General features: G+C 47.3%; 3 protein-coding genes across 3 annotated transcripts; all 3 read left to right on the top strand.

Annotated features, from left to right (window-relative positions):
- The first annotated feature begins 35,670 nt into the window (after nucleotides 1–35,670).
- LOC134929588 (protein kinase C delta type-like) lies at nucleotides 35,671–37,295 on the top strand. The gene is made up of 3 exons (XM_063925177.1): nucleotides 35,671–35,770; nucleotides 35,961–37,036; nucleotides 37,164–37,295. The coding sequence occupies exons 1-3, from the start codon at nucleotides 35,671–35,673 to the stop codon at nucleotides 37,293–37,295; spliced, it is 1,308 nt and encodes a 435-aa protein (XP_063781247.1).
- A 7,395-nt stretch (nucleotides 37,296–44,690) lies between these two features.
- Nucleotides 44,691–46,315, top strand: LOC134929587 (protein kinase C delta type-like). The gene is made up of 3 exons (XM_063925176.1): nucleotides 44,691–44,790; nucleotides 44,981–46,056; nucleotides 46,184–46,315. Exons 1-3 carry the CDS (start codon nucleotides 44,691–44,693, stop codon nucleotides 46,313–46,315), a joined length of 1,308 nt encoding a protein of 435 aa, XP_063781246.1.
- A 14,162-nt stretch (nucleotides 46,316–60,477) lies between these two features.
- Nucleotides 60,478–103,321, top strand: LOC134929586 (protein kinase C delta type-like). Its single transcript, XM_063925175.1, has 3 exons — nucleotides 60,478–60,577; nucleotides 60,768–61,702; nucleotides 103,292–103,321. Exons 1-3 carry the CDS (start codon nucleotides 60,478–60,480, stop codon nucleotides 103,319–103,321), a joined length of 1,065 nt encoding a protein of 354 aa, XP_063781245.1.
- The last annotated feature ends 40,858 nt before the right edge of the window (nucleotides 103,322–144,179 follow it).

Genomic DNA, 144,179 nt, shown 5'->3' with positions numbered 1-144,179 from the left:
TCTAGGAATTTTTTAGGGCAGGGTGCTGATCACAGGTAGGGCACATTTTTCATTCGGGAGGGCACATTTTTCGTTCGGGAGGGCACATTTTTCGTTCGGGAGGGCACATTTTTCAGTTAGAAGGGCAAAATTAGGTACATACTATAATGCTTGGTCCTCCCATTCCCACATGATAAAGAATGGGCAGTGCGCGCCAAAGGCGAAAATTTAGGGGCGTTGTTTTTCGTGGGGTTAGGGGCATGGCCACATAATAGTGGCAATTCACATTACACCACACAATAGTGCAGCTAATACACACTGCACCAGGTAGAACCTCCTATACACACTGCGACAGGTAGAGCACGTTATACATATTGCGCCAGGCAGAGCACATTCTACACTTTGCGCCAGGCAGAGCACTGAGACACACTGCGCCAGGTAGAGAGCACTGAGACACACTGCACCAGGTAGAGAGCACTGAGACACACTGCACCAGGTAGAGAGCACTGAGACACACTGCACCAGGTAGAGAGCACCGAGAAACACTGCACCAGGTAGAGAGCACCGAGAAACATTGCACCAGGTAGAGAGCACCGATAAACATTGCACCAGGTAGAGAGCACCGAGAAACATTGCACCAGGTAGAGAGCACCGAGAAACATTGCACCAGGTAGAGAGCACCGAGAAACATTGCACCAGGTACAGAGCACCGAGAAACATTGCACCAGGTACAGAGCACCGAGAAACATTGCACCAGGTAGAGAGCACCGAGAAACATTGCACCAGGTAGAGAGCACAGAGAAACATTGCACCAGGTAGAGAGCACCGAGAAACATTGCACCAGGTAGAGAGCACCGAGAAACATTGCACCAGGTACAGAGCACCGAGAAACATTGCACCAGGTACAGAGCACCGAGAAACATTGCACCAGGTAGAGAGCACCGAGAAACATTGCACCAGGTAGAGAGCACCGAGAAACATTGCACCAGGTAGAGAGCACTGAGAAACATTGCACCAGGTAGAGAGCAGCGAGAAACATTGCACCAGGTAGAGAGCACTGAGAAACATTGCACCAGGTAGAAAGCACTGAGACACATTGGAGGAGGAGGGGGGGGGGGGTAGATGGTTCCGCACACACATAAGACAAGGGGTAGTGGGGCCACACACAGGGGGTTGGGGGGGCAGGAGGGCACAAGGTGTCACACACACGGGGGGGGGGGGGGGGGGGGGGGCGCACAAACCAGGGTGAGGGGGGTAAAGTGTGCCACACACAAAGGCTGGGGGTAAATGGGGTCACATGCAGGGGGTGGGGGCAGGATATGGCAATGCATTAAAATACATGTTCATTATTATGTGTATCTACTTACTCACACTCTGGCAGCTGAGGGTCACACTCCGGTAGATGGGTACGCTGGCCAGTGGCACTGGCTGGTGGGGGTTGCCCGCGGGTGTCTGGCCATGCACACAGAGAGGAGGGAGGGCTGGGTTTGCCTCGGCGGGAGAGGCAAACCCAGCCCTCCTGTCTCTCGCAGAGGAGGGGAGATGCGGCGGCTGACAACTAAGGACGGACGAGGTGGGCGGGCGGGACGGACGAGGTGGGCGGGACAGATGGGGCAGGACAGACGGGGCGGGCCGCGGAGGTCTCTGTCTCTCATGCAGGGAGACAGTGTGACTGTGATTAAGCACACTGGATTACTGCAGTAATGTGTCCGGTGGCTTGGCGGGGTCCGGCGGGCAGCAAAGTGCGGGGCGGGAGGGCGCACACAAATGGGCAGGGCGCATTCAGGTGTCTAAAAAAGGGGCAGGGCGCAGCGCCCTGTGAAAGACACCTAGAGTGAACACTATATATTTCGCATTGATGAGGAAATAGTTTATGCTACTGTACTTTACATATCCATTTATTTATTCTTCATGACTACAGCCCTTGTTAACTTATTAGTTTTAGATCTCTTATTTTGCAGTTTTCTTTTCCTGCAAGTTTTCCTTTATTCATAATTTCTTTCCAAAGGTCTGTTATAGTCTTATCCTGCCACATAGTTTATAACACAAGCTTTATTGTTCAGACAGCTGCAATTTCTTCTTTTTCATTTGCAAATACAGGTTGAGTATCCCATATCCAAATATTCCGAAATGCGGAATATTCCGAAATACGGACTTTTTTGAGTGAGACTGAGATAGTGAAACCTTGTTTTCTGATGGCTCAATGTACACAAACTTTGTTTAATACACAAAGTTATTAAAAATATTGTATTAAATGACCTTCAGGCTGTGTGTATAAGGTGTATATGAAACATAAATGAATTGTGTGAATGTATACACACTTTGTGTAATGCACAAAGTTACAAAAAATATTGGCTAAAATTACCTTCCTGCTGTCTGTATAAAGTGTATATGTAACATAAATGCATTCTGTGCTTATATTTAGGTCCTATCACCATGATATCTCATTATGGTGTGCAATTATTCCAAAATACGGAAAAATCCCATATCCAAAATACCTCTGGTCCCAAGCATTTTGGATAAGGGATACTCAACCTGTATTACAATCTCAATTATATAGGTATTTATGAAAATAACTAGTCAAAGTGAGGGACTAAAAAAGGATGGATTCTTAAGATTAGTAGGTGTAACATGTTATCCAAATCATGTCACATTAGTGCACTACATAATATAACGTTTGTTGATATTTCAAGCTCTTACACATTTCTGAATAGACACAAGTACTACTGACAATTACCTCTGCTTTTATTACTATTTGTAAGGCATTTCTGAAGGACTGGAAGATATTCACAGCTTAAATAACAAATCCCATTATCATTCTCTCCTATTTTCCCACTTATTAATGCCTTTGTCACTGAAATGGCATGTAGGGAGCCAATGGATCCTCTCTTATATTGGATCTTGTTGTGCCTTGGGTAATAATATTTGTGCAGTAAGGTATGGCGCAACACATACTTGCCTACTTTTGAAAAAGCATTTCAGGGAGATTGTGAAAGTAACATCTATCAAGCGCGAGTGCGTACTGCTACATCAGAGGAGCGTGTCATGAAAATGAGTTACATCCAAATGTAAATGAGCCCCAAAGTTAGTAAGATCTATCTGTTGAAGAAAAGTCACTGATATATTGCAGGATTTGTTTGTGTATTCTATTTTACCAGAGGCTCCATGTACTGTAAGTGGCCATAGGGATCATTGTGCCTTCTAACCATTGCAGGGAAATGGCACTAATGATCGCATTTGAATGTATGTATCTCTGATTTATTTTTCCCCCAATAATGTAATAGCTGCATAATGGGGGTAAAGTGCAATGAGGGAGATTGCTGGACTATTCAGGGAGTGAGGGAGATTGCTGTTATTTAAGGTAGTCTCCTGCAGGATGAGGGAGGGTAGGCATCTATGGCGCAACAACAGCTTAAATTTTTATTTTTAGGATAATTGGAGTAAATCTATTATACATTATAATGTTAAGATTTCTGCTGAGGAAGGAGGGATCCTCTATCAGTCTTACTAATGTCATATTCCTGTTCTTTTCATTTAAAGAACTGGTGTTGATAAGGACTGTTTGAAACCAGAATGTTGTTACTATCTTTACTCAAACACAAGGCCATTAACCAAACTACAATGTGAATCTCAGTGGCAAACACAGACTTTATAGAGGGGGGTTTCCAAATGCAATCAATAATCTCCCACTCTGCGGAGCAAGTGCAGGAGTCTGGGGGAGAGGTAAAAGAACCTAGTAAGGGCCCTCATTCCGAGTTGTTCGCTCGCTAGCTGCTTTTAGCAGCATTGCACACGCTAAGCCGCCGCCCTCTGGGAGTGTATCTTAGCATAGCAGAATTGCAAACGAAAGATTAGCAGATTTGCGAATAGAAACAGACACTCCCCCGTTTCTTCAGACACTCCCGCGTTTTTCCCAGAAACGCCAGCGTTTTTTCGCACACTCCCATAAAACGGCCAGTTTCCGCCCAGAAACACCCACTTCCTGTCAATCACACTCCGATCACCAGAACGATGAAAAATCCTCGTTATGCCGTGAGTAAAATACCTAACTTTTGAGTAAAATAACTAAGCGCATGTGCTCTGCGAACCTTGCGCATGACCAGTAAGCGACTAATCACAATATAGCGAAACTCGGCAACGAGCGAACAACTCGGAATGAGGGCCCATGACCCTGAGCATTGGTACTTTTTATACATTGGATACTGTACGGAATACAGTATTAATATTTAACACTGTAGATTGTCTATTGTATAGGCAGTATTAAACATAAATGAACAATATAAATAAGATAAGTGGTCAGGAAAAGGTTAAACATACCATAATAAATAAATACACAAACACAACAGAACCAGTAATAGATAGAAGTGCACATTCTTCGCACATATTCTCCCACCTCACGGTAAGGCTTCTGTCTCTTCTTCTTGGCAGCTACCTTCATATTATATACCAGGGGTAGGCAAGTAATTTTTAATGGAGTCTGGATGTTATCTAATTATTTTGATCGAGGTCCAAAAAACCCACAAAATCTTTCACTTTTTCATTTGTATACATTTGTAATACCTAATTGTAATCTTATGTATACGATGACTTCTTTACTTCCAGGGTGTAAGAATTAATTGCGTCCCAAACCCCTACAGTGGAGCGCAGTATCTTTCTATCTATTCTTGTGCAGTACAGACATGAAATATGTTTCAAAATATGACTGCTCACCCTTATGTACAAAGCCCGCGTACGTGGGGATGGGCAGGCCGCAACCCGCAGACGCACTAAAAAGTGCCTCCCGGCTCCACCGCCTGGTAGCTTGGTTTCCTCTTGAGAGGGTGAGTCCCCTGGGTGCGGGGGCTGGTCCAGTCGGGGCTGCTCCACGCTGTGGTGCTGTGCACGGGATCCACTCAGCACCTCAGCCTCCATCATTCCCGTGACGCCGCATCAGCCCGCTCACAAGAGATGTCGCGTCAGCCCGCTCACGTGGGACGCCGCGTCAGCACGCTCTGCAGGGGAAGGAAGATGGACACTCTTGCCTCTCTGCGTCATTACAGTGTGAGCTTCCTTCCCCTGCCAGTATCCTGCCAGTATTAAAGTAATTATAATTAGAGTAAACCGGTCCGCTGTTCAGTCCTTTGCGGTCCGAGATGGACCGCGGTCCGCCAGTTGCCGGTTCCTGTTATATACCATTGCTATTGTTGTTATAATTCGAGCCATTTGCCAAGAGGAGGGGGGTTACCAGGCAACCAGAACCCCCCCCCCCCCGCATTTGCCTATGCATCTCTTCGTTTATCTCAAAATATCTCCCAACCCAACCTCTTCGCTCTTTGTGAGATCTACATCTCTCATCCGCACTCAATATTCGCTCCGATTCACGACTGCATGACTTTCTTCAGGCTGCACCCAACTCTGTGGAATGCCCTGCTATGTACAATAAGACTCTTCTCTAGTCTCCAAAGGTTCCTCTTCAGGAAAGCTTATCAACTTCCAGGACTGCCCACATAACCTTCATAAACTTTCCTATCCACTTACATACTCGCTGTACAGTTCACACACATCCTCACATATTTTCTCTTACTTGGCCTTTCTCTACAGACCAACATTGCTGTGTGACCATATGACTGTCTGTATTACCCAGTTTTGTTTAATTAACTGTAATTTACAATTGTAAAGTGCAACAGAATTTGCTGTGCTATATAAGAAATGGTTAATAAATAATAAATATTACTTTTCTTATGTTATTCTAATGTCTAATGTAGACATATATATTGCCACAATCCTTTCAGAACTTTTTTAACACTTTTTTGAAAGTCGTTAATGTAAATTTTTCTTTGATTTTTAGAATTGCTTGTATTGAATTTTTCCTGTTTATTTTATTGTTTCATTAGGATATCCATTGAAATCAGAGTCAATATAGTTTGGAGTTTGTTCCTCCCTCTTAAGAGAGAGGTTCTGTTTAAGGGGGTAATTCAGACCTGATCACTGCTGTATGTATTCGCACAGAGGGCGATCAGGTCCAAACTGCGCATGCATATGCACCACATTGCGCAGGCGCATCAAACGGGCACAAAGCGGATCGCCGCTCAGCGATGGGTTTGTGCAACGGATCTGTGCACCTGGGCGATTGCAAGGAAATTGACAGAAGAAGGCGTTTGTGGGTGTCAATTGATCGTTTTCAGGGACTGTCTGGAAAAACACAGGTGTGTCCATGCATTTGCAGGGAGAGTTCCTGACGTGAATTCCGGTCCCAGACAGGCTGATGTGATCGCAGCGGCTGAGTAAGTCCTGGGCTGCGCAGAGACTGCACAAGATCTGTTTGTACAGCTCTGCTACACATGCTTTCACACACTTGCACAGCTAAAATACACTCCCCCTGTAGGCGGCGTCATACACTAAAGAAGTTAAAGAATTATATTGAATTATATTGATTATTACAGCATCACACCATATACAAAATAGTAATGCTGCTTCCTCTGAGAAATATTATCAGAAATGAGAAGTATTCCAGCGGGTGATCAGCAATAGACTGCGCACTCGCATCGGCAAACAACAACATGCATCGCCGGACAGCGACAGGATGGTGCGAAAATGTAGATCGCATGGGCGTTCGCAAGGTGATTGACATGAAGAGGCCGGCTCTGGGTGGTAACTGACCATTTTCTGGGAGTGTCAGGGAAAACACGGGCGTTCCCAAGTGTTTTCAGGCAGGGTGTGTGACGTCAGCTCCGGCCCCGATCAGCCAGTTCTGGGCTGCACACAGACAGCACACAGTGGAAAAATCATTCAATGGTGAGTCAGGTGCGTACGGATTTGCAGCTGTCCGCTGACTGAGGGTATTTTTGCAGCTCGGCGTACACATGCGATCGCACACTTGCACAGCGAATATACACTCCCCTTGGGTGGCAACTATCTGATCGCAGGACAACAAATTTAGCAGACCATCGATCAGGCCTGAATCACCCCCAGAATACATTCAGATATTCGTACAAAAATACGTTACAGAAATGAAACATTTCTCTGAATAGTAATCATTTACATACAACACCTGAATAGTAATCATTTACATACAACACAGTAGGACAATAACAATAATTATTATTTTTAGCACATGTGATGTATCTTCATTATTTATAAAACATGAAGAAGATTTGCAATCATTCCACACTATATGGAAGATAAAGACATAAGAGCCTATTTATCAATCCGCTTTTTCCTAACTGCAGTTTCTGAATAATTTTATGCATCTTGGCTATGTAACAACAGCCATATGCAGCAGATTTAGACTACTGCACCTATGAAAGACCGCAGCCCCCATTATTATCAAGGGAACTACAGCTGACCCCTTATATGCCAAACTCCAAATACAGTAGTGAAGGTTTCTAGAGTGTGGTCCTGTTCGCTCACATTATCTTCAGATGGCGTAAACCGCTTTATGACTATGGGGGCATTCTTGCTGTAGAGGGATCTTACGATTTCTCCCCTGCAGCCTCCACCCATCTCCAAAATTGGCTCCAGAATCTGACACTGTGAGCATGTGCAGGGTCAGATTATCAGGAGGATTCTTTCAAAATGTTAACATACTGCTGTCCCTGCGAGTTACATTTACGGGAGATCAATTATCGCCTCTGGGATGTACAATCAAAAAATTGCGGCACTTCCGCGATCATTAATACATATGTCGCATAATACAGTGATTGCAACACAATAAGAGTTACCACTAACTGAGTTGTACCAGCTCTCATCCAATCAATGGGATAACTAGAGCATTTTACTGTACTGTAAATAAAACCTTTTTTATAGAACTAAAATGAAAATTCATACAGCCTGTAACTACAATAGTCCCTAGACATACAGATGTGATGACTGTGAAACACGGGTGAGGTAGGTAAATAGGTTCACAGACAAAGTTGTAATACATAATTTATCATTTATTTACAGCAGATATACAATAGGCTGGATTCATTAGCTGCAGTAATTTAGCAGCTTTTACTCCCGAGGCTATTCAATTACAGCCCCTTTTTTCTTGAGCTGTAAATTTGCTGCCAAAGTGCCTGGAGCTATGGGTTAATGCATTTGTGGCACCAGCAATAAGGGCACTTACCTTGTACTTCCACTGTAGTTTGTTGCTCCATAATACTGTAGAGCCAGAGGGACTGATAAAAGCAGAGTGTCATTGGCTGAGCGGTGTGGATCATTAGATCTACACTAAAAAGGTCCATAGTCAATAGGTCGACCACTAATGGTAGATATGTGTAAGATCGACAGTGTCAAAAGGCCAACATGGAATAGCTAGACAGTAGAAAGGGTCAACAGGGTCAAAAGGCCAATATGAAAATGGTTGACATAAAAAAGTCAACACAGTGTGTGTGTTTTGTCACTTTTCTGCCACAAAAAAAAACCACTAAGTGTACTGCATAAGTGTACCGCATCCCTTTGCATGGTGACTGAAGCAAGGTGCCTCACTCTGCTACTCCTGCGCTCAGCACAGCTTACTATTTGTAATCATAGTCCACATGGATTTTAAAGTTGAAAAAAAATGAAAAAATATATTTCAAAAAACTTGTGTCAACTATATGTGTGTCGACCACTGTCATGTCAAACCTTTTGACCATATCGACCTTTTGACCCTGTTGATCTAATGCATGTCTACCAATGCTGGTTTAACTATTGACTGTAGACCTTTTTTAGTGTAGATCTATAGACCGGATACCACTGACTGAGAGCCTCCTACCTTGTACCTTGTATTCTGTCCTTGTAGCTTCTTCTCTGTAGATTCTCCTGTTAGCACAGGTGAGCATAAAGTACAGTTATATTACAATAACCAGAGCCGGCCCTAGGCATAGCTAAACTGGGCAAATGCCTAGGGCATTTCCTATACCTAGGGGCACCAACAGCTTCTGCTGATTAAAATGATATGTGGCATGCATATATTCTGTGTGTGTAGCATTTGGTATGCAGATACAGCCACAGTCGCACACAGCATATAGGCATGCCGCATATCATTTTAATCAGCAGAAGCTGCTTGTGTATCCTAGGCACATAGCAATGCAAAAAAGATGCATTTTCATCAAAAAAGGCGACCTATGTTAGCAGATCTGCCAACTAACCCACGCCAGGCATCTCCTGCTGCATGGTGCATTGAGGCAAGATTTATGAGGACACATCTGTATCCAAGCAAAAGTCACAGTGTAAACAGCTGTGTGTGAGTGGGTTGGTTGTGCAATAGTATTCGGCATATGTGTAATGGGTACTATGTGTGTCATGTGTATAAGGGCATTAATAATGTGCCGCATATGTGTAAGGAGCACTATGTGTGTCATTACGTGTATAAGGGCATTAATAATGTGCAGTATATGTGTAAGGGACATCATGTGTATAAGGGCATTAATAATTGCGGCATATGTGTAAGGGACATTGTGTGTCATTATGTGTATAAGGGCATTAATAATGTGCAGAATATGTGTAAGGGACATTATGAGTATAAGGGGATTAATAAAGATTGGTGTTACATGATTGGTGATACTGTGTGGTGTTACATATAGAAAGGGCACTATTGTGTGGTGTGGTGTGATCTAATGTAAATAAGGAGCAATTCAGTGTGATATTAAAGTTGCAATACTGTGTAGCGTAATTTCAATTGGGGGTACTATTGCGTGGCCATGCCCCTTGCCAGCAAACACACACCCCTTTTTGGGTGCACTGTTCCTATTTAATATATAGGTAGTAGGAACACCAAAATAAGGACTTCTATAAGTGAGGGATGATGGTGCTGGGAAAGGGGTGCAGGGTCATAGGCTGAACTAGCAGTGGTGCTAGGGGGGGCACCAGCCAAAATCTTGCCTAGGGTATTGTATTGGTTAGGGCCGGCACTGACAATAACTATCACATTTTGTGCTTGATAAGTACGCCACACAAATCTTTGAATTCTGTGTCACCTACTTATAACCCGGGATGCAGGGGTGCCATTTCTATCCTTTAGTTCATGTTAGCCCCTCTACAGCCACTGATGTAAGGGAACCATTTGTACTGGCCTGGGAGATGGACCTGAGCAGGGTCGTAACTACGTGTGTGCCAAGTGGGCTTGGCACACAGCGCAGTTGCCCTGAGGGCGCACAGCCAGCGGCATGTAATGAGTCAAATTGACTCATTACATGCCGTCTCTGCTGTGTGCGCCGTGCGCCGCGCTGTGGAGGGAGAAGTCTGCAGCGCCGGGCAGGTGAGAAGGAGGAGGAGGGAGGGGGAGCAGGGAGCCGCAGCAGCGCTATTTCATTGGTAGTAAGCGCCGCTGCAGCATCCCCCTCTCCTTCCGTATTGGCTGCCCGGCACTGCTGTGGATGCTGGGATGCGGTTACTCTATCCCAGCATCCACAGCAGCGCCGGGCAGCCAATACGGAATGTCAAAGTCAGAAAAATATCACGATGCACACTGCCATATTTGCACCTCATACATGTCCGCTCTGCGCATGCGTACGCTCTCCCGTGCGTGCGCATACCCGCTGTTACGTGCACCCGCAGGCGCACGGGATGTGCATTTACGGTAGAGTTTATGTGTGCGTAGCGTGCGACTCAATCGTTACATATTTTAACCATATAATGTATTTTGTAGATCATGGTCCCTTTGATAGATTCTGAAAGTTTAGTTAATGTAGCATGTTCATGGACAGAGAGATCCCTCTTTGTATGATACAAAGGGTCAGACAAGGATTATACAGTGGTGTTTAGTATCCATCGGAAGAGTATTTAATTAGCAATATTCCGGTGTTGGTTTGAAGCGAATTAATCGCTCGTGCGAATAGTTATGGACATAAGAAGTTTATGTCCATTTACTATTATTTGCACTTACTTATCCATGCGGCAGGAAACCTAGTTTCCCACCCACCTGAGCAGTTGGAAATTGTCACAGCCCACCTGTATGAACCAACCTATGACCTTTTGTTATAATGCGAAGACGAATTCCTGTGTCCAATGAACAATGAGATTGTAGGGACCATTGAACTGTATTGTGTGTGGGGCATAAATAGACAAGCCGATCATACCCAGCTCACTCTCTTCAACGGTTCTCATTGCTGATAATCGGGAGCTGGATATCGAGGCGCATGCGATCGTTCCCCTTGTGCGTAAGTTTTTCTCCGCAATCATATTGTCTTTGTTGTTATTGTGGGCCATATCTCTCTCTCTCTCTCTCACCTCTTTCTCTCTCATTTTTCCTTAAACGTAATTGTATTGTATTGTATTTCCTGTGTAGTTATCTGGTTAGTTAGTCTATGTTATATTGTAGTGTATGACTTGTACTGTATTATTCTTTTTGCAAGTATAACATTCATATAAGGCGTTAGACCCTAAGCCCGGTAGTTGTGTATTTCTTATAGTGTTAAGTATTCTCAGAGCGTCGGTGACGCTCGAACAGCTTTTAAGTTAATAAGGTTACACTGTGTTGCATCTACACCCTATCTCTACACTAAGGTTTTACTGCATATTACATTGTTTATGGTTTAGATATAAAGGTTTAACACTGTGAGCGTCTGCGCCGCTGGTGATCTCCTCGTGGTCCCGAGCGTCCGCTACGCTATAGCGAACCATTACGTTAGTCGGCAGCCAATAGCGTGCCTGCCTGTGATCTCTTGGCCGTGAGCGAACGTGACGCTTGAGCGTCTCGACCACGGCTAAGCGATTGTTACGCAACGTGCGTACCCTTACGGTACTCCATACGTCAATAGCGTACAGTGTTCTTAGACCTCTTAAAAGGGTTTTAAATAAGATAAATATTTAGCTTTATCAATTGGCGGCTCGTCCAGTCCTTCACATATCTCTGCTAGGTAATTTCAGCAGACATTATCCATCAGCAAAGGGCGGGAGATCATATTCCTCGTAGTGCTGTCTGGATAAGCGTCTGCTTCACTTAGTAAAGGGTGCTGAGGGAATCCGGAACCGGAGGTAAGAACAACACGCTAGTGTCTTTTAAAACTGTTTATTTCTGTCTTGCGTACGCACGCACATATCTGCATTTCTTTTTCATTTCGTGTATTTTCATATCACTCTCCTGTTTGCCATTTTATAATTGATAAAACGTGCTAAGAGAGATTTGTCGCTATTTCATAGTTAAAGTGTAAAAGTAATATATTAAGGGATAAAGTGTAAAGCACACACGCAGCTCTACCTAAAGGTACAAGGAGAGATTGGTGTGGGGCTCGGTAGATGATCGAGGATCATCTACATTGATAAACGTGTTAGTTGTGTTGCGGTGGACATTGGCTTTGTGTACACGTGTCTCTAACAAAGGGCTGAGACTCGCGTACGCAAAGGCCGACGCACGCAGCGTAAATTACGCAACGGAGCGTCCGGGTACGCCCACGTAACTCAAATCACACGCTAGTGTTATATTTTAACAGGCGAAAAGGTGGCAACGCGATAAATAGCGCAAGTTTATTTTAGTGTCCGAAATTTAGACTAACAGATCCTTCTCCAAATTCACAACACATCTGGTTTAAAGAAAATTTCTGCGCAGAAATAGAAATAGAAACAAAAGTGTACATGTGATGAGTGAGTGTTTTGTATATATAAGTTTATACAATTTTCAAGGTTGAACCACAAGAAGTCGAGTTCTCGCAGAGGTACATGCATGTAAGTGTCGTACATGGTGGCTAGGGAGGCATCCCTTGTTAAATATAAAATTTGAGCAGTAGAGTATAGCAGACCAGGAGGTCATACTGTAGCACAGACCAGGAGGTCCAGAACAGACCAGGAGGTCCAGGTACAGCAGACAAAGAAGTCCGCTATAGATAGAGATAAGTAGCACAACCCAGGGGGTTGGTGCAGAACCCATATAGGCCAATAAAGCTCTGTCTGAAGGAATTCGCAGCCGAAATTTTCGATTCCACTGGTCGCTCTGCACATAAGATTAGTTGCTTATGTGCTGAACGATTGTACCGCACGTAATTGTGTGCATTAGTTAGTCTGACCAGTACCATTTGTGTACGAAACCGGTCATAAACACTATTTGTACATTCTGACGTGATTTGTGTAATTTTTTATTTTCTGAAGGGAAGTTCGCTGGTCACTCAGGAATTATCCAACAACCAACAGTTACTGGAAAGGGTTAATGCTCTGCGGATCACACTCACATGTTCCAGTAAATAGAGGTTCATAGGGGCCCTGGGTCGAGTACGCCAGCGCTAAGGCAGTGTGTAGGTCGTATTGGTCGGCGTGGGCGAGTGAGTGGGGTACTCGGTAAACCGCCACCGTCAGCCTATCGTGAACATTTTGGTTTTTGTAAGGGTTCGCTGAAGACCCTGATTGAAGGTCAGAGGTGGTGAAAGCAACACCTGCAAGTTATGGGGGCCAATTGTTCAGGAAGGGGGCGATCAACCTCGGTTCGGGTTGATTCAGTGAACCGACCAGTCGGGTCGGCAAGGTACGTAATGTGTGAAAAATATGGTTCACACACAGAGGTTTTATGTGATGAATGGGAGAGAATGACAGTGCATGACGGGGAGAAATTCCCAAGAGTAGGTAGCTTTAGCCCAGAAGTGTTACAAAATTTAAGGAGGAGGATATGTCTCATTAAATCAACAAAGAGACGAATCCAACATTATGATTATTTGCAGTTATGGCAACAGGAGGGTGAAATACAGAGAGGATTGGCTCTGGCGGCGGGATCTAATCCTATCAAGAAATTGATAGCCACGGCCCCGCCGCCACCATACATATCGGGAGAGAAATTGGTTGCGGAGAATGACGCACTAGGGTGTAACAAACAAACACTTAGCAACTGTGTAAATGTTAATAAGTTAACCAATGCAAGTATTAACCCGTGCAAGTTGTACCCTGTTTTGAACTTTCCCCAGGAGGGTGATCAAGAGGACGAATCGGCAACAATATCAGCGCTCTCCCTAGCAGCCACCATATCAGAAACTACAGTAGGCACGGCCCAACCCTTAAGATTAGTAACAAAGGCCCCTAGCGGAGGGACAGGTGAGGTCGTATCTACGGGTAAGTACGGCACCATACACTATGCTGAAACCATTTCACCACAGGCTGTAGAATCTACACAGAATGATGTTGCTAGACTTAATCCTGTTAGGGTGATAGCTGTTCCAAATGGGAAAACAGACACCACAGGAGTCACTCCCATTAGGAACATTGCCATGTATAGCCCATTTTCCCGAATGGAATTAAGAACCATAGTGTCTGAATTCCCTGACCCTAGGAAAGACTTAGTTGCTAGCCAGAAATACATCAGAGACCTAGGGAACACTTTAGAGCCCAATAACAAAGACTGGCAGATATTGCTGAGGGCATGTTTACCCTCCAATGTCGACGCAGCTCAATTTTTAGCTGACTGTGGATTGGATCAGGATGTACCTCTTACAGATGTGTACAACAAAGATAATGTAAAAAGGATAAGTTTACAGTTAAAGGAGTATTTTCCAGCTGTAGTTAAATGGAACAAGATTTTCTCCATTAAACAAAAGGAGTCAGAAACTGCTGCAGAATATTTTCACAGGGCATTACAAGAAATGGCAAAATACACAGGCATAGAGGACATTAAAACAAACATAAACCATCGAGAAGTAGCAGTATCTGTACTAATGGATGGTTTAAAAGAGGCATTAAAGACAAGGGTGCAGACCACGCAACCATGTTGGCGAGGTCTGTCGGTGGCTACTTTGAGAGAGGCAGCTGTTGATCACGATCGGAATATCACCAGACACAGGGAATCACAAGGTGATAAATTAATGGCCGTAAGTATACAGGCCCTGACCACAAGGCAGACTGTATAAATCACCAAACCCTGTGGGTAAGTCAAATGTGGTAACTTGTTTTTCTTGTCATAGACAGGGACACATGGCACGAGATTGTAGAGTGAAAAATTCACAAAACTCATATCAACCCCCTAGACAACGACACGAGACACGACATTGGGAGCAGGGTCCGCAGAAACGGAGTTATGAGCCACATGCAGGGGAAACAAAAAGATACCCCCCGAACAGAGACTGGCAAGCCTCTGGTAGTTCCCATTTAACCCCTTCACAAGTAGTTGCTGCCAGCGGGATTCAGGGAGGTCACCATACCCAATAGGGGTGTGGTCATACCTGTAATCTGCAGCCAGTAAAATTGATTGCAAGTCTTGGAAGTGAACCCGAAATTGCAATTAATGTAGCTGGTAAAACATTAAACTTTCTTGTAGATACGGGGGCGGCCAAATCAGTGATAAATTCGACAGTGGGCATGAGAACCACTGGTAAGACAATTCCAGCCATGGGAGTAACAGGAGTAGTCCAGCATTACCCTGTTAGCAAACCAGCCGAGATTACAATAGGGCCTTTACATACCAAGCATTCCTTTTTGCTGGCTGCATCGGCACCGACTAATCTCCTGGGAAGAGACTTATTGTGTAAAATGGGGTGCGTCATTTATTGTACTCCTGAAGGTGTATTCTTGGACATACCTGAGAATCACGCTCAGGAAGTGCGAGACATGTTAGACTCCCCATCAAAATTAATGTCACATACCATTATGACAAATAAGATTCCATCCCAAATAGAAGAAATGACATCCCAGATACCAGAGTCACTTTGGACTAAAGATGGACAGGACACTGGATTAATGGCAAACGTAGCTCCGGTAGTTGTACAAGTAAAAGATGGTAGGATAGCTCCGAAAATCCCACAGTACCCTCTGAAGCCAGAGGTGGAGTTAGGAGTTTACCCAGTAATAGAGCGCTTGCTACAACAGGGCATTCTGGTAAGAACATCCAGCACTGCCAATAGTCCCATCTTCCCTGTGAAAAAGAGTGGGGGGAGGGGTTACCGGCTAGTGCAGGATCTAAGGGGGATTAACAAAATAGTTGAGAGTCAGTTCCCCGTAGTGCCAAATCCAGCTGTCATCCTTATGCAAATCCCTCCCACTGCGAAATTTTTCACTGTTATTGACCTCTGCTCCGCTTTCTTTTCGGTACCTCTGCACCCTGACAGCCAATATTTGTTTGCATTTACATACAGAGGAGTCCAATACACATGGACTCGATTACCACAAGGTTTCATAGACAGTCCAAGTATATTTTCTCAGGCTTTGCATGATTGTTTACAGTCTTTCCAACCAGGGAATGGATCAGTATTGATACAGTACGTGGATGATTTACTACTGTGTTCAGATTCATTGGAAGCATCCCTGAAGGATACGAAACAGCTCCTGTTTCATCTTTCAGACACAGGACACAAGGTTTCCAAAGACAAGTTGCAATTATGCCAAACTAAAGTAAAATATTTGGGACACTGTCTAACACAAGGACTGAGACACCTGACCGCTGATAGAATTCAAGCAATTAGAGACATGACTCTGCCTCAAACCCAGCAACAGATCAGAACGTTTTTAGGAATGTGTGGGTATTGCCGTAACTGGATCCCAGGATTTTCCATTCTGGCATTACCTTTGCAGGAGATGGTTTCCTCAAACAAACCTGATCGGATTTCGCACACAGACGAGTCCGAGATGGCATTTGAGAGACTTAAACAGTGCCTAACGCAGGCGCCAGCATTAGGTATGCCAGACTATGGGAAACCCTTTGAGCTGTACGGAACAGAAAGTGCTGGTTGCGCGGCAGGCGTCCTAACCCAAAAGCACGGTGATGCCAGCAGGCCAGTAGCATACTACAGCGCTCAGCTAGATACGGTAGCGCGATCCCTCCCCACATGCTTGCGAAGCGTTGCTGCGATAGCATTGCTAGTAACGAAAAGCGAAGATGTAGTGCTAGGTCACAACCTCACAATTCATACACCACATGCAGTGTCAGCCTTGCTAAATTCTGCCCAAACCAGGCACGTCTCATCAGCGCGGTTTACAAGATGGGAATTGGCACTAATGGCCCCCGTAAACATCACCATAAGGAGATGCAGTGCATTAAATCCTGCAACATATCTCCCAGGTGTGCCTGGACAGGCACAAAGGGTGGAGGATGAGAGTGGTGGGGAAGGAGGATTTAATACAAAGGAGGACACACATGATTGTATGGAATATTTGACCCAAAATTTTACCGCAAGGCCTGACATCAGTGACAACCCACTGGAAGATGTAGATCTAACCTTCTACACGGATGGTAGTTGTCACAGACTCGGGAGACTTGTGTACTGGATACGCAGTCGTAGATGACCAAGGCACCATAGAAGCTGAACCACTAGGCCCACCTCACTCAGCCCAGGTTGCTGAACTGGTCGCCCTAACCAGAGCATGTGAATTGGCTAAGGGCAAATCAGCCAATATCTACACCGACTCTAGATACGCATTCGGGGTAGTCCATGATTTCGGAGCCCTATGGCGCCTCAGAAACTTCATGACGGCAGCTGGTACACCGGTAGCGCATGCAGCTCACATCAAAAGGCTTCTAACAGCGATACAGGAACCCGACAGAGTGGCTGTTATCAAGTGTAAAGCACACACATATAGCCAGGACCCAGTATCACTTGGTAACAGCCGAGCAGATGAAGCTGCTAAGTTAGCAGCTGGTACCCCCAGACAGACAGACACCACACAATTGATGGTATTTAATACCATCAACACACAGAGGCTGTGTGAAATGCAAAATTTGTGTTCCACACAGGAAAAGGCAGTCTGGAAGGCAAAGGGATATGGCCAGGAGTCCTCAGGACTCTGGACGGATGGACAAGGTAAACCAGTGGCCCCCAGAGCATATCTTCCATGTTTAGCTGAGGCAGCACACGGGCTGACTCATCTGGGCAAGGAGGGAATGTGCAAGTTGGTAAGAGCATATTGGTGCGCCCCAGGATTTTCATCTCATGCGAGTAAGAGAGCAATGTCATGCCTTACCTGCTTGAGAAAGAATATCGGAAAGGCAATACCAACAGAACCATCTCATATCCCACCGACAGGCGGCCCTTTTCAGGTAATACAGATTGATTTTATTCAATTACCCCCTTGTCGAAATTTGAAATATGTACTTGTTTGTATAGATGTGTTCTCAAATTGGGTCGAAGCATTTCCGGCGGCCACAAATACCGCTATGTTTACTGCTAAGAAAATTGTGCAGGAATTTGTATGTAGATATGGTATCCCTAGAATAATCGAAAGTGATAGGGGTACCCATTTTACAGGTGATGTCTTTCAAGGAATGTGTAAGTTGATGGGAATTGATAGCAAGCTGCACACTCCATACCGTCCACAGGTGAGTGCGAAGGTGGAAAGAGTGAACAGCACTATTAAAAATAAACTGAGCAAAGTTATGGCAGAAACAGGATTGACATGGCCAGAAGCTTTACCCATTGTACTATACAGCATCAGAACCACTCCCAGGTCCCCTCTTAATCTGTCTCCCTTTGAAATCTTAACCGCATGTTATGATTAACCCTCAGGATGATTTGAAGTGTAACAATGAAGTGACTGTAGGGTACCTGGTTAGCATGAGTAAACAGCTAAGGAATCAAAATGATAATTTGAAGTTGGTGATTCCTGATTTACCAGATAGTAATTGTCATGACATTGAACCTGGGGATTATGTAATGATACGGAATTTTCTACGCTCAGGTTGCCTTATTGACAGATGGGAGGGACCATACCAAGTCTTATTGACTAGCACTACAGCATTGAAGGTTGCCGAGAGAGAGACTTGGGTTCATTCGTCCCACTGTAAGAAGGTTGCTGATCCAGAGAGGTCCCGTGATAAGGAACAGACGGTAGAGGAAGTTGTATCACTGGAGTGTCTGATCCAGGAGGACTGAGGCGGCACCTGAGCATTGGAAATCACAAGATCAAAAGCAGTTGTCGATTCCCTGTTCCCTTTTATTGTTTTTTTCCACTTCCCATCCCCTCTCCCTCAAATTATTTTTTTTTCCCCTTCTCATTCTTCTTCATTTCCTCCTATAAGATGGACTTGCCCCAAGAGACTGTGATCCGGATTTTCCTGTTGACCATGATGTTGACCAGAGCAGTCTGTTCCGGCGAGAGTACCATGGAGGTCGAGAGAGGTTCTGGAATGGGTTCTGATGACAAAGATGGAGGCGTAGTTTTCCAAGAACAACTTAATCAACAAGTAAAGGCGAGTATCAGAAAACGATCCGATAGTATTGACAATAGAAGGAATTGTGAAGGATTGTTAGCTGAAGAAAACTGTATCTGTAGGCTCTGTGACAACGTAGTTGAGGATGGGTGCATTAAGAAATGCCAATCCAGTTTTAATATCCACATGGACCGGCATCCATTGAGTGACTATCACTCCTTAGTGGGTAGTGTGTTAAATCAAACAGATTGTTGGGTATGCTCTCAAGTACCTCAAGGTCATAGCAAATCAGGACTAGTACCATTTCCTTTAACGGTAGGGGAGGTACTTGAGCTAAAGGGTGGGAGACCGGTGGACAGGAGGTTTAATATCTCCAGTCCTCCTAGTTTGAAGCTCCACCAATATCATGTGGATAGATCCCTAATATGTTTTAACATTTCCAATCCCCGAAAGCCGGGAAATTGGGAAGTGTCATGGAGTAACCAAACCATGACCTTTTCATATAGAGCAGACAGAATGCCTACAGATACAGAGCTTATACGCCACATAGCCAGTAGAGAAAAATCTTTCCGATATAGGTATACCCTAGGAAGTAGGATTACGAGAGTTGGAGAGGTATCACCAGGATACTGTGCACATATCGTACAAACTGATACGTGTACTAGACAGATGGGAGAGTTAGGGGTAGGAGATTTCACATGGAGGATGTGTAATATGGTTATGTCCTACTCCGTCCCATATGTTCTCCCCGATTATGCATATTTCATATGCGGGAGGAAGGCGTATAAGTGGCTTGCCCCAAACTCTGAAGGATTGTGTTATATTGGAAAAGTACTGCCTGAGGTAATGACTGTATCACATGCCAAAATGAAAGATATACACCGTGTTGCCCAAGCTCCTTATACTCATACTCATTACGAGCACGTAGTTAAACGGCACCTGATAGAAAGAACAGAGCATCCGGCCTCTGACATGATCCATGAATCCACCGGGATTCAGTTTCTAATCGCGTTAGATTTCACACGCACCGCCAGAGGAGTGTTGAATTATAAATATATATCTGCGCTCGCAAATTTGTTAGACAATATCACAGAAATGTATGATGACACGTTTAGGTATACTGGAAGAGAACTTCAAGCTTACAAAACAGAACTGGTTCAGCATAGAATGGTTCTTAATTATCTCACGGCAGTGACAGGCGGATATTGTGTCACACTGGCAACGCAGTACGGCGTGAAATGCTGCACATATATTACGAATAGTACCGAGGACCCGGTCGAGGTCATAGACCAAAAGATGGACGATATTCTCCAATTAAAGTGGGAATTTCGCAGGAGACACAATCTCACTCTTGCTGCTGTGGGTAATGAGCTGACTGGTTGGGTGTCATGGTTGAACCCGCGAAATTGGTTCTCTGGTTTAGGAGAATGGGCTCAAGGAGTCATAATGGATGTTGGGAAGTTTCTCCTATGTATCTTAGGTGTTGTCATATCCATTGGCTTGATATTTAGATGCGGTCAGGCTTTAATGAAGTGCAAACGTCGTACCAGGGTAATGAGTCTAAGGAGTGAGGAAATTATAATTCCAATGGATTTGATTTATGACCCAACGGTAGAAACAATGATGTGATGAAAATGCGATTATACTGTCCGTTTCTTTCACCTGTTTTTCCGTTTTCTCCAAGGTAAAAAGACCCACTTGGACGAGGAATTTGATGATCCTGTATACAGACAACGGATGGATTAAAGAAGAAGTTTTGACATCCTTATACATAGATATTTGATAAACTATGCCATAGACCCCCAGTTTCCCTAGAAATGTTAAATTTACGCTAGCCCAACACTTTTGTAAGTCTATGGACATTGACAAAGCTTTTTGCTTGCACCTTTTGGGCAAAAGCACAAAGAAGACGGCATTCAACAGACACCGAACAAGACTTCAACCGACAAATGTTCATTTACCTGACATAGAATACCACTGCATTTACCATAATTGTGTCTTATCTTCATCTCTACAACCTTCAGGTAATGACACACATAGTCGATAGGGAATACAGGCACAGATATCAGCAATCACATATTCCCTGTCACGATCCGGGTATCTGGTCGCCATTACTTACCCTTCAGATGCCTCCTAAGGCGGGCTCAGCGTTCCAGGACCGGATTCCGCTGTTCCTGAGTTTCCACATGCAGAGTGGTCTTTTCATCAGCCGCGGCCTCCGCTGTGCCCGCGTGGTTAAATGTGCATCTATCAGCCTGGCGTCTCCTGTCTCCGGTGGCCGGCGCCGCCATTACTGTTTCCCAGACCACATGGATTACAAACCAAACTTCCCTCCAAGTGTCTGCATGGGCGCAGCCATCTTGGATTCTGTCATCTGATCATTTCCACCAATCTGCTGTCTGTGTTGTTGATTTGCATAATTGCCTAGCCAACCCCTTCCTTGCTGCAGGTATAAGTAAGCTGTACCTGAGCAAGGAAGACGTCAGTGCTTTGGTTGTCAAACCTAGTTCCTGTTTGTCTCTCTTCTATGATTGTCTTCCAGGTTCCAGCTCCTGTCTCAAGACTTCCACCATAGAGACCCGCACCAGCATTCCACCTGCGGTGTAGCCTGACTCTCCAATCCATTGTGGATTCATCTGTTTCCAGCTACAACACTACCTGCTTCCAGCCTCAGCTTCCAGCAGAGTACAGCTTCCCTTAAAGGGCCGGTGTCCTTTCTACACTTTACCACTCTCCACCGGAATTATTATTTCTCCGCTCTCAAGTTCTACATTTCAGTTCACATTTCATCGCTCCCAAAGTTCATTTATTATTTAACTGGTTCCAGCCAGTATCCACTCCGTGCTAACAACAGTCTGGTTCCAGCCAGTATCCACAGCAGCTGTTTTACCTTCAGCAACCCAGCTCTTCCTGGAACACCAGCTGGTACAATCCTGGGTTATCTCCATTGCTACAGCCGGGCCTGGTAAGGACTTTCCATCTAGAAGATCATAAGAACTATCTCACACTACCAGTGCCCTGTGGCTCCTGCCATGCTGTAGTACTCAGGAACTGTATTTATTCTTTGCTGACTTTTACGTTTTCTTTTATTGCTGCTGTGATGCGGAGTTGTCATAATAAACATCATTGACTTTTATCTAAGTTGTCGTGGTCACGCCTTCGGGCAGTTATTATTCATGTTACTTACATGTCCAGGGGTCTGATACAACCTCCCAGGTTCCGGTACATCTCAGCCCCTACAACTGAGGCTGCCTCCCGTCAGCTCAGGCCCTCAGTTGTGACAGTAAGCACTGACCTAATGAATCCAGCCGGAGACCAGGATCAAGCGGCCAGGCCGATGCAAGAACTGGCAGCCCGACTAGAACATCAGGAGGCTGCACAGGGCCACATCATCCGCTGTCTCCAGGATCTCTCTACTCGGCTGGATGGGATTCAGACAACTCTCCGTGGATCAGGCGCGTCTGGTGCGTCAACCACAGTGACTCCAGCTATAACCCCACCCACCTTACCCATTTCTGCTCCACGTCTTCATCTTCCAACGCCAGCAAAATTTGACGGATCTCCAAGATTCTGCAGGGGATTTCTCAACCAGTGTGAGATTCAGTTTGAGCTACAACCTGGCAATTTTCCCAGTGACCGTACAAAAATTGCCTACATTATTTCTCTTCTCAGTGGCTCAGCCCTTGATTGGGCATCACCGTTATGGGAGAGGTCCGACACCCTGCTATCTTCTTACACTGCATTTGTGTCAACATTCAGGCGCATCTTCGACGAGCCAGGCCGGGTAACTTCAGCTTCGTCTGAGATTCTCCGTTTACGCCAGGAATCACGTACTGTAGGACAATATCTTATACAGTTCCAGATCCTGGCATCCGAACTGGCATGGAACGACGAGGCCCTGTATGCTGCATTCTGGCATGGTTTATCCGAGCGTATTAAAGATGAGTTAGCTACCAGAGACTTACCCTCCAAGTTAGATGAGCTAATCTCACTTTGTACGAAAGTGGACTTACGTTTCAGAGAGAGAGCAACTGAGCGTGGAAGATCATCTGCTCCAAAATCTTCTACTCCTCCTCCTCGCCAACTGTCACCAACTACAGATGAACCCATGCAAATTGGCCGTTCCCGTTTAACTCCTGCTGAGCGCCGAAGACGTCTCTCCGAGTTTCTCTGTCTGTATTGTGCAGCTCCGTCTCACACCATTAATGCCTGTCCCAAACGTCCGGGAAACTCCAAATCCTAGCTCGCCAAGGAGAGGGCCGGCTAGGAGTAATGATATCCTCTCCATCTCCTCAAGATTGTAACCTCCCAGTCTCGCTTCAAGTTGCTCAACGTTATCAGAACGTCATTGCCCTCCTGGATTCCGGAGCAGCTGGGAACTTTATTACTGAAGCCTATGTTAAACGGTGGTCCCTACCCACCGAGAGACTTCCTTCGTCCTTTTCCTTAACTGCTGTGGATGGCAGTAAAATTTTTGATACAGTTATTTCTCTAAGGACTCTACCAGTTCGTCTGAGAGTGGGAGTTCTTCATTCCGAACTTATTTCATTTTTAGTGATTCCAAGAGCCACACATCCTGTGGTCCTGGGCCTTCCATGGCTCCGTCTTCACAATCCTACAATTGATTGGACGACTACGCAAATCCTGGCATGGGGTTCCTCCTGTACTAAGACATGTTTGTTTAAAGTGTTGCCTGTCTGTTCTTCCTCCCCCAGGTCGTCTGATGTTCCACCTCCTCCATATCAAGATTTCACGGATGTGTTCAGTAAAGCTTCTGCTGATATCCTTCCTCCTCATAGAGAATGGGACTGCCCGATTGATCTCGTTCCAGGGAAGGTTCCACCTCGAGGCCGAACTTATCCGTTGTCTCTCCCCGAGACACATTCTATGGAGGAATACATTAAAGAGAACCTAGCAAAGGGGTTCATTCGACCTTCTTCTTCTCCAGCCGGCGCAGGCTTCTTTTTTGTAAAGAAGAAAGATGGTGGTCTGCGGCCGTGCATCGACTACAGAGGTTTGAACGACATTACCATCAAGAACCGCTATCCTTTACCCCTGATTACTGAGCTCTTTGACAGAGTTAGCGGAGCTACCATCTTTACAAAGCTGGACCTGAGAGGTGCATACAATCTCATCCGGATCCGTGAGGGTGACGAGTGGAAGACCGCATTTAACACCCGTGACGGACATTATGAGTACCTCGTCATGCCCTTCGGATTGAGCAATGCTCCAGCTGTCTTCCAGCATTTCGTCAATGAGATCTTCAGAGACATTCTATACCGTCATGTCGTGGTCTATCTAGATGATATCCTCATTTTTGCCAACGATTTAGAGGAACATCGTTTCTGGGTAAAGGAGGTTCTGTCCCGTCTCCGTGTCAATCATCTCTACTGCAAATTAGAGAAATGCGTCTTTGAAGTCAAGTCCATTCCGTTTCTAGGGTACATTGTGTCCGGTTCCGGACTAGAGATGGATCCTGAGAAACTACAAGCAATCCAGAATTGGCCGGTACCCTTAACCCTCAAAGGGGTCCAGAGGTTCTTAGGGTTCGCCAATTATTACCGAAAGTTTATACGAGACTTTTCCACCATTGTGGCGCCTATTACTGCTTTCACCAAGAAGGGTGCTAACCCGTCCAAGTGGTCTGAAGAAGCCATGCAAGCTTTTCATCTTTTAAAACAGAGGTTCATCTCTGCACCTGTCCTGAAACAGCCTGACATCGACTCTCCTTTCATCTTAGAGGTGGATGCCTCCTCCGTTGGAGTAGGAGCGGTGTTATCTCAGAGGGCTAAAGATGGTCATTTACATCCTTGCAGTTTCTTCTCACGGAAGTTCTCCCCAGCGGAGCGCAACTATGCCATTGGCGACCAGGAGTTGCTAGCCATCAAGCTCGCTCTAGAGGAGTGGAGATATCTGTTGGAGGGAGCTTCTCATTCAATCACCATCCTTACAGACCACAAGAACCTTCTATATCTAAAAGGCGCACAATGTCTCAACCCTCGTCAGGCCAGATGGGCACTTTTCTTTTCCAGGTTCGACTTTAAACTCCAGTTCTGTCCGGGCTCTCAGAATCGCAAGGCCGATGCCCTTTCCCGCTCATGGGAGCAAGAAAATGAGTCAGAGTCTTCAGACAAGCATCCTATTATAAATCCGTTGGCATTCTCCACGGTAGGGATGGACTCTACGCCCCCATCAGGGAAAAGTTTTGTGAAGCCGACACTAAGGAAGAAGCTCATGCATTGGGCCCATGCTTCCCGTTTTGCCGGACATACAGGTATCCAAAAAACCCTGGAGTTTATCTCTAGGTCCTATTGGTGGCCAACTCTGAAAAAGGACGTTTTGGAGTTTATTGCATCTTGCCCAAAGTGTGCTCAACATAAAGTATCCCGCCAGTCGCCTGCGGGGCAACTGGTTCCACTATCTGTTCCCCGTCGACCATGGACCCATTTGTCGATGGATTTTATTACAGATTTGCCCATGTGCAACAAGTTCAATACCATCTGGGTGGTAGTTGACCGGTTCACCAAGATGGCACACTTCATTCCTCTCACCGGTCTTCCGTCAGCTTCCAAGTTGGCTCAAGTATTCATACAAGAGATCTTCCGACTCCACGGTCTTCCAGAAGAAATTATCTCAGATCGAGGAGTTCAATTCACAGCCAAATTCTGGCGAAGTTTATGTCAAGTCCTCCAAGTCAAGTTAAAGTTTTCCACGGCTTACCATCCTCAGACCAATGGTCAAACTGAGAGGGTGAATCAGGACTTGGAGGCCTTCCTCCGCATCTATGTGTCCTCCTCTCAAGATGACTGGGTTCAATTACTTCCCTGGGCCGAGTTCTGTCATAACAACCAGTATCATTCTTCATCTTCCTCAACACCATTCTTCACCAACTTTGGATTCCACCCTAAAGTCCCTGAGTTCCAACCGCTTCCAGCAACTTCTGTTCCCGCAGTGGATATCACCTTGCATCAGTTTGCCAATATCTGGAAGAGCGTACGATCAGCTCTGCTCAAAGCATCGTTCAGGTACAAGAAGTTTGCGGATAAGAAGCGTCGAGCAGTTCCTGCTCTCAAGGTGGGTGATCGGGTATGGTTATCCACGAAGAACTTGAGGTTAAGAGTTCCCAGTATGAAGTTTGCACCTCGCTACATCGGTCCTTTTAAAATTGATCAAGTCATCAATCCTGTTGCTTACAGACTCCAGTTACCTCCCTTCTTAAAAATACCCAGGACATTCCATGTTTCCCTGTTGAAACCGCTAATCTTGAATCGGTTTCATTCCTCACTTCCACCAACTCCGAAAGTCCAAACTCAACGAGGCGTTGAGTATGAAGTGGCCAAGATCCTGGACTCACGTCACCGTTACGGTCAACTTCAGTATCTCATTGACTGGAAGGGCTATGGTCCTGAAGAACGCTCTTGGACCAATGCCTCTGACGTCCATGCTCCTGCCTTGGTCCGAAATTTCCACGCAAAGTTTCCTTTAAAGCCTAAGAAGTGTCCTGGGGCCACTCCTAAAGGGGGGGGTGCTGTCACGATCCGGGTATCTGGTCGCCATTACTTACCCTTCAGATGCCTCCTAAGGCGGGCTCAGCGTTCCAGGACCGGATTCCGCTGTTCCTGAGTTTCCACATGCAGAGTGGTCTTTTCATCAGCCGCGGCCTCCGCTGTGCCCGCGTGGTTAAATGTGCATCTATCAGCCTGGCGTCTCCTGTCTCCGGTGGCCGGCGCCGCCATTACTGTTTCCCAGACCACATGGATTACAAACCAAACTTCCCTCCAAGTGTCTGCATGGGCGCAGCCATCTTGGATTCTGTCATCTGATCATTTCCACCAATCTGCTGTCTGTGTTGTTGATTTGCATAATTGCCTAGCCAACCCCTTCCTTGCTGCAGGTATAAGTAAGCTGTACCTGAGCAAGGAAGACGTCAGTGCTTTGGTTGTCAAACCTAGTTCCTGTTTGTCTCTCTTCTATGATTGTCTTCCAGGTTCCAGCTCCTATCTCAAGACTTCCACCATAGAGACCCGCACCAGCATTCCACCTGCGGTGTAGCCTGACTCTCCAATCCATTGTGGATTCATCTGTTTCCAGCTACAACACTACCTGCTTCCAGCCTCAGCTTCCAGCAGAGTACAGCTTCCCTTAAAGGGCCGGTGTCCTTTCTACACTTTACCACTCTCCACCGGAATTATTATTTCTCCGCTCTCAAGTTCTACATTTCAGTTCACATTTCATCGCTCCCAAAGTTCATTTATTATTTAACTGGTTCCAGCCAGTATCCACTCCGTGCTAACAACAGTCTGGTTCCAGCCAGTATCCACAGCAGCTGTTTTACCTTCAGCAACCCAGCTCTTCCTGGAACACCAGCTGGTACAATCCTGGGTTATCTCCATTGCTACAGCCGGACCTGGTAAGGACTTTCCATCTAGAAGATCATAAGAACTATCTCACACTACCAGTGCCCTGTGGCTCCTGCCATGCTGTAGTACTCAGGAACTGTATTTATTCTTTGCTGACTTTTACGTTTTCTTTTATTGCTGCTGTGATGCGGAGTTGTCATAATAAACATCATTGACTTTTATCTAAGTTGTCGTGGTCACGCCTTCTGGCAGTTATTATTCATGTTACTTACATGTCCAGGGGTCTGATACAACCTCCCAGGTTCCGGTACATCTCAGCCCCTACAACTGAGGCTGCCTCCCGTCAGCTCAGGCCCTCAGTTGTGACATTCCCCCATTCATGTATCATCAACTAAAATGTGCTTCCCCATTTTGTTACAACCACAGCCGAAAAGAGCTCGGTAAAGTTTGACAGCCCATCCACAGACCCGTACCACGGGATAAGAAGGAATTCAAATGTATACTTCGCAATACCTCGAAGCTTGATTTAAAACACGTACTGCACGATGATACATGACCCCCCAAACATGGATTCATACACACATGCTTCTTCTATCTCACTAGGTCATACCCTTTCTCCTACCTTCTCCTCTCCTCCCTTACCCAATCATGGAAATGTATTTACACTTGACATATATTTTTCTCGTTTTGAAATGTTTTAGGAAGTGGCAGTTATTGTTGACTGCCAAAGGGTGGACTGTCAAAGTCAGAAAAATATCACGATGCACACTGCCATATTTGCACCTCATACATGTCCGCTCTGTGCATGCGTACGCTCTCCCGTGCGTGCGCATACCCGCTGTTACGTGCACCCGCAGGCGCACGGGATGTGCATTTACGGTAGAGTTTATGTGTGCGTAGCGTGCGACTCAATCGTTACATATTTTAACCATATAATGTATTTTGTAGATCATGGTCCCTTTGATAGATTCTGAAAGTTTAGTTAATGTAGCATGTTCATGGACAGAGAGATCCCTCTTTGTCTGATACAAAGGGTCAGACAAGGATTATACAGTGGTGTTTAGTATCCATCGGAAGAGTATTTAATTAGCAATATTCCGGTGTTGGTTTGAAGCGAATTAATTGCTCGTGCGAATAGTTATGGACATAAGAAGTTTATGTCCATTTACTATTATTTGCACTTACTTATCCATGCGGCGGGAAACCTAGTTTCCCACCCACCTGAGCAGTTGGAAATTGTCACAGCCCACCTGTATGAACCAACCTATGACCTTTTGTTATAATGCGAAGACGAATTCCTGTGTCCAATGAACAATGAGATTGTAGGGACCATTGAACTGTATTGTGTGTGGGGCATAAATAGACAAGCCGATCATACCCAGCTCACTCTCTTCAACGGTTCTCATTGCTGATAATCGGGAGCTGGATATCGAGGCGCATGCGATCGTTCCCCTTGTGCGTAAGTTTTTCTCCGCAATCATATTGTCTTTGTTGTTATTGTGGGCCATATCTCTCTCTCTCTCTCTCACCTCTTTCTCTCTCATTTTTCCTTAAACGTAATTGTATTGTATTGTATTTCCTGTGTAGTTATCTGGTTAGTTAGTCTATGTTATATTGTAGTGTATGACTTGTACTGTATTATTCTTTTTGCAAGTATAACATTCATATAAGGCGTTAGACCCTAAGCCCGGTAGTTGTGTATTTCTTATAGTGTTAAGTATTCTCAGAGCGTCGGTGACGCTCGAACAGCTTTTAAGTTAATAAGGTTACACTGTGTTGCATCTACACCCTATCTCTACACTAAGGTTTTACTGCATATTACATTGTTTATGGTTTAGATATAAAGGTTTAACACTGTGAGCGTCTGCGCCACTGGTGATCTCCTCGTGGTCCCGAGCATCCGCTACGCTATAGCGAACCATTACATTAGTCGGCAGCCAATAGCGTGCCTGCCTGTGATCTCTTGGCCGTGAGCGAACGTGACGCTTGAGCGTCTCGACCACGGCTAAGCGATTGTTACGCAACGTGCGTACCCTTACGGTACTCCATACGTCAATAGCGTACAGTGTTCTTAGACCTCTTAAAAGGGTTTTAAATAAGATAAATATTTAGCTTTATCAGGAAGGAGAGGGGGCTGCTGCAGCGGCGCTTACTACCAATGACATAGCGCTGCTGCCGCTCCCTGCTCCCCCTCCCTCCTCCTTCTTCTCACCTGCCTGCACCGAGGGAGCTGCATGAGGAGCCTGACATGGTAAGTATGTATCTCTCTTTCTCTTTCTCTCTCTCTCTTTCTCTCTCTCTCTCTCTCTTTCTCTCTCTCAGGGGGACACCGTCTGCCGCAATGTGTAAAAAGGTAAAAAGGGGGACTGGCTGCCGCAATGTGTAAAAAGGGGGACTGGCTGTCGCAATGTGTAAAAAGGGGGCCTAGCTGCCGCAATGTGTAAAAAGGGGGACTGGCTGCCGCAATGTGTAAAATGGGGACTGGCTGCCGCAATGTGTAAAAAGGAGGATCTGGGAGGGGAATACATGTAACTGCAATGTAATGGTGTGCTGGGCATATACGCTAGTGTAGAACAGAAACTTGCAGGAAATTGGGCTCCCTTGATGATGGGCTACAATCTGAAATATTTTGATCAAAATATGACCAAATCCCCAATGTTTTATTTACTACATACACACAGATGTGCAGTATATTATTATTAGTGCAGACAGCAAAAGTCTTAGTTTTGTATACACATTAATACTGCCACACAGCTGGTACCATTACAAGATGCAGACCAGCTCTGGCAAATACCTCAGGTAAGTCACCTGTATATATATGTACCAATGTGACACAGTAATGGCAATAATATATAAATGTAATAGCAGCTGAATGAGCCTCCTTTGGACAAGAAATACAAAAGGGATTTTTCCCACGCACTCTGCTGGCTGTTAGTAAGAAGAACTCTATACACTATGTAATAATAGAAAATTTAGAGCTTTTCGTTACATATGTTTTGCAAAAGATATGATAAGCCTCCAGGCCACTTCACGGCTGCTCTATTACTGGAGGTCCCTAACTAAGCATAAGTCCAGGGCTTGGACCCCACAAAGTCGGCTCAGGCCGACCACCCTAGGGCAGCACACCATTGAAATACTAAAGTGTTAATATGTGTTAAGAAAGAAGCAGAAGCTATGGGTTAGAAAGTGCTACAAAAATAAGGGTGTTAATAAAATACTCAAAAGGGTAATATTAGTGAAAAAATAGGAGTGTTACATAAGTGCTAAATAAATAATATGGCGTGCTACCCCAAGGTGGCCCAGCCCCACCAGACCCGGGGGGCACCACTCCCCAAACCCATACACAGCATAATAATAATAATAATAATAATAATAACATCCACTATGGGTCATACAATTGCTTAATGTATGGCCACATGATAATGGCACATACAAAACATATCCAGATTGAGAGCTAGTTTACCTGGAGACACCCCTGTATCCTCCAAATGGGAGCTGCATGAGGAGCCTGACATGGTAAGTATGTATCTCTCTTTCTCTCTCTCTCTCTCTCTCTCTCTCTCTCTCTTAGGGGGACACCATCTGCCGCAATGTGTAAAAAAGGGGGACTGGCTGCCGCAATGTGTAAAAAGGGGGCCTGGCTGCCGCAATGTGTAAAATGGGGACTGGCTGCCGCAATGTGTAAAATGGGGACTGGCTGCCGCAATGTGTAAAATGGGGGACTGGCTGCCGCAATGTGTAAAAAGGGGGACTGGCTGCCGCAATATGTAAAAAGGGGGCCTGGCTGCCGCAATGTGTAAAATGGGGACTGGCTGCCGCAATGTGTAAAATGGGGACTGGCTGCCGCAATGTGTAAAAAGGGGGACTGGCTGCCGCAATGTGTAAAAAGTGGGACTGGCTGCCGTAATGTGTAAAAATGGGGATGCTGTCTGCCGTAATGTGTAAAAAAGGGGACGCTGTCTGCCGTAATGTTAAAAAAGGGGACGCTGTCTGCTGTAATGTGTAAAAAAGGGGACGCTGTCTGCCGCAATGTGTAAAAAGGGGGACTGGCTGCCGCAATGTGTTAAAAGGGAGACTGTCTGCTGTAATGTGTAAAAAGGGGGATGCTGTCTGCTGTAATGTATAAAAGGGGCTCTACCTGGTGTAGTGGCGCTACTGTGCAGCGTAATTTGAATAATGTAGACTACTGTGCACCATAGTATGAATTGCTATTATTTTGTGGCCACGCCCCTTCCCGTGTGGCCACGCCCCTATAAATTTTTGGCGCGCCTAAGGCGCGCACTGCCCCAGTCTTGCATGGGGGGGAGCGCCACTGTCGTTTCTTGCACACACCGCTAAAATGCCTAGTTACGCCACTGCCCCTAGCACCCTGTACATACTCGTGCTGCTGACAGCAGTGGTACGGGCATCTGTCAGGGTGGGGGGTTCTCTGCTTTGTAAGAAATGAAAGCCAATCTTTAGAGACTACGCACCCCCAGAAACCCCTCAAAAAGACTGTGCATGCCTTATGTTACTGCTACAGCAATCCTTGCTAAAACAAATTATATTTTAATTTATACACACACACACTAACGTTTGCCCGTGCCTTTGTTCACATGGATATCTGCTATTACTCAGCGGAACTAATTTTACAAGGACATTAGTGCAATGTAATATTGTGATTATATGTACACATTGGGCACGGTTCAATTCGATGACAGTTGAATAGCGGTGGGAATTAGCTCCCGGGGCTATTCAATACAGCGCAGTGAAAAGTCAGAGAATGTCCATTCTCCCGGACTAAACAGGGTGTCATCAACTGTCATCAAATTGAATCGTGCCCATTGATCACAAAATTTATTTGTAAACAATATATGCAGGGGATGCCGTGGCCTGTATTCTGACCGCTGGCATCCCGGCCGCCGGAATATTCTACCCAACCCGTGTGGGGTCTGCACATTTCAGAAGGAAGGAGGGGGACATGTCATAGTGGACAAGTGTACCGCATATAAGTGGCAGTACATATCTGAAGGTGTACCGCATATAAGTGGCAGTACATATTATTGATGAGCGAGGTTCGGTTTTACTCGGTTTTACTCGGTTTTACTCGGTTCTCAAAACGGCATCTTATTGGCTATCCAAAACACGTGACATCCGTGAGCCAATAAGATGCAGTTTTGAGAACCGAGTAAAACCGAGTAAAACCGAGTAAAACCGAATCCGCTCATCACTAGTACATATCTGAAAGTGTACCGCATATAAGTGGCACTACATATCTGAATAGCAGGAGGGTACGGACTCGCCTCTGTGGCTAAACATGCAGAGTTACCTATTTTATGGTGTGTAGATGCAACATTTACGGATAAAAAACAGCATATTTTCCAATAATATTCCTCAACAAGCTGGTATAAGCAGACGTCATGTAATAACAAATGAGAACCTCCGTATATGGAACTTATGTTTTATGATGTCATAGCTAACACTGGCACACAATCCTGTGCTTAGATATAATGTTATACTGATGGAAATTGATAACTGAGTAATCTAGTGCTACATTTGTATCATATCACACTGTTCCTGAGATTACATTTAGATCTTACTCTCTATAATCAGTGTTCTCATACAAGTTCTAAGAAATAAATAAGAAATGTTTACTTGACACTGGATGTTTAATAAGACAGATATAATAAATGTATCAATTATTATAGTTGTGTTACATTACACTGCTCTTAAATCTATAACTGTACCCAACTGAAATTCTTTTTATAACCAGTACTACAACAACTAAATGGGGTTTCAATATTAAGTTACCAGCTACTGTAACTTATATGGGCATGCAAAGTTGGTCTGCATATGTTATATATTACCAGTAGCGGATCTTGCCACGGGCAAGCAGGACTTTTGCCCGGGGCGCCGCCTTCCGGAGGGCGCCGGCGCCTTCCGGAGAGCACCGCACCATGGCAAGATCCGCTACTGCTGTACCCCTTGCTGCCCGCTGTGTCCCTCCGCTGTGTCCCCATGTGAAAGGAACTAGACGCTACGCGTCTAGTTTCCCTTCGTGGAGAGGACCTTTGCTGTGTGGTGCGCGATGATGTCATCGCGCACTGCTCAGCATTTCAATGGTGCTACTCTACTGTACAGGGAGCGTAACTGACCACGCCCCCTGTACGAAGCCACACCCCTATTTCCCGCCCGGGGCGCAAATAGGGCTAGAACCGGCCCTGTATATTACTATTAGGAGACACATGAAATCATAAACCTATTGTGGCCCACAGATGACTGGTTGGTAATATTTGATCTAACATTATATTTTATTGAGAGTGTAAAATTGGTGCAACAGGCCATTAGTGACCTGAATCACAATACCTATAACCTGTGCTATCACCAGTTCTGATATATACTCACTATAGGGTGATTACTGCTAGTGGCAGAGATGGTTTCATTTCATTTTGACCACACAAGCGAAATCAATCTGATATAACATGGCACAGAATGCCTCTGTTAGTAGGTGGATAATTCCTTACTCAGCTATTAACAGAACATATCAGGAAACTCAGAGTATTCCAAGCCACCGTCAGCAGACTTTCTCAGAGCACTATACCAATGGATACAAAGTGATAGATACCATCTATACCAGAGGTTCTCAAACTTGGTCCTCGTGGGCCCACACAGTGCATGTTTTGCAGGTAACCCAGCAGGTGCACAGGTGTATTAATTACTCACTGACACATTTTAAAAAGGTCCACAGGTGGAGCTAATTATTTCACTTGCGATTCTGTGAGGAGACCATGCACTGTGTGGGCCCCCGACGACAGAGTTTGAGAACCTCTGATCTATACTCTTTGGGGGTTATTCAGATCTGATCGCTGGGCTGATCACTTTGCTGTCCTGCGTTCAGATAGTCGCCGCCTCCAGGGCGAGTGTAAATTCGCTGTGCAAGTGTGCGATCCCATGTGTACATCCCCTGTGTGCAGTCTCTATGCAGGCCAGGACTTACTCCTCCAGTGCAATGAGAACAGGCTGATCGGGGCCGGAGCTGACGTCAGACACCCTCCCTAAAAACGCTTGGGCACGCCTGTGTTTTTCAGGACACTCCCCATAAATGCTCAGTTACCACCCACAAATGGCCTCCTCCTGTCACTCACCTTGTGAACACCTGTGCGATTAGATTTTTCGCACCATCCTGACGCTGACCGGCGATGCCCTTTTGTTGTTGTCTGACGCGCGTGCGCATTGCGGTGCATAGTATGTGCAGTTAGGACCTTATTGCCCACTGTGCGACAACACACAGCATCAATCAGGTATGACTCAGGCCCTTTAGCTAATCAGTCTGCAGAAAAGACGAGGCAAAGGGCAGCACAGTTACTAGATGTATTATTATTCTAGTCAACGTTTTGCTGACACATGACACACACAATCTCTCCCTTCGCAAAACAAACTCTGTACTGATGCTAATGCTCTTCACCATCTCTTGGCTCTTTCATACAGTTACACATGCCTACAAATAATTGGAAACCACCTTAAATGTGATTGTTCTTAATAATGGTTGCAATGGGGAAATAGAAGTGATTGCATGGTAATACTCCTGCCACCAGTTGAGATTAAGGGGCAGATTTATTAAGCTTGGTAAAGTGATAAATTGGAAGGTGATAATGGACCAGCCAGTCAGCTCCTAACTGTCATTTTTCAAACCCAGCCTGTGACATGGCAGTAATGATCTGATTGGCTAGTCCTTTATCACCTTCCACTTTATCAGTTCACTGAGCTTAATAAATCTGCCCCTAAGTCACTTAGTAAAAAAAATAGCTATCATTACTATCAATTATTTTTGAGGTGCTTGAATTTAAAAGGGAAATTGTTGGGGATAATGGGTATACGTGGTATAAACACGTAGATTCTCCAATAATTAGACTGTGTTACACGCTTCTCTGGTCTGAAATGACCGCAATACAGTCTAATCCCTCCTCACAAATGTCATATTTCTTATCAAATATAAATTTTGATGTCATAATATGGGCCGGTACATTTTATATAGGTAGAATTAAGACACTTTCTACATATCTTACACAATTTAAAGTTTGGACAGAAAGAAACTTTCTTATACATCAACTGCCATAAAATGTAGATGATGTTTAGGACTAGGCTCAGCTGCACAATTGTGACATCACAGTCACTGCTGACATCACAGTCACTGCTGACATCATGCAGCTACTTCTACAGCTGCTGAAGCCCCTGAGAACCAGTCTTCAGACGCTCTAGACTGAAGACACATCTTGCGTTATATTCTCTAAAGGGCCCTGTTCCTGTCGGATGACAAAACATGGGAACGAATAGGAGAAAAAAAATACGAGAAAAAGCATGGAGATCCAGAGACAAGAGGCAGAAAAGAAAGAAGTGCAGAGGAAAACAGAACCGAAGAGGAAAGCAGGCAGGCCGGACCAACTCAGCAGCCAGAAAGGTGAGGAGATTTGTTGCACGATTACAGAGAGGATGGAACATGTTGGCAGCATTTCTGGAAAAGAAACAGGATCAATTCATAAAAGCATGTAACCGATGTCCCAGATTTTGGCGTGACAGGAGAAACGCTGACATTACTGAAGATCCAGGGGAAGGGTGCAGCCATATGGCAGGCCCGGTTTCCCTTTCAGCGAAAAAGATCACTAGGAAGGGATCACGAAGAAACTGGATTGCAGCATTTCTAAAAAATAAAAAAGATCAATTCATAACAGCATTTAGAAGAGGCCGACCAGGCGCTACGCCCACCAGCCAACAAAACACTGATACTGCCCCCTTAACAGTGGACAAATTCACTTTCCACTCAATACTTGGAGAGGGAGGCTACGGAAAAGTGCTGCTGGCAACAGACGCTCTTCGCAGGGAAAGAGTGGCAATTAAGATCTTAAAGAAGACAGCCCTAATAGAGAACGAGGGCAGCTTGGTCGAGTTTCGGGTCCTTCAGCTGGCACATCAGAGCAATTTCCTTACTCATGGATATGCAGTCTTCCAAACACATCGTTATCTATACTGTGTAATGGAACTGGCTAGTGGAGGAGATCTGTTCGATTTTCTTGAGACATCAGAGATGGACCTTCCCACAATAACATTTATAGCGGCGGAATTGGTTTGTGGATTACAGTTCATGCATTCAAAAGGAATAATTCACAGAGACATCAAACTGGAAAATGTTCTGCTGACTGCAGACGGCCATGTGAAGATCACAGACTTTGGTCTAGCCCTAATGAATGTGTATGGAGTAATTGATAATGCAGGCATTTGCGGGACACCTGGCTATTTTGCTCCAGAAATGATAACCCGCCAGCCATACAGTGCAGCTGTGGACTGGTTCGCATTAGGGGTTATATTATATATGCTCGCTACAGGATCGGAGCCTTTCCCTGGAGAATCCGTGTCAGAGATAGCAGCAATGATCATTGCAGAGGAACCATCATACGAAGGCCTTACTGGAGTAACAAAGGACTTTTTATCCAACCTCCTGTGCAAGGACCAGTTCCTCCGGCTTGGGGTAAATGGCGACGTGCGAGAACACCCCTTCTTCTCTTCTATTAACTGGGAAGAGGTAGAGAGTGGAAAAACAGCATCCCCACTCACAGTGCTCAAGAACGCCATGGATCTAGATAAACAGAATATTCCTGTGCCCCACAGTGAAATTTTCAGACAACCAATTCCTGCCATGGACCAGGGGCTATTTGACAACATTCAATTTGTATGCCCTGTATGGAGAGAAACGTACCATAATGTGCCAATGCAATCAGATATTATACCCTAGACATGCACTAGCGGGAAATAGAAACATCTGCAATCCTTAAAACATCTTGTTCCTGTTGCATCAGCTGCCTGTTCCAACATCCAGTGCATCCCTCACTATACACTGTCTGACGCCTGCCCTGACCTCGGCTATGTCTCTGGAAATGCACCTGACCCACCCCGGCTACGTCACAGGAGATCTGCCTACTGCAATATAGTGGTAGGCTGGACATATAAGCTAGGGTAGGGCCTTGCAGAAAATTGGGGTCCCTTGACGTTGGGCTGCAAGCTTAAATGTTTTGATCAAAATATGACAAAATACCCTGTTTTATTTTATACATGCACACAGATTTGCAGTATATTATTGTTAGCAGCGACAGCAAAATGTTTTTTTTGTATACAGATGTGTCCTGCTATCCTTGGGACAGCGCAGCATAGCGGGGCGCATGTGATCACATGCTTCCACTATGCTATAGACTTGAATAGGAGCCGGCACGCACACGCGCCTGACTCCCATTTACTTCAAAGGGACCGGCTGCGATGCAAACACTTGCGGCATACAACAATGCGTTTGCATCACGATCCAGCTACAGAGTGTTGCTATAGTCAGCAGCGCCACAACAGGACACATCTGTACATATATGGCATTAATACTGCCATGCAGCTGGTACTATGCACACAATTGGTATAACCAAGCACAGGCCTAGTGCTATCATGGCAGCTTTCAGTCACGGCTATAAAAGGCCTAGCTGGGTGCGGCTCACTAGCCAGCCCTGTATAGATGCTCCCCTCTGTATCTGGGAGGGGAGTACATGTAACTGCAATGTAATAGTGTGCTGGGCATATACGCTAGTGTAGAACAGAAACTTGCAGGAAATTGGGCTCCCTTGATGATGGGCTGCAAGCTGAAATATTTTGATCAAAATATGACCAAATCCCCAATGTTTTATTTACTACAAACACACAGATGTGCAGTATATTATTATTAGTGCAGACAGCAAAAGTCTTAGTTTTGTATACACATTAATACTGCCACACAGCTGGTACCATTACAAGATGCAGACCTGCTCTGGCAAAATACCTCAGGTAAGTCACCTATATATATATGTACCAATGTGACACAGTAATGGCAATAATATATAAATGTAATAGCAGCTGAATGAGCCTCCTTTGGAGTAAGCTGCCATCCTACTCCAAACGTCCACTTACACATTTAGACCCACTGACTTCCCCAGCTATGTCATGCCCCCCTAGCCAGGGCTGTAACTACGTGTGTGCCAAGTGGGCTTGGCACACAGCGCAGTTGCCCTGAGGGCGCACGGCCAGCGGCATGTATTGAGTCAAATTGACTCATTACATGCCGCCTCTGCTGTGTGCGCCGTGCGCCGCGCTGTGGAGGGAGAAGTCTGCAGCGCCGGGCAGGTGAGAAGGAGGAGGAGGGAGGGGGAGCAGGGAGCCGCAGCAGCGCTATTTCATTGGTAGTAAGCGCCGCTGCAGCATCCCCCTCTCCTTCCGTATTGGCTGCCCGGCGCTGCTGTGGATGCTGGGAGGCGGTTCCTCTATCCCAGCATCCACAGCAGCGCCGGGCAGCCAATACGGAAAGAGAGGGGGATGCTGCAGCGGCGCTTACTACCAATGACATAGCGCTGCTGCCGCTCCCTGCTCCCCCTCCCTCCTCCTCCTTCTCACCTGCCTGCACCGAGGGAGCTGCATGAGGAGCCTGACATGGTAAGTATGTATCTCTCTTTCTCTCTCTCTCTCTTTCTCTCTCTCTCTCTCTCTCTCTCTCAGGGGGACACCGTCTGCCGCAATGTGTAAAAAGGTAAAAAGGGGGACTGGTTGCCGCAATGTGTAAAAAGGGGGACTGGCTGTCGCAATGTGTAAAAAGGGGGCCTAGCTGCCGCAATGTGTAAAAAGGGGGACTGGCTGCCGCAATGTGTAAAATGGGGACTGGCTGCCGCAATGTGTAAAAAGGAGGATCTGGGAGGGGAGTACATGTAACTGCAATGTAATGGTGTGCTGGGCATATACGCTAGTGTAGAACAGAAACTTGCAGGAAATTGGGCTCCCTTGATGATGGGCTACAATCTGAAATATTTTGATCAAAATATGACCAAATCCCCAATGTTTTATTTACTACATACACACAGATGTGCAGTATATTATTATTAGTGCAGACAGCAAAAGTCTTAGTTTTGTATACACATTAATACTGCCACACAGCTGGTACCATTACAAGATGCAGACCCGCTCTGGCAAAATACCTCAGGTAAGTCACCTGTATATATATGTACCAATGTGACACAGTAATGGCAATAATATATAAATGTAATAGCAGCTGAATGAGCCTCCTTTGGACAAAAAATACAAAAGGGATTTTTCCAACGCACTCTGCTGGCTGTTAGTAAGAAGAACTATATACACTATGTAATAATAGAAAATTTAGAGCTCTTCATTACATATGTTTTGCAAAAGATATGATAAGCCTCCAGGCCACTTCACGGCTCCTCTATTACTGGAGGTCCCTAACTAAGCATAAGTCCATGGCTTGGACCCCACAAAGTCGGCTCAGGTCGACCACCCTAGGGCAGCACACCATTGAAATACTAAAGTGTTAATATGTGTTAAGAAAGAAGCAGAATCTATGGGTTAGAAAGTGCTACAAAAATAAGGGTGTTAATAAAATACTCAAAAGGGTAATATTAGTGAAAAAATAGGAGTGTTACATAAGTGCTAAATAAATAATATGGCGTGCTACCCCAAGGAGGCCCAGCCCCACCAGACTCGGGGGGTACCACTCCCCAAACCCATACACAGCATAATAATAATAATAATAATAATAATAATAACATCCACTATGGGTCATACAATTGCTTAATGTATGGCCACATGATAATGGCACATACAAAACATATCCAGATTGAGAGCTAGTTTACCTGGAGGCACCCCTGTATCCTCCAAATGGGAGCTGCATGAGGAGCCTGACATGGTAAGTATGTATCTCTCTTTCTCTTTCTTTCTCTCTCTCTCTCTCTCTCTCTCAGGGGGACACCATCTGCCGCAATGTGTAAAAAGGGGGACTGGCTGCCGCAATGTGTAAAAAGGGGGCCTGGCTGCAGCAATGTGTAAAATGGGGACTGGCTGCCGCAATGTGTAAAATGGGGACTGGCTGCCGCAATGTGTAAAAGGGGGGACTGGCTGCCGCAATGTGTAAAAAGGGGGACTGGCTGCCGCAATGTGTAAAAAGGGGGCCTGGCTGCCGCAATGTGTAAAATGGGGACTGGCTGCCGCAATGTGTAAAAAGGGGGACTGGCTGCCGCAATGTGTAAAAAGTGGGACTGGCTGCCGTAATGTGTAAAAACGGGGACGCTGTCTGCCGTAATGTGTAAAAAAGGGGACGCTGTCTGCCGTAATGTTAAAAAAGGGGACGCTGTCTGCTGTAATGTGTAAAAAAGGGGACGCTGTCTGCCGCAATGTGTAAAAAGGGGGACTGGCTGCCGCAATGTGTTAAAAGGGAGACTGTCTGCTGTAATGTGTAAAAAGGGGGATGCTGTCTGCTGTAATGTATAAAAGGGGCTCTACCTGGTGTAGTGGCGCTACTGTGCAGCGTAATTTGAATAATGTAGACTACTGTGCACCGTAGTATGAATTGCTATTATTTTGTGGCCACGCCCCTTCCCGTGTGGCCACGCCCCTATAAATTTTTGGCGCGCCCAACGGCGCGCACTGCCCCTATCTTGCATGGGGGGGCGCCACTGTCGTTTCTTGCACACAGCGCTAAAATGCCTAGTTACGCCACTGCCCCTAGCACCCTGTACATACTCGTGCTGCTGACAGCAGTGGTACGGGCATCTGTCAGGGTGGGGGGTTCTCTGCTTTGTAAGAAATGAAAGCCAATCTTTAGAGACTACGCACCCCCAGAAACCCCTCAAAAAGACTGTGCGTGCCTTATGTTACTGCTACAGCAATCCTTGCTAAAACAAATTATATTTTAATTTATACACACACACACACTAACGTTTGCCGTGCCTTTGTTCACATGGATATCTGCTATTACTCAGCGGAACTAATTTTACAAGGACATTAGTGCAATGTAATATTGTGATTATATGTACACATTGGGCACGTTTCAATTCGATGACAGTTGAATAGCGGTGGGAATTAGCTCCCGGGGCTATTCAATACAGCGCAGTGAAAAGTCAGAGAATGTCCATTCTCCCGGACTAAACAGGGTGTCATCAACTGTCATCAAATTGAATCGTGCCCATTGATCACAAAATTTATTTGTAAACAATATATGCAGGGGATGCCGTGGCCTGTATTCTGACCGCTGGCATCCCGGCCGCCGGAATATTCTACCCAACCCGTGTGGGGTCTGCACATTTCAGAAGGAAGGAGGGGGACAATGTCATAGTGGACAAGTGTACCGCATATAAGTGGCAGTACATATCTGAAGGTGTACCGCATATAAGTGGCAGTACATATCTGAAAGTGTACCGCATATAAGTGGCACTACATATCTGAATAGCAGGAGGGTACAGACTCGCCTCTGTGGCTAAACATGCAGAGTTACCTATTTTAAGGTGTGTAGATGCAACATTTACGGATAAAAAACAGCATATTTTCCAATAATATTCCTCAACAAGCTGGTATAAGCAGACGTCATGTAATAACAAATGAGAACCTCCGTTTATGGAACTTATGTTGTATGATGTCATAGCTAACACTGGCACACAATCCTGTGCTTAGATATAATGTTATACTGATGGAAATTGATAACTGAGTAATCTAGTGCTACATTTGTATCATATCACACTGTTCCTGAGATTACATTTATATCTTACTCTCTATAATCAGTGTTCTCATACAAGTTCTAAGAAATAAATAAGAAATGTTTACTTGACACTGGATGTTTAATAAGACAGATATAATAAATGTATCAATTATTATAGTTGTGTTACATTACACTGCTCTTAAATCTAATCTATACCTGTACCCAACTGAAATTCTTTTTATAACCAGTACTACAACAACTAAATGGGGTTTCAATATTAAGTTACCAGCTACTGTAACTTATATGGGCATGCAAAGAAGGTCTGCATATGTTATATATTACCTGTAGCGGATCTTGCCACGGGCAAGCAGGACTTTTGCCCGGGGCGCCGCCTTCCGGAGGGCGCCGGCGCCTTCCGGAGAGCACCGCACCATGGCAAGATCCGCTACTGCTGTACCCCTTGCTGCCCGCTGTGTCCCTCCGCTGTGTCCCCATGTGAAAGGAACTAGACGCTACGCGTCTAGTTTCCCTTCGTGGAGAGGACCTTTGCTGTGTGGTGCGCGATGATGTCATCGCGCACCGCTCAGCATTTCAGTGGTGCTACTCTACTGTACCACGCCCCCTGTACGAAGCCACACCCCTATTTCCCGCCCGGGGCGCAAATAGGGCTAGAACCGGCCCTGTATATTACTATTAGGAGACACATGAAATCATAAACCTATTGTGGCCCACAGATGACTGGTTGGTAATATTTGATCTAACATTATATTTTATTGAGAGTGTAAAATTGGTGCAACAGGCCATTAGTGACCTGAATCACAATACCTATAACCTGTGCTATCACCAGTTCTGATATATACTCACTATAGGGTGATTACTGCTAGTGGCAGAGATGGTTTCATTTCATTTTGACCACACAAGCGAAATCAATCTGATATAACATGGCACAGAATGCCTCTGTTAGTAGGTGGATAATTCCTTACTCAGCTATTAACAGAACATATCAGGAAACTCAGAGTATTCCAAGCCACCGTCAGCAGACTTTCTCAGAGCACTATACCAATGGATACAAAGTGATAGATACCATCTATACCAGAGGTTCTCAAACTTGGTCCTCGTGGGCCCACACAGTGCATGTTTTGCAGGTAACCCAGCAGGTGCACAGGTGTATTAATTACTCACTGACACATTTTAAAAAGGTCCACAGGTGGAGCTAATTATTTCACTTGCGATTCTGTGAGGAGACCTGCAAAACATGCACTGTGTGGGCCCCCGACGACAGAGTTTGAGAACCTCTGATCTATACTCTTTGGGGGTGATTCAGATCTGATCGCTGGGCTGATCACTTTGCTGTCCTGCGTTCAGATAGTCGCCGCCTCCAGGGCGAGTGTAAATTCGCTGTGCAAGTGTGCGATCCCATGTGTACGCCGAGCTGCAAACATCCCCTGTGTGCAGTCTCTATGCAGGGCAGGACTTACTCTTCCAGTGCAATGAGAACAGGCTGATCGGGGCCGGAGCTGACGTCAGACACCCTACCTAAAAACGCTTGGGCATGCCTGTGTTTTTCAGGACACTCCCCATAAATGCTCAGTTACCACCCACAAATGGCCTCCTCCTGTCACTCACCTTGTGAACACCTGTGCGATTAGATTTTTCGCACCATCCTGACGCTGACCGGCGATGCCCTTTTGTTGTTGTCTGACGCGCGTGCGCATTGCGGTGCATAGTATGTGCAGTTAGGACCTTATCGCCCACTGTGCGACAACACACAGCATCAATCAGGTATGACTCAGGCCCTTTAGCTAATCAGTCTGCAGAAAAGACGAGGCAAAGGGCAGCACAGTTACTAGATGTATTATTATTCTAGTCAACGTTTTGCTGACACATGACACACACAATCTCTCCCTTCGCAAAACAAACTCTGTACTGATGCTAATGCTCTTCACCATCTCTTGGCTCTTTCATACAGTTACACATGCCTACAAATAATTGGAAACCACCTTAAATGTGATTGTTCTTAATAATGGTTGCAATGGGGAAATAGAAGTGATTGCATGGTAATACTCCTGCCACCAGTTGAGATTAAGGGGCAGATTTATTAAGCTTGGTAAAGTGATAAATTGGAAGGTGATAATGGACCAGCCAGTCAGCTCCTAACTGTCATTTTTCAAACCCAGCCTGTGACATGGCAGTAATGATCTGATTGGCTAGTCCTTTATCACCTTCCACTTTATCAGTTCACTGAGCTTAATAAATCTGCCCCTAAGTCACTTAGTAAAAAAAATAGCTATCATTACTATCAATTATTTTTGAGGTGCTTGAATTTAAAAGGGAAATTGTTGGGGATAATGGGTATACGTGGTATAAACACGTAGATTCTCCAATAATTAGACTGTGTTACACGCTTCTCTGGTCTGAAATGACCGCAATACAGTCTAATCCCTCCTCACAAATGTCATATTTCTTATAAAATATAAATTTTGATGTCATAATATGGGCCGGTACATTTTATATAGGTAGAATTAAGACACTTTCTACATATCTTACACAATTTAAAGTTTGGACAGAAAGAAACTTTCTTATACATCAACTGCCATAAAATGTAGATGATGTTTAGGACTAGGCTCAGCTGCACAATTGTGACATCACAGTCACTGCTGACATCACAGTCACTGCTGACATCATGCAGCTACTTCTACAGCTGCTGAAGCCCCTGAGAACCAGTCTTCAGACGCTCTAGACTGAAGACACATCTAGCGTTATATTCTCTAAAGGGCCCTGTTCCTGTCGGATGACAAAACATGGGAACGAATAGGAGAAAAAAAATACGAGAAAAAGCATGGAGATCCAGAGACAAGAGGCAGAAAAGAAAGAAGTGCAGAGGAAAACAGAACCGAAGAGGAAAGCAGGCAGGCCGGACCAACTCAGCAGCCAGAAAGGTGAGGAGATTTGTTGCACGATTACAGAGAGGATGGAACATGTTGGCAGCATTTCTGGAAAAGAAACAGGATCAATTCATAAAAGCATGTAACCGATGTCCCAGATTTTGGCGTGACAGGAGAAACGCTGACATTACTGAAGATCCAGGGGAAGGGTGCAGCCATATGGCAGGCCCGGTTTCCCTTTCAGCGAAAAAGATCACTAGGAAGGGATCACGAAGAAACTGGATTGCAGCATTTCTAAAAAATAAAAAAGATCAATTCATAACAGCATTTAGAAGAGGCCGACCAGGCGCTACGCCCACCAGCCAACAAAACACTGATACTGCCCCCTTAACAGTGGACAAATTCACTTTCCACTCAATACTTGGAGAGGGAGGCTACGGAAAAGTGCTGCTGGCAACAGACGCTCTTCGCAGGGAAAGAGTGGCAATTAAGATCTTAAAGAAGACAGCCCTAATAGAGAACGAGGGCAGCTTGGTCGAGTTTCGGGTCCTTCAGCTGGCACATCAGAGCAATTTCCTTACTCATGGATATGCAGTCTTCCAAACACATCGTTATCTATACTGTGTAATGGAACTGGCTAGTGGAGGAGATCTGTTCGATTTTCTTGAGACATCAGAGATGGACCTTCCCACAATAACATTTATAGCGGCGGAATTGGTTTGTGGATTACAGTTCATGCATTCAAAAGGAATAATTCACAGAGACATCAAACTGGAAAATGTTCTGCTGACTGCAGACGGCCATGTGAAGATCACAGACTTTGGTCTAGCCCTAATGAATGTGTATGGAGTAATTGATAATGCAGGCATTTGCGGGACACCTGGCTATTTTGCTCCAGAAATGATAACCCGCCAGCCATACAGTGCAGCTGTGGACTGGTTCGCATTAGGGGTTATATTATATATGCTCGCTACAGGATCGGAGCCTTTCCCTGGAGAATCCGTGTCAGAGATAGCAGCAATGATCATTGCAGAGGAACCATCATACGAAGGCCTTACTGGAGTAACAAAGGACTTTTTATCCAACCTCCTGTGCAAGGACCAGTTCCTCCGGCTTGGGGTAAATGGCGACGTGCGAGAACACCCCTTCTTCTCTTCTATTAACTGGGAAGAGGTAGAGAGTGGAAAAACAGCATCCCCACTCACAGTGCTCAAGAACGCCATGGATCTAGATAAACAGAATATTCCTGTGCCCCACAGTGAAATTTTCAGACAACCAATTCCTGCCATGGACCAGGGGCTATTTGACAACATTCAATTTGTATGCCCTGTATGGAGAGAAACGTACCATAAGGTGCCAATGCAATCAGATATTATACCCTAGACATGCACTAGCGGGAAATAGAAACATCTGCAATCCTTAAAACATCTTGTTCCTGTTGCATCAGCTGCCTGTTCCAACATCCAGTGCATCCCTCACTATACACTGTCTGACGCCTGCCCTGACCTCGGCTATGTCTCTGGAAATGCACCTGACCCACCCCGGCTACGTCACAGGAGATCTGCCTACTGCAATATAGTGGTAGGCTGGACATATAAGCTAGGGTAGGGCCTTGCAGAAAATTGGGGTCCCTTGACGTTGGGCTGCAAGCTTAAATGTTTTGATCAAAATATGACAAAATACCCTGTTTTATTTTATACATGCACACAGATTTGCAGTATATTATTGTTAGCAGCGACAGCAAAATGTTTTTTTTGTATACAGATGTGTCCTGCTATCCTTGGGACAGCGCAGCATAGCGGGGCGCATGTGATCACATGCTTCCACTATGCTATAGACTTGAATAGGAGCCGGCACGCACACGCGCCTGACTCCCATTTACTTCAAAGGGACCGGCTGCGATGCAAACACTTGCGGCATACAACAATGCGTTTGCATCACGATCCAGCTACAGAGTGTTGCTATAGTCAGCAGTGCCACAACAGATCACATCTGTACATATATGGCATTAATACTGCCATGCAGCTGGTACTATGCACACAATTGGTATAACCAAGCACAGGCCTAGTGCTATCATGGCAGCTTTCAGTCACGGCTATAAAAGGCCTAGCTGGGTGCGGCTCACTAGCCAGCCCTGTATAGATGCTCCCCTCTGTATCTGGGAGGGGAGTACATGTAACTGCAATGTAATAGTGTGCTGGGCATATACGCTAGTGTAGAACAGAAACTTGCAGGAAATTGGGCTCCCTTGATGATGGGCTGCAAGCTGAAATATTTTGATCAAAATATGACCAAATCCCCAATGTTTTATTTACTACAAACACACAGATGTGCAGTATATTATTATTAGTGCAGACAGCAAAAGTCTTAGTTTTGTATACACATTAATACTGCCACACAGCTGGTACCATTACAAGATGCAGACCTGCTCTCGCAAAATACCTCAGGTAAGTCACCTGTATATATATGTACCAATGTGACACAGTAATGGCAATAATATATAAATGTAATAGCAGCTGAATGAGCCTCCTTTGGAGTAAGCTGCCATCCTACTCCAAACGTCCACTTACACATTTAGACCCACTGACTTCCCCAGCTATGTCATGCCCCCCTAGCCAGGGCTGTAACTACGTGTGTGCCAAGTGGGCTTGGCACACAGCGCAGTTGCCCTGAGGGCGCACGGCCAGCGGCATGTAATGAGTCAAATTGACTCATTACATGCCGCCTCTGCTGTGTGCGCCGTGCGCCGCGCTGTGGAGGGAGAAGTCTGCAGCGCCGGGCAGGTGAGAAGGAGGAGGAGGGAGGGGGAGCAGGGAGCCGCAGCAGCGCTATTTCATTGGTAGTAAGCGCCGCTGCAGCATCCCCCTCTCCTTCCGTATTGGCTGCCCGGCGCTGCTGTGAATGCTGGGAGGCGGTTCCTCTATCCCAGCATCCACAGCAGCGCCGGGCAGCCAATACGGAAAGAGAGGGGGATGCTGCAGCGGCGCTTACTACCAATGACATAGCGCTGCTGCCGCTCCCTGCTCCCCCTCCCTCCTCCTCCTTCTCACCTGCCTGCACCGAGAGAGCTGCATGAGGAGCCTGACATGGTAAGTATGTATCTCTCTTTCTCTCTCTCTCTCTTTCTCTCTCTCTCTCTCTCTCTCTCTCTCAGGGGGACACCGTCTGCCGCAATGTGTAAAAAGGTAAAAAGGGGGACTGGTTGCCGCAATGTGTAAAAAGGGGGACTGGCTGTCGCAATGTGTAAAAAGGGGGCCTAGCTGCCGCAATGTGTAAAAAGTAGAGATGAGCGCCTGAAATTTTTCGGGTTTTGTGTTTTGGTTTTGGGTTCGGTTCCGCGGCCGTGTTTTGGGTTCGAACGCGTTTTGGCAAAACCTCACCGAATTTTTTTTGTCGGATTCGGGTGTGTTTTGGATTCGGGTGTTTTTTTCAAAAAACACTAAAAAACAGCTTAAATCATAGAATTTGGGGGTCATTTTGATCCCAAAGTATTATTAACCTCAAAAACCATAATTTACACTCATTTTCAGTCTATTCTGAATACCTCACACCTCACAATATTATTTTTAGTCCTAAAATTTGCACCGAGGTCGCTGTGTGAGTAAGATAAGCGACCCTAGTGGCCGACACAAACACCGGGCCCATCTAGGAGTGGCACTGCAGTGTCACGCAGGATGTCCCTTCCAAAAAACCCTCCCCAAACAGCACATGACGCAAAGAAAAAAAGAGGCGCAATGAGGTAGCTGTGTGAGTAAGATTAGCGACCCTAGTGGCCGACACAAACACCGGGCCCATCTAGGAGTGGCACTGCAGTGTCACGCAGGATGGCCCTTCCAAAAAACCCTCCCCAAACAGCACATGACGCAAAGAAAAAAAGAGGCGCAATGAGGTAGCTGTGTGAGTAAGATTAGCGACCCTAGTGGCCGACACAAACACCGGGCCCATCTAGGAGTGGCACTGCAGTGTCACGCAGGATGTCCCTTCCAAAAAACCCTCCCCAAACAGCACATGACGCAAAGAAAAAAAGAGGCGCAATGAGGTAGCTGTGTGAGTAAGATTAGCGACCCTAGTGGCCGACACAAACACCGGGCCCATCTAGGAGTGGCACTGCAGTGTCACGCAGGATGTCCCTTCCAAAAAACCCTCCCCAAACAGCACATGACGCAAAGAAAAAAAGAGGCGCAATGAGGTAGCTGACTGTGTGAGTAAGATTAGCGACCCTAGTGGCCGACACAAACACCGGGCCCATTTAGGAGTGGCACTGCAGTGTCACGCAGGATGTCCCTTCCAAAAAACCCTCCCCAATCAGCACATGATGCAAAGAAAAAGAAAAGAAAAAAGAGGTGCAAGATGGAATTGTCCTTGGTCCCTCCCACCCACCCTTATGTTGTATAAACAAAACAGGACATGCACACTTTAACCAACCCATCATTTCAGTGACAGGGTCTGCCACACGACTGTGACTGATAAGACGGGTTGGTTTGGACCCCCCCCAAAAAAGAAGCAATTAATCTCTCCTTGCACAAACTGGCTCTACAGAGGCAAGATGTCCACCTCATCATCACCCTCCGATATATCACCGTGTACATCCCCCTCCTCACAGATTATCAATTCGTCCCCACTGGAATCCACCATCTCAGCTCCCTGTGTACTTTGTGGAGGCAATTGCTGCTGGTCAATGTCTCCGCGGAGGAATTGATTATAATTCATTTTAATGAACATCATCTTCTCCACATTTTCTGGATGTAACCTCGTACGCCGATTGCTGACAAGGTGAGCGGCGGCACTAAACACTCTTTCGGAGTACACACTTGTGGGAGGGCAACTTAGGTAGAATAAAGCCAGTTTGTGCAAGGGCCTCCAAATTGCCTCTTTTTCCTGCCAGTATACGTACGGACTGTGTGACGTGCCTACTTGGATGCGGTCACTCATATAATCCTCCACCATTCTATCAATGTTGAGAGAATCATATGCAGTGACAGTAGACGACATGTCCGTAATCGTTGTCAGGTCCTTCAGTCCGGACCAGATGTCAGCATCAGCAGTCGCTCCAGACTGCCCTGCATCACCGCCAGCGGGTGGGCTCGGAATTCTGAGCCTTTTCCTCGCACCCCCAGTTGCGGGAGAATGTGAAGGAGGAGATGTTGACAGGTCGCGTTCCGCTTGACTTGACAATTTTGTCACCAGCAGGTCTTTCAACCCCAGCAGACTTGTGTCTGCCGGAAAGAGAGATCCAAGGTAGGCTTTAAATCTAGGATCGAGCACGGTGTCCAAAATGTAGTGCTCTGATTTCAACAGATTGACCACCCGTGAATCCTTGTTAAGCGAATTAAGGGCTCCATCCACAAGTCCCACATGCCTAGCGGAATCGCTCCGTGTTAGCTCCTCCTTCAATGTCTCCAGCTTCTTCTGCAAAAGCCTGATGAGGGGAATGACCTGACTCAGGCTGGCAGTGTCTGAACTGACTTCACGTGTGGCAAGTTCAAAGGGCATCAGAACCTTGCACAACGTTGAAATCATTCTCCACTGCGCTTGAGACAGGTGCATTCCACCTACTATATCGTGCTCAATTGTATAGGCTTGAATGGCCTTTTGCTGCTCCTCCAACCTCTGAAGCATATAGAGGGTTGAATTCCACCTCGTTACCACTTCTTGCTTCAGATGATGGCAGGGCAGGTTCAGTAGTTTTTGGTGGTGCTCCAGTCTTCTGTACGTGGTGCCTGTACGCCGAAAGTGTCCCGCAATTCTTCTGGCCACCGACAGCATCTCTTGCACGCCCCTGTCGTTTTTTAAAAAATTCTGCACCACCAAATTCAAGGTATGTGCAAAACATGGGACGTGCTGGAATTTGCCCATATTTAATGCACACACAATATTGCTGGCGTTGTCCGATGCCACAAATCCACAGGAGAGTCCAATTGGGGTAAGCCATTCCGCGATGATCTTCCTCAGTTGCCGTAAGAGGTTCTCAGCTGTGTGCGTATTCTGGAAAGCGGTGATACAAAGCGTAGCCTGCCTAGGAAAGAGTTGGCGTTTGCGAGATGCTGCTACTGGTGCCGCCGCTGCTGTTCTTGCGGCGGGAGTCCATACATCTACCCAGTGGGCTGTCACAGTCATATAGTCCTGACCCTGCCCTGCTCCACTTGTCCACATGTCCGTGGTTAAGTGGACATTGGGTACAACTGCATTTTTTAGGACACTGGTGAGTCTTTTTCTGACGTCCGTGTACATTCTCGGTATCGCCTGCCTAGAGAAGTGGAACCTAGATGGTATTTGGTAATGGGGGCACACTGCCTCAATAAATTGTCTAGTTCCCTGTGAACTAACGGCGGATACCGGACGCACGTCTAACACCAACATAGTTGTCAAGGCCTCAGTTATCCGCTTTGCAGCAGGATGACTGCTGTGATATTTCATCTTCCTCGCAAAGGACTGTTGAACAGTCAATTGCTTACTGGAAGTAGTACAAGTGGGCTTACGACTTCCCCTCTGGGATGACCATCGACTCCCAGCAGCAACAACAGCAGCGCCAGCAGCAGTAGGCTTTACACGCAAGGATGCATCGGAGGAATCCCAGGCAGGAGAGGAATCGTCAGAATTGCCAGTGACATGGCCTGCAGGACTATTGGCATTCCTGGGGAAGGAGGAAATTGACACTGAGGGAGTTGGTGGGGTGGTTTGCGTGAGCTTGGTTACAAGAGGAATGGATTTACTGGTCAGTGGACTGCTTCCGCTGTCACCCAAAGTTTTTGAACTTGTCACTGACTTATTATGAATGCGCTGCAGGTGACGTATAAGGGAGGATGTTCCGAGGTGGTTAACGTCCTTACCCCTACTTATTACAGCTTGACAAAGGGAACACATGGCTTGACACCTGTTGTCCGCATTTCTGTTGAAATACCTCCACACCGAAGAGCTGATTTTTTTGGTATTTTCACCTGGCATGTCAACGGCCATATTCCTCCCACGGACAACAGGTGTCTCCCCGGGTGCCTGACTTAAACAAACCACCTCACCATCAGAATCCTCCTGGTCAATTTCCTCCCCAGCGCCAGCAACACCCATATCCTCCTCATCCTGGTGTACTTCAACACTGACATCTTCAATCTGACTATCAGGAACTGGACTGCGGGTGCTCCTTCCAGCACTTGCAGGGGGCGTGCAAATGGTGGAAGGCGCATGCTCTTCACGTCCAGTGTTGGGAAGGTCAGGCATCGCAACCGACACAATTGGACTCTCCTTGTGGATTTGGGATTTCGAAGAATGCACAGTTCTTTGCTGTGCTGCTTTTGCCAGCTTGAGTCTTTTCATTTTTCTAGCGAGAGGCTGAGTGCTTCCATCCTCATGTGAAGCTGAACCACTAGCCATGAACATAGGCCAGGGCCTCAGCCGTTCCTTGCCACTCCGTGTCGTAAATGGCATATTGGCAAGTTTACGCTTCTCCTCCGACAATTTTATTTTAGGTTTTGGAGTCCTTTTTTTTCTGATATTTGGTGTTTTGGATTTGACATGCTCTGTACTATGACATTGGGCATCGGCCTTGGCAGACGACGTTGCTGGCATTTCATCGTCTCGGCCATGACTAGTGGCAGCAGCTTCAGCACGAGGTGGAAGTGGATCTTGATCTTTCCCTAATTTTGGAACCTCAACATTTTTGTTCTCCATATTTTAATAGGCACAACTAAAAGGCACCTCAGGTAAACAATGGAGATGGATACTAGTATACAATTATGGACTGCCTGCCGAGTGCAGACACAGAGGTAGCCACAGCCGTGAACTACCGTACTGTACTGTGTCTGCTGCTAATATAGACTGGTTGATAAAGAGATGTCTATGTAACTATGTATGTATAAAGAAGAAAGAAAAAAAAACCACGGTTAGGTGGTATACAATTATGGACGGACTGCCTGCCGAGTGCAGACACAGAGGTAGCCACAGCCGTGAACTACCGTACTGTACTGTGTCTGCTGCTAATAATATAGACTGGTTGATAAAGAGATGTCGTAGTAGTATGTATGTATAAAGAAGAAAGAAAAAAAAACCACGGTTAGGTGGTATACAATTATGGACGGACTGCCTGCCGAGTGCAGACACAGAGGTAGCCACAGCCGTGAACTACCGTACTGTACTGTGTCTGCTGCTAATATAGACTGGTTGATAAAGAGATGTCTATGTAACTATGTATGTATAAAGAAGAAAGAAAAAAAAACCACGGTTAGGTGGTATACAATTATGGACGGACTGCCTGCCGAGTGCAGACACAGAGGTAGCCACAGCCGTGAACTACCGTACTGTACTGTGTCTGCTGCTAATATAGACTGGTTGATAAAGAGATGTCTATGTAACTATGTATGTATAAAGAAGAAAGAAAAAAAAACCACGGTTAGGTGGTATACAATTATGGACGGACTGCCTGCCGAGTGCAGACACAGAGGTAGCCACAGCCGTGAACTACCGTACTGTACTGTGTCTGCTGCTAATATAGACTGGTTGATAAAGAGATGTCTATGTAACTATGTATGTATAAAGAAGAAAGAAAAAAAAACCACGGTTAGGTGGTATACAATTATGGACGGACTGCCTGCCGAGTGCAGACACAGAGGTAGCCACAGCCGTGAACTACCGTACTGTACTGTGTCTGCTGCTAATATAGACTGGTTGATAAAGAGATGTCTATGTAACTATGTATGTATAAAGAAGAAAGAAAAAAAAACCACGGTTAGGTGGTATACAATTATGGACGGACTGCCTGCCGAGTGCAGACACAGAGGTAGCCACAACCGTGAACTACCGTACTGTACTGTGTCTGCTGCTAATATAGACTGGTTGATAAAGAGATGTCTATGTAACTATGTATGTATAAAGAAGAAAGAAAAAAAAACCACGGTTAGGTGGTATACAATTATGGACGGACTGCCTGCCGAGTGCAGACACAGAGGTAGCCACAGCCGTGAACTACCGTACTGTACTGTGTCTGCTGCTAATATAGACTGGTTGATAAAGAGATGTCGTAGTAGTATGTATGTATAAAGAAGAAAAAAAAACCACGGTTAGGTGGTATACAATTATGGACGGACTGCCTGCCGAGTGCAGACACAGAGGTAGCCACAGCCGTGAACTACCGTACTGTGTCTGCTGCGACTGGATGATAAATGATATAAAAAATATATATATATCACTACTGCAGCCGGACAGGTATATATTATATATTATATAATGACGGACCTGCTGGACACTGTCTGTCAGCAGAATGAGTTTTATTTTTATAGAATAAAAAAAAAACAACACACAAGTGAAGTCACACGACGAGTGTTTAACTTTTTCAGGCAATCACAATATAAGTATACTACTAACTATACTGGTGGTCAGTGTGGTCAGGTCACTGGTCAGTCACACTGGCAGTGGCACTCCTGCAGCAAAAGTGTGCACTGTTTAATTTTAATATAATATTATGTACTCCTGGCTCCTGCTATAACCTATAACTGGCACTGCAGTGCTCCCCAGTCTCCCCCACAATTATAAGCTGTGTGAGCTGAGCAGTCAGACAGATATATAATATATATAGATGATGCAGCACACTGGGCTGAGCCTGAGCAGTGCACACAGATATGGTATGTGACTGAGTCACTGTGTGTATCGCTTTTTTCAGGCAGAGAACGGATATATTAAATAAACTGCACTGTCTGGTGGTCACTCACTAGTAAACTCTCTGCACTCTCTACACTTCTACAGTACTCCTCCTAGTCCTAAGCTCCAGTAAATCTCTCTCTCTTATAATCTAAATGGAGAGGACGCCAGCCACGTCCTCTCACTATCAATCTCAATGCACGTGTGAAAATGGCGGCGACGCGCGGCTCCTTATATAGAATCCGAGTCTCGCGAGAATCCGACAGCGTCATGATGACGTTCGGGCGCGCTCGGGTTAACCGAGCAAGGCGGGAGGATCCGAGTCTGCTCGGACCCGTGAAAAAAACCATGAAGTTCGGGCGGGTTCGGATTCAGAGAAACCGAACCCGCTCATCTCTAGTAAAAAGGGGGACTGGCTGCCGCAATGTGTAAAATGGGGACTGGCTGCCGCAATGTGTAAAAAGGAGGATCTGGGAGGGGAGTACATGTAACTGCAATGTAATGGTGTGCTGGGCATATACGCTAGTGTAGAACAGAAACTTGCAGGAAATTGGGCTCCCTTGATGATGGGCTACAATCTGAAATATTTTGATCAAAATATGACCAAATCCCCAATGTTTTATTTACTACATACACACAGATGTGCAGTATATTATTATTAGTGCAGACAGCAAAAGTCTTAGTTTTGTATACACATTAATACTGCCACACAGCTGGTACCATTACAAGATGCAGACCCGCTCTGGCAAAATACCTCAGGTAAGTCACCTGTATATATATGTACCAATGTGACACAGTAATGGCAATAATATATAAATGTAATAGCAGCTGAATGAGCCTCCTTTGGACAAAAAATACAAAAGGGATTTTTCCAGCGCACTCTGCTGGCTGTTAGTAAGAAGAACTATATACACTATGTAATAATAGAAAATTTAGAGCTCTTCATTACATATGTTTTGCAAAAGATATGATAAGCCTCCAGGCCACTTCACGGCTCCTCTATTACTGGAGGTCCCTAACTAAGCATAAGTCCATGGCTTGGACCCCACAAAGTCGGCTCAGGTCGACCACCCTAGGGCAGCACACCATTGAAATACTAAAGTGTTAATATGTGTTAAGAAAGAAGCAGAATCTATGGGTTAGAAAGTGCTACAAAAATAAGGGTGTTAATAAAATACTCAAAAGGGTAATATTAGTGAAAAAATAGGAGTGTTACATAAGTGCTAAATAAATAATATGGCGTGCTACCCCAAGGAGGCCCAGCCCCACCAGACTCGGGGGGTACCACTCCCCAAACCCATACACAGCATAATAATAATAATAATAACATCCACTATGGGTCATACAATTGCTTAATGTATGGCCACATGATAATGGCACATACAAAACATATCCAGATTGAGAGCTAGTTTACCTGGAGGCACCCCTGTATCCTCCAAACGGGAGCTGCATGAGGAGCCTGACATGGTAAGTATGTATCTCTCTTTCTCTTTCTCTCTCTCTCTCTCTCTCTCTCTCTCTCAGGGGGACACCATCTGCCGCAATGTGTAAAAAGGGGGACTGGCTGCCGCAATGTGTAAAAAGGGGGCCTGGCTGCAGCAATGTGTAAAATGGGGACTGGCTGCCGCAATGTGTAAAATGGGGACTGGCTGCCGCAATGTGTAAAATGGGGGACTGGCTGCCGCAATGTGTAAAAAGGGGGACTGGCTGCCGCAATGTGTAAAAAGGGGGCCTGGCTGCCGCAATGTGTAAAATGGGGACTGGCTGCCGCAATGTGTAAAAAGGGGGACTGGCTGCCGCAATGTGTAAAAAGTGGGACTGGCTGCCGTAATGTGTAAAAACGGGGACGCTGTCTGCCGTAATGTGTAAAAAAGGGGATGCTGTCTGCCGTAATGTTAAAAAAGGGGACGCTGTCTGCTGTAATGTGTAAAAAAAGGGGACGCTGTCTGCCGCAATGTGTAAAAAGGGGGACTGGCTGCCGCAATGTGTTAAAAGGGAGACTGTCTGCTGTAATGTGTAAAAAGGGGGATGCTGTCTGCTGTAATGTATAAAAGGGGCTCTACCTGGTGTAGTGGCGCTACTGTGCAGCGTAATTTGAATAATGTAGACTACTGTGCACCGTAGTATGAATTGCTATTATTTTGTGGCCACGCCCCTTCCCCGTGTGGTCACGCCCCTATAAATTTTTGACGCGCCTACGGCGCGCACTGCCCCTATCTTGCATGGGGGGGCGCCACTGTCGTTTCTTGCACACAGCGCTAAAATGCCTAGTTACGCCACTGCCCCTAGCACCCTGTACATACTCGTGCTGCTGACAGCAGTGGTACGGGCATCTGTCAGGGTGGGGGGTTCTCTGCTTTGTAAGAAATGAAAGCCAATCTTTAGAGACTACGCACCCCCAGAAACCCCTCAAAAAGACTGTGCGTGCCTTATGTTACTGCTACAGCAATCCTTGCTAAAACAAATTATATTTTAATTTATACACACACACACACACACTAACGTTTGCCGTGCCTTTGTTCACATGGATATCTGCTATTACTCAGCGGAACTAATTTTACAAGGACATTAGTGCAATGTAATATTGTGATTATATGTACACATTGGGCACGGTTCAATTCGATGACAGTTGAATAGCGGTGGGAATTAGCTCCCGGGGCTATTCAATACAGCGCAGTGAAAAGTCAGAGAATGTCCATTCTCCCGGACTAAACAGGGTGTCATCAACTGTCATCAAATTGAATCGTGCCCATTGATCACAAAATTTATTTGTAAACAATATATGCAGGGGATGCCGTGGCCTGTATTCTGACCGCTGGCATCCCGGCCGCCGGAATATTCTACCCAACCCGTGTGGGGTCTGCACATTTCAGAAGGAAGGAGGGGGACAATGTCATAGTGGACAAGTGTACCGCATATAAGTGGCAGTACATATCTGAAGGTGTACCGCATATAAGTGGCAGTACATATCTGAAAGTGTACCGCATATAAGTGGCACTACATATCTGAATAGCAGGAGGGTACAGACTCGCCTCTGTGGCTAAACATGCAGAGTTACCTATTTTATGGTGTGTAGATGCAACATTTACGGATAAAAAACAGCATATTTTCCAATAATATTCCTCAACAAGCTGGTATAAGCAGACGTCATGTAATAACAAATGAGAACCTCCGTTTATGGAACTTATGTTGTATGATGTCATAGCTAACACTGGCACACAATCCTGTGCTTAGATATAATGTTATACTGATGGAAATTGATAACTGAGTAATCTAGTGCTACATTTGTATCATATCACACTGTTCCTGAGATTACATTTATATCTTACTCTCTATAATCAGTGTTCTCATACAAGTTCTAAGAAATAAATAAGAAATGTTTACTTGACACTGGATGTTTAATAAGACAGATATAATAAATGTATCAATTATTATAGTTGTGTTACATTACACTGCTCTTAAATCTAATCTATACCTGTACCCAACTGAAATTCTTTTTATAACCAGTACTACAACAACTAAATGGGGTTTCAATATTAAGTTACCAGCTACTGTAACTTATATGGGCATGCAAAGTTGGTCTGCATATGTTATATATTACCAGTAGCGGATCTTGCCACGGGCAAGCAGGACTTTTGCCCGGGGCGCCGCCTTCCGGAGGGCGCCGGCACCTTCCGGAGAGCACCGCACCATGGCAAGATCCGCTACTGCTGTACCCCTTGCTGCCCGCTGTGTCCCTCCGCTGTGTCCCCATGTGAAAGGAACTAGACGCTACGCGTCTAGTTTCCCTTCGTGGAGAGGACCTTTGCTGTGTGGTGCGCGATGATGTCATCGCGCACCACTCAGCATTTCAGTGGTGCTACTCTACTGTACAGGGGGCGTAACTGACCACGCCCCCTGTACGAAGCCACACCCCTATTTCCCGCCCGGGGCGCAAATAGGGCTAGAACCGGCCCTGTATATTACTATTAGGAGACACATGAAATCATAAACCTATTGTGGCCCACAGATGACTGGTTGGTAATATTTGATCTAACATTATATTTTATTGAGAGTGTAAAATTGGTGCAACAGGCCATTAGTGACCTGAATCACAATACCTATAACCTGTGCTATCACCAGTTCTGATATATACTCACTATAGGGTGATTACTGCTAGTGGCAGAGATGGTTTCATTTCATTTTGACCACACAAGCGAAATCAATCTGATATAACATGGCACAGAATGCCTCTGTTAGTAGGTGGATAATTCCTTACTCAGCTATTAACAGAACATATCAGGAAACTCAGAGTATTCCAAGCCACCGTCAGCAGACTTTCTCAGAGCACTATACCAATGGATACAAAGTGATAGATACCATCTATACCAGAGGTTCTCAAACTTGGTCCTCGTGGGCCCACACAGTGCATGTTTTGCAGGTAACCCAGCAGGTGCACAGGTGTATTAATTACTCACTGACACATTTTAAAAAGGTCCACAGGTGGAGCTAATTATTTCACTTGCGATTCTGTGAGGAGACCTGCAAAACATGCACTGTGTGGGCCCCCGACGACAGAGTTTGAGAACCTCTGATCTATACTCTTTGGGGGTGATTCAGATCTGATCGCTGGGCTGATCACTTTGCTGTCCTGCGTTCAGATAGTCGCCGCCTCCAGGGCGAGTGTAAATTCGCTGTGCAAGTGTGCGATCCCATGTGTACGCCGAGCTGCAAACATCCCCTGTGTGCAGTCTCTATGCAGGGCAGGACTTACTCTTCCAGTGCAATGAGAACAGGCTGATCGGGGCCGGAGCTGACGTCAGACACCCTACCTAAAAACGCTTGGGCATGCCTGTGTTTTTCAGGACACTCCCCATAAATGCTCAGTTACCACCCACAAATGGCCTCCTCCTGTCACTCACCTTGTGAACACCTGTGCGATTAGATTTTTCGCACCATCCTGACGCTGACCGGCGATGCCCTTTTGTTGTTGTCTGACGCGCGTGCGCATTGCGGTGCATAGTATGTGCAGTTAGGACCTTATCACCCACTGTGCGACAACACACAGCATCAATCAGGTATGACTCAGGCCCTTTAGCTAATCAGTCTGCAGAAAAGACGAGGCAAAGGGCAGCACAGTTACTAGATGTATTATTATTCTAGTCAACGTTTTGCTGACACATGACACACACAATCTCTCCCTTCGCAAAACAAACTCTGTACTGATGCTAATGCTCTTCACCATCTCTTGGCTCTTTCATACAGTTACACATGCCTACAAATAATTGGAAACCACCTTAAATGTGATTGTTCTTAATAATGGTTGCAATGGGGAAATAGAAGTGATTGCATGGTAATACTCCTGCCACCAGTTGAGATTAAGGGGCAGATTTATTAAGCTTGGTAAAGTGATAAATTGGAAGGTGATAATGGACCAGCCAGTCAGCTCCTAACTGTCATTTTTCAAACCCAGCCTGTGACATGGCAGTAATGATCTGATTGGCTAGTCCTTTATCACCTTCCACTTTATCAGTTCACTGAGCTTAATAAATCTGCCCCTAAGTCACTTAGTAAAAAAAATAGCTATCATTATTATCAATTATTTTTGAGGTGCTTGAATTGAAAAGGGAAATTGTTGGGGATAATGGGTATACGTGGTATAAACACGTAGATTCTCCAATAATTAGACTGTGTTACACGCTTCTCTGGTCTGAAATGACCGCAATACAGTCTAATCCCTCCTCACAAATGTCATATTTCTTATCAAATATAAATTTTGATGTCATAATATGGGCCGGTACATTTTATATAGGTAGAATTAAGACACTTTCTACATATCTTACACAATTTAAAGTTTGGACAGAAAGAAACTTTCTTATACATCAACTGCCATAAAATGTAGATGATGTTTAGGACTAGGCTCAGCTGCACAATTGTGACATCACAGTCACTGCTGACATCACAGTCACTGCTGACATCATGCAGCTACTTCTACAGCTGCTGAAGCCCCTGAGAACCAGTCTTCAGACGCTCTAGACTGAAGACACATCTTGCGTTATATTCTCTAAAGGGCCCTGTTCCTGTCGGATGACAAAACATGGGAACGAATAGGAGAAAAAAAATACGAGAAAAAGCATGGAGATCCAGAGACAAGAGGCAGAAAAGAAAGAAGTGCAGAGGAAAACAGAACCGAAGAGGAAAACAGGCAGGCCGGACCAACTCAGCAGCCAGAAAGGTGAGGAGCTTTGTTGCACGATTACAGAGAGGATGGAACATGTTGGCAGCATTTCTGGAAAAGAAACAGGATCAATTCATAAAAGCATGTAACCGATGTCCCAGATTTTGGCGTGACAGGAGAAACGCTGACATTACTGAAGATCCAGGGGAAGGGTGCAGCCATATGGCAGGCCCGGTTTCCCTTTCAGCGAAAAAGATCACTAGGAAGGGATCACGAAGAAACTGGGACAGAATTGCAGCATTTCTAAAAAATAAAAAAGATCAATTCATAACAGCATTTAGAAGAGGCCGACCAGGCGCTACGCCCACCAGCCAACAAAACACCGATACTGCCCCCTTAACAGTGGACAAATTCACTTTCCACTCAATACTTGGAGAGGGAGGCTACGGAAAAGTGCTGCTGGCAACAGACGCTCTTCGCAGGGAAAGAGTGGCAATTAAGATCTTAAAGAAGACAGCCCTAATAGAGAACGAGGGCAGCTTGGTCGAGTTTCGGGTCCTTCAGCTGGCACATCAGAGCAATTTCCTTACTCATGGATATGCAGTCTTCCAAACACATCGTTATCTATACTGTGTAATGGAACTGGCTAGTGGAGGAGATCTGTTCGATTTTCTTGAGACATCAGAGATGGACCTTCCCACAATAACATTTATAGCGGCGGAATTAGTTTGTAGATTACAGTTCATGCATTCAAAAGGAATAATTCACAGAGACATCAAACTGGAAAATGTTCTGCTGACTGCAGACGGCCATGTGAAGATCACAGACTTTGGTCTAGCCCTAATGAATGTGTATGGAGTAATTGATAATGCAGGCATTTGCGGGACACCTGGCTATTTTGCTCCAGAAATGATAACCCGCCAGCCATACAGTGCAGCTGTGGACTGGTTCGCATTAGGGGTTATATTATATATGCTCGCTACAGGATCGGAGCCTTTCCCTGGAGAATTCGTATCAGAGATAGCAGCAATGATCATTGCAGAGGAACCATCATACGAAGGCCTTACTGGAGTAACAAAGGACTTTTTATCCAACCTCCTGTGCAAGGACCAGTTCCTCCGGCTTGGGGTAAATGGCGACGTGCGAGAACACCCCTTCTTCTCTTCTATTAACTGGGAAGAGGTAGAGAGTGGAAAAACAGCATCCCCACTCACAGTGCTCAAGAACGCCATGGATCTAGATAAACAGAATATTTCTGTGCCCCACAGTGAAATTTTCAGACAACCAATTCCTGCCATGGACCAGGGGCTATTTGACAACATTCAATTTGTATGCCCTGTATGGAGAGAAACGTACCATAATGTGCCAATGCAATTAGAGATGTGCACCGGAAATTTTTCGGGTTTTGTGTTTTGGTTTTGGGTTCGGTTCCGTGGCCGTGTTTTGGGTTCGAACGCGTTTTGGCAAAACCTCACCGAATTTTTTTTGTCGGATTCGGGTGTGTTTTGGATTCGGGTGTTTTTTTCAAAAAACCCTAAAAAACAGCTTAAATCATAGAATTTGGGGGTCATTTTGATCCCAAAGTATTATTAACCTCAATAACCATAATTTCCACTCATTTTCAGTCTATTCTGAACACCTCACACCTCACAATATTATTTTTAGTCCTAAAATTTGCACCGAGGTCGCTGGATGACTAAGCTCAGCGACCCAAGCGGCCGACACAAACACCTGGCCCATCTAGGAGTGGCACTGCAGTGTCACGCAGGATGGCCCTTCCAAAAAACACTCCCCAAACAGCACATGACGCAAAGAAAAAAAGAGGCGCAATGAGGTAGCTGTGTGACTAAGCTCAGCGACCCAAGTGGCCGACACAAACACCTGGCCCATCTAGGAGTGGCACTGCAGTGTCACGCAGGATGGCCCTTCCATAAAACACTCCCCAAACAGCACATGACGCAAGGAAAAAAAGAGGCGCAATGAGGTAGCTGTGTGAGTAAGCTAAGCGACCCTAGTGGCCGACACAAACACCTGGCCCATCTAGGAGTGGCACTGCAGTGTCACGCAGGATGGCCCTTCCAAAAAACACTCCCCAAACAGCACATGACGCAAAGAAAAAAAGAGGTGCAATGAGGTAGCTGTGTGACTAAGATAAGCGACCCAAGTGGCCGACACAAACACCTGGCCCATCTAGGAGTGGCACTGCAGTGTCACGCAGGATGGCCCTTCCAAAAAACACTCCCCAAACAGCACATGACGCAAAGAAAAAAAGAGGCGCAATGAGGTAGCTGTGTGACTAAGCTCAGCGACCCAAGTGGCCGACACAAACACCTGGCCCATCTAGGAGTGGCACTGCAGTGTCACGCAGGATGGCCCTTCCAAAAAACACTCCCCAAACAGCACATGACGCAAAGAAAAAAAGAGGCGCAATGAGGTAGCTGTGTGAGTAAGCTAAGCGACCCTAGTGGCCGACACAAACACCTGGCCCATCTAGGAGTGGCACTGCAGTGTCACGCAGGATGGCCCTTCCAAAAAACACTCCCCAAACACCACATGACGCAAAGAAAAAAAGAGGCGCAATGAGGTAGCTGTGTGACTAAGCTCAGCGACCCAAGTGGCCGACACAAACACCTGGCCCATCTAGGAGTGGCACTGCAGTGTCACGCAGGATGGCCCTTCCAAAAAACACTCCCCAAACAGCACATGACGCAAGGAAAAATGAAAGAAAAAAGAGGTGCAAGATGGAATTGTCCTTGGGTCCTCCCACCCACCATTATGTTGTATAAACAGGACATGCACACTTTAACCAACCCATCATTTCAGTGACAGGGTCTGCCACACGACTGTGACTGAAATGACTGGTTGGTTTGGACCCCCACCAAAAAAGAAGCAATTAATCTCTCCTTGCACAAACTGGCTCTACAGAGGCAAGATGTCCACCTCATCATCATCCTCCGATTCATCACCGTGTACATCCCCCTCCTCACAGATTATCAATTCGTCCCCACTGGAATCCACCATCACAGCTCCCTGTGTACTTTGTGGAGGCAATTGCTGCTGGTGAATGACTCCATGGAGGAATTGATTATAATTCATTTTAATGAACATCATCTTCTCCACATTTTCTGGAAGTAACCTCGTACGCCGATTGCTGACAAGGTGAGCGGCGGCACTAAACACTCTTTCGGAGTACACACTTGTGGGAGGGCAACTTAGGTAGAATAAAGCCAGTTTGTGCAAGGGCCTCCAAATTGCCTCTTTTTCCTGCCAGTATACGTACGGACTGTCTGACGTGCCTACTTGGATGCGGTCACTCATATAATCCTCCACCATTCTTTCAATGGTGAGAGAATCATATGCAGTGACAGTAGACGACATGTCCGTAATCGTTGTCAGGTCCTTCAGTCCGGACCAGATGTCAGCATCAGCAGTCGCTCCAGACTGCCCTGCATCACCGCCAGCGGGTGGGCTCGGAATTCTGAGCCTTTTCCTCGCACCCCCAGTTGCAGGAGAATGTGAAGGAGGAGATGTTGACAGGTCGCGTTCCGCTTGACTTGACAATTTTCTCACCAGCAGTTCTTTGAACCCCTGCAGACTTGTGTCTACCGGAAAGAGAGATACAACGTAGGTTTTAAATCTAGGATCGAGCACGGTGGCCAAAATGTAGTGCTCTGATTTCAACAGATTGACCACCCGTGAATCCTTGTTAAGCGAATTAAGGGCTCCATCCACAAGTCCCACATGCCTAGCGGAATCGCTCAGTGTTAACTCCTCCTTCAATGTCTCCAGCTTCTTCTGCAATAGCCTGATGAGGGGAATGACCTGACTCAGGCTGGCAGTGTCTGAACTGACTTCACGTGTGGCAAGTTCAAAAGGTTGCAGAACCTTGCACAACGTTGAAATCATTCTCCACTGCGCTTGAGACAGGTGCATTCCACCTCCTATATCGTGGTCAGTTGTATAGGCTTGAATGGCCTTTTGCTGCTCCTCCAACCTCTGAAGCATATAGAGGGTTGAATTCCACCTTGTTACCACTTCTTGCTTCAGATGATGGCAGGGCAGGTTCAGGCGTTTTTGGTGTTGCTCCAGTCTTCTGTACGCCGAAAGTGTCCTGCAATTCTTCTGGCCACCGACAGCATCTCTTGCACGCCCCTCTCATTTTTTAAATAATTCTGCACCACCAAATTCAAGGTATGTGCAAAACATGGGACGTGCTGGAATTTGCCCATATTTAATGCACACACAATATTGCTGGCGTTGTCCGATGCCACAGATCCACAGGAGAGTCCAATTGGGGTAAGCCATTCTGCGATGATCTTCCTCAGTTGCCGTAAGAGGTTTTCAGCTGTGTGCGTATTCTGGAAAGCGGTGATACAAAGCGTAGCCTGCCTAGGAAAGAGTTGGCGTTTGCGAGATGCTGCTACTGGTGCCGCCGCTGCTGTTCTTGCGGCGGGAGTCAATACATCTACCCAGTGGGCTGTCACAGTCATATAGTCCTGAGTCTGCCCTGCTCCACTTGTCCACATGTCCGTGGTTAAGTGGACATTGGGTACAACTGCATTTTTTAGGACACTGTTGAGTCTTTTTCTGAGGTCTGTGTACATTTTCTTTATCGCCTGCCTAGAGAAATGGAACCTAGATGGTATTTGGTACCAGGGACACAGTACCTCAAACAAGTCTATAGTTGGCTCTGCAGTAATGATGGATACCGGAACCACGTTTCTCACCGCCCAGGATGCCAAGGCCTCAGTTATCCGCTTTGCAGCAGGATGACTGCTGTGATATTTCATCTTCCTCGCAAAGGACTGTTGGACAGTCAATTGCTTGGTGGAAGTAGTAAAAGTGGTCTTCCGACTTCCCCTCTGGGATGACCATCGACTCCCAGCAGCAACAACAGCAGCGCCAGCAGCAGTAGGCGTTACACTCAAGGATGCATCGGAGGAATCCCAGGCAGGAGAGGACTCATCAGAATTGCCAGTGACATGGCCTGCAGGACTATTGGCATTCCTGGGGAAGGAGGAAATTGACACTGAGGGAGTTGGTGGGGTGGTTTGCGTGAGCTTGGTTACAAGAGGAAGGGATTTACTGGTCAGTGGACTGCTTCCGCTGTCGCCCAAAGTTTTTGAACTTGTCACTGACTTATGATGAATGCGCTGCAGGTGACGTATAAGGGAGGATGTTCCGAGGTGGTTAACGTCCTTACCCCTACTTATTACAGCTTGACAAAGGCAACACACGGCTTGACACCTGTTGTCCGCATTTCTGTTGAAATACTTCCACACCGAAGAGCTGATTTTTTTGGTATTTTCACCAGGCATGTCAATGGCCATATTCCTCCCATGGACAACAGGTGTCTCCCCGGGTGCCTGACTTAAACAAACCACCTCACCATCAGAATCCTCCTTGTCAATTTCCTCCCCAGCGCCAGCAACACCCATATCCTCCTCATCCTGGTGTACTTCAACACTGACATCTTCAATCTGACTATCAGGAACTGGACTGCGGGTGCTCCTTCCAGCACTTGCAGGGGGCGTGCAAATGGTGGAAGGCGCATGCTCTTCACGTCCAGTGTTGGGAAGGTCAGGCATCGCAACCGACACAATTGGACTCTCCTTGTGGATTTGTGATTTCGAAGAACGCACAGTTCTTTGCTGTGCTTTTGCCAGCTTAAGTCTTTTCATTTTTCTAGCGAGAGGCTGAGTGCTTCCATCCTCATGTGAAGCTGAACCACTAGCCATGAACATAGGCCAGGGCCTCAGCCGTTCCTTGCCACTCCGTGTGGTAAATGGCATATTGTCAAGTTTACACTTCTCCTCCGACGATTTTATTTTAGATTTTTGAGTCCTTTTTTTACTGATATTTTGTGTTTTGGATTTTACATGCTCTGTACTATGACATTGGACATCGGCCTTGGCAGACGACGTTGATGGAATTTCATCGTCTCGGCCATGACTAGTGGCAGCAGCTTCAGCACGAGGTGGAAGTGGATCTTGATCTTTCCCTATTTTTGGAACCTCAACATTTTTGTTCTCCATATTTTAATAGGCACAACTAAAAGGCACCTCAGGTAAACAATGGAGATGGATGGATACTAGTATACTTATGGATGACGAGTGACTGACGACACAGAGGTAGCTACAGCCGTGGACTACCGTACTGCGTCTGCTAGTATAGAGATGATAATGATATAAAAAATATATATATATCACTACTGCAGGTATATATAATATAATGACGGACCTGCTGGACACTGTCAGCAGACTCCTAAACTACTAGTATGAAGAAGATAGGAAAAAAAACCCCACCACAGGTAGGTATACAATTATGGACGAGCACTGACGACACAGAGGTAGCTACAGCCGTGGACTACCGTACTGCGTCTGCTAGTATAGAGATGATAATGATATAAAAAATATATATATATCACTACTGCAGGTATATATAATATAATGACGGACCTGCTGGACACTGTCAGCAGACTCCTAAACTACTAGTATGAAGAAGATAGAAAAAAAAAAACCACCACAGGTAGGTATACAATTATGGACGAGCACTGACGACACAGAGGTAGCTATAGCCGTGGACTACCGTACTGCGTCTGCTAGTATAGAGATGATAATGATATAAAAAATATATATATATCACTACTGCAGGTATATATAATATAATGACGGACCTGCTGGACACTCAGTTGACTCCTAAACTACTAGTATGAAGAAGATAGAAAAAAAAAACCCACCACAGGTAGGTATACAATTATGGACGAGCACTGACGACACAGAGGTAGCTACAGCTGTGGACTACCGTACTGCGTCTGCTAGTATAGAGATGATAATGATATAAAAAATATATATATATCACTACTGCAGGTATATATAATATAATGACGGACCTGCTGGACACTGTCAGCAGACTCCTAAACTACTAGTATGAAGAAGATAGAAAAAAAAAACCACCACAGGTAGGTATACAATTATGGACGAGCACTGACGACACAGAGGTAGCCACAGCCATGGACTACCGTACTGCGTCTGCTAGTATAGAGATGATAATGATATAAAAAATATATATATATCACTACTGCAGGTATATATAATATAATGACGGACCTGCTGGACACTGTCAGCAGACTCCTAAACTACTAGTATGAAGAAGATAGAAAAAAAAACCCACCACAGGTAGGTATACAATTATGGACGAGCACTGACGACACAGAGGTAGCTACAGCCGTGGACTACCATACTGCGTCTGCTAGTATAGAGATGATAATGATATAAAAAATATATATATATCACTACTGCAGGTATATATAATATAATGACGGACCTGCTGGACACTGTCAGCAGACTCCTAAACTACTAGTATGAAGAAGATAGAAAAAAAAAACCCACCACAGGTAGGTATACAATTATGGACGAGCACTGACGACACAGAGGTAGCTACAGCCGTGGACTACCGTACTGCGTCTGCTAGTATAGAGATGATAATGATATAAAAAATATATATATATCACTACTGCAGGTATATATAATATAATGACGGACCTGCTGGACACTGTCAGCAGACTCCTAAACTACTAGTATGAAGAAGATAGAAAAAAAAAAACCACCACAGGTAGGTATACAATTATGGACGAGCACTGACGACACAGAGGTAGCTACAGCCGTGGACTACCGTACTGCGTCTGCTAGTATAGAGATGATAATGATATAAAAAATATATATATATCACTACTGCAGGTATATATAATATAATGACGGACCTGCTGGACACTGTCAGCAGACTCCTAAACTACTAGTATGAAGAAGATAGAAAAAAAAAACCACCACAGGTAGGTATACAATTATGGACGAGCACTGACGACACAGAGGTAGCTACAGCCGTGGACTACCGTACTGCGTCTGCTAGTATAGAGATGATAATGATATAAAATATATATATATATCACTACTGCAGGTATATATAATATAATGACGGACCTGCTGGACACTGTCAGCAGACTCCTAAACTACTAGTATGAAGAAGATAGAAAAAAAAACCCCACCACAGGTAGGTATACAATTATGGACGAGCACTGACGACACATAGGTAGCCACAGCCGTGGACTACCGTACTGCGTCTGCTAATATAGAGATGATAAAGATGATAGAGATGAACAAAAAAAATATAACACTACTGCAGGTAAATATTTATATAATATAATGAATGACGGACCTGCTGGACACTGTCAGCAGAATGCGTTTATAGAATAAAATAAAAAAACACCACAGGAGTGTTTAACTTTTTCAGGCAGACAATATACTGGTGGTCACTGGTCAGTCACACTGGCAGCAAAAGTGTGCACTGTACTCCTGCTATAACTGCACCCCAGTCTCCCCCACAATTCAGCTGTGTGAGCAGTGAGCACTCAGCACAGTCAGATATACATAGATATATCATACAGCACACTGAGGCTGAGCACAGATATGGTATGGAGCGTTTTTTTCAGGCAGAGAACGGATTAAAAAAAACTAGCAAAACTCTGCACTGACTGTACTCCTCCTAACAGCTCTCCCCAATCCTCCCCACAATAAGCTAAGCAGTAGCAATCAGATCAACTAACTACTAACAGTAACTATATAAACGGAGAGGACGCCAGCCACGTCCTCTCCCTATCAATCTCAATGCACGTGTGAAAATGGCGGCGACGCGCGGCTCCTTATATAGAATCCGAGTCTCGCGATAGAATTCGAGCCTCGCGAGAATCCGACAGCGGGATGATGACGTTCGGGCGCGCTCGGGTTAGCCGAGCAAGGCGGGAAGGTTCGAACCTGCCTCGGACCCGTGTAAAAAGGCTGAAGTTCGGGGGGGTTCGGATTCCGAGGAACCGAACCCGCTCATCTCTAAATGCAATCAGATATTATACCCTAGACATGCACTAGCGGGAAATAGAAACATCTGCAATCCTTAAAACATCTTGTTCCTGTTGCATCAGCTGCCTGTTCCAACATCCAGTGCATCCCTCACTATACACTGTCTGACGCCTGCCCTGACCTCGGCTATGTCTCTGGAAATGCACCTGACCCACCCCGGCTACGTCACAGGAGATCTGCCTACTGCAATATAGTGGTAGGCTGGACATATAAGCTAGGGTAGGGCCTTGCAGAAAATTGGGGTCCCTTGACGTTGGGCTGCAAGCTTAAATGTTTTGATCAAAATATGACAAAATACCCTCTGTTTTATTTTATACATGCACACAGATTTGCAGTGTATTATTGTTAGCAGCGACAGCAAAATGTTTTTTTTGTATACAGATGTGTCCTGCTATCCTTGGGACAGCGCAGCATAGCGGGGCGCATGTGATCACATGCTTCCACTATGCTATAGACTTGAATAGGAGCCGGCACGCAGACGCGCCCGACTCCCATTTACTTCAAAGGGACCGGCTGCGATGCAAACACTTGCGGCATACAACAATGCGTTTGCATCACGATCCAGCTACAGAGTGTTGCTATAGTCAGCAGCGCCACAACAGGACACATCTGTACATATATGGCATTAATACTGCCATGCAGCTGGTACTATGCACACAATTGGTATAACCAAGCACAGGCCTAGTGCTATCATGGCAGCTTTCAGTCACGGCTATAAAAGGCCTAGCTGGGTGCGGCTCACTAGCCAGCCCTGTATAGATGCTCCCCTCTGTATCTGGGAGGGGAGTACATGTAACTGCAATGTAATAGTGTGCTGGGCATATACGCTAGTGTAGAACAGAAACTTGCAGGAAATTGGGCTCCCTTGATGATGGGCTGCAAGCTGAAATATTTTGATCAAAATATGACCAAATCCCCAATGTTTTATTTACTACAAACACACAGATGTGCAGTATATTATTATTAGTGCAGACAGCAAAAGTCTTAGTTTTGTATACACATTAATACTGCCACACAGCTGGTACCATTACAAGATGCAGACCCGCTCTGGCAAAATACCTCAGGTAAGTCACCTGTATATATATGTACCAATGTGACACAGTAATGGCAATAATATATAAATGTAATAGCAGCTGAATGAGCCTCCTTTGGAGTAAGCTGCCATCCTACTCCAAACGTCCACTTACACATTTAGACCCACTGACTTCCCCAGCTATGTCATGCCCCCCTAGCCAGGGCCGTAACTACGTGTGTGCCAAGTGGGCTTGGCACACAGCGCAGTTGCCCTGAGGGCGCACGGCCAGCGGCATGTAATGAGTCAAATTGACTCATTACATGCCGCCTCTGCTGTGTGCGCCGTGCGCCGCGCTGTGGAGGGAGAAGTCTGCAGCGCCGGGCAGGTGAGAAGGAGGAGGAGGGAGGGGGAGCAGGGAGCCGCAGCAGCGCTATTTCATTGGTAGTAAGCGCCGCTGCAGCATCCCCCTCTCCTTCCGTATTGGCTGCCCGGCGCTGCTGTGGATGCTGGGAGGCGGTTCCTCTATCCCAGCATCCACAGCAGCGCCGGGCAGCCAATACGGAAGGAGAGGGGCAGAGGCGTAACTAGGGTTTTCGGAGCCCAGGGCAAGATGGAAAATGGCGCCGCCCCCCCCCCCCCCTAAATAAAAAAAAAAACACACACAAAAAGAAGCATGTGCGCGCGCCGAAAAAATGGGAGTGGTCACACACCAGAAGGGGTGTGGCTACGCTCCAGAAGGGGTGTGGCCACTGAAAATTGCCCACAGTGCCAGTTACATTGCCCCACGGTGCCGGATACATGCCCCACGGTGCCAGATACATTGCCCCACGATGCCAGATACATTGCCCCACGGTGCCAGATACATTTCCCCACTCAGTGCCAGTTACATTGCCCCACTCAGTGCCAGTTACATTGCCCCACTCAGTGCCAGTTACATTGCCACACTCAGTGCCAGTTACATTGCCCCACTCAGTGCCGGATACATTGCCCCACTCAGTGCCAGATACAATGCCCCACTCAGTGCCGGATACAATGCCCCACTCAGTGCCGGATACAATGCCCCACTCAGTGCCGGATACAATGCCCCACTCAGTGCCAGATACATTGCCCTACTCAGTGCCAGTTACATTGCCCCACTCAGTGCCGGATACAATTCCCCACTCAGTGCCGGATACAATGCCCCACTCAGTGCCGGATACAATGCCCCACTCAGTGCCGGATACAATGCCCCACTCAGTGCCGGATACATTGCCCCACGGTGCCGGATACAATGCTCCACGGTGCCGGATACATGCCCCACAGTGCCAGATACATGCCCCACAGTGCCAGATACATGCCCCACAGTGCCAGTTACATGCCCCACAGTGCCAGATACATGCCCCACAGTGCCAGATACATGCCTCACAGTGCCAGTTACATGCCCCACAGTGCCAGATACATGCCCTACAGTGCCAGATACATGCCCCACAGTGCCAGATACATGCCCCACAGTGCCAGTTACATTGCCCCACAGTGCCAGTTACAGTGCCCCACAGTGCTGGATAAAATGCCCCACAGTGCTGGATACAATGCCCCACAGTGCCAGTTGCATGCCCCACAGTGCCAGTTACAGTGCCCCATAGTGCTGGATAAAATGCCCCACAGTGCTGGATACAATGCCCCACAGTGCCAGTTACATGCCCCACAGTGCCAGTTACAGTGCCCCACAGTGCCAGTTACAGTGCCCCACAGTGCTGGATACAATGCCCCACAGTGCCTGTTACATGCCCCACAGTGCCAGGCCCGCCGTGCCGCCGCCGGACCCCCGTCACTCACCTCTTGTGAGGGGAGGAGAGCGCAGCGCCTCTCCTTCCCCTTGCTGCTCCAGGTCTCCGGACGCCGACGGCTGTCTGGCGCCGGTTCGCTAGCCAATCAGAGCTCGCGGACCGGCAGCCAATCAGGAGCCGATCCGCAAGCCCTGATTGGCTAGCGCCGGAGACCGGACACGGCAGCGCTGCTGGCAGCGCTGCTAGTGCTCCCAGCGGCGGTGAGGGGAGGGAGAGACGCTGCACTCTCTCCTCCCCTCACATTTAGGGTTAACGGGGCGAGTGGGGCATGATGCCCTGGACACCGGCGGCGCCCCCCTCTCCTGGGCCTGCCAGGGCGCCCAGGGCACGTGCCCCACTCGCCCTACCCTAGTTACGCCTCTGGAGAGGGGGATGCTGCAGCGGCGCTTACTACCAATAACATAGCGCTGCTGCCGCTCCCTGCTCCCCCTCCCTCCTCCTCCTTCTCACCTGCCTGCACCGAGGGAGCTGCATGAAGAGCCTGACATGGTAAGTATGTATCTCTCATTCTCTTTCTCTCTCTCTTTCTCTCTCTCTCTCTCTCTCTCTCTCTCTCTCTCAGGGGGACACCGTCTGCCGCAATGTGTAAAAAGGTAAAAAGGGGGACTGGCTGCCGCAATGTGTAAAAAGGGGGACTGGCTGTCGCAATGTGTAAAAAGGGGGCCTAGCTGCCGCAATGTGTAAAAAGGGGAACTGGCTGCCGCAATGTGTAAAATAGGGACTGGCTGCCGCAATGTGTAAAAAGGAGGATCTGGGAGGGGAGTACATGTAACTGCAATGTAATGGTGTGCTGGGCATATACGCTAGTGTAGAACAGAAACTTGCAGGAAATTGGGCTCCCTTGATGATGGGCTACAATCTGAAATATTTTGATCAAAATATGACCAAATCCCCAATGTTTTATTTACTACATACACACAGATGTGCAGTATATTATTATTAGTGCAGACAGCAAAAGTCTTAGTTTTGTATACACATTAATACTGCCACACAGCTGGTACCATTACAAGATGCAGACCCGCTTTGGCAAAATACCTCAGGTAAGTCACCTGTATATATATGTACCAATGTGACACAGTAATGGCAATAATATATAAATGTAATAGCAGCTGAATGAGCCTCCTTTGGAGTAAGCTGCCATCCTACTCCAAACGTCCACTTACACATTTAGACCCACTGACTTCCCCAGCTATGTCATGCCCCCCTAGCCAGGGCCGTAACTACGTGTGTGCCAAGTGGGCTTGGCACACAGCGCAGTTGCCCTGAGGGCGCACGGCCAGCGGCATGTAATGAGTCAAATTGACTCATTACATGCCGCCTCTGCTGTGTGCACCGTGCGCCGCGCTGTGGAGGGAGAAGTCTGCAGCGCCGGGCAGGTGAGAAGGAGGAGGAGGGAGGGGGAGCAGGGAGCCGCAGCAGCGCTATTTCATTGGTAGTAAGCGCCGCTGCAGCATCCCCCTCTCCTTCCGTATTGGCTGCCCGGCGCTGCTGTGGATGCTGGGAGGCGGTTCCTCTATCCCAGCATCCACAGAAGCGCCGGGCAGCCAATACGGAAGGAGAGGGGCAGAGGCGTAACTAGGGTTTTCGGAGCCCAGGGCAAGATGGAAAATGGCGCCGCCCCCCCCCCCCTAAATAAAAAAAAAAACACACACAAAAAGAAGCATGTGCGCGCGCCGAAAAAATGGGAGTGGTCACACACCAGAAGGGGTGTGGCTACGCTCCAGAAGGGGTGTGGCCACTGAAAATTGCCCACAGTGCCAGTTACATTGCCCCACGGTGCCGGATACATGCCCCACGGTGCCAGATACATTGCCCCACGATGCCAGATACATTGCCCCACGGTGCCAGATACATTTCCCCACTCAGTGCCAGTTACATTGCCCCACTCAGTGCCAGTTACATTGCCCCACTCAGTGCCAGTTACATTGCCACACTCAGTGCCAGTTACATTGCCCCACTCAGTGCCGGATACATTGCCCCACTCAGTGCCAGATACAATGCCCCACTCAGTGCCGGATACAATGCCCCACTCAGTGCCGGATACAATGCCCCACTCAGTGCCGGATACAATGCCCCACTCAGTGCCAGATACATTGCCCCACTCAGTGCCAGTTACATTGCCCCACTCAGTGCCGGATACAATTCCCCACTCAGTGCCGGATACAATGCCCCACTCAGTGCCGGATACAATGCCCCACTCAGTGCCGGATACAATGCCCCACTCAGTGCCGGATACATTGCCCCACGGTGCCGGATACAATGCTCCACGGTGCCGGATACATGCCCCACAGTGCCAGATACATGCCCCACAGTGCCAGATACATGCCCCACAGTGCCAGTTACATGCCCCACAGTGCCAGATACATGCCCCACAGTGCCAGATACATGCCTCACAGTGCCAGTTACATGCCCCACAGTGCCAGATACATGCCCTACAGTGCCAGATACATGCCCCACAGTGCCAGATACATGCCCCACAGTGCCAGTTACATTGCCCCACAGTGCCAGTTACAGTGCCCCACAGTGCTGGATAAAATGCCCCACAGTGCCAGTTGCATGCCCCACAGTGCCAGTTACAGTGCCCCATAGTGCTGGATAAAATGCCCCACAGTGCTGGATACAATGCCCCACAGTGCCAGTTACATGCCCCACAGTGCCAGTTACAGTGCCCCACAGTGCCAGTTACAGTGCCCCACAGTGCTGGATACAATGCCCCACAGTGCCTGTTACATGCCCCACAATGCCAGGCCCGTCGTGCCGCCGCCGGACCCCCGTCACTCACCTCTTGTGAGGGGAGGAGAGCGCAGCGCCTCTCCTTCCCCTTGCTGCTCCAGGTCTCCGGACGCCGACGGCTGTCTGGCGCCGGTTCGCTAGCCAATCAGAGCTCGCGGACCGGCAGCCAATCAGGAGCCGATCCGCAAGCCCTGATTGGCTAGCGCCAGAGACCGGACACGGCAGCGCTGCTGGCAGCGCTGCTAGTGCTCCCAGCGGCGGTGAGGGGAGGGAGAGACGCTGCACTCTCTCCTCCCCTCACATTTAGGGTTAACGGGGCGAGTGGGGCATGATGCCCTGGACACCGGCGGCGCCCCCCTCTCCTGGGCCTGCCAGGGCGCCCAGGGCACGTGCCCCACTCGCCCTACCCTAGTTACGCCTCTGGAGAGGGGGATGCTGCAGCGGCGCTTACTACCAATAACATAGCGCTGCTGCCGCTCCCTGCTCCCCCCTCCCTCCTCCTCCTTCTCACCTGCCTGCACCGAGGGAGCTGCATGAAGAGCCTGACATGGTAAGTATGTATCTCTCATTCTCTTTCTCTCTCTCTTTCTCTCTCTCTCTCTCTCTCTCTCTCTCTCTCTCTCTCAGGGGGACACCGTCTGCCGCAATGTGTAAAAAGGTAAAAAGGGGGACTGGCTGCCGCAATGTGTAAAAAGGGGGACTGGCTGTCGCAATGTGTAAAAAGGGGGCCTAGCTGCCGCAATGTGTAAAAAGGGGAACTGGCTGCCGCAATGTGTAAAATAGGGACTGGCTGCCGCAATGTGTAAAAAGGAGGATCTGGGAGGGGAGTACATGTAACTGCAATGTAATGGTGTGCTGGGCATATACGCTAGTGTAGAACAGAAACTTGCAGGAAATTGGGCTCCCTTGATGATGGGCTACAATCTGAAATATTTTGATCAAAATATGACCAAATCCCCAATGTTTTATTTACTACATACACACAGATGTGCAGTATATTATTATTAGTGCAGACAGCAAAAGTCTTAGTTTTGTATACACATTAATACTGCCACACAGCTGGTACCATTACAAGATGCAGACCAGCTCTGGCAAAATACCTCAGGTAAGTCACCTGTATATATATGTACCAATGTGACACAGTAATGGCAATAATATATAAATGTAATAGCAGCTGAAGGAGCCTCCTTTGGACAAGAAATACAAAAGGGATTTTTCCCACGCACTCTGCTGGCTGTTAGTAAGAAGAACTATATACACTATGTAATAATAGAAAATGTAGAGCTCTTCGTTACATATGTTTTGCAAAAGATATGATAAGCCTCCAGGCCACTTCACGGCTGCTCTATTACTGGAGGTCCCTAACTAAGCATAAGTCCCTAACTAAGCATAAGTCCAGGGCTTGGACCCCACAAAGTCGGCTCAGGCCGACCACCCTAGGGCAGCACACCATTGAAATACTAAAGTGTTAATATGTGTTAAGAAAGAAGCAGAAGCTATGGGTTAGAAAGTGCTACAAAAATAAGGGTGTTAATAAAATACTCAAAAAGGTAATATTAGTGAAAAAATAGGAGTGTTACATAAGTGCTAAATAAATAATATGGCGTGCTACCCCAAGGTGGCCCAGCCCCACCAGACCCGGGGGGTACCACTCCCCAAACCCATACACAGCATAATAATAATAATAATAATAATAATAACATCCACTATGGGTCATACAATTGCTTAATGTATGGCCACATGATAATGGCACATACAAAACATATCCAGATTGAGAGCTAGTTTACCTGGAGGCACCCCTGTATCCTCCAAATGGGAGCTGCATGAGGAGCCTGACATGGTAAGTATGTATCTCTCTTTCTCTTTCTTTCTCTCTCTCTCTCTCTCTCAGGGGGACACCATCTGCCGCAATGTGTAAAATGGGGACTGGCTGCCGCAATGTGTAAAATGGGGACTGGCTGCCGCAATGTGTAAAATGGGGGACTGGCTGCCGCAATGTGTAAAAAGGGGGACTGGCTGCCGCAATGTGTAAAAAGGGGGCCTGGCTGCCGCAATGTGTAAAATGGGGACTGGCTGCCGCAATGTGTAAAAAGGGGGACTGGCTGCCGCAGTGTGTAAAAAGTGGGACTGGCTGCCGTAATGTGTAAAAACGGGGACGCTGTCTGCCGTAATGTGTAAAAAAGGGGTCTCTGTCTGCCGTAATGTTAAAAAAGGGGACGCTGTCTGCTGTAATGTGTACAAAAGGGGACGCTGTCTGCCGCAATGTGTAAAAAGGGGGACTGGCTGCCGCAATGTGTTAAAAGGGAGACTGTCTGCTGTAATGTGTAAAAAGGGGGATGCTGTCTGCTGTAATGTATAAAAGGGACTCTACCTGGTGTGGTGGCGCTACTGTGCAGCGTAATTTGAATAATGTAGACTACTGTGCACCGTAGTATGAATTGCTATTATTTTGTGGCCACGCCCCTTCCCCGTGTGGCCACGCCCCTATACATTTTTGGCGCGCCTATGACGCGCACTGCCCCTATCTTACATGGGGGGGCGCCACTGTCGTTTCTTGCACACAGCGCTAAAATGCCTAGTTACGCCACTGGACCTGAGAATCTGCCTAGATGAGAAAGAGTGGTCACTCATCCATCAGCGTGTAGCTAAGGCCTCTAGTATCACTAATCTCAGTGAAATTGCTCATAAGTTTTGTTTTGGCCGCATTTCCATATGTACCAAGCTCCAGAATGCGAGACAGTTCAGAGCTTGGACCCCATAGGTAAAGCCATCCTTATGTGGCATAAGCCAAAAGAAGCCTATGGGCTTCTTTTCACATTTCCCCCTGAGAAGGATCAAATTGGATCCCTCCCAACACTCCGTATGTGGTGCGCGCGTCACTCTGCGCATACGCAGATGGACTCCCAGGTCCTAGTCCTTCTATCATAAAGAACAGCTCTTATCGGAAGAGCTGCCCTTTGCAATTTTATTCACATTTCTAAGTACATACCTCTCCATATCTGCTGTGGTCCCTTTATGTCTGGCAGCAGCCGCAGGTCCCATTGGTTTCTATCAGGGCTGCGCAGCTGGCAGATTTACTAAGCTAGCTTGGCCCAGACAACTAACACCTTCAGAAGATGGAATTAGCCGCTGTAGCCTATGAGCTACATAGCATAAAAATTACCAGGAGAATATTCCTTCAGAACCCAGCAATGGGCACTGTACATGTGTGGTCAGCAGACAGCATGTGCACAGCAGTGCTCATGGGTGCAGTGAAGTGACTGCGGTCATGTCTCTCCTTACATATCGCAGAGACACAGAGGCAGAACTCTGGGAGGCAATGCAGTCATCTGCCACTGGGCTCCTGCTCTGAAGGGGGGCACCTCTCCTCCCATTCTGTGACACCATTGAATTAAAGTTAATTGATAGCTGCCACTATCTTTTCAGTGGGTGACTTCCTCACTGGTCCCTGCCCCTTACAAATCACACCCTCTTTGTAATACTGAGAATATACACATTTTACAAGTGTCACACCTAGGATTACAAACCCCAACCTATTACAATGGAAGCAGACACCTTACTGATGAAGCTGTTTGCTCCTGTATAGGAAATATGAGAATTTTAACTATATGAAGATACTTCTCTGACAATGACATGTAACGTCATATAGTTAGAATTCTCATGCTTCCTCTACAGGAGCAAATAACTCCATCAGTAAAGTGTCTGCTGTTAGTGTAACAGGTCATGAGTTCTAATCCTGGGTATGACTGCTAAGAAATGTGTGATTTAAAATAAAAGACAATTAAATGTATAAATACAGTATATAATTTTTTTTTCAGAACACTCCATTAACACACACACGCGCACGCATGCACACACACACATATATACGCACACATACATATATAAATTTATCTTAATATAGGAAATAGGGGAGCACCAATATTTATCTTGCCTCCGGGCAACTGGGACGAACTTACGCCACTGCAGAGACATGCTCCTTTCGCAGCTCCTTTCCCTGCATAGGCGTGCGCACAGGCACCCCCTAATGTCCGGCACCCCCCGCACTCCACGCCTGCAGCTCACGTGTATTGATTCCTCCTCTCCCCCCTGCCCGCACTGAAGCCGTAGGCTCAAGCTCACCCCCGTGTTCCGCCTTCCGGCTCCTGTGGTGTGTGAAGGGAGAGACGTCATAACGTCATGACGTCTCTACTATACTAAGCGTGAGGACTGAGGAGCTTCGGGCAGCGGACGGGGTTAGAGCGGGGCTCTAGTAAGTACTGTGCAGTGGTGGTGGGCGGCCATGTGTACAAGCAGTGTCATATTCAAAAGTCCTCTGCCCCCGTCGTTCAGTTGAATTGTTCTGTGTCTCTGCACCAAGCCTCTGACCCAGCGCTTGTGTGCATCTTCAGTGTTCTGGGCTGACAGGCCACTTCATGCGTGTGTGTGTGTGTGTGTGTGTGTGTGTGTGTGTGTGTGTGTGTGGGGGGGTGGGGGGGGGGGGTGGGGGTGTGTGTGTGTGTGTGTGTGTGTGTGTGTGTGTGTGTGTGTGTGTGTGTGATGGGGGACGGGGGGAGAGGCAGTAATGGGGAGGTGGATAAAACAGAGGGAGGCTGACACAGAAGACTGCTGGGAGACAAAGAGGGGGATGATAAGAGACAGGAGAGCTGACAGAGAGGGAGGATGAAAGGCACATGAGGGGTGGGCTGAGGGTTGTGGAGTGTGGGGCAGGCTGAGGGTGGAAGAAAGTGGTGGCTGCAGAGTGTGGGGCAGGCTGAGAGAGGCAGAGTGTGGGGGACGCAGAGTGTGGGGCAGGCTGAAGGAGGAAGAATGTGGGGGACGCAGAGTGTGGGGCAGGCTGAGGGACGCAGAGTGTTGGGCAGGCTGAGGGAGAAAGAATGTGGGGGACGCAGAGTGTGGGGCAGGCTGGGGGATGCAGAGTGTGGGGCAGGCTGGGGGACGCAGAGTGTGGGGCAGGCTGGGGGACGCAGAGTGTGGGGCAGGCTGAGGGACGCAGAGTGTGAGGCAGGCTGAGGGATGCAGAGTGTGGGGCAGGCTGAGGGAGGAAGAAAGTGGTGGCTGCAGAGTGTGGGGCAGGCTGAGAGAGGCAGAGTGTGGGGGACGCAGAGTGTGGGGCAGGCTGAAGGAGGAAGAATGTGGGGGACGCAGAGTGTGGGGCAGGCTGAAGGAGGAAGAATGTGGGGGACGCAGAGTGTGGGGCAGGCTGAGGGACGCAGAGTGTTGGGCAGGCTTACGGAGGAAGAATGTGGGGGACGCAGAGTGTGGGTCAGGCTGAGGGACGCAGAGTGTGGGGCAGGCTGGGGGACGCAGAGTGTGGGGCAGGCTGGGGGACGCAGAGTGTGGGGCAGGCTGAGGGACGCAGAGTGTGAGGCAGGCTGAGGGATGCAGAGTGTGGGGCAGGCTGAGGGACGCAGAGTGTGGGGCAGGCTGAGGGAGGAAGAATGTGGGGGACGCAGAGTGTGGGGCAGGCTGAGGGACGCAGAGTGTGGGGCAGGCTGAGGGACGCAGAGTGTGGGGAAGGCTGAGGGACGCAGAGTGCGGGGCAGGCTGAGGGACATTGGAGGGGGTTTTGGAGTGACACCGTGCTGGAGGCTGGAAAAACAGGAGGCTGAAGAGATACAAGGTGCAGGAAGCTGGAGTGGGTACGGGGGGCATGGAGCAACACAGGAGGCATGAGTCTGGTTGAACCTTTGTTTGATGCTGCATTGGTTATATTCCTACACAAACAGGCATCTTCTGGACCAGGTGATCTCCTACATGAATAATGAATACCGACTGAAGACACTGTCTTCCCTGAGAGGATCTGTTTCTTCAAAGGTTCCCCGTTGCTGTGAAACCAATATGTAGGTAAGGTGTATTTGGAATAGAATGAAAAGGAATGATCCCGTAGTGCCGAAAACGGGTGACGTGTCATGCTGATATGTCCCTGTTTCGAGTAGCCAAGTTTTTTTTTTTTGCTCAGAGTACCACTAAGACATTTTCTCTACTAGCACCACTGCCCACAACATCATTCCACAGACACTCACCATCACCTACCAGACCTTACTGCCTACCGCCCCTTGTTGTAAGGCCACACCCACTTTTCAAGGAGCATGTGCAAAAGAACCTCCCCTTCCCCATTTTGGTGCCCCCTTGTCATTTTTTTTCTGGATCTGCCCCTGTATAAGAGGCACTACTACTATGGGCATTGTGTAAGGGGCACTGCAAGTATCGGCATTGTGTAAGGGGCACTACAGAGTGAAGAGGCAGGCTGAGAGACACAAATTGAGGTGGATTGTGAGAGTGGCAAGGAGACACAGGCATAAAATGATGGTGTGGATGACAGGCGGCACAGGGAGGGGATGATGGTGGGGGTTAAAGGATGACGCAGAGAGGAGATGGTGTGGCTGAGAGACGAAGGGGGCAGGAGGTGACACGAGTCTGGTTGAACCTCTGTTGCATGATGATGATCTTAGTTATATTCCTGCACAAACAGGCATCTTGTGGACCATGTAATTTCCCACATGAATAGTGATTATCGACTGAAGGCGCAGTCTTACCAGGGAGGACATTTCTTTAGAGGTTCCCAGCTGTAAGAAACCACCATATAGGCAAGGTGCATATGGAAGGGAAAGTAATGCTCCCAGAGTGTTTAGAAACAGATGGCATGTCATGTTGACACCCAGGGCCGGCGCTACCCGCTCAGCAAGGTCCTGCAAAGCAGGGAGGCGCTGGGTCAGAGAGGCGCTCTCCCCGCTCTGCGACCTTGCTCTGATGTGCGCTGTTGATGCCGGCTGCCAGCGCCTGTCACTCTGACAGACATCAGCAGTGGCACCAACAGCATGAACAGCGGCTCCCCTCTCGCTGCCTCCTCACTGATGGAGCCGCCCAGCGCTGTGTAGGAGGCCGCAGCCGGCAGCAGTGTAGTGAGTCACACTGACTCATTACACGCTGCCGCCACTGAGCTACATGTTCTAACAGAGAAAGCCTCACTCGCGCTGGTCCCCGGCGCCAGTGAGAGGGTGATCAGTCACATCACCCTTCTTCTCTGCTCCGGAGTCCGCACTGCTGCTGCAGCTCTCTGCTTCCTGGTCTCTGTGTTGGCCCTCACTGCATGCTGGGACATACGGGGGAGTGAGGAGGGGGGAGTCTCGGCAGCAGTCTGTGGTGTGTGTACAGAAGAGTGAGTCAGTGCACTCAGGCCCTGCAGTGAGGAGCCTTGATAGAGCCAGGAGGTGCACAGTGTGAAAGTGTGGAAAAAGAAAACACATGGAAAGTAAAGAGTGTGTGTTTAGCTATGGGTGTGTGTGTTTCTGCATATACTGTGTATATGTATTTTCCTATGTCTGTTTAGGTGTGTGTGTTTAGCTATGTGTGTGTGTTTTTCTGTGTATACTGTATATGTATTTTGCTATGTGTTTAGCTGTATGTATGTATGTGTTTGTGTGTGTGTGTTTTCTGTGGGTGTGTCTGTGTATATGTGCTTTGCTGTGTGTGTGTGATTTACTATGTGTGTGTATATCAATATCTACAGATGTAGCCACACTCATCCATCCCATGATGCGTACACATCGCGGCATGGATGGCGCCACTGGTGTGCCCATGTCTATGAATCGCGCATGTGTACTTCTATGGAGTAAACGGAGGCTGCGAATAGCCGCAGCACGGCGTTCACTGCTGCTTGCCATGATGCGTATGCCGGTTCCTACACATTGCGGCAACAATGAGGCTGGCCACATCTTTATCTATCTATCTATCTGTCTATCTATCTATCTATCTATCTATCTATCTATCTATCTATCTATCTATCTATCTCACATTCCCGGTAGAAAATGTTGACGTGTGCATCTCTGTACATTGTGGCGTACCGTTTATAAGCTTCTGTACTGTCCGGCATACCGTGTATAAGCGTCTGTACTGTGTGGCGTACCGTGTATAAAGGTGGGTACACACTAATAGATATATCTGCAGATCAATTGATCTGCAGATATATCTATGGACGGATCGGGCAGTGTGCTGTGCATACACACTGCCCGATCCGTCGGGGACTGACGTCACGCCCGCCCAGTTCAGCTGTCAATCACCGCCGGCCGCTGCAGCATGTGTACGGGCGGTCGGCCGACCGCCCCGTACACACACAGCGACGCGCCAATATATCGGTAGATATATTGGCCGTCGGCTGTGCTGTGCGGCCGACGTGATACGTCTGTGAACGACGGAGTTCACAGACGTATCGGCCGTACACACTGGCCGACGGTCCCGCGATATATCGGCCGTTCAAGGGAACGGCCGATATATCGACCAGTGTGTACGGGCCTTAAGCTTATGGCGTACTGTGTATAAGCGTCTGTACTGTGTGGCGTACCGTGTATAAGCTTCTGTACTGTGCGACATACCGTGTATAAGCGTCTGTACTGTGTGGCGTACCGTGTATAAGCTTCTGTACTGTGCGGCATACTGTGTATAAGCGTCTGTACTGTGCGGCGTACCATGTATAAGCTTCTGTACTGTGCGGCGTACCGTGTATAAGCGTCTGTACTGTGCGGCGTACCCTGTATAAGCTTCTGTACTGTGCGGCGTACCGTGTATAAGCTTCTGTACTGTGCGGCGTACTGTGTATAAGCTTTTGTACTGTGCGGCGTACCGTGTATAAGCTTCTGTACTGTGTGGCGTACCGTGTATAAGCTTCTGTACTGTGCGGCGTACCGTGTATAAGCTTCTGTACTGTGTGGCGTACCGTGTATAAGCGTCTGTACTGTGTGGCGTACCGTGTATAAGCGTCTGTACTGTGTGGCGTACCGTGTATAAGCGTCTGTACTGTGTGGCGTACCGTGTATAAGCGTCTGTACTGTGTGGCGTACCGTGTATAAGCTTCTGTACTGTGCGGCGTACCGTGTATAAGCGTCTGTACTGTGTGGCGTTACGTGTATAAAGGTGGGTACACACTAATAGATATATCTGCAGATCAATTGATCTGCAGATATATCTATGGACGGATCGGGCAGTGTGCTGTGCATACACACTGCCCGATCCGTCGGGGACTGACGTCATGAACTGGGCGGGCGTGTACACACGCCCGCCCAGTTCAGCTGTCAATCACCGCCGGCCGCTGCAGCATGTGTACGGGCGGTCGGCCGACCGCCCCGTACACACACAGCGACGCGCCAATATATCGGTAGATATATTGGCCGTCGGCTGTGCTGTGCGGCCGACGTGATACGTCTGTGAACGACGGAGTTCACAGACGTATCGGCCGTACACACTGGCCGACGGTCCCGCGATATATCGGCCGTTCAAGGGAACGGCCGATATATCGACCAGTGTGTACGGGCCTTAAGCTTATGGCGTACTGTGTATAAGCGTCTGTACTGTGTGGCGTACCGTGTATAAGCTTCTGTACTGTGCGACATACCGTGTATAAGCGTCTGTACTGTGTGGCGTACCGTGTATAAGCTTCTGTACTGTGCGGCATACTGTGTATAAGCGTCTGTACTGTGCGGCGTACCATGTATAAGCTTCTGTACTGTGCGGCGTACCGTGTATAAGCGTCTGTACTGTGCGGCGTACCGTGTATAAGCTTCTGTACTGTGCGGCGTACCGTGTATAAGCTTCTGTACTGTGCGGCGTACTGTGTATAAGCGTCTGTACTATGTGGCGTACCGTGTATAAGCTTCTGTACTGTGCGGCGTACCGTGTATAAGCTTCTGTACTGTGCGGCGTACCGTGTATAAGCTTTTGTACTGTGCGGCGTACCGTGTATAAGCTTCTGTACTGTGTGGCGTACCGTGTATAAGCTTCTGTACTGTGCGGCGTACCGTGTATAAGCTTCTGTACTGTGTGGCGTACCGTGTATAAGCGTCTGTACTGTGTGGCGTACCGTGTATAAGCGTCTGTACTGTGTGGCGTACCGTGTATAAGCGTCTGTACTGTGTGGCGTACCGTGTATAAGCGTCTGTACTGTGTGGCGTACCGTGTATAAGCGTCTGTACTGTGTGGCGTACCGTGTATAAGCGTCTGTACTGTGTGGCGTACCGTGTATAAGCTTCTGTACTGTGTGGCGTACTGTGTATAAGCGTCTGTACTGTGCGGCGTACCGTGTGTAAGCTTCTGTACTGTGCGGCGTACCGTGTATAAGCTTTTGTACTGTGCGGCGTACCGTGTATAAGCTTCTGTACTGTGTGGCGTACCGTGTATAAGCTTCTGTACTGTGCGGCGTACCGTGTATAAGCTTCTGTACTGTGTGGCGTACCGTGTATAAGCGTCTGTACTGTGTGGCGTACCGTGTATAAGCGTCTGTACTGTGTGGCGTACCGTGTATAAGCGTCTGTACTGTGTGGCGTACCGTGTATAAGCGTCTGTACTGTGTGGCGTACCGTGTATAAGCGTCTGTACTGTGTGGCGTACCGTGTATAAGCGTCTGTACTGTGTGGCGTACCGTGTATAAGCTTCTGTACTGTGTGGCGTACCGTGTATAAGCTTCTGTACTGTGCGGCGTACCGTGTATAAGCGTCTGTACTGTGTGGCGTACCGTGTATAAGCTTCTGTACTGTGTGGCGTACCGTGTATAAGCGTCTGTACTGTGTGGCGTACCGTGTATAAGCTTCTGTACTGTGTGGCGTACCGTGTATAAGCGTCTGTACTGTGTGGCGTACCGTGTATAAGCTTCTGTACTGTGTGGCGTACCGTGTATAAGCGTCTGTACTGTGTGGCGTACCGTGTATAAGCGTCTGTACTGTGTGGCGTACCGTGTATAAGCTTCTGTACTGTGCGGCATACTGTGTATAAGTGTCTGTACTGTGTGGCGTACCGTGTATAAGCTTTTGTACTGTGTGGCGTACCGTGTATAAGCTTCTGTACTGTGTGGCGTACCGTGTATAAGCTTCTGTACTGTGTGGCACGCCTCTCAACTGTGTGGCGTAACGTGTATAAGCTTCTCTACTATTCAATTATGTGCCAAATTGGACCATGGGTATTCAATTGCGGGCGTTTTGAGACAGATTTTAAATCTCTTTTCACCCATGAATTTTCCCCCTTTTTTGTCGAATCGGCATGGGCGAAAACGCCCCCAAATTCGACAAAACTCGTAGATCGGCTGCAAATTCGCAGATTCACATGGTTTTTGCCAGTGCCGGACTTTTCAACAAGTCAAAAAACCGGCACAGGCATTGAATTAGGGTGAATCTAATTCGCCCTAAAAATAGACGATAATTTGCCGATTTTTCTACTGGTCGAAAAATCTGACAATAATTGAATACCCCCTATGTGTTTTAACATGTATAATCTTCTCTATTGTGTGGCATACCCTGTATAGTGCTCTAAACTGTGGCGCAACATGTATAAGGCTCTCTACTGTGTGGTATACCATGTATAAGCTTCTCTACTGTCTGGCGTACCCTGTATAAGGCTCTCTACTGTATGGCGCAACGTGTATAAGGCTCTCTACTGGGTGGCGTACCGTGTTTAAGCTTCTCTACTGTTGTGGCATACGGTGTATAAGGATCTCTACTGTGTAGTGTAACGTGAATTGGGAGTACTATTGTGTGGCGACACCCCTTATTAGTGAGACAAACCATATTTTGAGGGATGCTATTTCCCTATTTTTAATATGGGATGGGGCCAAGTGCATATTGTTGCACCTGGACCCACTATTCTCTAGTTCCGCCACTGCGCCTGTCTGCCCAGGAAGACCACCGCACGCGTCCCTGCCCTCACCCTCTCTAACTCCCCCTCAACGTCCCTGCCCTCACCCTCTGTGTAACTCCCCCTCAGCATCCCTGCCCTCACCCTCCCTGTAACTCCCTCTCAGCATCCCTGCCCTCACCCTCTCTGTAACTCTCCCTCAGCGTCCCTGCCCTCACCCTCTCTGTAACTCTCCCTCAGCGTCCCTGCCCTCACCCTCCCTGTAACTCTCCCTCAGCGTCCCTGCCCTCACCCTCTCTGTAACTCTCCCTCAGCGTCCCTGCCCTCACCCTCCCTGTAACTCCCTCTCAGCATCCCTGCCCTCACCCTCTCTGTAACTCTTCCTCAGCGTCCCTGCCCTCACCCTCTCTGTAACTCTCCCTCAGCGTCCCTGCCCTCACCCTCCCTGTAACTCTCCCTCAGCGTCCCTGTCCTCACTCTCCCTGTAACTCCCCCTCAGCGTCCCTGCCCTCACCCTCCCTGTAACTCTTCCTCAGCATCCCTGCCCTCACCCTCTCTGTAACTCACCCTCAGCATCCCTGCCCTCACCCTCTCTGTAACTCTCCCTCAGCGTCCCTGCCCTCACCCTCCCTGTAACTCTCCCTCAGCGTCCCTGCCCTCACCCTCCCTGTAACTCCCTGTCACTGCCCTCACCCTCCCTGTAACCACCCTTCAGCGTCCCTGCACTCACCCTCCCTGTAACTCCCTGTCACTGCCCCTGCCTTCACTCTCCCGGTAAATCCCCCTCTTTTGTGACGCACACTGACCCTTTATGAGTTAAGAGAGGGAGGGCGCAATTTTATAGTTTGCAGGAGGGCACCAAACACCCTAGCACCGGCCCTGTTGACACCCCCCATTTGTAGTGGCCATGTCCCTTGTGGTATGTGATATTTATTGCATTGAGTGCCAATAGGCGGTGCTAAACACGCCCAATAGGCGATGCTAAACACACCCCTCCGATGGTGCACCCCCTACTAGAAATGTTCTGCGCACGCCTATGTTTCCCTGTGTGTGACTTTTGATACATTTAGGTGGCGTATCTTTTTTTAGTGTTGCAAAAGTATAAGAAAGTATTTACAGATTAGCCTTAAAATATACAAATGTTTAGAAAGTAAAAGGAGTAAATGAAATCAGTTTGGGTGTTATTTCTGCTTTATTATAATATTATGCTTCACAAATGTTATAATACATATCTATATAAGAAGCCATGGGTAATAGTAGTAAACTAATAAAACGTAAAATACCCAACCCCGTTTCATGATTTGTGTATGTTTTTAAATAAATGTAAAAAAATATATTAAGAGTCTGAGATTACATACAATCGATAAGCTCGATAACATCTACTTCCCATTAAATTGAGTCGCTGAGACTTGTAGCTCTTCTGCGACCTCAGAGACACTGTTGAGTAGCCCAGTTATCAATAAATTCTAATTGCACAGTGCCACCCTTTGGAAAGGGTCCTGGTTTTGCTTAGTTACAAAACAATAATACTATATGTTGGGGAGGCAATCACAAGACTGCCTGTCGGGATCCCAGTGGTCACAGTGCCGACGCCAGGATCCCGACAGGTGGTGGAATGTGGCTGTCAGAATACCGGTGCCACAGGCTTTTCTCCCTCTACGGGTGTCCATGACACCCAAAGAGGGAGACTATAACCTGCGGCTAGCGCAGCAAGCCACTGTGCCCACAGTGTGGAGTGCAGCGAGCCCACAAAGGGCTTTCTAGCGCTCGCCCCGCTTCCGGCATACTGGTGGCCAGGATTCCGCTGTTGGGATTATGACAGCTGGAATCCCGGCCGCCGGTAAGACTTATGTATTCTATATATTGTACCTGACATATTGTTAGTATAACATCTCTTCTCGCGGGTGGTCTTCTGTATGCCGGCGGTCGCTCAGTATACCGGCGCCGGGAGCCCGACAGCCGGCATACCGACACTTATTTTCCCTCGTGGGGGTCCACGACCCCCATAGAGGGAGAATAAAATAGTGTGGCGCGCGTAGCGCACCACCGTGCCCGTAGCGTGGCGAGCGCAGCGAGCCCGCAAGGGGCTCATTTGCGCTCGCCACACTGTCGGTAAGCCGGCGGTCGGCCTCCCGGCGCCAGTATGCTGGTCGCCGGGAGCCCGACCGCCGGCCAGCCGTAGTGAACCCCTTCTCGCATCGACTGTACTGTATATCCAAAGCAGAGCTACACATCTATCCTATAAATAATGTATGCACATTTCCATACAGTATGTCTACAAGTGCATGATGGTAAGTGAGGCATGTGTAACAGAACTCTTATTGGAAAGGCTACAGACATAAAGAAATATTTACAATAAGCATACCACAAAACACATCTGTTTTATGAATGACTGACAAGAATAGTTAGTTTAGCAATAAAGGCCCTCATTCCGAGTTGATCGGTCGCAAGGCGAATTTAGCAGAGTTACACACGCTAAGCCGCCGCCTACTGGGAGTGAATCTTAGCTTCTTAAAATTGCGACCGATGTATTCGCAATATTGCGATTACTAACTACTTAGCAGTTTCAGAGTAGCTCCAGACTTACTCTGCCTGTGCGATCAGTTCAGTGCTTGTCGTTCCTGGTTGACGTCACAAACACACCCAGCGTTCGCCCAGGCACTCCCACCGTTTCTCCGGCCACTCCTGCGTTTTTTCCGGAAACGGTAGCGTTTTCAGCCACACGCCCCTGAAACGCCGTGTTTCCGCCCAGTAACACCCATTTCCTGTCAATCACATTACGATCGCCGGAGCGAAGAAAAAGCCGTGAGTAAAAATACTTTCTTCATAGTAAAGTTACTTGGCGCAGTCGCAGTGCGAACTTTGCGCATGCGTACTAAGCGGATTTTCACTGCGATGCGATGAAAAAGAACGAGCGAACAACTCGGAATGAGGGCCAAAGTTAGAACACCTTTAAGTGAATCTTTGACATATTCATAAACTTTTTCGTGTTAGAAAAGCATGCATAATTGTTGGTTTATATCAGTTAGTTTTCTGTCAGCTCATCATGTGCATCATATGTACACTGAACTGCTAAGCACTGAATATATCCTTCTGTCACCTCATTTCATGCCTCACAGCTTCACTTTTACTTAATATAGCATTTGCAGAATCTCAGGTGCAGTCGGAGCTTGATCACGTTGACAGTGAAATACACAATCACAATCAGCCTTACAATTTTACAGGGATTCAAATTATGTAAAAGGTTTGTCAGACTAACTGCTGTGAAATGGCATTCAGACCCTTGGCAGGATTGCAGAGAGTAGCTGACTTTTCTGATTACTATATTATTCAGATAAATGTTATGCTTCTCTTTATAGAATGCTAATAATAAAGGGTTGTGATAGACCATAAGATGCCTTATCCCATATTTCTGTACTTCTATTAAAAGCATTGCTTTGCAGCAAGTTGCTGCAGTGTAGTGTTTGTTTGTACATAATATATTATTGACGTATGAAAAACAAAAAAATATTGGGATCCATCTGTTTAAATATTGTGACACAATCCTGCAATTACAGTATTGGGTTAGACCTTCCAAGTTACCCTTTCTTGTATGCTTGATGTATGTAGATAGATAGATAGATAGATAGATAGATAGATAGATAGATAGATAGATAGATAGATAGATAGATAGATAGATAGATAGATAGATAGATAGATAGATAGATAGATAGATAGATAGATAGTACTTGTGTCTGTTTCTATATCTATCTATAATTTAATTTTGGTGCCCCTAAATCGCTGGATGTCACTGAATTGGTATTATCTCTGTACTGACACTGCCTGTATAAACTGTAGATGGAGGCCACACTGCACTCCGCAGATGCCTCCTCACACCCTCTGTTCCAGCACCTATGCCTGAAACTAAAAATTAGAGATGAGCGCCTGAAATTTTTCGGGGTTTGTGTTTTGGTTTTGGGTTCGGTTCCGCGGCCGTGTTTTGGGTTCGAACGCGTTTTGGCAAAACCTCACCGAATTTTTTTTGTCGGATTCGGGTGTGTTTTGGATTCGGGTGTTTTTTTCAAAAAACCCTAAAAAACAGCTTAAATCATAGAATTTGGGGGTCATTTTGATCCCAAAGTATTATTAACCTCAAAAACCATAATTTACACTCATTTTCAGTCTATTCTGAATACCTCACACCTCACAATATTATTTTTAGTCCTAAAATTTGCACCGAGGTCGCTGTGTGAGTAAGATAAGCGACCCTAGTGGCCGACACAAACACCGGGCCCATCTAGGAGTGGCACTGCAGTGTCACGCAGGATGTCCCTTCCAAAAAACCCTCCCCAAACAGCACATGACGCAAAGAAAAAAAGAGGCGCAATGAGGTAGCTGTGTGAGTAAGATTAGCGACCCTAGTGGCCGACACAAACACCGGGCCCATCTAGGAGTGGCACTGCAGTGTCACGCAGGATGGCCCTTCCAAAAAACCCTCCCCAAACAGCACATGACGCAAAGAAAAAAAGAGGCGCAATGAGGTAGCTGTGTGAGTAAGATTAGCGACCCTAGTGGCCGACACAAACACCGGGCCCATCTAGGAGTGGCACTGCAGTGTCACGCAGGATGTCCCTTCCAAAAAACCCTCCCCAAACAGCACATGACGCAAAGAAAAAAAGAGGCGCAATGAGGTAGCTGTGTGAGTAAGATTAGCGACCCTAGTGGCCGACACAAACACCGGGCCCATCTAGGAGTGGCACTGCAGTGTCACGCAGGATGTCCCTTCCAAAAAACCCTCCCCAAACAGCACATGACGCAAAGAAAAAAAGAGGCGCAATGAGGTAGCTGACTGTGTGAGTAAGATTAGCGACCCTAGTGGCCGACACAAACACCGGGCCCATTTAGGAGTGGCACTGCAGTGTCACGCAGGATGTCCCTTCCAAAAAACCCTCCCCAATCAGCACATGATGCAAAGAAAAAGAAAAGAAAAAAGAGGTGCAAGATGGAATTGTCCTTGGGCCCTCCCACCCACCCTTATGTTGTATAAACAAAACAGGACATGCACACTTTAACCAACCCATCATTTCAGTGACAGGGTCTGCCACACGACTGTGACTGATATGACGGGTTGGTTTGGACCCCCCCAAAAAAGAAGCAATTAATCTCTCCTTGCACAAACTGGCTCTACAGAGGCAAGATGTCCACCTCATCATCACCCTCCGATATATCACCGTGTACATCCCCCTCCTCACAGATTATCAATTCGTCCCCACTGGAATCCACCATCTCAGCTCCCTGTGTACTTTGTGGAGGCAATTGCTGCTGGTCAATGTCTCCGCGGAGGAATTGATTATAATTCATTTTAATGAACATCATCTTCTCCACATTTTCTGGATGTAACCTCGTACGCCGATTGCTGACAAGGTGAGCGGCGGCACTAAACACTCTTTCGGAGTACACACTTGTGGGAGGGCAACTTAGGTAGAATAAAGCCAGTTTGTGCAAGGGCCTCCAAATTGCCTCTTTTTCCTGCCAGTATAAGTACGGACTGTGTGACGTGCCTACTTGGATGCGGTCACTCATATAATCCTCCACCATTCTATCAATGTTGAGAGAATCATATGCAGTGACAGTAGACGACATGTCCGTAATCGTTGTCAGGTCCTTCAGTCCGGACCAGATGTCAGCATCAGCAGTCGCTCCAGACTGCCCTGCATCACCGCCAGCGGGTGGGCTCGGAATTCTGAGCCTTTTCCTCGCACCCCCAGTTGCGGGAGAATGTGAAGGAGGAGATGTTGACAGGTCGCGTTCCGCTTGACTTGACAATTTTGTCACCAGCAGGTCTTTCAACCCCAGCAGACTTGTGTCTGCCGGAAAGAGAGATCCAAGGTAGGCTTTAAATCTAGGATCGAGCACGGTGGCCAAAATGTAGTGCTCTGATTTCAACAGATTGACCACCCGTGAATCCTTGTTAAGCGAATTAAGGGCTCCATCCACAAGTCCCACATGCCTAGCGGAATCGCTCCGTGTTAGCTCCTCCTTCAATGTCTCCAGCTTCTTCTGCAAAAGCCTGATGAGGGGAATGACCTGACTCAGGCTGGCAGTGTCTGAACTGATTTCACGTGTGGCAAGTTCAAAGGGCATCAGAACCTTGCACAACGTTGAAATCATTCTCCACTGCGCTTGAGACAGGTGCATTCCACCTACTATATCGTGCTCAATTGTATAGGCTTGAATGGCCTTTTGCTGCTCCTCCAACCTCTGAAGCATATAGAGGGTTGAATTCCACCTCGTTACCACTTCTTGCTTCAGATGATGGCAGGGCAGGTTCAGTAGTTTTTGGTGGTGCTCCAGTCTTCTGTACGTGGTGCCTGTACGCCGAAAGTGTCCCGCAATTCTTCTGGCCACCGACAGCATCTCTTGCACGCCCCTGTCGTTTTTTAAAAAATTCTGCACCACCAAATTCAAGGTATGTGCAAAACATGGGACGTGCTGGAATTTGCCCATATTTAATGCACACACAATATTGCTGGCGTTGTCCGATGCCACAAATCCACAGGAGAGTCCAATTGGGGTAAGCCATTCCGCGATGATCTTCCTCAGTTGCCGTAAGAGGTTTTCAGCTGTGTGCGTATTCTGGAAAGCGGTGATACAAAGCGTAGCCTGCCTAGGAAAGAGTTGGCGTTTGCGAGATGCTGCTACTGGTGCCGCCGCTGCTGTTCTTGCGGCGGGAGTCCATACATCTACCCAGTGGGCTGTCACAGTCATATAGTCCTGACCCTGCCCTGCTCCACTTGTCCACATGTCCGTGGTTAAGTGGACATTGGGTACAACTGCATTTTTTAGGACACTGGTGAGTCTTTTTCTGACGTCCGTGTACATTCTCGGTATCGCCTGCCTAGAGAAGTGGAACCTAGATGGTATTTGGTAACGGGGGCACACTGCCTCAATAAATTGTCTAGTTCCCTGTGAACTAACGGCGGATACCGGACGCACGTCTAACACCAACATAGTTGTCAAGGCCTCAGTTATCCGCTTTGCAGTAGGATGACTGCTGTGATATTTCATCTTCCTCGCAAAGGACTGTTGAACAGTCAATTGCTTACTGGAAGTAGTACAAGTGGGCTTACGACTTCCCCTCTGGGATGACCATCGACTCCCAGCGGCAACAACAGCAGCGCCAGCAGCAGTAGGCGTTACACGCAAGGATGCATCGGAGGAATCCCAGGCAGGAGAGGACTCGTCAGAATTGCCAGTGACATGGCCTGCAGGACTATTGGCTTTCCTGGGGAAGGAGGAAATTGACACTGAGGGAGTTGGTGGGGTGGTTTGCGTGAGCTTGGTTACAAGAGGAAGGGATTTACTGGTCAGTGGACTGCTTCCGCTGTCACCCAAAGTTTTTGAACTTGTCACTGACTTATTATGAATGCGCTGCAGGTGACGTATAAGGGAGGATGTTCCGAGGTGGTTAACGTCCTTACCCCTACTTATTACAGCTTGACAAAGGGAACACACGGCTTGACACCTGTTGTCCGCATTTCTGGTGAAATACCTCCACACCGAAGAGCTGATTTTTTTGGTATTTTCACCTGGCATGTCAACGGCCATATTCCTCCCACGGACAACAGGTGTCTCCCCGGGTGCCTGACTTAAACAAACCACCTCACCATCAGAATCCTCCTGGTCAATTTCCTCCCCAGCGCCAGCAACACCCATATCCTCCTCATCCTGGTGTACTTCAACACTGACATCTTCAATCTGACTATCAGGAACTGGACTGCGGGTGCTCCTTCCAGCACTTGCAGGGGGCGTGCAAATGGTGGAAGGCGCATGCTCTTCACGTCCAGTGTTGGGAAGGTCATGCATCGCAACCGACACAATTGGACTCTCCTTGTGGATTTGGGATTTCGAAGAATGCACAGTTCTTTGCTGTGCTGCTTTTGCCAGCTTGAGTCTTTTTATTTTTCTAGCGAGAGGCTGAGTGCTTCCATCCTCATGTGAAGCTGAACCACTAGCCATGAACATAGGCCAGGGCCTCAGCCGTTCCTTGCCACTCCGTGTCGTAAATGGCATATTGGCAAGTTTACGCTTCTCCTCCGACAATTTTATTTTAGGTTTTGGAGTCCTTTTTTTTCTGATATTTGGTGTTTTGGATTTGACATGCTCTGTACTATGACATTGGGCATCGGCCTTGGCAGACGACGTTGCTGGCATTTCATCGTCTCGGCCATGACTAGTGGCAGCAGCTTCAGCACGAGGTGGAAGTGGATCTTGATCTTTCCCTAATTTTGGAACCTCAACATTTTTGTTCTCCATATTTTAATAGGCACAACTAAAAGGCACCTCAGGTAAACAATGGAGATGGATACTAGTATACAATTATGGACTGCCTGCCGAGTGCAGACACAGAGGTAGCCACAGCCGTGAACTACCGTACTGTACTGTGTCTGCTGCTAATATAGACTGGTTGATAAAGAGATAGTATACTCGTAACTAGTATGTATGTATAAAGAAAGAAAGAAAAACCACGGTTAGGTGGTATATACAATTATGGACGGGCTGCCGAGTGCCGACACAGAGGTAGCCACAGCCGTGAACTACCGCACTGTACTGTGTCTGCTGCTAATATATAGACTGGTTGATAAAGAGATAGTATACTCGTAACTAGTATGTATGTATAAAGAAAGAAAAAAAAACCACGGTTAGGTGGTATATACAATTATGGACGGGCTGCCGAGTGCCGACACAGAGGTAGCCACAGCCGTGAACTACCGCACTGTACTGTATCTGCTGCTAATATAGACTGGTTGATAAAGAGATAGTATACTCGTAACTAGTATGACTATAAAGAAAGAAAAAAAAACCACGGTTAGGTGGTATATACAATTATGGACGGGCTGCCGAGTGCCGACACAGAGGTAGCCACAGCCGTGAACTACCGCACTGTACTGTGTCTGCTGCTAATATATAGACTGGTTGATAAAGAGATAGTATACTCGTAACTAGTATGTATGTATAAAGAAAGAAAAAAAAACCACGGTTAGGTGGTATATACAATTATGGACGGGCTGCCGAGTGCCGACACAGAGGTAGCCACAGCCGTGAACTACCGCACTGTACTGTGTCTGCTGCTAATATAGACTGGTTGATAAAGAGATAGTATACTCGTAACTAGTATGTATGTATAAAGAAAGAAAAAAAAACCACGGTTAGGTGGTATATACAATTATGGACGGGCTGCCGAGTGCCGACACAGAGGTAGCCACAGCCGTGAACTACCGCACTGTACTGTGTCTGCTGCTAATATATAGACTGGTTGATAAAGAGATAGTATACTCGTAACTAGTATGTATGTATAAAGAAAGAAAAAAAAACCACGGTTAGGTGGTATATACAATTATGGACGGGCTGCCGAGTGCCGACACAGAGGTAGCCACAGCCGTGAACTACCGCACTGTACTGTGTCTGCTGCTAATATATAGACTGGTTGATAAAGAGATAGTATACTCGTAACTAGTATGTATGTATAAAGAAAGAAAGAAAAACCACGGTTAGGTGGTATATACAATTATGGACGGGCTGCCGAGTGCCGACACAGAGGTAGCCACAGCCGTGAACTACCGCACTGTACTGTGTCTGCTGCTAATATATAGACTGGTTGATAAAGAGATAGTATACTCGTAACTAGTATGTATGTATAAAGAAAGAAAAAAAAACCACGGTTAGGTGGTATATACAATTATGGACGGGCTGCCGAGTGCCGACACAGAGGTAGCCACAGCCGTGAACTACCGCACTGTACTGTGTCTGCTGCTAATATAGACTGGTTGATAAAGAGATAGTATACTCGTAACTAGTATGTATGTATAAAGAAAGAAAAAAAAACCACGGTTAGGTGGTATATACAATTATGGACGGGCTGCCGAGTGCCGACACAGAGGTAGCCACAGCCGTGAACTACCGCACTGTACTGTGTCTGCTGCTAATATAGACTGGTTGATAAAGAGATAGTATACTCGTAACTAGTATGACTATAAAGAAAGAAAAAAAAACCACGGTTAGGTGGTATATACAATTATGGACGGGCTGCCGAGTGCCGACACAGAGGTAGCCACAGCCGTGAACTACCGCACTGTACTGTGTCTGCTGCTAATATATAGACTGGTTGATAAAGAGATAGTATACTCGTAACTAGTATGTATGTATAAAGAAAGAAAAAAAAAACACGGTTAGGTGGTATATACAATTATGGACGGGCTGCCGAGTGCCGACACAGAGGTAGCCACAGCCGTGAACTACCGCACTGTACTGTGTCTGCTGCTAATATAGACTGGTTGATAAAGAGATAGTATACTCGTAACTAGTATGTATGTATAAAGAAAGAAAAAAAAACCACGGTTAGGTGGTATATACAATTATGGACGGGCTGCCGAGTGCCGACACAGAGGTAGCCACAGCCGTGAACTACCGCACTGTACTGTGTCTGCTGCTAATATATAGACTGGTTGATAAAGAGATAGTATACTCGTAACTAGTATGTATGTATAAAGAAAGAAAAAAAAACCACGGTTAGGTGGTATATACAATTATGGACGGGCTGCCGAGTGCCGACACAGAGGTAGCCACAGCCGTGAACTACCGCACTGTACTGTGTCTGCTGCTAATATATAGACTGGTTGATAAAGAGATAGTATACTCGTAACTAGTATGTATGTATAAAGAAAGAAAGAAAAACCACGGTTAGGTGGTATATACAATTATGGACGGGCTGCCGAGTGCCGACACAGAGGTAGCCACAGCCGTGAACTACCGCACTGTACTGTGTCTGCTGCTAATATAGACTGGTTGATAAAGAGATAGTATACTCGTAACTAGTATGTATGTATAAAGAAAGAAAAAAAAACCACGGTTAGGTGGTATATACAATTATGGACGGGCTGCCGAGTGCCGACACAGAGGTAGCCACAGCCGTGAACTACCGCACTGTACTGTGTCTGCTGCTAATATAGACTGGTTGATAAAGAGATAGTATACTCGTAACTAGTATGTATGTATAAAGAAAGAAAAAAAAACCACGGTTAGGTGGTATATACAATTATGGACGGGCTGCCGAGTGCCGACACAGAGGTAGCCACAGCCGTGAACTACCGCACTGTACTGTGTCTGCTGCTAATATAGACTGGTTGATAAAGAGATAGTATACTCGTAACTAGTATGACTATAAAGAAAGAAAAAAAAACCACGGTTAGGTGGTATATACAATTATGGACGGGCTGCCGAGTGCCGACACAGAGGTAGCCACAGCCGTGAACTACCGCACTGTACTGTGTCTGCTGCTAATATAGACTGGTTGATAAAGAGATAGTATACTACTAATATTATATATACTGGTGGTCAGGTCACTGGTCACTAGTCACACTGGCAGTGGCACTCCTGCAGCAAAAGTGTGCACTGTTTAATTTTAATATAATATTATGTACTCCTGGCTCCTGCTATAACCTATAACTGGCACTGCAGTGCTCCCCAGTCTCCCCCACAATTATAAGCTGTGTGAGCTGAGCACAGTCAGATATATATATACATTGATGCAGCACACTGGGCTGAGCAGTGCACACAGATATGGTATGTGACTGAGTCACTGTGTGTATCGTTTTTTTCAGGCAGAGAACGGATATATTAAATAAAACAAACAACTGCACTGTCTGGTGGTCACTGTGGTCGTCAGTCACTAAACTCTGCACTCTCTTCTACAGTATCACAGCCTCAGGTCAATCTCTCTCTCTCTCTCTCAACCCTAATCTAAATGGAGAGGACGCCAGCCACGTCCTCTCCCTATCAATCTCAATGCACGTGTGAAAATGGCGGCGACGCGCGGCTCCTTATATAGAATCCGAGTCTCGCGAGAATCCGACAGCGTCATGATGACGTTCGGGCGCGCTCGGGTTAACCGAGCAAGGCGGGAGGATCCGAGTCTGCTCGGACCCGTGAAAAAAACATGAAGTTCGTGCGGGTTCGGATTCAGAGAAACCGAACCCGCTCATCTCTACTAAAAATGACACTGAATATTTAAACTTGATTATTTTAGAATGATTAATACACAGTTTTTGCTCATTCCCAAGTCCATACTTGCCTACACACCCGGATCCTGCAGGAGACACCCAGTTTTCCAAGTAGTCCCCCACACCCCTGTAAGAGTGGGCAACCCTCCCTCATACTTCCTAGTGTAATGGGCAGAATGGAGAGTTTAATATAGGGAATGCCCCCCACAATGATGGAAACCGGGGGCGTGGGCGCGGCACTCTCACAAAGCCATGCCCTTTTCCGATAGGCCATGCCCCTTTTGGATGAGCGTGGCGTGTCCCTCCAAAACACCTCCTGATGTTGGGAGGTATGCGAATCTGTGAACATCAGGGTAGGGGCCTAGTGATGATTTTTTATGGAAACGCTGCATTTTGGCCCCACCCTATGCAAATGTGTGCAATCACAACACTTTTACCATTAGGGGGCATTACCTAATAAGGCGACTATCCCAGCCCCACCCCCATCACTGCCCACCTGAATCTCCTCTTCGGGGACACAATAACTTCATCAATTGTCTAAATCCACCTGTACTAATGGCGGAAAACTAGCACACGTCTAACAGCGCACTGATTATACTGATCACTGATGATACTACGGAAAACTGACACTGAGCAGCGAGAACAGCACTGGACTATTGTACTGTAGTATACTGGTCACCACAATGCAGCACTGACACTGAGCACAGATATTAAGCACTGATCAGGATACTAGAAGTGACACAGAGCTGCAAGATACAGCAATGGCCTACTGTACTGTACTACTATATACTGGTGGTTACTACAATGCTGCACTGTACTACTATATACTGGTCACAACAATGCAGCAGATATTGAGCACTGATCAGGATACTAGAACTGAGTCTGACACGGAGCTGCAAGATACAGCAATAGCCTACTGTACTGTACTATATGTATACTGCTGGTCACAAAAATGCTGCACTGTCCTACTATATACTGCTCACAACAATGCAGCACAGATATGGATAGTATACTTGACACAGAGCTGCAAGATACAGCAATGGCCTACTGTACTGTACTACTATAATTATATACTGCTGGTCCCCACAATGCAGCACATTGAGCACAGATATTACCAGGTGTATCTCACACATCGCTCAGTACAGATTACAGGATGTGTAATCACCAGGTGTATAACACACGTCGCACAGTACAGTATACAGTATGCAGCTCTGGAGGGATCAGTATTTGGCAGGAAGGCGAGGCGTGGTCCTGGCAGCAGAGTGACAGGCGGCCGTATAGTAGCAGCCAGCTCCAAATCTGGCAGTGTGTGGAGAGGGAGGGGGTGAGGGAAGGGAACGAGCGCTGGAGTGTCTGAGCGGAGGGATGGAAGTTCAGAGGTAGTGAGGTGGGAGCTGCTCTTCCATAACAGCACACAGTGGTGGTGACGGAGTCTGACAAAGGAGGGAGGAGGAGGATTGGGGCAACTGGCCGCAGGGGAGCACTGTGCCGCAGCCATCACCTGCAGGGGAAGTGGAGGGAAACACATCCTATCTGCACCAGATAAGTGACTTCTAATCAGAGCAATTGAGGGTCAGAGTTTTCTGAAAGGTGGAAAGGAAGGGGTTATTTTTCATGTAGACTGGAAGGACTACAACAAACTTGGAGTGACTACACTTTTCACCCTAGTTCGGCAGCCCTGCTGCCCTTTAATACACAGATGAATGAAGACTCCATTTGGAAAGGCGGCCGCTCAGCGATCAAGAGCTGATGCAGCACATGCAGGTGTTTCTGAAAATATGATGAAGAAAAGAACATCTCATAAGAAACATCAAAACAATATGGGACCAAGTAAACCAATCTCCCAGCCAAGGCGAAATATTGTAGGCTATAGAATTAGAATACAGCATGGGTGGAAAGAGGGCAGTGGGCCAATAACCCAGTGGAAAGGAATAGTTCTGGATCAAGTACCAGTGAATCCCTCCCTCTATCTTATAAAGTATGATGGATTTGATTGTGTCTATGGACTTGAGCTTCACAAGGATGAAAGGGTGTCTGCTCTTGAAGTTCTACCAGACAGAGTTGCCTCATCCCGAATCAGCGATGCTCATTTGGCTGACACAATGATTGGTAAAGCAGTGGAGCATATGTTTGAAACAGAGGATGGTTCAAAGGATGAATGGCGAGTGATGGTATTAGCACGAGCACATATTATGAACACATGCTTTTATATAACCTATGAAAAGGACCCAGTCTTATATATGTATCAACTTTTAGATGACTATAAAGAAGGAGATCTTCGGATCATGCCAGACTCAAATGATTCCCCTCCAGCTGAAAGAGAACCAGGGGAGGTTGTGGACAGCCTGGTGGGCAAGCAAGTGGAATATGCCAAAGAAGATGGCTCAAAAAGGACTGGCATCGTTATTCATCAAGTTGAAGCTAAACCATCTGTGTACTTCATTAAGTTTGATGACGATTTCCATATTTATGTCTACGATTTGGTGAAGACATCCTAAATGGGATTCTGTACTTTTTTTTTTGCCAAACGTAATTTAATGTAAACATTTGTAGAAAGTCACTGCTTTCTGATTACAGAAATGCTCAGATATTCCTGCAAATCCACAATCCCTTCCCAGAGGAAAAAGAAATTGAGAAACCGTTGTTTGAGAACATTTGTTCTCTTTCCATTACAATGGAACAAACCACTTTCCAAGAAGACGGAGAGCGAAATGACAGGCATAGGAATGGAGAGAGTTAAACCTAGCTGAGTCTCTCTTGCTGCTGGTTTGCCTTCTGGTGAGTGTTGCTGAATTGCATATTCACTAGTGTTTTAGCTAGGCTAGTTAGAGTATCCAGGTTTACACTGAAAACTGTTATAATGTTATATAGTATACTGTTATACTATTATAGCTGTTATACTGTTGTACTGTTATAGCTTCACCCTCCTCTCTCATCTCACCACACACTGCTTTGGGATAATGGCCGCCTCTTGCCCCCTCCGTTCTGCCGGGACCCCAGCTCGTTACCAGGCGGTGAAGCTGGGTCCGCGGATGGGCCTGCTGGCTCATCTGCCCGTTCCCCGTCCACCGGCGCTGACGCGGGTGCCCGCGCGGTGGTGGCTGGACGGACCCGGTCTTCCCTGCCCCTGGTTTCGGGTCCGGTAATAACCTCCGGCCGCGAGCGGCAGGGGGGGCTGGGGGCACGGGGGAGACGACCGGAGGTGGCCAGGCATCGGCCTTCACCTCCACCTCTTGAGGGTGAGGCGCCGTTGCCGGGAGCAGGCGCCCGCCGGCGCGCGCACGCGTGCGCGCCAGAGTGGGCGGAAAATGGGGGCTCCCATCTCCCCACCCGTCCCCCTTGTCACGGCCGCGGGGTGATGCCAGGCGAGGGGGTCGGGGTGGGCGGAGAGCGGCGGCGGGTCGGACGAGGCATGTCGCGGGGTCTCGTCCGGCGGTCCTTTCCGGTGGCCCAGATGCTGGAAGGAGGGTGGCGGGAAGCGGCGGGCCGCGCGCACGCCCGCACTCTCAGCCAGTGACGAGCGGCAGGGGGGGCTGGAGGCACGGGGGAGACGACCGGAGGTGGCCGGGCATCGGCCTTCACCTCCACCTCTTGAGGGTGAGGCGCCGTTGCCGGGAGCAGGCGCCCGCGGGCGCGCCAGAGCGGGTGGCAAATGGGGGCTCCCATCCCATCTCCCCACCCGTCCCCCTTGTCACGGCCACGGGGTGATGCCGGGCGAGGGGGTCGGGGTGGGCGGAGAGCGGCGGCGGGTCGGACGAGGCATGTCGCGGGGTCTCGTCCGGCGGTCCTTACCGGTGGCCCAGACGCTGGAAGGAGGGTGGCGGGAAGCGGCGGGCCACGCGCACGGGGTGTGCGCACGCCCGCGCTCTCAGCCAGTGGTGCCGTTCGCGCACGTGTGCGCGCAGCGGCGCCACCAGTTTCAACGTCTCCCCTGCTGCCTCCCTTACAGCCGGAGTCTGGCGGGGAGTGGCGGCGGGGGGGGGCGTCCCAGGATAGAGCGTGGCAGCATTGAGCCCCGCAGAGGTGCCTTCCCTGCAGACCGAGAGAGCTCCAGCCTGCGGGGGGAGGGCACGCGCGGGGGGGCCGGTGGTAGGCACAGCAGCGATAGTGAGGGCCAGCAGGCGCAGGATAGGATAGATGATTGGTGGGGGGCCACGCCAATTGTGGTCAGGGGGGCCAGCAGATCACCAACAGGCCAGGTGGGGCATTGGCCGTCGGGTCCCTTATCGGCGCCTGCCGGCCGACGGGCCAGGAGAGGTGCGCCAGCATCTGCGGGGGCTCCCACCGGTGCCGGCCGTGACTTTTGGGGAAGTCGGGAGGCTTCCGGAGAGTTGGCGTCGGCTCTGTCGACGGTGGTGGCGGCATTGGGCCCATTGGCCGCAGCCGCATCCCCGGGGGCAGCAAGGCATTCCGGCGCGCGTGCAGAGGCAAGGGCGTCCGGTACGCAGCCGGGGTCAGCGGCTCAGCGAATAGCGCGCGCTTGCCGTGACCTGGGGGCGGCCGCGGTGCAGTTGGGACACCGTCCAATACGGACGGAGCGCTGACGCGAGGTGGGGACGTCTTTGCCCCGGAGTGCTAGGCATGCCCCGGAGTGGTTTCCGTGTCCCGTGCTTTGTCTTCTTCTTCAGGTCATCGCGGAGAAGTTGAGGTGGACGTGAGCGATGAGGAGGATTTCGACGTTTCCACACCGGAGGACTCCCAGTCCAAACAGTCGACAGCGTCAGGTGAGGTTGAGCAGTCGGTGTCGGGCTCCAGCGCGCGCTCCAGTTTTCTCAGTTCCTCCTCTTCTTCATCCCTGTCGTCGCAAGCGTCCGACGTCAGTAGCACGACTAGGGCAAAAAAGCGTGATACGAAGTACGCTAAGAGGGCGGCAGGGCAGCAGGAGAGGCGGAAGAGACGCAAGCGGCTTAGCGAGGACGCGCGCAGGGCCAAGAAGTGCCACGATTTGCCGGGAGTAGTCCACTGTGATTATACGGCAGTGTTGAGGGGGTTGCGGGATAGCTGCCGTAGGAAGATCTGCAGAGGCGATTACGTTGATATGTTCGTGCTGACTAAGGATGCGAAGAAGGAGTTTAAGGCAGAGACAGCTAAGAAAGGCATCGGAGCTGAAGCTTTCCGTACTTTCGACAACTGGCTGGCCGTTTTTTGCATCTTTGCGGCGTGTTATCTGGAAGATAGGCCCGAGGAACATATGAACGTCATACGATACCTGCACTTGATACACGATATGCAGTGCACATCGTCAGGAATCGAATGGCGGATGTATGATGAGAAGTTCCGAAGAGGGATGAGAAGCAGGACTGCTTACAGATTATTGACTTTGGTTGCAAGGACACCCGGGCTTCTCAACCCGCAAAGGAGCCCAGGAATCCGGGGGCGGACGGGCAACGCGCAGGGTCGTCCGTCCAGGGGAGTAGCGCGGAAGGGGGACCGGGTAGGAGAGGTAGGTTGGCTATCCGCGGGGGAGGGCAGGCCGCCGTGAGGGGGAAGTGCTTCGCATTTAATAATGCGACCTGTTCCTTCGGCAAGCAGTGTCGGTTTTGACATTTGTGCTTGCAATGTGGCGGCTTCCACCCGGCCTCCAACTGTTTTACAGGAAAAAGGCAAGGCGCGAGGGGAAAGCAGAGCTACGCAAGACCCGGCGCGAGCGGGATCGCTCCACAGGGCCCCAACGCCAATTGATTTGGACGCCATGTCCAAATGGTTGGATTGGTATCCGAATAGTACGGACGCTCAGTTTTTGTTTCAGGGTTTTAAGTTTGGTTTCCGCTTGCCAGTTGCGGGCGAAGTATCTGTCAAGGCTCTCCGGAATCTTCAGTCCGCTCGCGCCTTGCCGTCTGTTTTGCGCGAGAAGGTTGATAAAGAGGTGCGAATGGGTAGGATGGAGGGCCCGTTTAGCTCGCCCCCAGTGGATGACCTGGTCATTTCCCCAGTGGGGGTAGTTCCCAAGAAGACTCCGGGTGCCTTTCGGCTCATTCAACATCTTTCTTACCCGTCAGGGTCGTCGGTCAACGACGCGATACCACCAGCACACTGCTCGGTGGTGTACCAGTCGTTTGACGAGGCGCTGGAGTTGGTTCGTAGTTACGGCCTGGGAGCTCTGATGGCTAAGATCGATGTTGAATCCGCGTTTCAGTTGCTCCGGTTGCATTCCGTTTTATGGGTTTTCGAATTGGAGCGGAATATTTCATTGACAAATGTTTGCCGATGGGATGTTCCGTTTCATGCTCGTTTTTTGAAAGGTTTAGCACGTTCTTGCATTTGTGCGTGGAGTCTTCTTCAGGGGCTCATGGAGTTGCGCATTACCTCGATGACTTCCTGTGTGTGGGACCGGCGAATTCGCCGCGCTGCAGCGACTTGCTGTTCAGCATCCGAGCGTTGTTTTATCACTTTGGCATTGCTGTGGCCGAGGATAAAACGGAGGGGCCGGTTTCCTGTTTGTCGTTCTTGGGGATTGAAATCGACACGGTGGCGGGATCGTGTCGCCTTCCTCAGGCCAAGGTCGCGAAGCTCCGCGAGGTTATTTGCCAGTTCGTGATGTCGCGCAAAGTCACGCTTAGGCAGGCGCAGTCCTTGCTGGGCCTCTTGAACTTTGCTTGCCGGGTGATCCCGATGGGCGGGGTTTTCTGCCGAAAGCAGGAGAGGGCGACGGCGGGGTGTGCCAGGCCGCATCATTTCATTCGCTTGTCCTCCGAGATTAAGAGGGATTTGGCCGGCTGGGCCTCGTTCCTGGAGGACTTCAATGGGGTGCGTATCTGGCTGGCCCCAACGATCGACAATGCTAGGTTACAGCTGTTTACCGACGCGGCGGGTTCCTCTGGGTTCGGTTGTTACCTAGAGGGATCTTGGTGCGTGGCCTGAGGAATGGCATCGCGAAGGTTTCACTAAGGACCTTTTGCTGCTGGAGCTTTTCCCCATTATGGTAGCGCTGGAGGTTTGGGGCGATCGTCTGACTCATCGCAGTATTTGGTTTAGATGTGACAATCTGGGCGTGGTGCATGTGATCAATAACCAGAGGGCGAAGTCGCTGGTGGTTCTGAGGGTGCTTGGGCGATTGCTGCTGACATGCTTGCATAAGAATGTATGGTTCCGCGCGCAGCATGTGCCAGGACTTGAGAACGGAATTGCCGACGCGTTGTCCCGCGGTCAGTGGGAGAGATTTTGTTTGTTGGCACCCGAGGCCGATGAGCGGGGGTTTCAATGTCCCGGTTATGTCTGGCAGGTAATCGGACCGGACTGGAGGGTCTAGCGATGCGGTCAGTGGCTCCGAACACGCTCAAGGCTTACGGTCAAGCTTGGAGCGAGTGGGAAGAGTTTGTCCGAGGACGTAGTCATGAAGGTAAGAGTGGGCATCGGATGATGCTTTCTTTTATTTGGCAGCTTTTTGTCACGGGTAGGTCCAGAGCGGTGGTGTCCCGGTACTTAGCAGGGATTTCGTTTTTTAATAGAATCAAGGGTGTCCCTGACGTGACAAAGAGCGGGTTTCTTGTAAAGGCGATGAAAGGGTGGGCGCGCGTGGTGCCAACGCCGCCTGATAGGCGACGCCCCATCGATGCGGCCTTGCTACCGGCCATCATCGATGCGGTTGGCAGTATCGCGTCGTCAATTTTTGAATCGCTTTTGTTCCAGTTGGCGTTCTCCGTGGCTTACCACGGAGCCTTTCAGGTTTCGGAGCTGGTAGCGCCATCTAAGCGGGCAGACTCGCGCATGCTTCTGGATGACGTGGTGGTGGGTGAGAGGTCCTTGCTGTGCAGATTGCGTCGCTCTAAGACGGACCAAGTAGGTAGAGGGCGATGGGTCACTCTGGTACCGTCTCTGGAGGGGAGCATTTGCCCGGTGAGATTGGCATCGAGATATGCAGCAGTTCGGCCCGGTGTGCAGGGGTCGTGGCTGCTGCATTATGACGGTTTACCTTTGACGAAATATCAGTTTCGTTGGATGCTGAGCCGCTGTCTGGCGAGCTTGGGCCTTTTACCTGCTGCTTTCGGTACGCATTCTTTCCGAATCAGGGCGGCGACGTCGGCTGTGTCGGCGGGTTTTTCCGTTGCGGAGATCCAGGCAGTGGGGCGATGGAAGTCGTCAAGATACAAACGATATATTCGCCCAGTTTCATGAGTTTTTAGTTTGATTAACAGTTCAGTTTTATTAGACGTTGTATAAGTTCATGTTGTAAGGTTAAGTACGTCCTTGTGCAGTTTGTGTCTGTTCGTCTCCCTTGTTCATCCTACTCAGGGATTAGCTACTCGCCGCTGCTGGCAGCGGGGGTCTGGAGTTCTTTTGCAATTTTTTGCCTGACTTCACGGACTGAATTCCAATCTACAATTCGGCTGATTAGTTACAACACGAAGTCCCTCAGCAGGTTTTTACGCTTTCACCTCCAGCAGAGTTCTTACATGTTTTTCCCAATTTAAACCCCCCCCCCTTTTATTTTCCTTATTTTACTTTGATATTTCCCGTTGTGTTTTTATGTCATGCTTCTATTGGCTAGAAGCTTGTTTAGATCGGTTAGGCCGTGACTTATGCAAGACACGAAAACCCCTTTTTTCTTTTGGCAGATCCTTCAGGTTAATGCATTCCATAAGCTCCTGTTAGGATACTTATTAACCAATTTTTACTCCTTTCCTTCTCTTCAGGTTGGGTAGAAGACGATTTGGCAATCTGGGTAGTTGGCCACTCTTATGTTTACTGGACAGCCAGGTTTTTGGCCTCGGAGGGGGCGCAGTTTTTTCCTTGGGCTCATGGCATTCGTTGGCTTGATTGGCGGGGGATGATGTGGCAAGATCTGAAGAGTAGATTGGTCAGTCAGGTCAGCGAGCATGGAGTCCCTAGGGTGCTGGTTGTCCATTTGGGTGGCAACGATCTGGGGAAGAGGACATCTTTGGAGCTGCGATGGGCCATGATGGAAGATGTGGACAGTGTGGCCGCAGCGTGGCCCAATTGTGTTTTGGTGTTCTCTATGATGGTGCCTAGGTTGCGTTGGCGAGGAGTGGCGGACGGTCGCCCGAGTGATGAGGCCAGGCAAAAGGTGAATGCGGCGGTGGCGAAGTGGGTGTTGGCTCACGGAGGGAAAGTGGTTCGCCACCCTAGGATTCGGTTTCGTGCCAGTCACCTTTTTCGGCCTGATGGTGTGCATCTGTCCAAGGAAGGGATGTTGTTTTTCCTGGAGGATCTGTTTCTGGTGTTGCAGGAGTTAGGTTGAGGGTATGGTGGCGGTGCGAAGAGTCTTTCGCTGTTGGCGGAAAAGAACGGCAGGTTGTAGTTTGACTTGTTAGTTACAGTTGTTTACAGTATTGGTGTGGTTTAGGTGCACTCACCTCCATTGACTTTTAAGGCCGCTAGATCACCCATCAGGGGGCAGCGTTATCACCCATCAGGGTGGGCAGTCAGCGTGGAGGTCTGAGTCGGGCACCTATTACCTATGTATGGTTTGTGGTAAATTAGGATCGTTTGGGTTTTAATGTTTTTTGAGGTTATCGTCAGTGGAATATAGCCGTTCTTTTTTCTGCCACCATATGCCGGCTGAATCGGCATGTTAACTTAAATTTTACTTTACAGGTTTTTTCTAATGGTTAGGGTACAATAAATAGCTAACAATTTTCTGCCAAATTCAAGTCTCCGTGTCATTATTTCTTGGTATTAAAGGTATTGAATGCTTTACTTTTTGAATAAGGGTCCACACATTATCATTAGGAGGTTTAGGAGAGCGAAATGACAGGCATAGGAATGGAGAGAGTTAAACCTCCTGTGAGGGGTGGACATAAATGCTATGAAAAGTACAGCCAATGGTAGAGAGGGGAGGGTTCAGTATATATAGGGATGTATAGGCTAGCTGAGTCTCTCTTGCTGCTGGTTTGCCTTCCCGCCCTCCCACCCCATTTGGTAGAGGTTTTGGCACGGAGTGCCTTGGCTCTGAATTGTTAGTTGTGGTTTATCGTTGGCTATTTGTTGGCGGAAAAGAACGGCAGGTTGTAGTTTGACTTGTTAGCTACAGTTGTTTACAGTATAGGTGTGGTTTAGGTGCACTCACCTCCATTGACTTTTAAGGCCGCTAGATCACCCATCAGGGGGGCAGCGTCATCACCCATCAGGGTGGGCAGTCAGCGTGGAGGTCTGAGTCGGGCACCTATTACCTATGTATGCTTTGTGGTAAATTAGGATCGTTTGGGTTTTAATGTTTTTTGAGGTTATCGTCAGTGGAATATAGCCGTTCTTTTTTCTGCCACCATATGCCGGCTGAATCGGCATGTTAACTTAAATTTTACTTTACAGGTTTTTTCTAATGGTTAGGGTACAATAAATAGCTAACAATTTTCTGCCAAATTCAAGTCTCCATGTCATTATTCCTTGGTATTAAAGGTATTGAATGCTTTACTTTTTGAATAAGGGTCCACACATTATCATTAGGAGGTTTATGACGTTTTTGGGGTTATGGAGACATAATGTTTTTGAATATAAATCCTAAAGCAGGTGGTGTATTAGAGCAAAAGAGTGCAAGAGACCAGCCATGCAGTTTCTGAAATATTATGACAAAATGTTATTGTATTTCATAAGCACTCATTCCTAACTCTGCTAAGTACTGTTTGGTATACTGTATCTGGCTTCCATGAGGTAGTTGTGCATTATTTCAGGTTCCATTGAACTTTTTGAAAGCGGTAGAAGTTATCGATTCTTTTTTTTTTTCTTTCCCCTATTTTTAATTTTCTCCTGCATAGCCCAGTAAAATGTTGCAATGTTAAGTATTGATTTGTGCCTTCTGGGGGTCCACTTCTTCACCAAACCCAGCCAAATCTCATCCTAACCCTCTGTTTCACGTTCTCCCCATCTGTGTCACCCCTGTCTGTCTACCCCTCCCCTTTAGATTGTAAGCTCTCACGAGCAGGGCCCTCTTCCCTCATGTGCTTATCCTTTGTCTTACTTTAACAATCTTCAACTGTACCACATCCAGCAGTCTTCTGCCACCTGATACTTATTCCAGTGTCATCTGCTGATGTAACTATGTTTATTTACCCTGTACTTGTCCTATACTGTCATCAACTGTAAGTTGCTGTTTTCCTGTTTGATTATTTATGTACTCTGTAATTGGGCGCTGCGGAACCCTTTTGGCGCCATATAAATAAAGGATAATAATAATAATATAGGGTGTATAATCCCCAGGTGTATCTCACACATCGCTCAGTACTAGAGATGAGCGGGTTCGGTTCTCCGAGATCCGAACCCCCCCCCCCCCCCCGAACTTCACCCATTTTACACGGTTCCGAGGCAGCCTCGGACCTTCCCGCCTTGCTCGGTTAACCCAAACGCGCCCGAACATCATCATCCCGCTGTCGGATTCTCGCGAGATTCGTATTCTATATAAAGAGCCGTGCGTCGCTGCCATTTTCACTTGTGCATTGGAGATTGAATGGAGAGGATGTGGCTGCGTTCTCTCCCTGAAAACCTCCGTAATCTGTGCTCAGTGTGCTGCAAATATCTGTGCTCAGTGTGCTGAAAATATCTACGTTCTCTGCCTGAAAACACTCCATATCTGTGCTCAGTGTGCTGCAAATATCTGTGCTCAGTGTGCTTTATTGTGGGGACTGGGGACCACCAGTATATAATTGTACTTATAGTAGTACAGTACAGTAGGCCATTGCTGTATCTTGCAGCTCTGTGTCACTGTAAGTATCCATTCCATATCTGTGCAGCATTTTTGTGAGCAGTATATATAGTATTACAGTGCAGCATTTTGGTGACCCAACAGTATATAGTTGTGTACAGTAGGTCATTGCTGTATCTTGCAGCTCTGTATCACTGCAAGTATCAGTTCCATATCTGTGCTGCATTTTTGTGAGCAGTATATATAGTATTACAGTGCAGCATTTTGGTGACCCAACAGTATATAGTTGTGTACAGTAGGCCATTGCTGTATCTTGCAGCTCTGTGTCACTGCAAGTATCCATTCCATATATGTGCAGCATTTTTGTGAGCAGTATATATAGTATTACAGTGCAGCATTTTTGTGACCCAACAGTATATAGTTGTGTACAGTAGGCCATTGCTGTATCTTGCAGCTCTGTGTCACTGCAAGTATCCATTCCATATCTGTGCTGCATTTGTGTGAGCAGTATATATAGTATTACAATGCAACATTTTGGTGACCCAACAGTATATAGTTGTGTACAGTAGGCCATTGCTGTATCTTGCAGCTCTGTGTCACTGCAAGTATCCATTCCATATCTGTGCTGCATTTGTGTGAGCAGTATATATAGTATTACAGTGCAGCATTTTGGTGATCCAACAGTATATAGTTGTGTACAGTAGGCCATTGCTGTATCTTGCAGCTCTGTGTCACTGCAAGTATCCATTCCATATCGGTGCTGCATTTTTGTGAGCAGTATATATAGTATTACAGTGCAGCATTTTGGTGACCCAACAGTATATATGTTATGCACACCAGTGCCTGCAGGAAAGTACTGGTGTCAGAACTGTTATGCACTCCAGTGTCTGCAGGAATGTACTGGTGTTTGAACTGTTATGCAAAACAGATGGACTCACAGACAAACTGGGGGATATGACATAATGTACACAGAAGGTGATAGGGTAACAAAATACACACAAAGTGAACAGAGAAGCCCAGAGGCTAAGGAACTGGGTATCTCCCTTGTATTAGAACTGCTCAGATGGAAAAGCAAGATGTTGTGTTTTAATACGTAGAGAACCCGAAATGCTGTTGCTAAGGGCAACAGCAAAACCCTAAATGGTTACCAACGGGTGTGGCAGTAAACTCCTTGGTCAGAGATGGAATGATAGACACAAGGAGAATCTCCACAATCCTAATTCTCACTTGCAGTGCACAGGTTTTAGCTTACTGCCACTAAACTGACCCCTGACACCTAGCACAGTGAGACAGGATTAGACAGGCAAGTCTTAGAATACAGCCGCAAACTTGCTAAGTTCACAGAGTAGTAACAGAACCCCAGCAAGCTAAACGACTGACTCCAGTCTTACTGCTAGGTCTGGATTGGCAGAGTGTAATACCAAATCCCCAGGCCTATTTGCAGTAAGCAACAAACAAATACAAAGCTACACAGTACTGGCTAACTTTCATGAACTGACTAACCAACAAAGATTCAGCAGCATCTGCTTACCCTGAAAAGAGGCCTTATAAAGCAGGTGCTGTCCACGCCCCACTCAGACCTCACAGACTGTGAGCACAAAAACCAGCACCGGATCCCCTGCCGTGCACAGAGCCTATAACCACTGCACAGCAAAAGACCCGAACCGGAGTATCAGCTGCGCTCAGGTTACACCACTAGCACTTGTCTCCCGGTTGCCATGACGACGTGGCAGCACAGGGCAGGAGACCCTAACAATATAGTTGTGTACAGTAGGCCATTGCTGTATCTTGCAGCTCTGTGTCACTGCAAGTATCCATTCCATATCTGTGCTGCACTTTTTGAGAGCAGTATATATAGTATTACAGTGCAGCATTTTGGTGACCCAACAGTATATAGTTGTGTACAGTAGGCCATTTCTGTATCTTGCAGCTCTGTGTCACTGCAAGTATCCATTCCATATCTGTGCTGCATTTTTGTGAGCAGTATATATAGTATTACAGTGCAGCATATTGGTGACCCAATAGTATGCAGTTGTGTAAAGTAGGCCATTGCTGTATCTTGCAGCTCTGTGTCACTGCAAGTATCCATTCCATATCTGTGCGGTATTTTTGTGAGCATTATTTATAGTATTACAGTGCAGCATTTTGGTGGCCAACAGTATACATATATAGTACAGTACAGTAGGCCATTGCTATTGATATATTACTGGCATATAATTCCACACATTAAAAAATGGAGAACAAAAATGTGGAGGGTAAAATAGGGAAAGCTCAAGATCCACTTCCACCTCATGCTGAAGCTGCTGCCACTAGTCATGGCCGAGACGATGAAATGCCATCAACGTCGTCTGCCAAGGCCAATGCCCTATGTCATAGTAGAGAGCATGTAAAATCCAAAAAACTAAAGTTCAGTAAAATGACCCAAAAATCTAAATTAAAAGCGTCTGAGGAGAAGCGTAAACTTGCCAATATGCCATTTACGACACGGAGTGGCAAGGAACGGCTGAGGCCCTGGCCTATGTTCATGGCTAGTGGTTCAGCTTCACATGAGGATGGAAGCACTCATCCTCCCGCTAGAAAACTGAAAAGATTTAAGATGGCAAAAGCACAGCAAAGAACTGTGCGTTTTTCTAAATCACAAATCCCGAAGGAGAGTCCAATTGTGTCGGTTGCGATGCCTGACCTTCCCAACACTGGACGGGAAGAGGTGGCGCCTTCCACCATTTGCACACCCCCTGCAAGTGCTGGAAGGAGCACCCACAGTCCAGTTCCTGATAGTCAAATTGAAGATATCACTGTTGAAGTACACCAGGATGAGGATATGGGTGTTGCTGGCGCTGAGGAGGAAATTGACAAGGAGGATTCTGATGGTGAGGTGGTTTGTTTAAGTCAGGTACCTGGGGAGACACCTGTTGTCCATGGGATGAATATGGCCATTGACATGCCTGGTCAAATTACAAAAAAAATCACCTCTTCGGTGTGGAATCATTTTAACAGAAATGCGGACAACAGGTGTCAAGCCGTGTGTTGCCTTTGTCAAGCTGTAATAAGTAGGGATAAGGACGTTAACGACCTAGGAACATCCTCCCTTATACGTCACCTGGAGCGCATTCATCAGAAGTCATTGACAAGTTCAAAAACTTTGGGTGACAGCGGAAGCCGTCCACTGACAACTAAATCCCTTCCTCTTGTACCCAAGCTGCAAACCACACCACCAACTCCCTCAGTGTCAAATTCTTCCTTAGACAGGAACGCCAATAGTCCTGCAGGCCATGTCACTGGCAAGTCTGATGAGTCCTCTCCTAACTGGGATTTCTCCGATGGATCCTTGAGTGTAACGCCTACTGTTGCTGGCGCTGCTGCTGTTGCTGCTGGGAGTCGATCATCATCCCAGAGGGGAAGTCGGAAGACCACTTGTACTACTTCCAGTAAGCAACTGACTGTCCAACAGTCCTTTGCGAGGAAGATGAAATATCACAGCAGTCATCCTGCTGCAAAGTGGATTACTCAAGTCTTGGCAGCTGTGTTGGTGTTAAATGTGTGTCCGGTATCCACCGTTAATTCACAGGGAATTAGAGAATTGCTTGAGGTACTGTGTCCCCGGTACCAAATACCATCTAGGTTCCACTTCTCTAGGCAGGCGATACCGAGAATGTACACAGACCTCAGAAAAAGAGTCACCAGTGTTCTAAAAAATGCAGTTGTACCCAATGTCCACTTAACCACGGACATGTGGACAAGTGGAGCAGGGCAGACTCAGGACTCTATGACTGTGACAGCCCACTGGGTAGATGTATGGCCTCCCGCAGCAAGAACAGCAGCGGCGGCACCAGTAGCAGCATCTTGCAAATGCCAACTCGTTCCTAGGCAGGCTACGCTTTGTATCACCACTTTCCATAAGAGGCACACAGCTGACAACCTCTTACGGAAACTGAGGAACATCATCGCAGGATGGCTTACCCCAATTGGACTCTCCTGGGGATTTGTGACATCGGACAACGCCAACAATATTGTGCGTGCATTACATGTGGGCAAATTCCAGCATGTTCCATGTTTTGCACATACATTGAATTTGGTGGTGCAGAATTTTTTTTAAAACGACAGAGGCGTGCAAGAGATGCTGTCGATGGCCCGAAGAATTGCGGGCCACTTTCGGCATTCAGCCACCGCGTGCCGAAGACTGGAGCACCAGCAAACACTCCTGAACCTGCCCCGCCATCATCCGAAGCAAGAGGTGGTAACGAGGTGGAATTCAACCCTCTATATGCTTCAGAGGATGGAGGAGCAGCAAAAGGCCATTTAAGCCTATACATCTGCCAACGACATAGGCAAAGGAGGGGGAATGCACCTGACTCAAGCACAGTGGAGAATGATTTCAACGTTGTGCAAGGTTCTGCAACCCTTTGAACTTGCCACACGTGAAGTCAGTTCAGACACTGCCAGCCTGAGTCAGGTCATTCCCCTCATCAGGCTTTTGCAGAAGCAGCTGGAGAGATTGAAGGAGGAGCTAAAACGGAGCGATTCCGCTAGGCATGTGGGACTTGTGGATTGAGCCCTTAATTCGCTTAACCAGGATTCACGGGTGGTCAATCTGTTGAAATCAGAGCACTACATTTTGGCCACCGTGCTCGATCCTAGGTTTAAAGCCTACGTTGTAGCTCTCTTTCCGGCAGACACAAGTCTGCACATGTTCAAAGACCTGCTGGTGAGATACTTTTCAAGTCAAGCGGAACGTGACCTGTCAACAGCTCCTCCTTCACATTCTCCCGCAACTGGGGCTGCGAGGAAAAGGCTAAGAATTCCGAGCCCACCCGCTGGCGGTGATGAGGGCAGTCTGGAGCGAGTGCTGACATCTGATCTGGACTGAAGGACCTGCCAACGATTACTGACATGTCGTCTACTGTCACTGCATATGATTCTGTCACCACTGAAAGAATGGTGGAGGATTATATGAGTGACCGCATCCAAGTAGGCACGTCAGACAGTCCGTACGTATACTGGCAGGAAAAAGAGGCAATTTGGAGTCCCTTGCACAAACTGGCTTTATTTTACCTAAGTTGCCCCCCCTCCAGTGTGTACTCCGAAAGAGTGTTTAGTGCAGCCGCTCACCTTGTCAGCAATCAGCGTACAAAGTTACTTCCAGAGAATGTAGAGAAGATGATGTTCATCAAAATGAATTATAATCAATTCCTCCGTGGAGATATTCACCAGCAATTGCCTCCAGAAAGTACACAGGGACCTGAGATGGTGGATTCCAGTGGGGACGAATTAATAATACTCTGTGAGGAGGGAGATGTACACAGTGAAAGGGGTGATGAATTGGACGATGAGGAAGAGGTGGACATCTTGCCTCTGTAGAGCCAGTTTGTGCAAGGAGAGATTGATTGCTTCTTTTTTGGTGGGGGCCCAAACCAACCAGTCATTTCAGCCACAGTCGTGTGGCAGACCCTGTGGCTGAAATGATGGGTTTGTTAAAGTGTGCATGTCCTGTTTATACAACATAAGGGTGGGTGGGAGGGCCCAAGGACAATTCCATCTTGCACCTCTTATTTTTTTTATTTATCTCTGCATCATGTGATGTTTGGGGCTAATTTTTTTAAGTGCCATCCTGTCTGACACTGCAGTGCTACTCCTAGATGGGCCAGGTGTTTGTGCCGCCCACTTGGGTCGCTTAGCTTAGTCATCCAGCGACCTCGGTGCAAATTTTAGGACTAAAAATAATATTGTGAGGTGTTCAGTGTTAAGAATAGACTGGAAATGAGTGTAAATTATGGTTATTGAGGTTAATAATACTATGGGATCAAAATGACCCCCAAATTCTATGATTTAAGCTGTTTTTGAGGGTTTTTTTTTAAAACACCCGAATTCAAAACACACCCGAATCCGACAAAAAATTTTCAGGGAGATTTTGCCAAAACGCGTCCGAATCCAAAACACGGCCGCGGAACCGAATCCAAAACCAAAACATAAAACCCGAAAAATTTCCGGTGCACATCTCTACTGTTATGAGCCACGGCTGTGGCTCATTCCTGTTTTGCATTTTTGTTCTGTATTTTATGTTATACTTCTGTTTATGTTCCCCGTGGGTGTCATGGGGTGCTCGGAGCTCACCCTTAAGGAGGGGATACTGTTATGAACCACAGGTAGTGGTTCATTCCTATTTTATGTTTATAAAGTTGTCTTGCATGCCAGGATTTCCCGTTGCTCTGTTTTAGAATACTCTTGTCTGCTGCCGCTGGTGGGTCTGTGTAATTGCAGCTTGTTCCCATGTGTTCAGCCTCACCTGGCTGCTAATTGTATCTTGTCAGTTTGGAGTCATGCTAGAGGGCAGCTGCACGAGATTATTAATTAGGCCTCTCTGTTATATGCTGGCTGACTGCAATTCACAGATGCTGGTGATATTTCTTGGTTTTCAGTCTGCTTGAAGTCTGAGCTGATTCCTGCCAGTCCCTGAGCTCCTGTATAGCAGTGTCTGACTAGCTGCTTCCTGTGTTGATTCCTGTGTCAGTCCCTGTGTCGATTCCTTTGTCTGATCCCGTGTCCTGCTGTGAGGCGTTCCTGCCCTGAGGTCCAGTGGCTTTGCCTATCCCTGGTCAAGTTCCTGGTTTCCTGGTGTCCACCGGTCTGTCGCTTGGGATTCTGCCTGTCCTCCAGTTCTGAGAGTGTGTGTCGGCATCATTGAGGGTTCCTGTCCGTTTGCCAGTATTCGTACCGGTTCCGTGAGTAGCGGCTCTGCCGCGTCCGTTGGCCTAGGCCGCTGTATTCCATTATTATTTCTGTCCCTGGTGTTTTGCAGAGGGTTCTGCTTATGCTATCACCGCCGGTACACAAAGGTATTGTGTCGGCGTGTGATCAGCATTTCCTTTGTTGTTCTTTTCCTTTGGCGGTTTCTCCGCACATACTTTAGGTTTTTAGTTAGCTTGTAGCCCCTGGCCTGTTTGCTTAGTTAGAGGGCCTCTTGTTATCATCCTGTCTTGGATTTCCCTTTGTCTCTCACTAAAACCGGGGGGCATCGGAGTTGGGCAGACATAATCCGCCCTTCAAACGCGGCTGCCAAGGGCTCAAGAAACCATAGTCTCGCAAGGGATTTCTGACAGCACGGGTGAGACAACAGAGTTTGGGCGCCAGGGGCTATTTCCTTTCCATTCCCCTTTCCCAGCGTTACATCCTGGTGCTCTGGACTCACTTCATGAACATCTCCCTTGTTCTGAGCACCAGGAACCTAACATCTACTCAGTACAGATTACAGGATGTATAATCCCCAGGTGTATCTCACACATCACTCAGTACAGTATATAGGGTGTATAATCCCCAGGTGTATCACACACATCGCACAGTACAGATTACAGGATGTATAATCACCAGGTGTATAATACACATCGCACAGTACAGTATACAGGGTGTATAATTAATTACCAGGTGTATCACACACATCGCACAGTACAGTATATAGGGTGTATAATCCCCAGGTGTATCTCACAAATCACACAGTACAGTATATAGGTGTATAATCCCCAGGTGTATCTCACACATCGCTCAGTACAGTATACACTCAGGGTGTATAATCACCAGGTGTATAACAAACGTTACACAGTACAGTATACAGGGTGTATAATCCCCAGTGGTATCTCACACATCGCTCAGTACAGATTACAGGATGTATAAAATCACCAGGTGTATAACACACGTCGCACAGTACAGTATACATACTGGTCACAACAATGCAGCAGATATTGAGCACTGATCAGGATACTAGAAGTGACACAGAGCTGCAAGATACAGCAATGGCCTACTGTACTGTACTATATGTATACTGCTGGTCACCAAAATGCTGCACTGTCCTACTATATACTGCTCACAATAATGAAGCACAGATATGGATAGTATACTTGACATAGAGCTGCTAGATACAGCAATGGCCTACTGTACTGTACTACTATAAATATATACTGGTGGTCCCCACAATGTAGCACACTGAGCACAGATATGGAGCGTTTTCAGGCAGAGAACGTAGATATTTGCAGCACACTGAGCACAGATACGGAGCATTTCAGGGAGAGAACGCAGCTACGTCCTCTCCGTTCAATCTCCAATGCACGAGTGAAAATGTCGGCGACGCGCGGCTCTTTACATGGAATACGAATCTCGTGAGAATCCGACAGCGGGATGATGATGTTTGGCCTCGTTCGGGTTAACCGAGCAAGGCGGGAAGATCCGAGGCTGCCCCAGACCCGTGTAAAATAGGTGAAGTTCGGGGGGGGGGTTCGGATCTCAACGAACCGAACCACTCATCTCTAGTAGTTGCACCCTTCCATTGTGACATGGGTGGTCATTCCGAGTTGATCGCTCGCTAGCAGTTTTTAACAACCGTGCAAAACGCTGTGCCGCCGCCCACTGGGAGTGTATTTTAGCTTAGCAGAAGTGCGAACGAATGGATCGCAGATAATTTTGTGCAGTTTCAGAGTAGCTTCAAACCTACTTCAGACCATTCAGTTCCTGATTTGACATCACAAACACGCCTGCGTTCGCCCAGCCACGCCTGGGTTTTCCCTGGCACGCCTGCGTTTTTCCGAACACACCCTGAAAATGGTCAGTTGACACCCAGAAACGCCCTCTTCCTGTCAATCACTCTGCAGGCTGCCTGTGCGACTGAAAAGCATCGCTAGACCCTGTGTAAACCTACATCGTTCGATGTAATAGTACGACACACGTGCGCATTGCGCCGCATACTCATGTGCAGAATTGCCATTTTTTTGCCTCATCGCTGCACAGCGAATGAATGCAGCTAGCGATCAACTCGGAATGACCCCCATGGTTTGTTCCAGTTACTTGCTTTTTTTTTTTTGCGTTACTCCACTCAGAATCAGAGCCCACTATCTGCAGAGACAAGAGTGTGCAGGCCTTCAGGGAATCTGGCACAGAACCTCAACACTGGACCCCAGGTAATTAAGTTTTGGTGACAGGGTTAAGTTTGGAATATTTCTCCTTAAACCTAATTCCTAAACCCCTAATCAGGGTAAGGAGTTGGATGTAATCATTTTATAAATTTCTAAAGTTTTTGAAACAGTACCACATGTGAGACTTATCTATCAGTTACAAGAACTGGGGATAGGGAGCACAATATGCACTTGGGTTAGAAATTGGTTGGATAATAGCAAGCAGTGAGTTGTGGTAAATTGAACTTTCTCTTACGTCCTAGAGGATACTGGGGTCCACTCCATTTAGTACTATGGGGTATAGACGGGACCACTAGGAGCCATGGGCACTTTAAGAATTTGATAGTGTGGGCTGGCTCCTCCCTCTATGCCTCTCCTGCCAGACTCAGTTTAGAAAATGTGCCCGGAGGAGCCGGTCACGTTGAAGGAAGCTCCTGAAGAGTTTTCTGCATTTATTTTATCTGTTTGTTATTTGCAGGCAGGGCTGGTTGGCACCAGTCTGCCTGCTTTGTGGGACTTAGGGGGGAAAACGGCCCAACCTCTTGAAGGGTTAATGGTCCCGTTCCCTGCTGACAGGACACTGAGCTCCTGAGGGAACTATTCGCAAGCCCCACCACGGCAAGCGTACATTCCCGCAGCACGCCGCCACCCCTAACAGAGCCAGAAGAATGAAGAGTGGTGAGTACTGAGCCGGCATCCCGGTTAGTGGGGCGCCGGCCATTATGGCGGCTAGAGGGTACGGAGATGCACGGCTTCTATACGGGGCGGAATGCGTCTCCAGACACAGTACACAACTGCGTCACAGTACACTGTACACAGTACCCAAACTGGCAAACACAGCCTTAAAACGGTTCTGCTCCATTTTAAGCACAAAAATTACCTCAGCCAGTATAAAAAAGCGTGAAGACCACACGCCATTGAAGGGGCGGACTTCACTATGAGAGGATCCAGCAGCTCACCAGCACCATTTTCCCTCTGCAGTGGACACAGACACTGACTAACAGGGACGCGCAGCTCCTCCGGTGTGACTCCAAATTACCTCAGCGGTACCAGGGGTCAAAGCAGAGGGAGAGCGACTATTAGTGTACTAAGGGGGACATTTACTAAGCAGTGATAAGAGCAGAGAAGTGAGCCAGTGGAGAAATTGCCCATGGCAATCAATCAGCACTAAAGTAACATCTATAATTTGCATACTTTAAAATTATACACAGCTGCTGATTGGTTGATGGAGAAACTTCTCCACTAGCTAATTTCTACGCTCTTATCACTAGTGATGAGCGGGTTCGGATCCTCGGAATCCGACCCGCCCGAACTTCACCCTTTTTTTACATGGGTCCGAGCGACTCGGATCCTCCCGCCTTGCTCGGTTAACCCGAGCGCGCCCGAACTTCATCATCCCGCTGTCGGATTCTCGCGAGACTCGGATTCTATATAAGGAGCCGCGCGTCGCCGCCATTTTCACACGTGCATTGAGATTGATAGGGAGAGGACGTGGCTGGCGTCCTCTCCGAGTCCGTTGTATTATATTAGAACTTAGTTAGTTATAATTGTGGGGAGGATTGGGGACGGGGAGCAGCTGTTAGGGAGTACAGTGCAGGGTTTTGAGTTTAATCCGTTGTTTCTCTGCCTGAAAAAAAACGCTCCACCATATCTGTGCTCACTCAGTGTGCTGCACTGCTGCATGATATATCTGTGCTGAGTGCACTGCTCACACTGCCTAATTGTGGGGACTGGGGAGCAGTTATAGCAGGAGTACAGTGCACAGTTTTGCTGACAGTGACCACCAGTCCAGTATACGTTTGTCTGCCTGAAAAACACTGTGGTGTTTTTTTTTTCTTTCTTCATGCTAGTTTGTTTAGCAGTCTGCTGACACTGCAGTGTCCACCAGGTCCGTTATACAGTATATTATATATATAATTAAGCACTAAGCAGCAGTACGGTAGGCCACGGCTGTACCTACCTCTGTGTCGACTCGTCACTCGTCGTCCATAAGTATAAGTAATACTATCCATCCATCTACATTGTATACCTGTGGTGTTTTTTTTTTCTTTCTTCATACTAGTTTAGCAGTCTGCTGCTGACACTGTCCACCAGTTCCGTTATACAGTATATTATATTTCTATATAAGCACTAAGCAGCAGTACGGTAGGCCACGGCTGTACCTACCTCTGTGTCGTCACTCGTCGTCCATAAGTATAAGTAATACTATACTATCCATCCATCTACATTGTATACCTGTGGTGTTTTTTTTTTCTTTCTTCATACTAGTTTAGCAGTCTGCTGCTGACACTGTCCACCAGGTCCGTTATACAGTATATTATATTTATATATAAGCACTAAGCAGCAGTACGGTAGGCCACGGCTGTACCTACCTCTGTGTCATCACTCGTCGTCCATAAGTATAAGTAATACTATACTATCCATCCATCTACATTGTATACCTGTGGTGTTTTTTTTTTCTTTCTTCATACTAGTTTAGCAGTCTGCTGCTGACACTGTCCACCAGGTCCGTTATACAGTATATTATTAGAGATGAGCGGGTTCGGTTTCTTTGAATCCGAACCCGCACGAACTTCACTTTTTTTTTCACGGGTCCGAGCGACTCGGATCTTCCCGCCTTGCTCGGTTAACCCGAGCGCGCCCGAACGTCATCATGACGCTGTCGGATTCTCGCGAGACTCGGATTCTATATAAGGAGCCGCGCGTCGCCGTTATTTTCACACGTGCATTGAGATTGATAGGGAGAGGAGTGGCTGGCGTCCTCTCCATTAGAATAGATTAGAAGAGAGAGAGAGAGAGATTGTGCAGACAGAGTTTACCACAGTGACCAGTGCAGTTGTTGTTAAGTTAACTTTTATTTAATATATCCGTTCTCTGCTATATCCGTTCTCTGCCTGAAAAAAACGATACACAGCAGTCACACAGTGTGACTCAGTCTGTGTGCACTCAGCTCAGCCCAGTGTGCTGCACATCAATGTATAAAAGCTTATAATAATTGTGGGGGAGACTGGGGAGCACTGCAGGTTGTTATAGCAGGAGCCAGGAGTACATAATATTATATTAATTTAAAATTAAACAGTGCACACTTTTGCTGCAGGAGTGCCACTGCCAGTGTGACTAGTGGTGACCAGTGCCTGACCACCAGTATAGTAGTATATTGTTGTATACTATCTCTTTATCAACCAGTCTATATTAGCAGCAGACACAGTACAGTGCGGTAGTTCACGGCTGTGGCTACCTCTGTGTCGGCAGTCGGCACTCGGCAGGCAGTCCGTCCATCCATAATTGTATAATTATATACCACCTAACCGTGGTATTTTTTTTTCTTTCTTTATACCGTCGTCATAGTCATACTAGTTGTTACGAGTATACTACTATCTCTTTATCAACCAGTGTACAGTGCGGTAGTTCACGGCTGTGGCTACCTCTGTGTCGGCAGTCGGCAGGCAGTCCGTCCATCCATAATTGTATTATTATAATATATACCACCTAACCGTGGTTTTTTTTTCATTCTTTATACCGTCATAGTGTCATACTAGTTGTTACGAGTATACTACTATCTCTTTATCAACCAGTGTACAGTGCGGTAGTTCACGGCTGTGGCTACCTCTGTGTCGGCAGTCGGCAGGCAGTCCGTCCATCCATAATTGTATTATAATATATACCACCTAACCGTGGTTTTTTTTTCATTCTTTATACCGTCATAGTGTCATACTAGTTGTTACGAGTATACTACTATCTCTTTATCAACCAGTGTACAGTGCGGTAGTTCACGGCTGTGGCTACCTCTGTGTCGGCAGTCGGCAGGCAGTCCGTCCATCCATAATTGTATTATAATATATACCACCTAACCGTGGTTTTTTTTTCATTCTTTATACCGTCATAGTCAGTCATACTAGTTGTTACGAGTATACTACTATCTCTTTATCAACCAGTGTACAGTGCGGTAGTTCACGGCTGTGGCTACCTCTGTGTCGGCACTCGGCAGGCAGTCCGTCCATCCATAATTGTATTATAATATATACCACCTAACCGTGGTTTTTTTTTCATTCTTTATACCGTCATAGTGTCATACTAGTTGTTACGAGTATACTACTATCTCTTTATCAACCAGTGTACAGTGCGGTAGTTCACGGCTGTGGCTACCTCTGTGTCGGCAGTCGGCAGGCAGTCCGTCCATCCATAATTGTATTATAATATATTAGAGATGAGCGGGTTCGGTTTCTCTGAAACCGAACCCGCACGAACTTCATGTTTTTTTTCACGGGTCCGAGCAGACTCGGATCCTCCCGCCTTGCTCGGTTAACCCGAGCGCGCCCGAACGTCATCATGACGCTGTCGGATTCTCGCGAGACTCGGATTCTATATAAGGAGCCGCGCGTCGCCGCCATTTTCACACGTGCATTGAGATTGATAGGGAGAGGACGTGGCTGGCGTCCTCTCCATTAGAAATTAGATTAGAAGAGAGAGAGAGATTGTGCAGAGTCAGACAGAGTTTACCACAGTGACCAGTGCAGTTGTTGTTAGTTAACTTTTATTTATTTTAATATAATATATCCGTTCTCTGCTATATCCGTTCTCTGCCTGAAAAAAAACGATACACAGCAGCAGCCAGTCACACAGTGTGACTCAATCTGTGTGCACTCAGCTCAGCCCAGTGTGCTGCACATCAATGTATAAAAGGCAAAGCTTATAATAATTGTGGGGGAGACTGGGGAGCACTGCAGGTTGTTATAGCAGGAGCCCCCAGGAGTACATAATATTATATTAATTTAAAATTAAACAGTGCACACTTTTGCTGCAGGAGTGCCACTGCCAGTGTGACTAGTGGTGACCAGTGCCTGACCACCAGTATAGTAGTATATTGTTGTATGTATTGTATACTATCTCTTTATCAACCAGTCTATATTAGCAGCAGACACAGTACAGTGCGGTAGTTCACGGCTGTGGCTACCTCTGTGTCGGCAGTCGGAACTCGGCAGGCAGTCCGTCCATCCATAATTGTATTACAATATATACCACCTAACAGTAACCGTGGTATTTTTTTTTCTTTCTTTATACCGTCGTCATAGTGTCATACTAGTTGTTACGAGTATACTACTATCTCTTTATCAACCAGTGTACAGTGCGGTAGTTCACGGCTGTGGCTACCTCTGTGTCGGCAGTCGGCAGGCAGTCCGTCCATCCATAATTGTATTATAATATATACCACCTAACCGTGGTTTTTTTTTCATTCTTTATACCGTCATAGTCAGTCATACTAGTTGTTACGAGTATACTACTATCTCTTTATCAACCAGTGTACAGTGCGGTAGTTCACGGCTGTGGCTACCTCTGTGTCGGAACTCGGCAGGCAGTCCGTCCATCCATAATTGTATTACAATATATACCACCTAACCGTGGTTTTTTTTTTCATTCTTTATACCGTCATAGTCAGTCATACTAGTTGTTACGAGTATACTACTATCTCTTTATCAACCAGTGTACAGTGCGGTAGTTCACGGCTGTGGCTACCTCTGTGTCGGAACTCGGCAGGCAGTCCGTCCATCCATAATTGTATTACAATATATACCACCTAACCGTGGTTTTTTTTTTCATTCTTTATACCGTCATAGTCAGTCATACTAGTTGTTACGAGTATACTACTATCTCTTTATCAACCAGTGTACAGTGCGGTAGTTCACGGCTGTGGCTACCTCTGTGTCGGAACTCGGCAGGCAGTCCGTCCATCCATAATTGTATTATTATAATATATACCACCTAACCGTGGTTTTTTTTTCATTCTTTATACCGTCATAGTGTCATACTAGTTGTTACGAGTATACTACTATCTCTTTATCAACCAGTGTACAGTGCGGTAGTTCACGGCTGTGGCTACCTCTGTGTCGGCAGTCGGCAGGCAGTCCGTCCATCCATAATTGTATTATAATATATACCACCTAACCGTGGTTTTTTTTTCATTCTTTATACCGTCATAGTCAGTCATACTAGTTGTTACGAGTATACTACTATCTCTTTATCAACCAGTGTACAGTGCGGTAGTTCACGGCTGTGGCTACCTCTGTGTCGGAACTCGGCAGGCAGTCCGTCCATCCATAATTGTATTACAATATATACCACCTAACCGTGGTTTTTTTTTCATTCTTTATACCGTCATAGTCAGTCATACTAGTTGTTACGAGTATACTACTATCTCTTTATCAACCAGTGTACAGTGCGGTAGTTCACGGCTGTGGCTACCTCTGTGTCGGCACTCGGCAGGCAGTCCGTCCATCCATAATTGTATTACAATATATACCACCTAACCGTGGTTTTTTTATACCACCTAACCGTGGCAGTCCGTCCATAATTGTATACTAGTATCCAATCCATCCATCTCCATTGTTTACCTGAGGTGCCTTTTAGTTCTGCCTATAAAATATGGAGAACAAAAAAGTTGAGGTTCCAAAATTAGGGAAAGATCAAGATCCACTTCCACCTCGTGCTGAAGCTGCTGCCACTAGTCATGGCCGAGACGATGAAATGCCAGCAACGTCGTCTGCCAAGGCCGATGCCCAATGTCATAGTACAGAGCATGTCAAATCCAAAACACCAAATATCAGAAAAAAAAGGACTCCAAAACCTAAAATAAAATTGTCGGAGGAGAAGCGTAAACTTGCCAATATGCCATTTACCACACGGAGTGGCAAGGAACGGCTGAGGCCCTGGCCTATGTTCATGGCTAGTGGTTCAGCTTCACATGAGGATGGAAGCACTCAGCCTCTCGCTAGAAAACTGAAAAGACTCAAGCTGGCAAAAGCACCGCAAAGAACTGTGCGTTCTTTGAAATCCCAAATCCACAAGGAGAGTCCAATTGTGTCGTTTGCGATGCCTGACCTTCCCAACACTGGACGTGAAGAGCATGCGCCTTCCACTATTTGCATGCCCCCTGCAAGTGCTGGAAGGAGCACCCGCAGTCCAGTTCCTGATAGTCAGATTGAAGATGTCAGTGTTGAAGTACACCAGGATGAGGAGGATATGGGTGTTGCTGGCGCTGGGGAGGAAATTGACCAGAAGGATTCTGATGGTGAGGTGGTTTGTTTAAGTCAGGCACCCGGGGAGACACCTGTTGTCCGTGGGAGGAATATGGCCGTTGACATGCCAGGTGAAAATACCAAAAAAATCAGCTCTTCGGTGTGGAGGTATTTCACCAGAAATGCGGACAACAGGTGTCAAGCCGTGTGTTCCCTTTGTCAAGCTGTAATAAGTAGGGGTAAGGACGTTAACCACCTCGGAACATCCTCCCTTATACGTCACCTGCAGCGCATTCATAATAAGTCAGTGACAAGTTCAAAAACTTTGGGTGACAGCGGAAGCAGTCCACTGACCAGTAAATCCCTTCCTCTTGTAACCAAGCTCACGCAAACCACCCCACCAACTCCCTCAGTGTCAATTTCCTCCTTCCCCAGGAATGCCAATAGTCCTGCAGGCCATGTCACTGGCAAGTCTGACGAGTCCTCTCCTGCCTGGGATTCCTCCGATGCATCCTTGCGTGTAACGCCTACTGCTGCTGGCGCTGCTGTTGTTGCCGCTGGGAGTCAATGGTCATCCCAGAGGGGAAGTCGTAAGCCCACTTGTACTACTTCCAGTAAGCAATTGACTGTTCAACAGTCCTTTGCGAGGAAGATGAAATATCACAGCAGTCATCCTACTGCAAAGCGGATAACTGAGGCCTTGGCATCCTGGGTGGTGAGAAACGTGGTTCCGGTATCCATCATTACTGCAGAGCCAACTAGAGACTTGTTGGAGGTACTGTGTCCCCGGTACCAAATACCATCTAGGTTCCATTTCTCTAGGCAGGCGATACCGAAAATGTACACAGACCTCAGAAAAAGAGTCACCAGTGTCCTAAAAAATGCAGCTGTACCCAATGTCCACTTAACCACGGACATGTGGACAAGTGGAGCAGGGCAGGGTCAGGACTATATGACTGTGACAGCCCACTGGGTAGATGTATGGACTCCCGCCGCAAGAACAGCAGCGGCGGCACCAGTAGCAGCATCTCGCAAACGCCAACTCTTTCCTAGGCAGGCTACGCTTTGTATCACCGCTTTCCAGAATACGCACACAGCTGAAAACCTCTTACGGCAACTGAGGAAGATCATCGCGGAATGGCTTACCCCAATTGGACTCTCCTGTGGATTTGTGGCATCGGACAACGCCAGCAATATTGTGTGTGCATTAAATCTGGGCCAATTCCAGCACGTCCCATGTTTTGCACATACCTTGAATTTGGTGTTGCAGAATTTTTTAAAAAACGACAGGGGCGTGCAAGAGATGCTGTCGGTGGCCAGAAGAATTGCGGGACACTTTCGGCGTACAGGCACCACGTACAGAAAACTGGAGCACCACCAAAAACTACTGAACCTGCCCTGCCATCATCTGAAGCAAGAAGTGGTAACGAGGTGGAATTCAACCCTCTATATGCTTCAGAGGTTGGAGGAGCAGCAAAAGGCCATTCAAGCCTATACAATTGAGCACGATATAGTAGGTGGAATGCACCTGTCTCAAGTGCAGTGGAGAATGATTTCAACGTTGTGCAAGGTTCTGATGCCCTTTGAACTTGCCACACGTGAAGTCAGTTCAGACACTGCCAGCCTGAGTCAGGTCATTCCCCTCATCAGGCTTTTGCAGAAGAAGCTGGAGGCATTGAAGGAGGAGCTAACACGGAGCGATTCCGCTAGGCATGTGGGACTTGTGGATGCAGCCCTTAATTCGCTTAACAAGGATTCACGGGTGGTCAATCTGTTGAAATCAGAGCACTACATTTTGGCCACCGTGCTCGATCCTAGATTTAAAGCCTACCTTGGATCTCTCTTTCCGGCAGACACAGGTCTGCTGGGGTTGAAAGACCTGCTGGTGACAAAATTGTCAAGTCAAGCGGAACGCGACCTGTCAACATCTCCTCCTTCACATTCTCCCGCAACTGGGGGTGCGAGGAAAAGGCTCAGAATTCCGAGCCCACCCGCTGGCGGTGATGCAGGGCAGTCTGGAGCGACTGCTGATGCTGACATCTGGTCCGGACTGAAGGACCTGACAACGATTACGGACATGTCGTCTACTGTCACTGCATATGATTCTCTCAACATTGATAGAATGGTGGAGGATTATATGAGTGACCGCATCCAAGTAGGCACGTCACACAGTCCGTACTTATACTGGCAGGAAAAAGAGGCAATTTGGAGGCCCTTGCACAAACTGGCTTTATTCTACCTAAGTTGCCCTCCCACAAGTGTGTACTCCGAAAGAGTGTTTAGTGCCGCCGCTCACCTTGTCAGCAATCGGCGTACGAGGTTACATCCAGAAAATGTGGAGAAGATGATGTTCATTAAAATGAATTATAATCAATTCCTCCGCGGAGACATTGACCAGCAGCAATTGCCTCCACAAAGTACACAGGGAGCTGAGATGGTGGATTCCAGTGGGGACGAATTGATAATCTGTGAGGAGGGGGATGTACACGGTGATATATCGGAGGGTGAAGATGAGGTGGACATCTTGCCTCTGTAGAGCCAGTTTGTGCAAGGAGAGATTAATTGCTTCTTTTTTGGGGGGGGTCCAAACCAACCCGTCATATCAGTCACAGTCGTGTGGCAGACCCTGTCACTGAAATGATGGGTTGGTTAAAGTGTGCATGTCCTGTTTTGTTTATACAACATAAGGGTGGGTGGGAGGGCCCAAGGATAATTCCATCTTGCACCTCTTTTTTCTTTTCTTTTTCTTTGCATCATGTGCTGATTGGGGAGGGTTTTTTGGAAGGGACATCCTGCGTGACACTGCAGTGCCACTCCTAGATGGGCCCGGTGTTTGTGTCGGCCACTAGGGTCGCTAATCTTACTCACACAGCTACCTCATTGCGCCTCTTTTTTTCTTTGCGTCATGTGCTGTTTGGGGAGGGTTTTTTGGAAGGGACATCCTGCGTGACACTGCAGTGCCACTCCTAGATGTGCCCGGTGTTTGTGTCGGCCACTAGGGTCGCTAATCTTACTCACACAGTCAGCTACCTCATTGCGCCTCTTTTTTTCTTTGCGTCATGTGCTGTTTGGGGAGGGTTTTTTGGAAGGGCCATCCTGCGTGACACTGCAGTGCCACTCCTAGATGGGCCCGGTGTTTGTGTCGGCCACTAGGGTCGCTAATCTTACTCACACAGCTACCTCATTGCGCCTCTTTTTTTCTTTGCGTCATGTGCTGTTTGGGGAGGGTTTTTTGGAAGGGACATCCTGCGTGACACTGCAGTGCCACTCCTAGATGGGCCCGGTGTTTGTGTCGGCCACTAGGGTCGCTTATCTTACTCACACAGCGACCTCGGTGCAAATTTTAGGACTAAAAATAATATTGTGAGGTGTGAGCTATTCAGAATAGACTGAAAATGAGTGTAAATTATGGTTTTTGAGGTTAATAATACTTTGGGATCAAAATGACCCCCAAATTCTATGATTTAAGCTGTTTTTTAGTGTTTTTGGAAAAAAACACCCGAATCCAAAACACACCCGAATCCGACAAAAATAATTCGGTGAGGTTTTGCCAAAACGCGTTCGAACCCAAAACACGGCCGCGGAACCGAACCCAAAACCAAAACACAAAACCCGAAAAATTTCAGGCGCTCATCTCTATATATTATATTTATATATAAGCACTAAGCAGCAGTACGGTAGGCCACGGCTGTACCTACCTCTGTGTCGTCACTCATCGTCCATAAGTATAAGTAATACTATACTATCCATCCATCTACATTGTATACCTGTGGTGTTTTTTTTTTTCTTTCTTCATACTAGTTTAGCAGTCTGCTGCTGACACTGTCCACCAGGTCCGTTGTACAGTATATTATATTTATATATAAGCACTAAGCAGCAGTACGGTAGGCCACGGCTGTACCTACCTCTGTGTCGTCACTCGTCGTCCATAAGTATAAGTAATACTATACTATCCATCCATCTACATTGTATACCTGTGGTGTTTTTTTTTTTCTTTCTTCATACTAGTTTAGCAGTCTGCTGCTGACACTGTCCACCAGGTCCGTTATACAGTATATTATATTTATATATAAGCACTAAGCAGCAGTACGGTAGGCCACGGCTGTACCTACCTCTGTGTCGTCACTCGTCGTCCATAAGTATAAGTAATACTATACTATCCATCCATCTACATTGTGTACCTGTGGTGTTTTTTCTTTCTTCATACTAGTTTAGCAGTCTGCTGCTGACACTGTCCACCAGGTCCGTTATATAGTATATTATATTTATATATAAGCACTAAGCAGCAGTACGGTAGGCCACAGGTGTACCTACCTCTGTGTCGTCACTCGTCGTCCATAAGTATAAGTAATACTATACTATCCATCCATCTACATTGTATACCTGTGGTGGCTTTTAGTTGTGCGCAAAATATGGAGAACAAAAATGTGGAGGTTAAAAAAATAGGGAAAGATCAAGATCCACTTCCACCTCGTGCTGAAGCTGCTGCCACTAGTCATGGCCGAGACGATGAAATGCCATCAACGTCGTCTGCCAAGGCCGATGCCCAATGTCATAGTACAGAGCATGTAAAATCCAAAACACAAAAGATCAGTAAAAAAATGACCAAAAAAAATAAAAATTAAAAGCGTCTGAGGAGAAGCGTAAACTTGCCAATATGCCATTTACGACACGGAGTGGCAAGGAACGGCTGAGGCCCTGGCCTATGTTCATGGCTAGTGGTTCAGCTTCACATGAGGATGGAAGCACTCATCCTCTCGCTTGAAAAAAGAAAAGACTTGCGGCAAAAGCACAGCAAAGAACTGTGCGTTCTTCGAAATCCCAAATCCCAAAGGAGAGTCCAATTGTGTCGGTTGCGATGCCTGACCTTCCCAACACTGGACAGGAAGAGCTTGCGCCTTCCACCATTTGCACGCCCCCTGCAAGTGTTGAAAGGAGCACCCGCAGTGCAGTTCCTGATAGTGAAATTGAAGATGTCAGTGTTGAAGTACACCAGGATGAGGATATGGGTGTTGCTGGCGCTGAGGAGGAAATTGACAAGGAGGATTCTGATGGTGAGGTGGTTTGTTTAAGTCAGGCACCCGGGGAGACACCTGTTGTCCATGGGAGGAATATGGCCATTGACATGCCTGGTGAAAATACAAAAAAAATCAGCTCTTCAGTGTGGAAGTATTTCAACAGAAATGCGGACAACAGGTGTCAAGCCGTGTGTTGCCTTTGTCAAGCTGTAATAAGTAGGGGTAAGGACGTTAACCACCTTGGAACATCCTCCCTTATACGTCACCTGCAGCGCATTCATAATAAGTCAGTGACAAGTTCAAAAACTTTGGGCGACAGCGGAAGCAGTCCACTGACCAGTAAATCCCTTCCTCTTGTAACAAAGCTCGCGCAAACCACACCACCAACTCCCTCAGTGTCAATTTCCTCCTTACCCAGGAAAGCCAATAGTCCTGCAGGCCATGTCACTGGCAAGTCTGACGAGTCCTCTCCTGCCTGGGATTCCTCCGATGCATCCTTGAGTGTAACACCTACTGCTGCTGGCGCTGCTGTTGTTGCTGCTGGGAGTCGATCGTCATCCCAGAGGGGAAGTCGGAAGACCACTTGTACTACTTCCAGTAAGCAATTGACTGTCCAACAGTCCTTTGCGAGGAAGATGAAATATCACAGCAGTCATCCTGCTGCAAAGCGGATAACTGAGGCCTTGACAACTATGTTGGTGTTAGACGTGCGTCCGGTATCCGCCGTTAGTTCACAGGGAACTAGACAATTTATTGAGGCAGTGTGCCCCCGTTACCAAATACCATCTAGGTTCCACTTCTCTAGGCAGGCGATACCGAGAATGTACACGGACGTCAGAAAAAGACTCACCAGTGTCCTAAAAAATGCAGTTGTACCCAATCCGCAACGGCGGAGGTGCCCGAGACCAGGTGACTCCCTCCTACCCCTGACGTGGTGCCCTCACTCCCGGCATCTCCGTAATACCAGCCCCCGGCACTATGACCACCTAGCAGTGAGGAACGTGGTCCCCCCCTGGGTGTCCCCCTCCCCCCCCCCCCCTTTTTTTTTTTTTTTTTTGGCTTTCCATCTCCCCTGACGGATCATATTTCATAGTATAATACCCTACACTGGTCCGGTCCACATGCAGAAATCTTCGTCCAAGACTCCTAAACAAGGGCGTGCTGATATCTCTCAACATTTCACCAGAGGCACCAAGAATACCCAACATAGGGGTCTCCCCTCACCTCCTCACGATTCTATGGATAACCCCGTTACACCGCCTTCTGCTCCGTCCACTAAAGATGATATCTTAGCTCTCCGTTCCCTCATTACGGACTTTAAGGACTCCCTGGAGTCCAAACTGGACAAGGCGGTGGCCTCCATTAAGACGGACATCTCATCCCTCGCTTCCAGAGCCTCTAAGATGGAATCTCGCCAGGACCATTTCCAGAAAGCTCTAAACGACACGGGTCGTGACTTGGACCACATTGTCTCAGAACTGTCTGAACTTCGCACTAAAAACGAGGATCTTGAGAACCGCGAACGCAGATCCAATCTGCGCATTCGCAACATCCCCGAATCCGTCAGTGTGGATAACCTCGAATCCTACCTTCACAATCTCTTCTCCCTTCTGATACCGGACCTGGGGGCTGTACAGTTTCCTCTGGAGAGGGCTCATCGGGCCCTCCGCCCTAAGCCTAGGGATGGTGAGCCTCCTCGCGATGTGGTCCTCTACTTTCTCAAGTTTAAAGATAAAGAAAGGGTCCTCAATTCTACCCGTGGAAAGCCTCATGTACTCTTCAACTCTTCTAAACTACAGTTCTTCCAAGACCTGGCCCCTTTAACCATAGCCAAACGGAGAGAACTCCGGGATCTAACAAAGGCACTACGGGACAGGAACATCCGATACCGATTGGGTTTCCCCTTCAAGCTAATCGTTGACCTTCAGGGAAAGACAGTCATCATCAGAGACCCCCGTGAGGGCAAGGACTTGCTTTCGCATATAGAAGAAGCTGGACCCCCCGTTGGGGCAGACCACTCGACTTAAAATTTGATTATGCGTTGGGATGGATGTTTTCCTACGAGCCTTTTTCCCTTTCCGCTGATAAGTACTTTAGCCCCTGAATAATCTGCGCCATTATGCTTACTTCCTCCCTCAGACGTTTGTATAACTAATCATTGACTGTTTGTTGTTGATGGATCACCCCCTGTTATACGACCGTAAGGATTTCAATGTTATGTTTACGTATGGCATATGTACACCCCTCCCCTTACCCTCCCCCCTTTAATTTTATTGTATTTTTTATTTATTTTATTATAATTTTTTTTTTTGCCTCTCTCTCTCTCCAACCCCCCCCCCTCCCTCTCCCATGATGCCTTTTATTTATTTATTTAATTTTTTATTTATTTTTTATTTTATTTTTTTTCTGGAATTGTTTCGAGGTATTTCTTTGTAGCAGCTCAAATTCACTAAACACAATATGTTTACTGTGGCCTAGGTGGCCAAGTTTCGGATTCTAGTATTCACACCTAACCTTGCGTGCTACCTCTAACCACGGTTTGATTTCAACGCCCCCCAATGCACATTTTACCTCCCGATGTTAGTTTCGTCCCAGTTCAGGGAATTAATGTTTCTCTTAGATGCTCACAGTAATATTGACAGCTTCAAGCATTGGGCGGTCTTTTTCCTCCCGCTGTTCTAACGTTTACAGGTTGTTTTGGGACGTGGCGTGGGCCGCGGGCGTGGGGGTCTCACATATCCAGCCAGCTTCATCGTTGGCTTTCTCTTAGACTCCAGATGCCGCACTGTGGGCCCCCGGTACCCGTCGCCCCTCGCCCCTACTGGTTCTAATAAGTGTATATCCTTGTATTCCATAAAGTTTCTGGTATTTACAGATGATAATTACCCAATGTGTTTTTCAGCGATGACTGTTCCCCATCCCCACTTGGTATTTTTTTTATTTTTTCTTTCTTTCCCCTTTCTCTCTCTCCCCCCCCCCCCCCCTTGTCTCCCTCCCTTGATCCCCCTCACCCAGGGGACACCGATCCACCTCTTGCCTCCTACAGTACACACTACTACCCGTTTTGTTTAACGCATTATCCCTTCTCTTCTTGGGTTGGGCGTATACTTCCTGTTCTCCTCCCTGCATCTGATATCTCTATACTCACTTAGATCTCCACCCCCCAAAAAAAATGTATTTCTTTTTTAATCCCTTTTGGCAACTTGGAACTTTGGTTCCCTCGCCTTTTTGGACCGCTAAGTCCTACTTACAAGAGTACCAATCTCCTCTGTATTGAGTAACCTGCTCTTCTCTTTTTCCCACCCGTCTCTATTTTGCTCAGTCTGAATTTGGTACTCTACTCCTTTAACACCCACCCCACCTCCTCCTTTTTTTTTTTTTTTTTCCCTCCCCTCTCTTCTTTCTCATTCTCTTCCTCTTCTCTAAATTCTCCCTCTTGAGCGAGTCGGCCCTTCTCAATACCCCATACACATTCTCCCCGCTCTCAGCACCATGCCTTTCACCATTGCCTCTATGAATGTCCGGGGCCTTAACACGCCCCATAAGCGCTCTCACTTGTTCCGTACAATCCGCACCCTTCGCGCGGACATAGTTCTACTTCAAGCAAACACATTTTAAGCGAAACAGCCACCCCACTTTGTCTTCCAGACGATTCTCCACTGTGTTGTACTCCTCAAGTGAATCTAAGCATAACGGAGTCGCTATCCTGATAAGCAACAAACTCCCCTTCACTCAAAGCTCGGTTCATGTTGACACAGAGGGGAGGTATATCATTTTGGTTGGCAGGCTGGGGCACCTGGAAGTGACTATAGCCAATCTCTATGCACCCAACACGGGCCAACAACGGTTTTTGGGATCCTTTTTCAAGGCTCTCCGGAAACACAGAGAAGGTTATGTATTCTTGGGAGGGGATTTCAACGCAGTTCTAGACCCTCTATTAGATAAATCCACTCCCCAGAGACACTCACGCACCTGTCATATCTCCGATACTTTCTCTAAACTTGTTAAGGAAGCATCTCTCTTTGATACTTGCCTCTTAACCCTTCCTCCAAGGACTACACTTTTTTTTCCAACCCCCATCAGTCTTATTCCAGACTTGACTATCTTTTTTGCAGCCCCCCGGCCTCTAACCACATTTTGTCCTCTTCGATTATCCCCAATGTCCGGTCGTATCACTCCGCCGTCGCATCAGCTTCCCGCCCATCTTGGCGTCTGAATGAGACACTTCTTAAAATTCCCTCCTTCAAATCCAAGATAGCTGGCCTGCTCACGGAATACTTTTCTTTTAACAATCCTGATTCAGGATGTTCTCCATTAGTCTGGGAAGCTCACAAAGCTGTCCTTAGAGGCCATGTCATTAGCTATGCATCTCATCGCAATAGGGAACACAAAGCAATGCTTAGAAATCTCACTGACCAGGTCCAAAACCTAGACTCTCTTCATAAACGCAGTCCCACGGACTCGAACTACAAACAGCTTATGGCAGCTAGGGCATCTCTCAATGCACTAATCACGGAAAAGATAGATAAATCCCTACGTTGGCTGAACCAGCGATTTTATGAGAAAAGCAACAAGGCAGATGCCCTCTTGGCAAATAGATTAAAAGCACGAAAAGCCCTCTCTTCTATAGTCTCGCTCAAGGACTCTAAAGGTAATACACACTATAATCCCTCAAACATCAACTCTATCTTTTATCCCGTTTGTATAACTCCCCAGACAGTACATACTCCCTACCTGACTCAAACACGCGCATATCTGACTTCCTGACCTCATGCTCCCTACCGCAGTTGGATACACCCTCAGCCACTGCATTATGTAAGCCTATTTCTGACGAGGAAGTATCGGCTGCTCTTAAACTACAGAAACCCTCAAAGGCTCCGGGACCGGAAGGCCTACCTTTTGCGTACTATAAAACATTCGAGTGTTCTCTTGTCCCTCACTTGACGTCTACTTTTAATAAAATCCTTAACGGGGAACTTTTTCACAGCGAAACAACTAAAGCACTAATTACTGTTATTCCCAAACCTTGCAAGGATCACCAACAGGTCTCTAACTACCGCCCTATTTCTCTTCTCAACACCGACTTGAAACTTTTTGCAAAAATTCTTGCCCTACGCCTGAACCCCCTTCTTCCGTCTCTTATACATCCCGACCAAGTCGGTTTTGTCCCTACACGCCAAGCTCTAGATAATACCAGACGCACCATCAACCTGATACACCATGCTAACTCAGTTAAACTCCCCTCTCTCCTATTGGCATTAGACGCTGAGAAAGCCTTCGACAGGGTTTCGTGGGCTTTTCTCGATCAAACACTCCGTAGCTTTGGTGTTTGCGGGGAATTTCTCCAAGCCATCTCGGCACTCTATCACAATCCCTCCACTTCTGTTCTAACGAACGGAATTCTCTCAGACTCCTTCGCCGTCACCAATGGTACGCGTCAGGGATGCCCCCTGTCGCCTCTCATCTTCGCTTTGATAATTGAACCTCTCGCTTGCCGCATCCGTCTTAATCCGGACATTACGGGCTTCTCTATCAAAGACTCACAATACAAACTGTCCCTTTTTGCGGATGACGTCCTCCTCACCCTCACTAGCCCGTTAATTTCCCTACCCAACCTTTTCAAAGAGTTAACTCTCTATGGGGAACTCTCTGGTTATAAGGTGAATAATGACAAGTCTGAGGCCCTCCCATTACACATCCCACTTAACACGTTAAATCTTCTGAAAGCCAACTTCCCTTTTGCATGGCGTCACACCTCCATTAAATATCTGGGGGTGCATATCACCAAATCTTACCATTCTCTCTATGAAGCAAACTCCCCCCCCCCCCCCTATTTAAGGAAATATCTCAAAACATCTTGGGATGGAAAAAACACTTCATTTCTTGGATTGGCAGGATCAATGCCATTAAGATGAACGCCATCCCCAAGATTTTATATCTCTTCCAGACTCTTCCTGTCCCAATCCCTCCCCGGATTATATCCTTCCTCCAGGCCCAATATGGCAAATTCATTTGGAATGATAAGAAGTCGAGACTGCGTAGGGAGACTCTCCAGCAGAGCCCTCCATGTGGTGGTCTAGGCCTTCCTTCACTATCAAGATACTACTACGCCACGGCACTCAGTCAGCTAGTTGCCTGGCATTCTCCACGGCACACAAGGAGATGGGTGGACTTGGAGAGTGACCTGGCTCAGGTCGATTCAGTTTCTCATCTCCCATGGCTCCCCCGTCCGCACAGACCTAAAACCATTCCGCCAGTGCCAACAATATCCCTAACTTTATCGGTGTGGGACTCACTAAAATCTAAACTCTCACTCCACACACTTCCCTCTCCCCTAACCCCCATCTGGAATAACCCCTCCTTCCCCCCGGGCCGATCCCATCATTTTGCTTCCAACTGGGCCAGAGCAGGCGTCTCCTGCTTCCATCACCTACTTCACAACAATGTACCGTACTCATTCGCAGATCTGCAAACAAAGCACTCTCTCCCATCTTCATATTTTTATCAATACCTTCAAATTCGAAATTTTGTGATGTCCTCAAATAGGACAACGCCTCTTCCTAATATCCCGACACCGATGGAGCGCCTTTGCATGTATCGGCCCACGGATCGAGGCACTATTTCTAATCTATATCATTCTATTTTGTCTCCAGTTGCGCCCCCCCACACACCACATGAACTTGCCTGGGAAACTGACTTGGGGACTCCCCTGGAAGATGAAGTATGGGAATCTGTCAGATTGAATATTTCCAAATGCTCTATTAGCGTCTCCATCAAGGAGAACTCCTACAAAGTCTATACGCGCTGGTATTTGGTCCCCGAACGCCTACACCAAATATACCCGAACACTTCTAACCTCTGTTGGCGTCAATGTGGTCAAGTAGGCTCGTATTTTCATATCTGGCGGAGCTGCCCGAAGATAGCCTCTTTCTGGTCATTGGTCCGTATCCTTATTCAGTCGCTTATCCCGGACTGCCCCCCCCCCTCCCCCCTGAGACGCTGCTCCTGTGTGCCCCAGCCTGTCAGCTATCCAAGCCGGAAAACAAACTGACTATGCATATAGCCTGTGCAGCTAAACTCCAGATTGCTAAATCATGGAAACTCCCTTCCCCTCCAACCCGCCCTCAACTTATGAACCGCGTTTGGTTTGTAGCAAAGATGGAATATCTTTCCTCCTTGATGAACAACACAGTGGATAAATTCCACGGCGTCTGGACACCTTGGTACACTAAATTTCAAGTAGCTCTCCCAGGTCTCTCCTAGTTCTCCTTACCCTTTTTCCCCACACCACTTTTTTCCCGACTCGCTTTTCCCCCGTCTGTGATCTGTCTTTGCTTTTTGTTTTTTTTTTGTTTTTTACGCTCTCTAGTTCTCTCCACTCTCTTCTCTCCTCAAGTTTTTATTACCACTCTTGCTTCTTTTCCTCTTTGAACCTCACGGTAACCTCCTACAAGCCCTTCCAAGGGATCCACTGGTTGGCCCTTCGGAATATTCTACATTATTCTCTATTTTTGTTCCTAACTCCTGACTGTTTGTGGGTTTGTTTAAATGAAGAGAAAGAAAAAAAATAAAAAAATAAAAAAAAGAGAAGAGGGATGACGGGTAGCGTAGAAACAGACTCCTGCACTTACTTTTCTAGCCTATGTATTATTCTACTCTCCTTGTGCTATGTGTGTGTCGACTGCTTACATTTGTCATTGTTTTTCTCTTGTCAATAAACTTATGTGATTTAAAAAAAAAAAAATGCAGTTGTACCCAATGTCCACTTAACCACGGACATGTGGACAAGTGGAGCAGGGCAGACTCAGGACTACATGACTGTGACAGCCCACTGGGTAGATGTATTGCCTCCCGCTGCAAGAACAGCAGCGGCGGCACCAGTAGCAGGATCTCGCAAACGCCAACTCGTTCCTAGGCAGGCTACGCTTTGGATCACCGCTTTCCAGAATACGCACACAGCTGAAAACCTCTTACGGCAACTGAGGAAGATCATCGCAGAATGGCTTACCCCAATTGGACTCTCCTGGGGATTTGTGGCATCGGACAATGCCAGCAATATTGTGCGCGCATTAAATCTGGGCAAATTCCAGCACGTCCCATGTTTTGCACATACCTTGAATTTGGTGGTGCAGAATTATTTAAAAAATGAAAGGGGCGTGCAAGAGATGCTGTCGGTGGCCCGAAGAATTGCGGGCCACTTTCGGCGTGCAGGCACCGCGTACAGAAGACTGGAGCACCACCAAAAAAACCTGAACCTGCCCTGCCATCATCTGAAGCAAGAGGTGGTAACGAGGTGGAATTCAACCCTCTATATGCTTCAGAGGATGGAGGAGCAGCAAAAGGCCATTCAAGCCTATACATCTGCCCACGATATAGGCAAAGGAGGGGGAATGCACCTGACTCAAGCGCAGTGGAGAATGATTTCAACGTTGTGCAAACAGAGCGATTACGCTAGGCATGTGGGACTTGTGGATGGAGCCCTTCATTCGCTTAACCAGGATTCACGTGTGGTCAATCTGTTGAAAATAAGAATTTACTTACCAATAATTCTATTTCTCGTAGTCCGTAGTGGATGCTGGGGACTCCGTAAGGACCATGGGGAATAGCGGCTCCGCAGGAGACTGGGCACAAAAGTAAAGCTTTAGAACTACCTGGTGTGCACTGGCTCCTCCCCCTATGACCCTCCTCCAAGCCTCAGTTAGGATACTGTGCCCGGACGAGCGTACACAATAAGGAAGGATTTTGAATCCCGGGTAAGACTCATACCAGCCACACCAATCACACCGTACAACTCGTGATCTAAACCCAGTTAACAGCATGATAACAGAGGAGCCTCTAGAAAAGATGGCTCACTACAGCAATAACCCGATTTTTTTGGTAACAATAACTATGTACCAGTATTGCAGACAATCCGCACTTGGGATGGGCGCCCAGTATCCACTACGGACTACGAGAAATAGAATTATCGGTAAGTAAATTTTTATTTTCTCTAACGTCCTAAGTGGATGCTGGGGACTCCGTAAGGACCATGGGGATTATACCAAAGCTCCCAAACGGGCGGGAGAGTGCGGATGACTCTGCAGCACCAAATGAGAGAACTCCAGGTCCTCCTCAGCCAGGGTATCAATTTTGTAGAATTTTACAAACGTATTTGCTCCTGACCAAGTAGCTGCTCGGCAAAGTTGTAAAGCCGAGACCCCTGGGGCAGCCGCCCAAGATGAGCCCATCTTCCTTGTGGAGTGGGCATTTACAGATTTTTGGCTGTGGCAGGCCTGCCACAGAATGTGCAAGCTGAATTGTACTACAAATCCAACGAGCAATAGTCTGCTTAGAAGCAGGAGCACCCAGCTTGTTGGGTGCATACAGGAGAAACAGCGAGTCAGATTTTCTGACTCCAGCCGTCCTGGAAACATATATTTTCAGGGCCCTGATAACGTCTAGCAACTTGGAGTCCTCCAAGTCCCTAGTAGCCGCAGGCACCACAATAGGTTGGTTCAGGTGAAACGCTGAAACCACCTTAGGGAGAAACTGAGGACGAGTCCTCAATTCCGCCCTGTCCGAATGGAAAATCAGATAAGGGCTTTTACAGATAAAGCTGCCAATTCTGACACGCGCCTGGCCCAGGCCAGGGCCAACAGCATGACCACTTTCCATGTGAGATATTTTAACTCCACAGATTTAAGTGGTTCAAACCAATGTGACTTTTGGAACCCAAAAACTACATTGAGATCTCAAGGTGCCACTGGAGGCACAAAAGGAGGCTGTATATGCAGTACCCCTTTTACAACGTCTGAACTTCAGGGACTGAAGCTAGTTCTTTTTGGAAGAAAATTGACAGGGCCGAATTTTGAACCTTAATGGACCCCAATTTCAGGCCCATAGACACTCCTGTTTGCAGGAAATGTAGGAATCGACCCAGTTGAATTTCCTCCGTCGGGCCTTACTGGCCTCGCACCACGCAACATATTTTCGCCAAATGCGGTGATAATGTTTTGCGGTTACATCCTTCCTGGCTTTGATCAGGATAGGGATGACTTCATCCGGAATGCCTTTTTTCCTTCAGGATCCGGCGTTCAACCGCCATGCCGTCAAACGCAGCCGCGGTAAGTCTTGGAACAGACAGGGTCCTTGCTGGAGCAGGTCCCTTCTTAGAGGTAGAGGCCACGGATCCTCCGTGAGCATCTCTTGAAGTTCCGGTTACCAAGTCCTTCTTGGCCAATCCGGAGCCACGAATATAGTGCTTACTCCTCTCCATCTTATCAATCTCAGTACCTTGGGTATGAGAGGCAGATGAGGGAACACATACACTGACTGGTACACCCACGGTGTTACCAGAGCGTCTACAGCTATTGCCTGAGGGTCCCTTGACCTGGCGCAATACCTGTCGAGTTTTTCCCAACGGTTTATAATCATGTGGAAGACTTCTGGGTGAAGTCCCCACTCTCCCGGGTGGAGGTCGTGTCTGCTGAGGAAGTCTGCTTCCCAGTTGTCCACTCCCGGAATTGCTGACAGAGCTATCACATGATTTTCCGCCCAGCGAAGAATCCTTGCAGCTTCTGCCATTGCCCTCCTGCTTCTTGTGCCTCCCTGTCTGTTTACGTGGGTGACTGCCGTGATGTTGTCCGACTGGATCAACACCGGCTGACCTTGAAGCAGAGGTCTTGCTAAGCTTAGAGCATTGTAAATGGCCCTTAGCTTCAGGATATTTACGTGAAGTGATGTCTCCAGGCTTGACCATAAGCCCTGGAAATTCCTTCCCTGTGTGACTGCTCCCCAGCCTCGCAGGCTGGCATCCGTGGTCACCAGGACCCAGTCCTGAATGCCGAATCTGCGGCCCTCTAGAAGATGAGCACTCTGCAACCAACACAGGAGGGACACCCTTGTTCTTGGTGACAGGGTTATCCGCTGATGCATCTGAAGATGCGACCCGGACCATTTGTCCAGCAGGTCCCACTGGAAAGTTCTTGCGTGGAATCTGCCGAATGGGATTGCTTCGTAGGAAGCCACCATTTTACCCAGAACCCTTGTGCATTGATGCACTGAGACTTGGCTCGGTTTTAGGAGGTTCCTGACTAGCTCGGATAACTCCCTGGCTTTCTCCTCCGGGAGAAACACCTTTTTCTGGACTGTGTCCAGGATCATCCCTAGGAACAGAAGACGAGTCGTCGGAACCAGCTGCGATTTTGGAATATTGAGAATCCGATCGTGCTGCCGCAACACTACCTGAGATAGTGCTACACCGACCTCCAACTGTTCCCTGGATCTTACCCTTATCAGGGAATCGTCCAAGTAAGGGATAACTAAAATTCCCTTCCTTCGAAGGAATATCATCATTTCGGCCATTACCTTGGTAAAGACCCGGGGTGCCGTGGACCATCCATACGGCAGCGTCTGAACTGATAGTGACAGTTCTGTACCATAAACCTGAGGTACCCTTGGTGAGAAGGGTAAATTTGGACATGAAGGTAAGCATCCTCGATGTCCTGAGACATCATGTAGTCCCCTTCTTCCAGGTTCGCAATCACTGCTCTGAGTGACTCAATCTTGAATTTGAACCTCTGTATGTAAGTGTTCAAAGATTTTAGATTTAGAATCGGTCTCACCGAGCCGTCCGGCTTCGGTACCACAACAGTGTGGAATAATACCCCGTTCCCTGTTGCAGGAGGGGTACCTTGATTATCACCTGCTGGGAATACAGCTTGTGAATGGCTTCCAAAACTGTCTCCCTGTCAGAAGGAGACATCGGTAAAGCCGACTTTAGGAAACGGCGAGGGGGAGACGTCTCGAATTCCAATTTGTACCCCTGAGATATCACCTGAAGGATCCAGGGGTCTACTTGCGAGTGAGCCCACTGCGCGCTTAAATTCATTGAGACGGGCCCCCCACCGTGCCTGATTCTGCTTGTAAAGCCCCAGCGTCATACTGAGGGCTTGGCAGAGGCGGGAGAGGGTTTCTGTTCCTGGGAACTGGCTGATTTCTGCAGCCTTTTTCCTCTCCCTCTGTCACGGGGCAGAAATGAGGAACCTTTTGCCCGCTTGTCCACGAAAAGACTGCGCCTGATAATACGGCATCTTCTCATGTTGCTTCCAAATGCCGTTTGAAATCCGCATCACCTGACCACTGTCGTGTCCATAACCCTCTACTGGTAGAAATGGACAACGCACTTAGACTTGATGCCAGTCGGCAAATATTCCGCTGTGCATCACGCATATATAGAAATGCATCTTTTAAATGCTCTATAGGCAAAAATATATTGTCCCTATCTAGGGTATCAATATTTTCAGTCAGGGAATCCGACCACGCCAACCCAGCACTGCACATCCAGGCTGAGGCGATTGCTGGTCGCAGTATAACACCAGTATGTGTGTAAATACATTTTAAGATACCCTCCTGCTTTCTATCAGCAGGATCCTTAAGGGCGGCCATCTCAGGAGAGGGTAGAGCCCTTACAAGCGTGTGAGCGCTTTATCCACCCTAGGGGGTGTTTCCCAACGCACCCTAACCTCTGGCGGGAAAGGATATAATGCCAATAACATTTTAGAAATTATCAGTTGTTATCGGGGGAAACCCACGCATCATCACACACCTCATTTAATTTCTCAGATTCAGGAAAACTACAGGTAGTTTTTCCTCACCGAACATAATACCCCTTTTTGGTGGTACTCGTATTATCAGAAATGTGTAAAACATTTTTCATTGCCTCCACTAAACTTTTCACTAAGCAGCTCAGGAGAGCCACCTAGTGTGCACCCTTCTCGTTCGGGCACAAAATCTTAACTGAGGCTTGGAGGAGGGTCATAGGGGGAGGAGCCAGTGCACACCAGGTAGTTCTAAAGCTTTACTTTTGTGCCCAGTCTCCTGCGGAGCCGCTATTCCCCATGGTCCTTACGGAGTCCCCAGCATCCACTTAGGACGTTAGAGAAATCAGAGCACTACATTTTGGCCACCGTGCT

This window comes from Pseudophryne corroboree, chromosome 5 (genome assembly GCF_028390025.1).
Source record: "Pseudophryne corroboree isolate aPseCor3 chromosome 5, aPseCor3.hap2, whole genome shotgun sequence".
NCBI classification, from domain to species: domain Eukaryota; kingdom Metazoa; phylum Chordata; class Amphibia; order Anura; family Myobatrachidae; genus Pseudophryne; species Pseudophryne corroboree.
The sequence above is the reverse complement of the archived record's forward strand: the minus strand, read 5'-3'. Positions and strand labels throughout refer to the sequence as shown.

Bases quoted from the DNA above. Each gene is read 5' to 3' on its own strand.
- LOC134929588 (XM_063925177.1), top strand. From the start codon at position 35,671: ATGGAGATCCAGAGACAAGAGGCAGAAAAGAAAGAAGTGCAGAGGAAA. The intron at 35,771-35,960 runs GTGAGGAGATTT...TTTCCCTTTCAG, and splicing joins CCAACTCAGCAGCCAGAAAG to CGAAAAAGATCACTAGGAAG. The intron at 37,037-37,163 runs GTATGCCCTGTA...CTGTTGCATCAG, and splicing joins TATTTGACAACATTCAATTT to CTGCCTGTTCCAACATCCAG.
- LOC134929587 (XM_063925176.1), top strand. From the start codon at position 44,691: ATGGAGATCCAGAGACAAGAGGCAGAAAAGAAAGAAGTGCAGAGGAAA. The intron at 44,791-44,980 runs GTGAGGAGATTT...TTTCCCTTTCAG, and splicing joins CCAACTCAGCAGCCAGAAAG to CGAAAAAGATCACTAGGAAG. The intron at 46,057-46,183 runs GTATGCCCTGTA...CTGTTGCATCAG, and splicing joins TATTTGACAACATTCAATTT to CTGCCTGTTCCAACATCCAG.
- LOC134929586 (XM_063925175.1), top strand. From the start codon at position 60,478: ATGGAGATCCAGAGACAAGAGGCAGAAAAGAAAGAAGTGCAGAGGAAA. The intron at 60,578-60,767 runs GTGAGGAGCTTT...TTTCCCTTTCAG, and splicing joins CCAACTCAGCAGCCAGAAAG to CGAAAAAGATCACTAGGAAG. The intron at 61,703-103,291 runs GTAGAGAGTGGA...CTTCTTCTTCAG, and splicing joins CTTCTATTAACTGGGAAGAG to GTCATCGCGGAGAAGTTGAG.